The 115,999-nt window shown below is 36.1% G+C and overlaps 6 protein-coding genes across 6 annotated transcripts; 4 read left to right on the top strand and 2 right to left on the bottom strand.

Annotated features, from left to right (window-relative positions):
- Positions 1-14,113: 14,113 nt before the first annotated feature.
- LOC100369111 (beta-1,3-glucan-binding protein-like) lies at positions 14,114-20,309 on the top strand. Its single transcript, XM_078006683.2, has 10 exons — positions 14,114-14,457; positions 15,965-16,044; positions 16,149-16,223; positions 16,665-16,731; positions 17,589-17,771; positions 17,922-17,999; positions 18,131-18,248; positions 19,025-19,096; positions 19,398-19,542; positions 19,750-20,309. The coding sequence occupies exons 1-10, from the start codon at positions 14,187-14,189 to the stop codon at positions 19,972-19,974; spliced, it is 1,314 nt and encodes a 437-aa protein (XP_077862809.2). The 5' UTR covers positions 14,114-14,186; the 3' UTR covers positions 19,975-20,309.
- Positions 20,310-25,618: 5,309 nt separating this feature from the next.
- Positions 25,619-31,065, bottom strand: LOC100368966 (dnaJ homolog subfamily B member 9-like). The gene is made up of 5 exons (XM_002730492.4): positions 30,885-31,065; positions 29,957-30,197; positions 28,245-28,651; positions 27,345-27,387; positions 25,619-26,840 (listed from the first exon to the last, which is right to left on the bottom strand). Exons 2-5 carry the CDS (start codon positions 30,171-30,173, stop codon positions 26,770-26,772), a joined length of 738 nt encoding a protein of 245 aa, XP_002730538.2. The 5' UTR covers positions 30,174-30,197; positions 30,885-31,065; the 3' UTR covers positions 25,619-26,769.
- LOC100368815 (protein cereblon-like) lies at positions 31,053-48,696 on the top strand. Its single transcript, XM_078006640.2, has 10 exons — positions 31,053-31,170; positions 37,161-37,318; positions 38,022-38,224; positions 39,982-40,146; positions 41,037-41,268; positions 42,055-42,145; positions 42,498-42,613; positions 45,116-45,177; positions 45,851-45,982; positions 46,726-48,696. The coding sequence occupies exons 1-10, from the start codon at positions 31,104-31,106 to the stop codon at positions 46,895-46,897; spliced, it is 1,398 nt and encodes a 465-aa protein (XP_077862766.2). The 5' UTR covers positions 31,053-31,103; the 3' UTR covers positions 46,898-48,696.
- Positions 48,697-50,168: 1,472 nt separating this feature from the next.
- Positions 50,169-53,887, bottom strand: LOC144344925 (small conductance calcium-activated potassium channel protein 2-like). The gene is made up of 5 exons (XM_078006682.1): positions 53,381-53,887; positions 52,997-53,198; positions 51,927-52,184; positions 50,920-51,053; positions 50,169-50,483 (listed from the first exon to the last, which is right to left on the bottom strand). Exons 1-5 carry the CDS (start codon positions 53,885-53,887, stop codon positions 50,169-50,171), a joined length of 1,416 nt encoding a protein of 471 aa, XP_077862808.1.
- Positions 53,888-58,741: 4,854 nt separating this feature from the next.
- Positions 58,742-65,268, top strand: LOC100367753 (uncharacterized). The gene is made up of 9 exons (XM_006811229.1): positions 58,742-58,996; positions 60,145-60,368; positions 60,744-60,810; positions 61,551-61,600; positions 62,395-62,523; positions 62,679-62,878; positions 63,393-63,473; positions 64,330-64,534; positions 64,977-65,268. The coding sequence occupies exons 2-9, from the start codon at positions 60,164-60,166 to the stop codon at positions 65,009-65,011; spliced, it is 972 nt and encodes a 323-aa protein (XP_006811292.1). The 5' UTR covers positions 58,742-58,996; positions 60,145-60,163; the 3' UTR covers positions 65,012-65,268.
- A 3,328-nt stretch (positions 65,269-68,596) lies between these two features.
- LOC100367603 (guanine nucleotide-binding protein G(i) subunit alpha) lies at positions 68,597-102,585 on the top strand. Its single transcript, XM_002730483.4, has 8 exons — positions 68,597-68,948; positions 97,046-97,088; positions 98,787-98,928; positions 99,071-99,357; positions 99,707-99,836; positions 100,298-100,451; positions 101,505-101,702; positions 102,010-102,585. The coding sequence occupies exons 1-7, from the start codon at positions 68,831-68,833 to the stop codon at positions 101,693-101,695; spliced, it is 1,065 nt and encodes a 354-aa protein (XP_002730529.1). The 5' UTR covers positions 68,597-68,830; the 3' UTR covers positions 101,696-101,702; positions 102,010-102,585.
- Positions 102,586-115,999: the final 13,414 nt, after the last annotated feature.

Genomic DNA, 115,999 nt, shown 5'->3' on the forward strand with positions numbered 1-115,999 from the left:
AATTCACCCACACTTAAAAGCTATGTTAAACTTTGGACAGTGGCAGTTTGTGAGTATAAGTAATTCATGTGTTAGCCATCTATAAAGTTCATTTAGTTCGTGACCCATTGATAGTAAGGTCAATGGTAGGGGTTGTTTTCCTAAGAATTCCTAGTTGCCTTGGTGACTGTGCAGCATAAATAACTTGGTAGAATGCTTGTAATTCAGTGGCCACGAATAAATTGGTAGATTCAATATTAAACAATATTAATATTCTTCAAATTATTAACGAAATTGTGAATACAAACTGAGGAGTAATGTCATACTATAGTTTGTATAAATCATGGGAGATATTAACATTGTGATTATTGCAATAATATTCGAAAATCCAGTAGAACCACGTGCGATTCAAAGAAGTTTATCCACCGACCGATTGGAGAGTTTCCTGAGAGTGAATGAATAATATAATGTATAGTGACATGTTTTGAATGTAAATTACATATTGCAACAAAATGAATTATTAAATTGTAGACGTACTTTTCACGTGTGGAACTGATAAAGATCTAGTGTGCCTTCATTGTTTGTTTATTACAAATACTGTCAGTATTAGTTTTCACAGAGAGAGCAAATTTAGTGAAAAGACTTTTAGGTGTATACCCTGGGCACTGGCATGCCTGCGACTCGGCATGGTGTACAATCATCACTAAGATTAGTTGGATCTTATGTGTGCATTTATATAATTTCGGCACAATCTGAAAGTAATCCTCAAAACGATAGTATTATCACGGGGGCATTTCTTCTCCTCTGAGGGTTCTCCACACGTGCCAGGGGGAATATCGTCTCGTCTCTCTATCGGTTCCCTTGAGGTACGGGATCAAGAAAGTCACTTAAACTTTACAGTCAAATGAGACACACACAACGAAATACGTTTCAACTCTCGTCTTTAGTCGGTCAGAGCATTCTATAAGACACAGCGCCGTGTGGAAAAGTCCCCAAGACTATCGCAAGGCTGACCCAAGACTCTCTCTAGACTGCGTCTATCGTGGTGTACTCGCCAAGACCAACTAAAACCAACTACAAAGCAGTTAAAAGACTCTAAGGCGTAGCCTTCACACATACAGCCAATCACACTAAGTACTGGACACGTCATATCTTTTGATTAATCGTTCACTATATTAGTAACTGTGAATACTGTAATGTATTCACACAAGTCCAACCAGTGAGGCAGAAACAGCTTTTATTCATTCACACGATGTTTCATACAGGCCACCATTACAAGAATGTCGTCATACCAGAGAATAACTTACATCACGTGTTAGGGGTCATCTCCAATGACCTACAAGTAAGGGGCGTCTCACAAATATATATAACATGAGTACAGGAATACATTACACTTCTCCCTTTTTAAGCTGAGAACTTGTACAATAGAATCTCAAAGTTTAAATTCAAATGTTCTTTGCCTACTTTAACAAAATAACAATAAACGTTAAATCCTATCATCAGAGGGGAGAGGTTACTCGCACAAATCACCCTCAAATGGATCCTCAGCATCCATTTTCCCTACTCTACAGTTTTGGTTTCACAATAGTCATCCACATCATGGATATGGGTATATTCTTTGAACTTTGAAAACATCAAAAATACATAACAGTAAAAACTCACAAATCTAAACGAACTGGTGGTTTTCTTATGCGTGTAGAAACCCTCAACATTGGTTTGGGTGTAGCAGGTACAGGCAACAACGGTTTACTAGGAGAAGCAAGTGGTTCGATCGGAATCTGTTTACTTACTAAATTTCCCCCTGAACTAAATGGTAAAACTGCTGGAACATGCATCTCTCTGTCATCATCATGTGTAGAAAGGGAACTATACATGTCGCAACCTGTACTAAACCCTACTTTAGATAATCTAACATGATCAGTGTGGCGTCTCACCTCACGACCATCTTCTAACCTAACTATATAAGAAGAAGCATTCTTCTCTACTACTCTACCATTTAACCAACGTGGACCTGGCCTAAAGTTGTAGACAAACACAGTCATTCCAACTTCAAACTCTCTGGACTCTGTATGCGTGTCATGCCCAGATTTTTGCTTTGCTTGAGCACGAAGTACAGTTGATCGCTCATTTGGTTGTAGTAAGTCCAAATGTGTCCTTAATTTTCATCCCATAAGTAGCTCTGCAGGCGTTTTACCTGTCGTAGAGTGTGGCGTCACTCTATATTTGAACAGAAATCTTGACAACTTTGTTTCCACACTCCCACTACAAGGCTTTTTCATTCCTACTTTGAACGTCTGAACCGATCGTTCTGCCAGGCCATTTGATCCCGGATGATATGGTGGAGACGTTAAATGGATAATACCATTTGCATTCATAAATGCTTGAAATTCACTGCTTGTGAATTGGGAACCGTTGTCCGATACCAGTGTAGTTGGTAATCCCAGCGATGAGAACAGTCCTCTCAGTTTATTTATTGTAGCTTCTGATGTTGTACTAACCATTGGAATTACCTCCATCCACTTGGAATAAGCGTCAGTCACAATGAGAAACATTCGGTTCAGGAAAGGTCCTGCGAAGTCAATGTGAACACGATCCCAAGGTCCTTTAGGATATTCCCATGGATGCATGGGCGTTGTGGGTGGTAGTTTAGCATTGATCTGGCATGCATTACAACTCTGCACAGTAGCTTCAATATCCTTGTCCAGATATGGCCACCAAACATAATTTCGTGAAAAGGCCTTCATTCGGACAATTCCAGGATGAGACTCGTGTAGTAATCTCAGAATGCGTAATTGGCCCTGTGCTGGCACAATCACTCTACTTCCCCAAAGAATGACGTCGTCTTGCACACTCAATTCTGTTTTGCGGACAAAATATGGCTTTAATTCTGATTCATCCGCCCTTATACTCGCTGGCCAACCATGATGAATAAATCTTCGAACACGTGATAGGACTGGATCGCGGTCTGTCCATTTCTTAATATCACTTGCAGTCACTGGTGAAACATCTAAGAACTCCATTAATAATACAGTATCTGTTGGCATAGGAATTTCTGGTGGACTTTCAGGTAACGGTAACCTACTTAGTGCATCTGCATTACCCCTCAGTTTTCCGGGTCTATACACGAATGTGTAGTCATATGCAGACAATGTTAAACTCCATCGTTGTATTCGTGGTGAGGTCATAATTGGTACACCTTTGGCTTCATTAAATAATGACTGTAAGGGTTTATGGTCACTCAATATTTTAAAGTGCCTACCAAAGAGATAATTATGAAATTTCTTAACCCCAAATACAACTGCAAGTCCCTCCTTTTCGAGCTGTGAATAGTTTTTTTCTGCTGGTGCCAATGTACGCGAAACGAATGCGATCGGTTTCTCTGAGCCTTCACTTGTGATGTGAGAGAGTACGGCTCCAATACCATAAGGAGATGCATCACATGCAAGTAACAAATCCTTACTTGGATCATAATGAACCAACAACCTTGAAGTATTTAACAACTCTTTGGATTTCCTGAAAGCATCATCCTGTTTTTTACCCCAGAACCATTTTGTGTTCTTGTTTAGTAACAGGTGTAGTGGGGCTAACACGGTAGACAGATTACCCACAAAACGACCATAGAAATTGAGAAAACCCAAATATGACTGTAATTCTGTGACATTACGTGGAATGGGTGCTTCCATTATAGCACGGACCTTACTTTCAACAGGATGTAACCCTTCAGCATCAATTTTGTATCCCAGGTATTCTACTTCTTTTGCATTGAAAATACATTTTTCTTTTCTTGCTCGAATCCCCGCTTCGGATAACTTGCACAGAACTGTCTCTAAATTCTGCGAATGTTCAGATTCTGACTCCCCAGTAATCAGAATATCATCAATGTATACACAGACATGTGGTATACCTTGCAATAGACTGTCCATACATTTCTGCCATATCGACGGTGATGAAGAAACACCAAATGGGAGCCGGTTATACTGGAAGAGACCACGGAGTGTATTTATTGTGGTATATTTCTTGGAATCTTCATCCAGAGGAAGTTGTAGATATGCATTGCTTAAGTCAAGCTTGGTAAAGGTTTTTCCTCCACTCAATGTAGCATATAAATCTTCAATTCTTGGAATTGGATATGTGTTGACCTTTGACACCTGGTTTATCGTTACCTTGTAATCCCCACAAATACGGACATTTCCATTACCCTTCAGAACAGGGACAATAGGTGTGGCCCAGTCAGAGAACTCAACTGGTTCTATGATTCCATCACGGAGAAGTCGATCCAATTCTAGGTTAACTTTTGCTTTCATCGCATATGGTACTTGGCGAGGCTTGAAGAATTTTGGTTGGGCATTTGGGTCTACATGAATTTTCCCGGACATTTTCCTAACAGTGCCTAACCCTTCTTGAAAGATTTCAGCATACTTGTCCACCAGTGTTTCATGAAACTGTGAACTCTTAATATGACAAATATCAGCCCATTTTAGCTTGAATACCTTCAACCAATTTCGGCCTAATAAATTTGCACCACATCCTTCAACTACTAGGATTGGAACAGTAGCACTTTGACTATTATACCTAGCATGAACATTCATTTCACCCAATACTCTGATTTTCTCACCAGTATATGTACTAAGCACAGAGGTAGATTTACTAAGGGCTGGTATTTTACCTAAAACATTAACATATGTTTCTACGCTCATCAGAGACACAGATGCCCCAGTATCAATTTGCATGGTTACAGGCTTATCATTTATCTGAAAATCGACCTCTAGAGGGCGCACTTTCTCTTGATCTGACCCCACAACATTGAAAAGTGTATAACTAGTGTCAAGAGTCTCTGAACTAATGTCACTTTGTACTAAGTTTGTTGCATGTTGATCATCCTTTCGTTTCCATGCTTGTTTACCATGTTGTTTACTTCTGCATGCTTTGGCAATGTGTCCTTTCTTGTGACAATGATGACATTCAGAATCTTTGAAACGACACATTTCCTGTGAATGATATTTCCCCAGACAACGGTAACATGGTTTGGTATTACCTTGGTTGTTGCCACTGTGGTTTCCATGACTAACAGAACCTCTCTGTTTATTCTGGTTAGTTCTCTTGGGTTTGACCTCTTGAACTGTGTGAACTTTCTCTTCCCTCCCTTGTGGAGTGGCTGCTTTCAATACTTGAATATCTGTTGCATTTTTCGTTGCAATTTCAATACCTTGCGCAAGTTCCATGGCTTTCTTGAAATCCAGTGCTGATTCGGACAGTAGCCTTCTCTGTATGCGATCATCCTGGATGCCACATACTAGCCTATCCCGTAGCATCTCTTGCAAAGTAGCCCCATAATCACAGTGCTCAGCGATATGTCTGAGATCTGCTACAAACTCGGCAACAGACTGACCCGGTTTTCTAACTAGCGAATTGAACTTAAACCGTTGAACAATGGGCGAAGGCTTCGGGTGGTAATATGCTTGCATTAATTCACAAAGTTCTGTGTACGTCTTGTCGGAAGGTTTGTCGGGCGACACCAAGCTACGCATTAAACTATACGTTTTTGCCCCACAGACACTCAGTAAAACAGCTCGACGCTTTGTCGTATCAGTAATTTCGTTTGCGATGAAGTATTGCGTCACGCGTTCCGTATACTGTGACCATTCTTCGTCTGCCACATTGAACTCTTCAATTTTCCCAAAAGATGCCATTTTCATTCAATATTGATAAACGAACTGAATCTTGGAGTACTTGCCAGTTTTCCTCGTCGCCAATATGTAATGTATTCACACAAGTCCAACCAGTGAGGCAGAAACAGCTTTTATTCATTCACACGATGTTTCATACAGGCCACCATTACAAGAATGTCGTCATACCAGAGAATAACTTACATCACGTGTTAGGGGTCATCTCCAATGACCTACAAGTAAGGGGCGTCTCACAAATATATATAACATGAGTACAGGAATACATTACAAATACCAACTGTCAGAAATAGTAGTCTGGATAGCGACGGTTATATCGTAATTTCAAATCACTGAGTCGAGTTCCATCCAGGACCTCGCATTGGCCTAAACGATGACAGACATAACACAACCATTCGCTAGTAGTCAGCTAAATAAGTTGATCAACAGATACACGCGAATAAATTCATCACAGTATACTTCTGCTTAAACGAACCTTTGCTTATTATAATTAGGTCTAATTAACAATGACATCGAATCCCTAAACTATACAATCAAGAATCAAAACAGTCTTGGAATCGCAGTTGCAAAATCCATGTCCACTCATCAAACTGATTAATGACAAAGGATTATAGATTACAAATATCAGCCCAAGTTGGAATGAAAGTTGGATGCCTGCCCTACATGGCATGAGTGAGATTAAATCGAGGCATGACTAAATAATACTAAACAGAGACTCACCGAAACAGCCAAAGGCGAATGAGAATACTGTTCCATGAACACAATAAACACAATCGAAGGCGTAATGAGACATGATGAGTATTTTCTAGGATTGTAGATTATTTTGACTTCAAAGGGCCCAATGCACGAATAACTGATCGTCTATTGTTGAGACGATATAACCAGCTAGGCCAGCTATCTCAAGGTGCTGTCATGAATTTGTTTTTGCGTATCTGTTGACCGACTTAATAGACCATTTTCCGTACACTGCGAGAATCACGCGTTATGCGTGAAATCGAACGTAAAAACAGGACAAACAAAGGTCATAGCGTCGTAGTCGCGTCAAACATCGCGTGGGATTCGACAAACGCGAAAGTATTTCGGGGACATTTCCATGCTTAATAATGTGCTGTCCACATTTGATGATAGGCAATTTCGATTAAGTGAGGGTATTCGGAAGCAATATTCCTCTGTCGAAGATCGGCCGGTCAATGTAAGCTGCGAAATAAAGAAATTCTAGTTCAAAATCAAATCGTTCGATTTTTGCAGCAGACGTTCGACGCGCGTCTTTCATGCATCTCGCGAGATCTCGCAATTGTTCGGAAAATCACCTATTAGCTGATTATTAGCTGAATTGCTGTGTTATGTCTGTCATCGTTTAGGCCTATTTGAAGTTTTGGACGGAACTTGGCTCAGTGATTTGGAACTAATTACCAGATAACCGTCGCCATTCTGACAGTTTATATTCATAGTTATTAATGTAGTGAACGATTAATCAAAAGATATGACGTATTCAGTACTTAGTGTGATTGGCTTTATGATTGAAGGTTACGCCTTAGAGTCTTTTTACTGCTTTGTAATTGGTTAGAATTTTGAAAATGAATAAAGAGAGTTTGAGTTGGTCTTGGGGAGCACAGCACGATAGACGCAGTCTTGGAGAGTCGAGAGTCCAGTCCAGGGGCGAGCCTTGAGGCAGTCCAGTCTTGGGCGAGTCTTGGTTCAGCCTTGTGGGAGTCTTGGGGACTTTTCCCCAGGGCGCTGTGTCTTATAGAGTGCTCCAAAAGATCGACTAAGACGAGAGTTGAAACGTATTTCGTTGTGTGTGCCTTATTTGACTGTAAAGTTAAAGTGACTTTCCCGATCCCGTACCTCAAGGGGACGCGATAGAGAGACGAGACGAGATTTCCCCCTGACAAGTGTGGAGAACCCCGAGAGAAAGAATTTCCCCCTGATAGTGCTTCCTCTTCCTCTGTGTGTTTTATTGAATACAATGTGGTTATGCAGAAGAAATTAGTTCCTATTCGAGGATCAACTACAACAAGAGAACCAAATATGATTTCCTGTGTGATATAATGGCTAATGCCACATGGAATACCAATATAAATAGTTACATGTGAAAATGGTTACTATTTCATGAATATTGTTTTTGGTTTGGTGCAAAAGGACTTATGGCTTATAATTTTTCCTTCCACCAAGATCGTAAAGTAAAGTAATGATTTGCGACCAGCCTGTGGAACCAGGGCACGTGAAGGTTGAGATGGCTCCATTTAGTCGATGATAAGTTGATACCAGTGCCCCTTGACAATAACACAATTGGTAGTAGTACTGTGATACCTTATGGTGAGTGTGACATATACATATAAATTGGCCAATATCGGACTAAAACTATTACAGTAGTAACAGTAGAGAACATGCCTCTGTGGTGTAACTGGTACGATGTGGTGTAAATGGTGTATGTGAGCAGTGTCCTTGATTTCAATGATAAAGTTACTTTGGGGTTTTGGCAGAAAATTGGTGCATGTTGCCCATGGCAAGCTAATACTTGAGGATGACACTATATTGGTACGGATTGTGACAATATGTAATGATTGGTAGAGTGGAGGCGCTATCCGAGACCGACACAAATGATCGAGACAGAGAATGAGCATTTAATATATAATATGCTATGAGAGCTTCAATGAAAGATCGTGGCCCTTGAAGAAACTAAGACAAAGATGTAAAGTTTGAATGGGACAAAGAATGCAAAAACGCTTGAAGATACATTTAATAGTGGTGATAATCCCGGTGTGACCAGGAACAGAAAGTGCGTAGGTTTATACTACAAACCGTTGCATTCGGTGAAGCTATATGTGCAGGTCCAGGAGAGCGAGGAGCGTTATAACAGACCGAAGAAAGACCCTGGGCAAACTGGAACAAATTTGCAGTGTGACCCATAACGAACTATGTGTTTCATTCTATTTGATATTTAGGCGATTTCTTTGTTCAGGAAATAGAACTAGTTCGATCCTCTGTGTGATAGTTTATTTATACAATTCTGGCACAGTCTAACACTAATCCTTGAAACACTAGTATACTTATATACTTGGGTTTAACTAACATCGCCATCGAACCTTTCAACTATACAATCGGTGAATACCAAGAAACAAAACAGTGTGATCACATTCTTTGGACATTCCTTCCATCCACCGACAAGATCAAATGCAATAACCAGAATAATTTAAATACGTGAATGTGATAATGTTATATATTTAATGTGTTTAAAATATCGTTCTTGGGGTAGGCTCATTGCATTCTCAGCTTTTCCAGAATGTGTTGGCCCTTCTATTATCATATCAAACGGTAATGCAACATAGATACCCAACATAATTGGAATCATTAATTTCAACTATGACTCGGCCATGTGCTTCTAGAGTCCGACGAATTATCAATGATTTTTTTATCGTACAAAGTTGTTTGCATTACCACTCTTAGTCTTTTTCTAAGATAGTGTGACTAAGCAAAAGTAGGAAATTCAATATAAATAGCAGGATTTTTCCGTTAACAATTTCGTCTTTCTCTCCCATAATATCTACAGACCTGTTTCCAAAGATGTCTGAAAGTCCTGCAATAATTTAATAATTTAATATTCTATATAAATATTATTTAAAGTATAATTCCAGTCAGTTATATTCTATACTTTGTTGAAGAATACTGTGGACGAAAAACTAGCCCGACCAGCATTATTGCAATATAGCTCACTGTTATCAGATTACCATTTGAAACCGTAACAATTGAATTATCACCGTTTCTAACTTGTTTGCAAAACAGTAACCCATATTGCAATACTCCTCGTTTGGCAACTGTCGTTCACAATAAATGGCACAAGAGTAACTTGTCATTCTACATGACTGCCATGTTCGTCGTGCAAACCATACAAACTGAGTTTCTATACAAATAATTATAGTCAAACGATTTTGAAAATTTCTTGAGTGTCCTGGAATGGGGTCCAATAATTCCAACAGGTAACCGCATCGATGTGCTTGGGGCATGGGCGCTCCTTAGTTTTTTGTTTTGTTTTTTTAACTGATTTTTTTGTTGTTTTTTTTCTTTTAAAGCGAGGCGCTGATTCCACATCACAAACATTGTGTATTGCCATTGTAAAATAAATGAGTCACGCGAGATGCGTCCCGCGGAAAACAGGCCAGCGAACAACTCGACAACTGGAGATTTCCCATTAGTAACGCGCAACTCTCTGGCACTATGTCCACAAAACACGGAGTTTGCATTCTGGCAGGTCGAAAAAACAATACGTCATTGTATTTATTTTTATGAAAGCAATCATTCAAAAAGGTGCTAGGTTTTTGCAGATATATACCTCTTTTTCCCCATGAAATTTGAAATTTATATAGCAATGACCAACTATATGTTGGCAACCAAACTGTATTGCTGAATATATATGCTATAATATAACAGGTAGACTGCAGGTGCCTTCCCTACGAGTGGACCAAATAGTAAATTTACTAAGTAGAACGCTGCGTAGAGAGCTGTAGTAAACTTATTTTCATCGCGTGTTGTGGATTAAAACAGTGATGCTAGAACCTTCACCTTAATTTATCTTCGTTTTATGATAGGGATAGTTTTAAACTGGACACAGCACAAAATGACATAGGCCCAGAAATTGGATGCAGTATCTAATCACGAAATCACGAAAAGAATGTCAGACTGTGACAACATACATATATATATATATATATATATATATATATATATATATATATATATATATATATCAAAACCGGTCATGCAGTTCAATTGTTCGAATCAAGCTGATGTATACGAGTATGCGCCAATGTTTTGACAAATAATTTTGCAATCGAGCTGATGATTTTTGGCCATTTAAGCAAAATGCTAATTTCTGACCCAAAATTGCCCCCACGGTCGAGCTTTTGGAGTTCAGTTGTCAGCTTGCTGTGGAACACAATCACCCACTCAAAATCCAGACGAATACCCCCTACGGAATGTATACATGTTGTGTGCCTATAGGTGGTTTGTGGCTTTGTACAACCTACATGCCTCACTGATCAAGGCCCCTAGCTAAACCCTGTTAATAACAGGGTAATGTCGAGTGGTTGTGATACCAGGTTCGCAATACAATGCATATCTTTGTCTCGATAATGGAATTTATCTGAATAGTTGGACTTTTATCCTTCGAGTTACAGATTGCAAAATGTCAGCTTAATTTATGATTAGTAAGAAAATCTTCTGCTATGCAATTGTGTTCGTAATGCAGCTATAGCGAGCAATTTGACTGGACAATGCGTTGAAGAAAATATCTCTAGTATTGCCAGAGAGGGCGCACTAAAATATAGTTGGGCTATTTAGCATCTACCAAAGTGAAGTGGTGAGACGATGGCCAAATAAACGGACCTTGGCTGGCGAAGCTAATGACGGGTGTGCTCACTAGGCTCTGTGAAAATCATTATATATAATTATTTTCGTCATGGAAGAGAGGGAGAATGCAGTCAAAGTACTTCATGGAAATATGCGTTCTAAGAAACTAGTTATCATTCTCACGTTCACTCTTATAGTAGTTCTAACCGCCGCCACTATAGTAATCGCTTTATTTGTTACTGGTAATTTGCCACTTAGCCGCTCAGGTAAGCAAAGCTCACACCAGCACTTGGACAGCGGGAAAATAAGTGATTCATAATTATTTGTTTTCATTACAGTTCAATTAGTTCACATTCATACACATTGTACGTACACAACATTGTTGTCATTATATCAACCACAGTGAGTACCTCGTAGTTATTCAAGTTCACATAGTTTTCCCTAAATTCCACTCACATTATTCTAATCTTTTCCCCTCAAATGTTTCGCAGTATAAATTAATTTTTTGATTGGTTTTTCCATGATCAAAGTTAGTTTTGAATGCAACATCTTTTCCAGTTTGTTATCGGGTACAAGTAGGAAGACATTGAATTTGAATACTGCCTACCAGGTCCACCTATTAATGGTATTTATGACTGCATTACCAAATGAATAAACACGTGAAGGTTAAATACGAGATAATACCTGCTTGTGTCTGGTGTAGCGTGTACATCAGAGTTCATTTTTTTCTGATTATCGCCTTAAACTATGTCTCCGTACAAAGATTTTCAACTGAACTACTGAAAAAAGAAATGAGACTGACTATGCTAAGTTACTATAGACCTTTTCTGAAATGTACAACACTTATACTTCATGTTTTATTGTGGTGCATACGTTGGTTGCCAGAGAAAGTAAAATATATCCAGGTCAGTAGTGCCGTTTATCGGCCATGCTCGTCTATGTGGGGGGGGGGGTTATTATTCTAATACTCACACGCATATATAACAATCACGTGACATAAGTTTTGCCATGTCATAAAAGAAATCTGTCTTCATTGTCATGTGTTGACATATTTATTGAAGGGTTTGAAATATATAAGGAGATCGGCTTCAGTGTTGAGAATACCTACTTCGCAATGTGTTCTTTTGTCTCTAAAAACTATGCCTGACCTGAATGCGTGTATGAACATGTTATAGTACAGAGTCCACGTATTTAACAATGTGAGGGGTATGATTTATGTCAAATTATTATTTCCATATTTGTAACAGTTAACTGTAATGATTACTGGTCTACTTCGTGAAAGCACGTGGGAGTTACGGGTGCTCCTATGAGACGCATCTTTTATTTTTTTTCACTGTAAATTTTCTTTTTTGCGTTTTTGCTTTTTTTCCAAATGAAACATTAATTCCGCACCACAAACAATGTATATCGCCATTGTTTAAATCTCATCTCAATGAAACGCATTAAATACATCCATGAGACATTTACCGAAAAGAACTTTTGTTATATAATCCGATTAAATATCTGCCTTTATTTTGTTAAACTTACGATTATTGATCTACTAGTATTTTAATCATGGTATGATATGCACACAACAATTTTGATATCTAGAATCACTACATTACTGGTGATCGGTTGGTTCAAGTACTAAAATGTACTATTCTACTTCGTAATTCGATTTCCTTTACGTTTGGTTGCCTGTACAAATATTCCTGAGCTTATCCTTGACCTACAATAACATCGTTTATAGTATTTAGAGAATAAGTACTATATAATGGTATAAATCAATCCATTGTACTTATTAACCGTGTCGCATAAAGTATTTATATACTTCTTCTTATTGTGTGGCGATAAATGACTAGTATTTTTTTTATTGTTTGATTGACTTTTATCTGGGCCATCCTGAAGCAACACAAGATGGTCACTGCTTGGTGTGAAGCTGGAAACCCCAATTGACTATAAGATTTGCATATTGAAACAACTTGTTGAAGGTAAAAATTATTGATACCCATTGCGCAAACCTACTGTTACGGACTGTATTTACTGACGCGTACTCAAAGGACTTCAGAAAGGGCGCCACCACACGTTCAAGTACTGTCTATCCCAGCGCCATGTACCCCTTATATATATTTTTGAGTGCAAAGGTTTGAAATATATAAGGACCCGGCGTCAGTGTTGAAAATAGCTGCCTCGTAATGTGTTCTTTTGTCTATAAAAACTATGCCTGACCTGAATGCGTGTATGAACATGTTATATATTTGTAACAGTTAACTGTGTTGATTACTACTCTACTTCGTAAATATATGTGGGGAGCTCTAGGTGATCCTAGTAGACGCCTTTTTTTAACTTTTTCACTGAAATTTCCATTTTTGCTTTTTTGCTTTTTCTTTTTAAATGAAGCATTAATTGCACAGCATAAACAATGTGTATCGCCATTAAATGTGAATGGGCGCATGAAATACATCTGCGTGACAAACGCGAGAACTGGAAATTTACCAGTGATAACGCGCTGGTGGTACACACAGCACGAAGCATGTATTATGACAGATCGGAAAACAAACACGTTCTTGTAGTTTTATTAAAAATAATCATTTCAAAAAAAGTACCACGCTAGTCTATACCCCCTTTTCTATCCACGTAATTCGAAATGTGTAATTCGAACTAGACGTTGGCAACCAAAATGTAATGTTGAAATTATAGGCTTTATATAAAAACAGTATAAATTGCATAATCATAACAATGAATTACTGGTGTCTTACCTGGGAGAGAATCAAATAGTAATTTGCCTACGTAAGTATGTCGTTATATATAAAATCATGGCTAATCATAGAGTTTAACTAGACAGTGCATATTGTATTTAAATTATTATAATCTAATCAGGCTATATTCAATCAACTAAAAAAAATATAAACCAACTGTGATAATATGCAATGGAGCCAACAAACCAGGTATGTAAAAATTGCAGCACGCCTGGACTGAGTCGTGAGATTGTCACGTGTTAAGATTTCAGTTAGTCTATCATGAGTGTTGACGCCTTTTAAGCAAGCAGGCCACCGTTCCTTGTCCAATCACATACAGTCCTTCAAATGTGAATCACAGTTTGTTTTTATGGTTCTTGTGGTAACTATAAAACATATGAATGCAATCAAGATAGAGTACTGCACTTGTGTGGTCACATCGACTGGGTAAGTAAGCATGGCGGAACACCAAGGAAGCAACTTGAGTGCCAGTAATTCTGGTAGCCAGAAAGACGCGTCAACTGCGTCATACGACAACTTAGCCATAGAAGAAGGAGACAAGGTACTCTATGCGAATATTAGCTCGTCGAAGAACACAAGTGCTGAGAAAAGTACAAATTCGAAACCGCTGATTATTTTCCTCGTGTTAACCCTGTTTGTTGTTCTCGCCGTCGCCATCACGGTGATTGCGCTATACGCTACCGGCAACTTACCGCTTAGTAGCTCAGGTTAGTAAGACAATATTAGTGTTTGTTTCGGGCCGAATAAACATACATGTTTCACGTTGACATTTACTGAAAAGAACTTTTGTTATATAATTCGATAGCATATCTTCATCTATTAGAAAGATATGACATACATGGGTGTATTTATAATGCGTCACCCACTTCTATTTCTAACAAAACGCACCCCGACATGGTTCAACAGTTATCTATTAATATTTTAATTATGGTATGATATGTACAAAACATTTTTGATATCTTATCAAATGCAAAACGTGCTTGTCAATGTACCTGTAACATTATATTTGGTAAATTTGAAAATTAGTGTCTATGCTTACATTTTGTTTTTCTGGCTCTGGCATATAATGTTTTGGCCATAGAAACCACATTCGATGTTTGAAACTTACGTGACCGGACTGTGTAACAATCATCCTACTATAATGGCATTATGCCAATTTAATACGTTCACCCCAGAGTCAACCAAACCAAGGGTTTGCCTCTCACCGTGAAGCCCCGTTGTACACTCGCCTGGGGTAAAAATATACTCTTGGTGCAAGCGGTATTTGACCTTGGGTAAACCAATAATGAAATACATGCTACAATCACTACATTACTGGTGATCAATAAGTTCAAGTACTGGAATGTATTTTTCTACTTCAAGTTCATAATTCGATTTTCTTTACGTGTAATTTGGTTGCCTGTACAACTATTTCAGAGCTTGCCCTTAACCTACAATAAAATCGTTTATAGTATTTACAGAATAAGTACTATATAATGGTATAAATCAATCCATTGTACTGCATTGTGTCGCATATTGTATTTATATATTTCTTCTTATTGTGTGACGATAAATCATTTTTTTATTGTTTGATTGACTGTTATCTGAGTCATCTTGAAACAATACCTGATAATCGTCATCAATGCTTGGTGTGAAGCTGGAAAGCTAAATTAATTAAGAATTTTTATGGTAAAACACCTCGTTGAACTTACTGTTTCTGACTTATTTAGTGATGCAGAAAGTGCGCCACCACATGTTCAAGTACTGTCGATCTTAGTGCCAAGCACCCCTTATATAACTTTGAGTGCACTGATAAATCGTATTCCATGTCACGTGCTCTATTCCGTTCTGTAACAACGTAGTTTTCTTGTTGCTACGCAGATACATCTACCATAAAATGAGAAAACCTGTTTCGCCATTTGCCGTGATCACCAAATATGGGATTTCTACGAAGTCAACACTGATTACGTAAAAATATCGAATTTATACTAAGTTTCCAGTGGAGCAAATGTCCCGAGGCTGTTGTCCGGGGCAGTTGCCATATGGGGTAGTAGAAGAATTAACCGTGGTACACTAGACATTCAGCACTAAATGTTCTACACGCTGCTGCGTGCTGCTTCGTGGTGACTGAGCTGGATTTGAAACAACCTCCCAGCCTATCACGACTTTGGGTGATGACAATCGGATTTCACAACTGACTGACTTATTATATCATTTCTTAATTTATTCTAATAGATGATTTGATATTTGAAGACACATTTGACACGTTCCGATTTGACTGGTGGCAACACGAGATTACGGCAGGGGGCGGTGGGGTAAGTAATAATTCCTTGATGGTTCTAAATAGTATATAAGTTGTTTTCATCTTCTGAGCGACTCACGAATGCTTGTTTATGGTTATATATTATCTACTTTACAGAACTGGGAGTTTGAATACTACACGAACAACCGCTCGAACAGTTACGTCAGAGATAATATCCTGTATATCAAACCGGTAATGATGAATCACTGCATTATTAATCATCAGACGACTTGTGGATTTTATCACGTGGTATTGCTGTACGAGTACGTCATACAATCTACTGTCTCGTTCGTAGCCAGTCGTAAAATAATCACTAAAATCGTCCTCCAAATATCTATTTATCTATCACAACATGGCATGACAGGTGATTTTTTTTATTAGAAATGTGTAATACTGAAAAAGTTGCATTCGTTTGGCTAATTTTTGGTATGTACGAAACGGTCACCGCGTGCGCCATATACTAAATGCGAACGAGCCTAAAATCTTCTGACAGAATACCACGTGCGCCAGACTACCACGGCTGGTCTATTGCTCTTTTGCATAAATCTGTTTAATATTTGTATGAGAGTATGCAGAGATGTTATCCTAGTGCATAATGTTAAATGAAGCTGTGTATGATTTAATTTCTTCTAGACTCTGACTCTTGATAAATTCAATAACGACGAGAACGCCATTTTGCACGGCACGCTGGACCTATGGGGTATGCATAATTAACCATTTCCGTGACGATTATAGCCACATGATATACTATAGAACACGTTGAAATAGCTGCATGCACTGGCATGAATTAACAGAATCCTAATTTATCTAAAGTGTCTACTATCTCCCTGTGAGAATATACTTTCTGTTAAATTAACTACATCTCGAATTAGCGAAATTACAGATTAGCTAAATTAGCTAAAAAAAACAAAACAAGCGAGCTAAAACGACATGTTTTACAGTATTCTTTCGAAACAACTGTATCTTAAAGCGCGGTAGTCGTTGCGCTGCGCATGTGCCATATTTGTGTTGATAAACATTGATTTCCTCACAATCCAATGCGCTCTTCAAATGGAAATCACAAGTATAATGTTTGACCTGGGAGCGACTTGCACTGATTACCGCCAGTGACTCCTTCGATGCCTTCCAATAACATGAAAATTACCTTATTAAAGCTTGGAAAACGTCTCAGTTCGTACTCGTTGATCTGCGCAACAGTCAAAGTCGCCATCTTTGTTTATATGAGACCCATATATCTTGCACATGCGCAGCGCAACGACTACCGCGCTTTAAATGTGCTGTATACATCGCATTGCATTCGTATCGGCGACCGTCACTACCTTTCACGCACTGGTAATAGCACACCTACCCCCTCGAGTACGTCAACAGGTATTACTATTGTCGTTGCCGAGGTTCAGTAAAATACAAAATTATGTCTTCGGACCATTGACAGTTCACGAGATTCCAAATACAACAGTTTGGCTTGTTAGTCGTAAAGAAACAACACCTACAAAGTATACAATCACCCGCATTTAGTGAACACTTACCGCTATCAATGTACTCAATATATTTTCGCAGGTCATACGCCGGCTAATCTCTGTACTGGCAATGCATGGTGGGGGTGTTCACGTACGGGAGATGGCAACAGCATAGTGAATCCCATACAGTCAGCGAGGATACGAACAGTTCACAGTTTTAGTGTAAAATATGGTAAAGTGGAAGTGGTAGCAAAAATGCCACAGGGTGATTGGATATGGCCAGGTAAATAGTTTCCCTTCAGCCTAGGAACACACGTTCTACTAATGATACGAGAAACTTTACAATCAACGTATTACAAGGCGGCAAAGTAGGGCCCTAACAAGATAAACCGATTTTCGGGGAAAATTACGTTTTATAATATTTTTCTCACAGCAATATGGATGTTACCGAAGTATAATGAATATGGTGATTGGCCAGCGTCCGGGGAAATTGATATTGTTGAAACCAAAGGTAGATAATAAGCTACTAATAATACTAATAATTTAGTAATCGAATATAACCTCATCGCGTATAGCAGGCACATGATTGTACGAACTTTAACCAAACCATCTTATAATGAATGAAATAAACTATAATTGCAGGTAACGTGGACTATAAATCTCCTGACGGTGTTTCACAGGGTGTGGATAGCATGGGTAGTACAATGCACTGGGGACCATGTTGGCCGTGGAATGGATGGGACAAAACGCATGCGACAAAGTACGTTTCAAAACACTACTTGAATATTGTTATGTCATGTTACGTCATAGATGGAATCGGGATACTGATAATGCTAATAATGCTCGCTCATCCGATGCAAATGCTTGACCGTATATAATGCGCCGTTCTTATAAGGCACGCCCTCTAGCGACAAAACCTTTCAGTGGCGTCACAGCTTTAAAGACAACTTTCATGCAAAAATACGCCTGCTTTGTCAAGGCGGAAAATACAAATTTGTAAGTTTCCTGATAGTCGATAGAAGAAAATCTTATTTTTGTCGCGTCGATTGATACACCCGCTTGCACAGTGGTCTATTCTATTTTGCACATTTGTTCTTGTTCGGCCGACGAAGCACATTTGAGCGCGTTGAAACTATTTGTTAGATTTCTACTAATTAAATTTTAAACGAGCGATTACACAACAACATAGTTTTATATTTGAAGACACTGCTTACTCAAAGATACGTCAGTCATTAATAGATAAAAAGATAAAAAAAATGCTTTATTCCAACCGTTCAGAAAATTGACTTTGCTTAATTTGGTTACATTCGAAATAAAGTTAATGAACAATACAATAAGGTTTCAATAATAATAATAAGATATAAAATGAGAAAAGTGATAAAGTAATAGAAAATTATTTTATTTAAATCCTGTTACGACGTCACAGAAGCGCGTTGTCGTAGAGGACGCTTCTCATTGGAGGCACTGTGGGTGTATTTAGCTATTCATATATATACTGCAGTAATATAAAACTGTGTCATCATATCGTTATTTTAGGGTGCTGGAAACTGGAACGTTTGCTTCGGATTTTCACAAATTTGGTTTTGAATGGACCGAGGATTTTATAAAGTACGTATGATAATGAACGAATCAGTATATCATTGATAATTGTAAAAGTAAGCCACTAAGTAGCTAGGCTTACAAATAAAACCAGTAAATTCTAACTAACATAATTGATCGCCAGATTTATTTTAGACTACATTATTTTATTTTCGTAACAATCAGTTACCTAAAAAAGGCCAAAGTTTTAAGAAGATAACGAACATCCGCTGTCTGAATGAATTCCCATCCTAACAAGAGAACTAAACATCCGACGAACATCGCCCTCATTAGTATATAACAAACTGGGTTTCTTTGGTTTTGTCCACAGATTTGTTGTTGATGACGAATTAATTTTAAAAGTCGACCCAGGTAAAGACGGGTTCTACAAATACGGTGGATGGCATGAGAGTATACCAGATGTGATGAACCCATGGGCTAATAGTCCAAATAAAATGGCGCCATTTGATAAAGAGGTGAACATAAGGTCGTGCAGCGACGCTCGAATCTAGTGTAAACAGTGTATTTTACACACCAATATAATAATTTTAATCACTATTACTAGTTTATTATTATTATTATTATTATTATTATTATTATTATTATTATTATTATTATTATTATTATTATTATTATTATTATTATTATTATTATTATTATTATTATTATTATTATTATTTCAGTTCTACATAGTTATGAACGTTGCTGTTGGTGGTACCAATGGTTTTTTCTGGGAAGGTAACATAAATGGTGGTTATCCCAAACCGTGGAGCAATGATTCTCCGACGGCGGCAAAAGACTTCTGGGAGGCCAGGAATCTCTGGTATCCAACATGGAACCCGGAAGTGAATAACGGAGAGAGTGCGGCCATGCAGATCAAAAGTGTCCGAGTGTGGAGAGGGAAGTAAACTGTTTGAAAAAAATCGTACTGCGGGCGCTGTTTTAAACATATATTCAAGTTTTGTTTTGATAAAAATTATTTACTTTTTTCGCATTCATTTTCAGTTATAATTCTTCCAATTTAATACTAGTATTATATATAATATCAAAATTGAAAATATCGTATATTTTGCTCACTATGTGTTCAATACACGGACAAAAACGTCATTATACTCGCTATAGTTGTATCTTAAGAATCATATTGAAATTGGTCAATCCACCTTGCTTGTCTTTTGATGTTAATTATGTATATAGTTGATAAAATAAGCTAAAATGAAACATAAAGTATTTGTGAATTAAAGAAGAGTTTGCGTCGCATATACTCAATACCTGTGACATTAGAACGTTCTGTTATGGTGGTATTGTTACAAAAATCACTGTGGATTGATACCCCATAGTATGCATGTATTCACTGAAAATAGCAGAAATATATGTAAAACTGTTTTTCTTATTTTTGTCCTCTGGTAATTGTATCTTTTTTTCAATATTGTACATACCAGAAATTAATGCGCACGCGTACCGGCCATCATCCGGGCATTGTGTTGTCTATTTTACTTGACTATTATTCAGTGTTTATACCAGCATACAATGTCATATTTAACAATATACCATGCTATATACGTATTGCCTTACTGAATGACTTCAACAACACACAAAATAATATACCATGCTATATACGCATTGCCTTACTGAATGACTTCAACAACACACAAAGTAATATACCATGCTATATACGTATTGCCTTACTGAATGACTTCAACAACACACAAAGTAATATACCATGCTATATACGTATTGCCTTACTGAATGACTTCAACAACACACAAAGTAATATACCATGCTATATACGCATTGCCTAACTGAATGACTTCAACAACACACAAAGTAATATACCATGCTATATACGTATTGCCTTACTGAATGACTTCAACAACACACAAAGTAATATACCATGCTATATACGCATTGCCTAAGTGAATGACTTCAACAACACACAAAGTAATATACCATGCTATATACGTATTGCCTTACTGAATGACTTCAACAACACACAAAGTAATATACCATGCTATATACGCATTGCCTTACTGAATGACTTCAACAACACACAAAGTAATATACCATGCTATATACGCATTGCCTTACTGAATGACTTCAACAACACACAAAGTAATATACCATGCTATATACGCATTGCCTTACTGAATGACTTCAACAACACACAAAGTAATATACCATGCTATATACGCATTGCCTTACTGAATGACTTCAACAACACACAAAGTAATATACCATGCTATATACGCATTGCCTTACTGAATGACTTCAACAACACACAAAGTAATATACCATGCTATATACGCATTGCCTAAGTGAATGACTTCAACAACACACAAAGTAATATACCATGCTATATACGCATTGCCTTACTGAATGACTTCAACAACACACAAAGTAATATACCATGCTATATACGCATTGCCTTACTGAATGACTTCAACAACACACAAAGTAATATACCATGCTATATACGCATTGCCTTACTGAATGACTTCAACAACACACAAAGTAATATACCATGCTATATACGCATTGCCTTACTGAATGACTTCAACAACACACAAAGTAATATACCATGCTATATACGCATTGCCTTACTGAATGACTTCAACAACACACAAAGTAATATACCATGCTATATACGCATTGCCTTACTGAATGACTTCAACAACACACAAAGTAATATACCATGCTATATACGCATTGCCTTACTGAATGACTTCAACAACACACAAAGTAATATACCATGCTATATACGCATTGCCTTACTGAATGACTTCAACAACACACAAAGTAATATACCATGCTATATACGTATTGCCTTACTGAATGACTTCAACAACACACAAAGTAATATACCATGCTATATACGTATTGCCTTACTGAATGACTTCAACAACACACAAAGTAATATACCATGCTATATACGTATTGCCTTACTGAATGACTTCAACAACACACAAAGTAATATACCATGCTATATACGCATTGCCTAACTGAATGACTTCAACAACACACAAAGTAATATACCATGCTATATACGCATTGCCTTACTGAATGACTTCAACAACACACAAAGTAATATACCATGCTATATACGCATTGCCTTACTGAATGACTTCAACAACACACAAAGTAATATACCATGCTATATACGTATTGCCTTACTGAATGACTTCAACAACACACAAAGTAATATACCATGCTATATACGTATTGCCTTACTGAATGACTTCAACAACACACAAAGTAATATACAATAATCAAATTCAATCTGGAGTCATTCAACAAGAAAATGGAGTAACCATACTTCTGGTGTAATACGAATGTGACCTACAGTCATCGAGGTCAAAGCGAAATCATACACAGTAATTATTACAGCCTGTATCACTATGCATTTTGTTGCGTCATGCATCATACCCCGACATTTATGGTTGTGACATGTCATGGGAATACCCATAAACTAGAAAGGCACTTCCGTGTACTGATGTTCATTCAGTCGCTACCGGACCAATATGACTCCACGTCGGGCACCAAGCGATTCGTTCGCGAGGTCGGTACACATAACCTGTGAGCCAATATACAGTATATTCAAATGCAGAAATAAAATTATGCGTACCGCTCCTGCAAAAAACAAATGTCATAAACGAGTTTTATGATTGTAAATTCAAAATCACTCGTCATGGTAAGGAGAATACAGTGTTGTGTATAAACCTGTGTAATGATGTAGTCGGGGGGTAATGCTGGAATGTTATGGCTTCGGTGTCTTAATAATTGGCTTAAGGTAGTTCGCTACATTTAGTTGTTGAGATTCCCGTTTTTACATGCTCCCAAATATGCAGAATAAAAAGCGGCCATTTTGGAACATTTTCCATAGGATTCCATGTAAACACATTATTCAATGGATAATATTCAAAATTACATTCAAAATTCTCCCATTTTTCGTGACAGTCATATATAGCCTTCGTGACACTACATGTCATTATTTAGCATAGGTCACCGAACAGAGAAAACAAATGTAAACTACTCAAAAAACGCATTTTTGATACATTTTTTGAGGTCGTATTGTGGAAAACTTTGGTGACCATATATTTTTATTTCCGAATTTTGAACAATAGAATAACCGAAACCCGTTTTCTGGATTTCGAGGATTTTTGAATATTTTTTAATGGTAACAAACTGCCTTAAGTCAAATCTAGCCTGATATTATAATGCTACGAGATGCTTTTGGGGGCACAAACTATGTCCGTCAGTCGGTCGTTAAAATTAACGACAAATGGGCGTGTACATGTATGAAAATATGTTTTGTCTTTATACAAAATCGGCCCATGCACGTCTGCGGGCGGACACCAAAACTTAGTTCACTGTTTCTCCGTTCTACGTCTGGCGGATCCAGAAATTCGGTAAGGGGAGCGCTCCTATTGAAGTGGGCTGAAGGGGGCACGCGCGTGGTTCTACCGTCACGGTAACAATTAACTATCTAATCCTCCTATCAGTCACATTCCGCCCATCGATTAATGCGTACATCAACATTCTATGAATGACATTCAGTAGTAGGTAGCATGGGTGCTTAGCAACGATGAGGAGTTAGAATCAAACGCGATTGAAACAATATAACCATATTTACGCGGGATTTCGTTACTTGCATATAGATCCATATTTACTAGCATTTAAGAACGCCATGGAAGTATAAACCCCGGGGTTTATAGTTCCATGAGAACACCTACCCCTGACAGCTACAATCTGCCAGATATTTATTTATACCCTGAATTTATACGTTTTGGGGCAGAACTTAAATCTTGAAAAACAGTACCTATTTTAGTGGCACGTCCCCCAATAGGTAATTTATATAAAGAAATTATACAGTAGGTCATTTTGAATGGTTCAGGTCTCAACTTGAACCGCTCCAAAGACTCTCTCCTTTGATCACTATGTTAATCACCCAAGATGGATTATATATGTAGATGGCTTTCCTCTGGGACCATTCTGATTCAGACGTCAATGGTGAGGATCTACAGAACCACACCACCATGTAGATACTAGTATTTCAGATTCAACGGGAAAGGGGGTCCAATAACTACCCGTTCCGTAAACGGCATTATCAGCACATTTTAGAAGTATGTAAATAAAATAACACCATTATTTTGACAACTACACATCTAAACTGAAACCACTAAGTAATGTACTGAACATTGCCACTCTATCCCCAAAAGGCAAGCGCTTTTGGCAAAAACAGTTTTTGAACCAAACACATGTCAGTGCCTGTGAAAACAACACACGTCTATACGTAAATCTATAGCCCCATACATACCTGTTATACCTGAGTAGCAATAGGTGTATATGGCACTCTTCGTAGTTATCATTTGTAGGTCTCATGCCACATTAACCAATGATCGTTCAATTTAAATGCCTTGCAAGAACCAATGACATTTTTTAAATATTTTTTTCAAAGGTGAAACTAATATGTGGTCTTTTATTTATTACTTGGCGGCTGTGTACCTTTGGGTTTATTCTGTGTGTATTTGGATGTTCTAATATTGATGTTTTTCCAGTGATTTCTCTAGGTGCAATCCAAAACAGTAGGTGTCGTTTACCTGAGATTTGCAAGAGTTTGAGCTGGCCAACATGTTAGTTTTCTACATGTGGTTGATTACTGGCATGTTGACTTCCCATTTTTGAGTCATGTTTTCAACTTTGTTTATAATTTTCATATAGCAATCTCCTCATATGTTAACATTGTCGTCTAGGGAGCTTCAATTAATGGTGTGAGCCCTGAACACCGAATTTGAAAAGGCGCCCTCTACGAAAAAAATTGAATAGTAAATTAATACGAGTACTGCAGATATGTTGTTAGGCGCCACCAATCTAAGCTCATTGCCGTCACTCTTACACCATTGATAAGGTTACTCCATGAGAAAGTGACTACTAGCAGAATACAACACATCAGGGAGACAGTGACTTAAGGGTCGACCATTTAAAATCATGAGAAGTGCCCAGAAGATTGCAAGCTGGACACAGGAAGAAAACAACCTGCATGCAAAGCGTTGAAAGAAAATAGATGTTTGCACATTCAAGAAAAAATGAAAATGAAAGGATAAGACGTGAAAATTTGCACCAGTCACTTTTCCACCCCAACCCCATGATTTCAAATTGACATGACTATTTACAGCAGTATTTCATAATTTGTATTCATCCATTAATAGCTGCATCAGAAGGGTCATATTATCTAGAATACAGATGCTTTCCTATGACCATCTACAAATGCTTTGGTTTGATGGTTTATTTAACTTTTGTTCAAACATCCTGAAAATCATCACATTTTTTTTGACTGAATCTTGAAAATACAATTATTCCATTCATTCATTTAAGAATGATACATTGGTTGAATAAATTGTAATGAAACGCATGGTCTATAAACGATTGGGGTAATTACGGGGTAGTTGTACGATTTAGGAAAACAAAGATTCTTTGCTTCACTTTGCTAGCTTACATGGAGGAGGCCTACAGCTAGTTATGAATCTAGGAAAGGATAAATGCACATTCAGACAATACAACATTTTAAATTAAAATTTATTTCATTGATAAACAAATAAAAAGATCAAACTTAGACTATTAACAAACCCCACCTCACAGCATGGCATTAAATAATGAATTTTTTGTGAGGTGTAAACAAAGAGGTTCAATGTAAATGTTGAAAAGTTCTCCATCTAGACTAGAATAACTGACATGTAAACTAAGGTATATTCACAAAAGCTGTACATTAAGTGCAAGGACACAATGAGGCTATGGTCAGAATGGCGCAGCAGCACAATATACTGTTGGGGGTCAGAGTAGACACTAGGTAGTTTTGAACATTACAGTTTTTATAACTATTTAATAACATTAACTTGGTGAAATGAGGATTAGTTGTTAGTTCACTCAAAACCAAGAATTTATAATTACAGCATAATACAACTGTTCAAGGCATAAATGGGTCTACAAAGTCAGTAACCAATTAGCATCAAAAATATAAATATCCTCCTGTACTTCAACTTGAACAAGGCAAATTTCAGAATTCTGTCAACATTATTTGTAATTATACTGTAAAGTGCCTAATTTGATGATTTAATGGCGACATGAAGACAATTTCTGCATTGACTTAAATATTGTCAATTTTCGGAGTCGTCACCTGGGCATGCGTCAGATGGCCATAGTGTGTCATTCTTTACAAAAAACATCTACCCATGAGCCATTGCATTTTTAGCGTGTGTTATCGTTGCTAGTGACTCGATTCCTGCGCGTGCACAGGTGACGACCCTCCCGCTTTAATGCCATGTTATATTCATTTGGCACATACTGTATTAGTAGAGCATGCACATAATGAAGTTTCAAAGACTTTCGAATCTTATTAAACACCTTTGGAAATTGACCCCGCTAGTGCCATTAATTTTGTTCACATATGCTGTAGACAATGTTCTTATATTAAATTGATTTAAAATTGCTGTTTGTTTGTTTATTTATTTGGTGTGCTCCCGAGCTCCTAGTATACTTCAATAATTGTGGTTGGACCGACTTATTTTCTTGCTACTAAATGTTCTTAGTTAAATGTAGCACCAAAGGCCTTAGTATCTCTAGATAGATTATATATATATATGGATATAGATTGTCCTTTTCGTCTTTTATAAATATATACAAGGTCTGTAAATGGTATGGTTGATACAACGTTATGAACAATCTGTGTACGTTGTTACCATGTTGCCAACTCGTTGCGTTACAGTACGACAGGTCCTGCCACCTGAAAAATACATAAAAGTTATAGAAAACTGTCAATTTAAAACACATTATCAAAGACAGAGTGTAAGACAGTGTGTTGTGTGCTGCATGTCTTTATAAAACATCAGTAGAGCCAATATCAATAATGATTGACATGAATACACCTATACAAGTTAGACCTGAAATGTTGCCAAATGTTTACCAGCATATCTGAGATGTGTCAATCAACAAAAAGACAATGCAGTTTATCCTTTTCAATACTAGACTTTCTAACCCAAATTTTTCTGCACTTTTTTCGTATATTCTTCAATATTTCTGGGGATGAACTCTAATGCAACAGACAAAATTTGAGTCAATTTTCAGTTTTTACTCAAATAATTTGGTTATTTTTGTCCCAATCTTCTGAAAGAAAGAGCAGATTATAAACAGGACTATTTTGTGAATTTGTGATGAAAAGAGGGAACAGGTGGTGTAAAGTTTATACCTCATCTGGAGGTACCGTAGTAATGTTACTGTAACTACTTACCTGAATGGTGGGTGTTCATTTTTCTATGTACATTATGATGAGCCTGTAAAGATAAAAAAGATAGGAGAGTTAAAATAATACAACAAGGATTAACAGAAAAAGTAAAGTAGTACATCTTGAAATCAGGTAACTGTACGAAAGAAACAAAGATAGTTGGCTTGTCAATAATCAGGACATACCAGTACCATAAACAGTTTAATTTTTGCTGCAAGGAATTTCTTAGCAATCATATAATTAAACTGGTGTTTGTGGAGACAAAAGAAAAGTAACTATAACACCTTGTCTATAAGGACATACACCAATGACAGTTTCAATGCTATAAAATTCTATGATTTTCATGAACTCACGAAATTCAACTCGCACATATTGACATCATTAATTAAATATGTCACATGTCCCAAAATAGATAAAAACAAGTATCCTCTTAGAGAGCAACTTTGTCCATCAGATATAATCAAAGGGAGGGATCAAAAAGCAGTTGCTATATTAGTAACGCATGAACTTACACAGGGTGTATTGACCGGGGTGTGTTATGGTTAAAATATACAATACATAATGTTTTTAGATTTTGGCGATAAAGCAAATATGGTAAAGCCTATGCACAACATTAATATACCTGGGGATACAAGGCAGTACAATGCAGACAGGTAAATCTGGTTAAGACTGGTCCTAGAAATTAGTTTCTAGTCAGTTTGGTGAAATTCATGTATTTTTTTATTTATTTATTTTAAAATTTGTGCTTTTATTTTGATCTTTCTTGAAAAATAAATTTCCCTCTATTATTTCTAAAATTCTGTCAAAAAAATATTTGTGTCGTGCACAGGACCAGAAACATGAATATTTATTTTCAAGGCCGTAGTGGTATAGAATCCTTTATCAAAAAAAGACGTTTCAACTCACTTTTGTATGCGTCTCACGATGTTGGTGATTGTGCTGCTGCTGATGACCATGCTGGAAATTGAAGTGAAATCCATCCCCGCCTCCAAACTTTTGACTTCCAAACATATCTCCAAACATGTCAAAGCCGAAATCATCATCAGAATCAGAATCATCCCAAATATCACCAAAATCAAACATTCCACCCCCAAAATTAAAGATGTTATCTTCACCAGAATGTTTTCTCTTATTTCGGTGGTTGTGTCCGTGAAATGTCTTGAAACTGCTGTCAAAATGTTTAAAGAAATCATTGAAGTTGAAATCAAATCCACCACCTTGGCCGCCACCATTCCGCACATTATCCTCAAATGCTGAAGCTCCTAATTGATCGTACTGTCTTCGTTTGTCAGGGTCTGCTAACACTTCATAGGCTATGAAAATGAACACAAAAGTTATTAATTAAAAATCAGATATTAAAAGTATTTAAGGTTGATAAATACCAGTTTCATGTTCACTTTTTTTGCAGTTATGTGCTCAAGAAATTCCTATTTTTTGTTTAACCTTGGCAGTTTTTTTAAGGTCAGTGTTAGAGAAGCTTAAAACTGGTGTGTTATGACAACAGAAGCCAGTCATTGTGATGCAACATGATTGGGTCTCATGCAGTTATACAACGTGCGTAAAATAATTATTTATATAACTTCACAATAATATCAGCAGATACAAGATGGAGTGATTTTGTATAAATCCAAGCCAAAGGCAAGGATTTACATTGTATGCTATTTAGGCGGTAATCCTAAGTCTGCTGACATTAACCAAAGAGATAATATTTTGGGATTATATATTTATCACAAGCATATTTTTTTTTTTTTGAATGGTAAAATTGAAATGTAGAATTATTGCTGAAATAACACCAAATATGAATATCATTGCACGCACATAGTATGCCAATGTTGTTGATGTGACAGTGTTACGGACGCTATGGAGAAATTCTGTTCATCCAGGATATTTACTCTCTTTGGATAGGATTATTTTTTTTTATTCCAACTAATTTTTTGGAGCGACTAAATAATAATTTTGAAAATAACTACATGCCAACAATGTTTCACCACTCCAAACAATGTGATATGCATTTACAGTGTTTGTTGACATGTGATTAGAACAAGCAACAACTGATATTGATATAAAATCTAAAGTCTAAATGATTGTAAAATACAATTTACAAGAATTTAAATATAAAGCCTATTATATCACAATGAAAAAAATAAAATTAGTCAGCTGTTTATCATTTCCATTACAAAAAAAAAATTTAAACACAAGAATATTTGGGTGATAGTAAATTGCTATTTTATTTCTAATAATGCAAGAATCATTAAGGTAGATTGTTTTAATCTAGATGTAGCAAATATAATCACTGTTAGTTTATGGTAATCTAGAGAAACTGAATTTATTGTCATGAATACAAGACAAAAAAAAATATTTGAATATTTATATGCTCCATATGGGAAGCAGTTCAACTCTGCTATAAAAAGCTATTTTCTAGTGCGGCCCTATTTTGGGAACAGCAAACAACAAAAGTATATGTATGTATTAGTATCATAAAAAAATGTTTGGTAAATTAAACTGGTGCTTACACACTTGTAGCCAAGTTATCAACAGCAGTAACTGCCTGCATGTACCAGTATCAGTAAGCATTTTGAATATTGTATATTAAAAAACAAAAAAACTTTCTCACTTACCTTTGGCAATTTCCATGAACTGAGCTTCAGCATCAGGATCTTTATTTTTGTCGGGGTGATATTTCACCGCTAATTTACGGAAAGCTCTCTTGATTTCCCTTTCCGAAGCACTTTTTGGTACTCCTAAGATATCATAATAGTCTTTAGTTTTTGAAACTACCATCTCACAGAAAAGTGCTCCGCATGTAAAAACCACTATAACCCATTGATATTGCATATTTGTGAGCTGTAATTAGTTTTACTGTGAAAGAAAAATGAAATATTTAGTGGATAAAAACAAAATAAAACATAACAGCTTTCTACAAACTCACTATAGCAACTAGCATAATCTCTTAAAAAAGTCAATTAAAACACCTAAGCAAGTACACCAAAACATAGTTGTTGCGTTGACAAATATAAAATAATCCTGGCGCGAGATAATCTGGATTACTACGCAAATCACAATATTTAAATTCGTGAATAATAGAATATGGCACATAGGAATCATTCATAATCCCTGCGTCTGCGACGAAGAATGGCACATTTTTACTTTAACAACCGAGTTGTTAGCCATCTGTTCGATCTGTCACGGTTTCGAGGTCGTCTGCTGCAGTATTTTTTGTCGGGGTGTCAGTGCCCGAGGGTCAATGAATCCGCAAATGTCAGAGTAAATTTGATAATAGTTGACGAAAGTATGAAAGGCATGTATAAAAAAAATCACTTGCTAAAATAGTAGCTCGTTGCGACAGTAAGCATATACACGTCTAATCTGTTACCGTGTTAAAACGATAGGTTGCAAGGCAAGCAAAAGGATGTGACGGTGTTGCTGAGTTGCAACGTATCCGACTTCAAGTTGATTTTGTCTGTCTAAATAATAATTCACACATTTTCAATGGATCACTGTCCCATGCGGGACGTGCACGGTCTCTTTTGAAGATCAGATACTCACCGAAATATATAAAAGAACAAAATCCGTCTTTCAGCTAGCGCAAATCCACCCTACCAAATGATTTTGAAGTAAATAACTGTACATCCCACCGAACACGGAAGTAACTGCTGTGAGACACGACTCAATATTTGATTGGCTGAAAAGTATACACGTGATAGAAACCCTACTGATTTCTCGCATAGTCTCGCACAATCTCGCGGTATTTCGAAATAAATAAATATGGCTGACGATTTGTTACCTTTGCTTGGACTTGATCTGTACGGAGAAGGACAATCTTCTGAAGACGGTATGCATTTTAATTTATGTCCGCATATTTTGCACACTCGGTCACTAGTATTCAACATGTATCATGCATATTCGTGCTTGGAACATTAGACAGATGTAAACACTGGACGAGAAATAATCTCTGGATACGCACATAGAAAGTGCGTAACTTAGAATTGTATTATTTATGAATCTATGTATATTTGTAAACATGGTCACGTGAACACATTCCTCGGCAATTATTTTTACATGTCATTGTGTAAAGAGTATAAGGTGATAAACTTTATGAAAATTACCTTGTCATTATATTATTTAACTTTTTTTGCTATTAGTCTGAACTATAAATTCAAATTTATAATGATAAAGAAAAACACTAGTACTGATTTACTAGCTAAATTTTTTAAAAAAAATGCTAGTATGTGTTATTGGGACAGCAACACCTTGTTAATTTTTGAAACATTCTTTTTCTGGCTTTAAATTATTAGTAAGCCGTAGAATATTTGTTTATGTTATTGCATCAGTAGATATGATTGCCAAGTATGATTGTATTTTAAACATTGTTATTCTTGCCATATAGTATTGGAATAGGCGTTTTAGATTAGCAATTGTCTTTTGAATGTAGTTCATTTTGTTAGTTTTCTTGTGATGCATTTAATTTCTTCTGAGGAATTTTACGTTTTTCAGTGAACTAACTCATTATTAAGAAGATTTTAATTATGTCAAATACCCTTTTGCATGTGACATCATGCACAAAGACTCCAACAATTATTTCAATGCGGAAATGTATATTATGTGTCAATAGTCTGAACTGTGTCGTTATTTTTGCTAACCAGCATGCGCTTTTCTTCATTAGTAGAAAACAGAATTTGTTCTCATTGCAATGTAATAGAAGATAAATTACACCATCAGACTAAATTATTTAACAAAGAAAGAAACACACTATTCAACTCAAATTTGCAAAGTTTGATAACAAAGAACAATTTATACTCAAATGAAAACACCACAATATTATGCATTATCATACTATCTGAAATTAGGGATAAAATAAAATAATTTTTATTATCTTTTCAATTACCTTATTTTATCTTTTATTCTTATCAAAACTTTTATTGTATTTTCATTAACTTTATTTCTGATACAACCAAATTAGAAATGTCAATTTTTTCTGAGTGGTTGAAATAAAGTATTTTTTATTTGTCATCCTTTATTTGACAGTAAATGTAAGCTTATGATCAATGTGACAACTTTCAACCCATAATTTTCGTATAATAACTAGATCCAAGAAATATATTAGATGAGGATTTGTTAAGATTAGAGGTATGTAATGGCAATCTTGAGCTTCAACCTGAGCTTGCTCAGAGTCAACCTGAGCTCCACCCTGAGCTTCAACTTGAGCTTCAACTTGAGCTCCACCCTGAGCTTCAACTTGAGCTTCAACCTGAGCTCCACCCAACTTGAGCTTGGGAAATTATTTAATATACTGATTAGTTTTTCATGCAAATTTATCTTAATTTATCATTTGAATAAAATATCTTTTTTGTCCAATACGTTTAGGATAGTATATCTAGTTTGGGTGAAAATCTATACAAATTAATACTGCATAATAATTTGGTAGATTTAATTTGGTTTAAATCACATGTGGATATTGCACAATTCTAAAGAACTTTTGGAAAAACTCTGATCTAGATCTTTATCTGAAATAAAGTCTATTAAAACATTCAATTTTAGATATTGATCATCAATCATTTTTTCATAAGAATGGTTCTCGGCGATATAAATATATTGTTCTAAACTACAATTCCACTTATTTCGTCAAGAATGAAACTAATGCCACCACTTTTTACAGTGAAGAAGACATTGTCCTCATGCTTGAATTTTTGATAAATAATATATTTGTTAAGTTTGGAGGACATATATTTAACTGTGCTCCCTTGCTGACCGACTTGGTTTTATTCTTGTATGAGACCGAGTTTCTTCAGAAACAAACAATTAAAAGAAGCTAAATCTTTTAATTTTACATTTAGATATATTGATGATGTCCTTTCCATCAACAATCCTAACTTTTGTGATTCGCTCCCATTGATATATCCCACTAAAACTAGACATTAAAGAAACTACAGAATCAGCTTCTTCGGCCTCATACCTTGACATTTACCTCGAATTAGACAACAATGGTCATCTTTCTACCAGACTTTATGACAAAAGAGATGATTTGTAATATTGCTTTTTGACATTGATTGTTTGGATTATAGTTGGGTATTGTTGCTTGGATTTACAGCAGAAACTCAAAACGAATTTGGCGCACCGACACTGTGCTCCAACTTGAGCATCTGAGATCGAATCAGCTCGGTTTAAGTCACTCGTTAAAGCAAGCGAAAGAAACGCACTCACTAGCGAAAACGCACATATCTCTAAATATAGTTTAAACTTGTCATCGAAAATGATTGCACGGTTTGTAAAATGAAGTCTCCCATTGATGGTAGTTTTTTTTATTGAAATCAGCAAATATGGCAACAAAACTGAGCGTTATACGACCTGGGCGTAGAAGCCAAAACGGGAAATAATTTTACCCCAGTATTAATAGTGGAAGATCATTACAATAACCATGGAAGAACCCCTTACTACCTTCCATGAAACCTGAGCGCTGCGCCACGCTGCGTTTTAACTTGAGCTTGGCATATTGTTTACAACGGAAGCTCAAACAAAGTTGGGGCGCCTACACAGAGCTCCAACCTGAGAGTCCAAGGTCACATCAGCTGTGTTGAAGCATGGAGGTAGAAAAGAGAAGTTAAATATTATGTTTCCAATTCTGTCATCGCCCAAGACTTTCTGATGGCACAATAAGAGCGAAATAAATTCTTGAAACATTATGTTGAAAATAAATCTCACCTTTCTGTCAAAATATTACTATGATACAGTGTATTTGTAGTTTTGTTGTGCTTTTAAGATGTTTTTGTCTCTAATATATTTTATCTTTTGTCTATTCATGGAGCTTTTTTTTAGCTCCATGGTCTTTTCGACCAGGGTTGTTTATGTTTGAACAATCTAAGGTAACAAATCACTAATAATCGGCTTTATCTGTCATTTACTCATCGAATCTTAGGGTACCAGTATAACAAATTAAAGTGCAACAACACAGAATAATTAGCAGCTTGTGTCTATTCACAGTATTGAGCTCCATCCTATATAGAAAGGCTGTGGTATATAGAATGAATAAAACAAATAATAATAATAACTTACTTTGTTGTTATCGAATCTCTGTTGAAATATAGATAAAATTACAATAAAGAAAAAAATCATAATAATAAAAAAGTAAAAACAGAAAATTCCGTTGAGACAAGCGTAAAATAAGTACACATCAAAAGTACACGTCAAATACAATACATTTATAAAGAACACATCAAAAGTCTGTTTTGGGGTGGAGAGGTGTTAGACCTAGCTTTGTTTATAATAATAATAATAACAATATTCATTAGACGCATAAAATCCTTAGGAAAGGATAAAAGGGTCTTACAGAAAGAAATTTAAAAACTATAATCTAAAAAGAAAAACCTATTCTAAAAATATAAAAAAAATCAAAAACAAATATGAATAAACAATCAAGACAATTTGCAACCAATGGTGAATACAGAATATAGAATGAACACAAAATGTAACCTAATACACTGATAGTTGTTGCTGTTTTGTTCCATAGCTGTTTTTTAGGAAGACAGCTAAGGCTGGTGCTAGAGTATGGTGGGCTGTACATTTCATTACAAAATGCTACTCATCCTCAATTATATTTTGGCTGCACAAATCACATGTTCTTTTATCCAGTACGTGGCACATTATTATGTCTGCCTTTCTCAATTTTAAGGTCATGGTTGCTTATCCTGAATTTTGCAATTAACCTCCTAAGACCATGGTTCTGCATATTCATTAAGTAATTTTCAATTTTTAAATCTTGTTTAAAAAGTCTGTATGTTCTTAGTTTGTTTTAGCCAAGGTTTGTTTTCTATTATCATTATGCATGTAAAAAATCCAAATGATTTTTTGATTTTTTTATGAATAAATTTTTCTTATTTATCTTGAGTTTACAATGGTAATAACATCAATATCTTGCATGAGGGTTTCTACACTTGTAAACCATTTACTTTTTACATTCTTATTTACTAAGTAGGCTTCTCTTAATAATATGTTATCAGAGTTTGTTACTCGGTTGAATATATATATACTTAAGTCGTTGTTTCTTGATAAAACAGTCAATTGGGTACCTTCCTAGCTCACCATAAACAGCCATTTTTGGTGTGAATTTGGAGAGACCAAGAATGAACCGACAAAATGAAAGATGGACATCCTTGGTTTGGTCTTAATGTAGCTAAGCTTGTAATCAAACCATAGTACATCCATGATCAAACAAACCAGGGCATAGTCAAGCCTGGTTTTTACTCATCAAACTTTGCAAAATTTTGTTTTTTAATTCGGGTTAGATAATCAAATTTACTCAAATCCCCCTTCAAATACCAATATATGTACATATATCCCTGTGCTTATAAGTATGCTAATTTTTGTTACGAGGGTTAAAATGGCTGGACAACAGGAAGTGCTCTACCTGCTGCCAAGCTTCAAATTATGATATCACATATTTAAACAATGTTTTTATCAATACTTTTAATTTGTTTCCAGTTGACGTTTTTGATGAGCAGAAAAAAAAAACAAGCGGGTGACGGAACAATCTTTTCTGTTCTGCAGTTTTACTCAAGGAATTGTACCTAGTGTTTATTCTCTAAGACAGACCGGAAACGGAAACAAGACAGAAACAAAAGATTTTTCAAGTTAGCGTGGGGGAAATAACGTTGCTAAGTATTATCGTCAGGGAAAGCTATTGTTTAAGCTAGTCTGTGATTGGTTGCTGGCAATGTTTGGGGGATTTTGATCAGTTTGTGAAGTAGGCTTGTCTTAGAGAATGTGTATTGTTTATGTGTTAACGATGAAAGTGTTTTGTTCTGCCTATGTTATACCTCAGACTACTATATAACAGACTAGCAACACCTATTGTATGTGTGAATTGGGGGGCATGTAAGAGAGGAGGTGTGAGCCATGGCTAATATGCTGGTAGTTAATTGACACGTCTTTACCCGAAGATCGCATGTTTTCGTAATGTCATTCTAGTGCATTGCACATATTTTCAGATCTAACTGAAATTCGAATCTGAGTTTTGAAATTAACAAATCTGAGAGAGGTCTACCCAAGGTACATATACAATGTACACCAAGTATCAAAGCATTAATTGTAAAACATTGACACGGACGACGACAGACAATTACTCATATGATAAGCTCCGCTCGACAAAGTGGACAGCGGAGCTAATAAAACTGAAGATGAATTACATAATAAAACTGAAAATAAAAACAATTACTTTCAGGTACTTTTGTTTACTATTACCTTTATCTTATTATTAACCAACTCAACTTCCATTTATTACTTTATTGTTGTAGACTGATAGTAATATTAAATAAACATTATTATTATTTAAATAATTAGTCAATTTTTCCTTTTCAGAATAAAATAAAACTGTAACTGCAGAAATAAAGATTAGAATAAAAAAAGGAAAAATGTTTCATGTGTGTGAAACAACTGCTTTAATGTGTGACTCCAACACAACTGATTTGAATTTAGAGCTTCTGTTGTAAACAATTTCCAGGGTTCAAGTTGGGTGGAGCTCAGGTTGACTCTGAGGAAGCTCAGGTTGAAGCTCAGTGTGGAGCTCAGGTTGACTCTGAGCAAGCTCAGGTTGAAGCTCAGTGTGGAGCTCAGGTTGACTCTGAGCAAGCTCAGGTTGAAGCTCAAGATTGCCATTACATACCTGAAGATTAATAATCTCTATTATATGATCTTCATCTTATATCACCCGTACATATATCTTAAGCACATGGATCAACAAACTGCGAGATGTGATCACCAAATACTGTCTGAACTCTGGACAAAGTACAGGTAATTAACTGAAAAAAACTTTTTGTTATTTCATTCAAGAAAATGAAGTGGATGCAGAACAGATAGAAGTTGAAATGATGGAAGACACTGATCGAAAAAAAGATAAGAAAAAAAGTTCTAATGACAAGAAAAAAGATAAAAAGAAAGATTCCAATCAGAATATCAACTATGATCCATCGTTACCCACAGCTCATTCAGTATGTATATAGTCTTTACTATTGTAGCATGTAGCATTTGAAAAGCATTGCAGTGCGTTGTCGAGCAAATTTACTAATCAGTTAGCAATGTTGCTTTCAGACAAGCGTTCAATACTTTGACTGTGACGTCAATGTGTTGTGTGTAAACTCAAGAAACCTGTGCATCCATAACACGTAATCATATACCACTGACCAGTCTGTGGACTTCACAATATGAACTATATCCGATATCTCCTCTACAAAATTGCCTGCTCCCCAGGCAGGCAAAAATTAGAATAATATGTAATAGCGAAAATAAAATGTGGAACATTTTTCATATATTTGGAACAACTGTTTTTTTATGGCGTAGAAAAAAGCACAAATATGGCATACAGTTAGTTATATATGATTTTCAAAAGGCTGTAGTGGTTTACACATCTCCCATGATGCGTTCAACTCTGCTAATGGGAAGTAATCAAGAGTGGTTTCCCAATTTTACCAGCAGTCTGAAAGTAACCTTGTTTAAACACTATGTGTGGTGACAGTAAAGGCCCATGTTGCATGTACGAACCACTAGTTTATCCATCCATCGAATGCACACTTGATTTGTCTTGTTTCCCATTAAAATGTGAATCCTAAAAGTATATTTGTAAATGATTAGGAGATTCAAATAACAAAGAGTATTGTGATGCTTTCTACATATATTTCAATGTTTTTTTAACAGTACCTTGGGACAGACTTGCAAGAATACAGTGGTCGTACAGTATTGGAGGATGATTGTTATATGTCGCTACCATTATTAACGTTACCAAATGTTGTATTGATACCTGGACAGACCTTACCTTTACACTTATTCCAACCCAGACTAGTGTCCATGATGAAACGTGTACTGCAGACAGATAGGACATTTGGATTGGTCACTTGGAGGTAACCAAATAGATCTTTTTCTATATTTGTTAAAAACAAGTGCATCACTGCCCACACTCTAACATTGAGGGTTCGAAAGCTCCACCCTATTATTGAGGGTAATACTTTGTGGTTACCACAATTCATGCAGTTGCAAAACGGGTAAATTCTGTCCTCCTGCAGCATTTCTATTATGACAAAGTGGCCTATATTAATAAATTCAAATTAAAGATGGGTGTGCCCCGTCTTGCATTTGCTAATAAGGTAGGTAGCTGATTCTTCCAGTGCAATACTGCAAACGCTGTAACTTATGGATTCACAGAAAAAATAAAAACACAATAAAATTTTGAATGTCAAAGAACAGATTACAATGATCACCTAATGGCCACTCATTGGAATCAAGAACAATTACCGTTAAAGTCCTAATATAAACCGCATACGTAATAGTAACCGCACCCCCAATTCTGGCTTCGGGGTTAAAGAGTTCTTAACAAAAATTGAAAACTTGAAAAGTACCTATTACTAACCGCACCCCCAATTCAACAAGACCGTGACTGACTTCATTGTTTCAAGCAGCTGTTCCAAAACGGCATTGTTCCTAATCCTATTCATTTGTTTTGACAACATGGCTAAAAATATTCACACCTATTTATTGTTCAGTGGTGATAAGATGTCAGACAGGCAATGAAACTGCTTTTGTTCTGGCGGCGACCTCTGTCAATACTCTTTCTGAATACGTCTGTGTTTCGTAAGTTTTAGACAATGAGCTTTTATCACCGTAAAAGTGTTAAACTGAGCATTGAAGAATAATTTATCTTTCGAAAACAAATAATTTTTTGATTTAAAAAAAAAATCGTGCCGTTTTCCCATGGAAATCAAAGGCAAAAGATCGCACTACATTATCGGTAAATCTCTTCCGTGTTCACCATGAGGTCGCTGAACTGTCATTAACATATTTAAATGACTATGTAATTTAGACACGTGGGCACCATCCAGTATTTTGATTGGTTAATTAGCGACTTGACCTATCCGATCAATAATACGTCCCGTGAGCATTCAAAAACATGGCGGATATCGTATCGGCTGTTTACATGTGACTGAAATCATTCGCTTACGGGGAAACTAAGTTGAATTTTACTTGCATTTTATAACAATTCAACGAATTTATTTTTCGTGCGTTATTGTAATCACTACTAAATAATAATCACGAATATCAACACTTCGAAAACAAGTAAGTTATTCACTTGTGACCCGCAGCATGGCCGGATTGAGCTACCGTTATGTGATCATTTGCTACTAAGCAGTGCATTCGTGTTTTTATTTGAAACTTCTGTTAGAATATACTTTTCGTTACCAAGAAAATTAACAAAATAAATGCATATTACATTAAAAATACCGAGTATTTTTTGTATCATGTTGAATTTTTTTTTGATTGACTGTAATTTTTCAACATTTCGTAACGCCTATTTTAGAACCAAAGTAAAGCCTCTCACTCTTCCCTGACGCCTATTCAAGAGATTGTACGGTGTATTGTTTGTTTTGTGCATGTGTTGTGGACAAAAAATGACCACGCCCATTTAGTGATTGCAATATGTACGTAATAGAAACCGCACCCCAAACTTGAGCTTTTGATCCCAATTTTTAAATTGATACATTGTAATATAAACCGCGGTTTATAATAGGACTTTAACGGTACGGTAAATGCGTTTACCTTAAAACCTTTTATCCATATACATGTCTGTTTTCAATGTACACCATCCAGCCTTATCTTTTAATAGATACGACAATGCGCCCATGACAGGACCTACTCTTGCAAAAATTGGAACAACAGCTGAAATATACTCAGTGAAAGAGGAATCAGAAGCAGGTATCGATACGATAAGGATAAAAGCAACAGGGAGACAACGATTTGAATTGATTGAGACCAGAAGACAAGTTGATGGGTAAGAGACAGTTTATTGAATAGTACCGGTATATGTCAGAACATGTGAGACTCCAACCCTTCATGCTATCATCTTGAATAAATAAAACTATGCAGAGGTTGAAAAAACAAAAACAACAAATATTTGAATATTTTATCATTGATTTCTATGGTCAGGATGTATCATAATATCAGCAATTGTCAACAGTATGACAGTGTTCTATCTGTAGTCTGACTGTGCATAATATGCAACTGAAATATTAAACAAGCTAGGACAATTACTGGGTAGACAGCCAGTTTTAAGACTTATGAAATATATCTGTACAAAACAGAAAGTTAAAACTAAAACCTGATACTGTACATATATCTTTGTGAGTTCAGATACAGATACTGAAAAAAAATGGAAATTTTAAAAGTTCTACAAATTCTTAATATTTTGAGTGTGAAAGATTCCTTCAAATAAATGACAACGTGCAAATAAAATTTAGGGTACTTGTTTTCATAGAAACAATGACTTTGCGATTTTATCATAGTGGTCCGATTAAATGCAGTTTGGGTCCTTATTTCAAAGAATAGTTTGGGTACCCCAAGTTTTTTTCATTGTGATTAAAAACAGGCAGTCATGAAAAATAATTTGGCAAAATTTTCAGAAATTGCTGTGTTTGCCATGATGATGGCTAACGGCCTGCATGAATAACCATGAACAAGAAGAAGACCCTAATGTCTGTGTTGCGTGCACTTTTGATATGTTTTTCATATCAATGTGTTCAATGTTTATTCCATGAAATGAAATGGATAAGATAATGTAACCATTGGGGCTATATTACTAAAAAAAAACTTGCGATACTTTTCATCAGGTGTAAACATTCCATCAGGGAAAGCTCACAGTTGTATCATTCTGTTTGTCACTAGAGTAACTATGGCAAAGATTAAAATTCTTGCGGAAGCTGATCTCCCAGATTGTTTACAAGGTGCACGACTTGATTCACACAATAGATTTAGAATGAACAGTGTCCGCAGTAAGAAGCCACCTGAATGCAGTGGAGATGCTGCATCAAATCTACAGACACAAGTTAAAAAAAGAAAACGTTCAGCAGCTGATTTCACATGGTGGCCTTTTTGGATATATGAACAGTATGATGCAGTAAGTAAAATTAACTTTGGGATTTTTTACATGTTGAATCCATAAACATGTATAAGTGCTACTGCATGAATTGTTAATAAAAATAGTTGTCCACTATATACAATAATTTGTTTCGGTGAATATACATCATTTAAAACTTTGTCTTTAATTGATCATGTTACCGTACCGTATTAATCAATTGTAAATTAGTTCATGTAAAACAAAACATTTTGTTCATGAATCTGTCATTTATTTAACTGCAAGTGCTTGCTAATTGAGCAAATACATATAAAATATATATATATCATATGTATAGTCTCCAAGAATGATTCTATTCTGTACCACAATCTTCATCTGTGCCATGCTTATTATGGATTTGAATGTAAATACATTGTCTTTACAGTATGTTAGCATAAAATTTGAAACTGTGATGGTTTAATGCATACCGGTATACATACATGTATGTATGATCAGGGAGTACACACAGGCGATCGACCTGGAAATGCCATATCAGAAGGTTTCTGCGCCATTTTAATGGTGTATCTATCGCCATTGAAATATTTTTGAAGTAATTTTAGTGTATTTGGTGTCCAGAGACATTGTCAGCTGGTGTTGCTGGGAAGTTTTTCAAAGAAAAATATATTTGAGAAAGATTTTATGTTGTACGACAACACGGAATTGCGCAGCTCAAGAAATATATTTATGACTTGAAAGCAAGTCGGTGAGAGGGCGAGTATCAGGGCGCTGCTCCCCTATTTCCCGGTTTAGAAAAAACCCTGTATGATGCAGTTTAATTTTTTCATTCAGGAGTTACTCATAAATAGAATTAAAAAAGAGTTATCAGGATGGTACGAAGGAACGCAGACTAAGTTATCGAATGTGCCGTCCAACCCTACAGGTATGTGCAAAATAGCCAAATTTTGTCTTGTTGGCTCCGAAATTGAAGCTCATTTCCAGAAATATTGAAAAATACAATGTATAAAAAAAAAGTGCAAAAAAATTAGTTGAGAAAGTGTGGTGGTGAAAAGGTTAAGACAAACTATTCAACTGAAGTTTGCATGTAAATTAATTGCAGACTAATACAAGTTTGTGTTCATATAACCCTTACAAATAAGTCGTAAATGTTGGTTACTTGGTGAATTTGTATATTAGTATATCTGTTCTATAATTTCTTTTGGGCCAAATATTATTTCTGTTGGCTTCAATTTGTGATGGAAGATTTTAATAAAATATTTTTGTTTATTTTCCAGACTTCTCTTTCTGGGTTGCCAGCAATTTACCATTGGATGATGGTTGGAGGTTACATTTACTAGAAATAAACTGTGCAGTACAGAGGTTGAGATGTGAACTTGATCTTATGAGAAAGGTAACAATACAAATATTTGGACAAGCACAACATATGGTACAGTTTTTACAAACATACAGCATAGACAAATTATACTAAGGTATATTGCTTCCCCTGTGCCTATATTTGTAAACAGCACCATGTTTTGTCATGTTTTTTTTCAACTGACTGAACTACAATTTTGCAAATTGAGAAAAAATCAACCAATAAAGAGAAAAGTAATGCTATGCTATTATGCTTGTATGGTGAATGTTGCACTGGAGTTGGGTACATTTGTGTGGCTGATTTTCTTAAAATACTCTCTAATTTGCATATATATTTAGTCCCCGTTCGGACGCAGTCCGAAAACGGGGACTTATGTTTTGCACTGTGTGCGTCCGTCCGTCCGTGATCACCTGTATCTCGAACATGCATGGACCGATTAAGTTCAAACTTCACTCATACATCACACATTATATGGGACATATGCACGTGCACTTTTTTCATGATCCGATTAACGATAGCCGAATAGCGGCCATTTTAAGGCCGAAAATGCATCAAAATCGCACATTTTCACCATTCCGGACCCGGATCTCAGTTATGCATGGACGGATTTTGTTCAAATTTGGTACATAAATTAAACATAATAGGACCTTGATGCATGTCATTTTTTTTTTTGGATCGGGTTCGAAATGGCCGACTGGCGGCCATTTTGTTTTAAAGAATTCAGTTCTGGATCCGTATCTGAGACATGCTTGGATTGATCGAGTTCAAACTTCACACACACAAGGTACATCATGTCACAAATATGTATGTGCATTTGTTTCATGATCTCATTAACGATAGCCAAATGGCGGCCGCTTTAAGGCCGAAAATGCATTGAAATCGCACATTTTCACCATTCCGGACCCGGATCTCAGTTATGCATGGACGGATTTCATTCAAATTTGGTACATACATTAAACATAATAGGACCTTGATGCACGTCATTTTTTTTTTCGGATCAAGTTCGAAATAGCCGACTGGCGGCCATTTTGTTTTAAAGAATTCAGTTCTGGATCCGTATCCGAGACATGTCTGGATTGATCAAGTTCAAACTTCACACACACAAGGTACATCATGTCACAAATATGTATGTGCATTTGTTTCATGATCTCATTAACGATAGCCAAATGGGAGCCGCTTTAAGGCCGAAAATGCATTGAAATCGCACATTTTCACCATTCCGGACCCGTATCTCAGTTATGCATGGATGGATTTTGTTCAAATTTGGTACATACATTAAACATAATAGGACCTTGATGCACGTCTTTTTTTTTTCGGATCAAGTTCGAAATAACCGACTGGCGGCCATTTTGTTAAAGAATTCAGTTCTGGATCCGTATCCAAGACATGTCTGGATTGATCAAGTTCAAACTTCACACACACATGGTACATCATGTCACAAATAGATATGTGCATTTGTTTCATGATCTGCTTAACAATAGCGGAATGATGGCCATTTTAAGGCCGAAAATGCATCAAAATCACGTATTTTCACAATTCCAGAACCGGATCTCAGTCATGCATGGATGGATTTTGTTCAGATTTAGCACAATGTGTTGTACATATGCAGGTGCATTTCGGTCATGATCTGCTTTGAATGTATATGTCACTCAAATATGAACGGAACGGGGACGTGTCATTGACAATGACTTGTTTGTTATAATAATTAATTAATTTTGGATGATTCATTTTTATGGCCAAGCATGATATTACTGGTAATCTTTAAAAGTCCTGGGGAACGAAAAGTTCTTGGGAAAACATGAAATTCCCACTCAGCCTCAGTTTTGCAGTGAAATTCCATCATTTAGGCAACTTTTCACTTTAATATCGTATGTTAACATTAACAAAATTTTTACCTATTTTGATTTTCTTGGAGAAATTAGAAAAGATACTCTGTCTGATTGGTTTGTAGGAAGACTGATGATGCATTTATAATAAATTAGATAAGCTATAAGAAATGTTTCTATGGTCAACAAATTTTAAAGATTCAGTAAAAATGCACTTTTTGGTTTATGTGCGAATGTTTTTTTATTTATGTGCAAGAGTTGTGTTGTACTTCAATAGGCCATTACACAAAAAGTAATAACTAACTAAACTGTTGATGACATGACATGCACAATATACTGTAAAACATAGACCATATCACAATCCCAAATCATAGTAAATTGTGGGATAGTTTTGACTGAATCAAACCATGATTGAACACAATTTCATCAATCACAAAGCACCTACTCATGCAACCTGATAAAATATCCCATGATATACAAAAATTTGGAATTGCTATATTGTCTAGATTATTTTAGCCTCCTTGTAATTTCGCTAATTCAAGATGTCGCTAATTTAAAAGAAAGTATAGATGTTCACAATGAGATTTTTAACACTTTAGCTTAATTTAAATTTGTTTAAATTAATTAAGTCAGTTACCAAAACTACATGTTACTACATGTATTTCAAAGTGTTACCAGCATTTTATAGTGACTGCCAGTATGTTTATTCCAGTGTACTATACTTTGTTGTAAAGAATGTGGTCAACAGATTGCCAACAAGCGTGATGTGTTCAGGTGAGTGTATTTAAGTATATTATACTCGTGCCTTGTGATTCTCAATGAGTCCTAAAGGTTTATTCCCAGATATATCTTGTTTGTAGCATCTAACCTATGAAGTAGTATGTACTATGCAAAAGACTAACTATGACATTATCCAATTGAATTGAATTTTGCTGTATGTTGAAGAACTGTATTCCAGTGTCGATATATCTGGCCTCTTTCGTGCATAATAATGGCATCAAGTATTATTAGGATATATTGGTTCTATTCTCTTATCCGCAGGAAATCTGGGTTTCATACAACAAACAACTAATCAAATGTTAGTGATAGTATTCTCACTAATATCGCATTAAATTCAGGACATTCCTAGACAATATAAACAAAGTCTGTGTTCATGCATAGACCTTAGAAAGAGATGGTTCATGTTTGCAATTTTAATGTACCAATGTTAACACAGAGTAATGTAAATTAACACATTGTGATCTCATGAGTTTCACCACTGTGAGAAAACCTCTTTAACAGTGAAGTTGAAATGTTTTTTTCTATAAAATAAATATTTATTAGTCAAAATTTGTATTTTAATGTTTTTTTCAAGAAACAAACTCTATGCAGCTTTACCTACACTGTAGCGCAGTTGATAATCTACTGTAATGTCTCTGAAACATTTTTGTTTTTGTTTATTTGCTAGTATTTCATTGGATGGTCCTATGGCAGCCTATGTTAACCCAGGTGGTTATGTGCATGAAACCTTCACACTGTACAGAGCATCAGGACTTAACCTCATGGGGAGACCGTCTGAAGAAAACAGCTGGTTTCCGGGGTAAGACCATCATTCTACACCACATACTAAAACTACTTGTATAACTCGAGTTATGTCAAACATCAGAATATGCTTATGGTCTTTAACATTAGGTACACAACAGGGACTGTGTAATTCCAAATACTTGTTTTAAATCATTGTTATAGCTGGGTTAACAGTTGAAGGATAGAGGTGGTTGTGTCACTCATGCACCACAAACGAGATGATCGATTTACCACAATGTGATGTGCACACAATTTTGTGTGTTTCATAAAAACAATACAATAAGTTTGTCTGGGTAAATTTGAGATCAGCTGCTTGTTTCTCAAGGGCTAGGTAGAATGCTATTTGTGAGTTTACTTAACATGTGCACCTATTTTAGCACATATACCAGTGACAGTATTTTGTGTCTAAATCTATTTACAATTTAGCTAAATTTGGCAGCAGTTTCCATAGACTACAATAAAAACACATTTCCTTGTCAAAAACCCACTAAAAGTGTTGTAAATTTGTTATTACTTCCAGAGATCAAATAGTGCCTTGTAAAACACTACATAACCAAACAAAACAAAATTTCGAGATACTACCTCGCCATAGGAAGCAATGGTAAAATACTAACTCCATAAAATAGCAAGGAGTCAAATATTTGTCTTTGTATCTAAAGTATTGCCTAATTTAGTTAAACATTTTACCAAATATATTTTAACTACTGGTATATTACAGCATTGTTTGTTTTTTCATTTTGTTTTCTTCTGGATTTGTAGATATGCCTGGACGATTACACAATGTAGAGGTTGTGCCAGTCACATGGGTTGGAAATTTACATCAGTGAAGAAAAAGTTGAAACCAGACAAATTCTGGGGCCTGTGCCGTTCATCGCTCATTCCAGGGCTATTGGATCAAGACAGAGACTCCAATTGGCAACCCATTATGTGAAAAACTGTTTTCAGCTAGGGAGTATGGTAACTCTCTTGACTAATCATATACTTCCTATGATTTATGGATTATTCTTACAATCTTGAAACGATTGTAACTTAAATAAAACACTACGTGATAAATGTGCTGATATCAAACTGGCAGTCTATATTATAAAGCTTGCCTATGTCAGCATATAATATATGTGAGAAAAACTATATTTACAAATATGTGTATATTTTGATATGCATCTGTATATTTTAATAGATAGGCAGCTAAAACTTTTGTCTAAGGCTAAAAAAAAAAAAACACTTAGGTGATTCTGATTATAAGACGTTCAAAAATAGTTTTCTTGAAATTGTCCTCAGATGTGGCAAATGTAATCTCTTGGTTTAAGTGTGGTTGCAGGTTATTTCAAGTACTGTGCACAAAACTGAGTTATTCTGATATAACCTGAAGCAATCCAGTGGTAGTTGATAACAGTCAGTGCCAAAAACAGTTTGGCAAAATGATGCAAGATCAGATGAGATTTGAGATGATCATTACGACAATGAACAAGGCTTGCGTTTTCCACATCCTGTGTAATGTACAATCATGTTGATTAGTAGTAATCTCTTCATTGAACAATCATCCCTTTCTTTCATAAACAAAACTTTACAATTAATGGCAAATTAAATGTAACATAAACTGCACAGTGCAATTTTTGTTTGTTTAACATTATAAGTTGATAATTTAACCAAAAGCACTTGTTTAGGTTTTGTACTCGTCCAAAGAAAAAATATTGTAGCTCTTTGCTGCTGTTGTTAAATATTATTATACATCTGTCACTGTATAACACCATAAGATACAGTGTGCTGTATTTTCATTCTACCATATTGGAAATGCGAATTCCAAATATGGATTGATTACGCGCGTAAACATCCTCTAATAATAAAAACAAACATGGCTTCCATAAGGGTTGACTGGAATCCACACAAAGAAGTTCGCTGATTCTGTTCTAAAGTTTTTTGAATTCCGGCATTCCCATGGTGTAACCTTGAAAGGAAAAGATGTATAATAACAGAGGTACATTACTTGGGGTTTGCAACAACGGTGACATGATACCAAGATCCCATCACAATCTCGCTCTCGCATAAGCGTTCCAACTCAGAAAAATGCGAATGCGCATGCTCGAGTTAACTAGGATACTGGGATGTCCAGGCGGATCAAAGTAGCTGCCCACAATATGACAGATTACGAGAACTATATTTTCTGTACATTTTCGATGTATTACATTTTTCACTACGATAGTGGCAAGAAAAGTTTTATTTTTTCATTACAAACCTTGAACATTGATGTATGTCATGTCAGAAGGTCGTAGCCTCAGTCTCGCTATCTACGAGAAGAGACTTCAATGGGAACTTGACATGATGTCACCATACAGTACTATGCGAGTTGCAAACCTCAAGTAATGTACCTCTGATAATAATAAGGTTATTACAAGGATGCCCCAAAGTATGCACTCAGACAGTACACCGCGCATCCACCTCCGCTGCACGTTGGCCGATACTCCAGTTGTACTGTCTTTGTGCATACTTTGAGGTATTCTCATAATAACCTAATAGTAATGTGTATTTCGACAGAGAGAGTGAGTGATGGTATTTTCGATAAATGGCCTATGTTTTTGAAGCAATGGTTATTTATACTGTTATTTTATTGTTGGTTGCTTAACTTAATCCAGTTTAGATTTTATTTGCTGTGATATGAACATTCAAAGCAGACTTGTGAAAATGTCATTGATGTAGTATGTTAAAAATACACAACATCGAGGTACAGTTTAATGACTAGTCTTCTGCGTTTGCTCATACATATCTCAATTCTATTATATTCGAGCGTGTTAATAATTTCCATAATCTGCGAAGTGTTCATTTGGCTTTTGTTTTGATATTCTCAATTTGGCTGCAGAATCCATTGAGCATTCATGCACAGGGGAAAGTGCTGTGAAACCCCAGGGTGTGTGTGTGTGTGTGTGTGTGTGTGTGAAGTGTATCAGACACACTGAAATATACAGGTAATGAGGTGATGTTCATGACTAACAGTGGCATAGATGCAGTCCATGGTCGTATCACTTTAAGACTTGGCAAACACCCATCATTTCAAATTGGCACTAGGCTTAAACGGATTTAAAAGAGAGGCACGCTAGGCGACCCCACCCTAACACACAAATAACCATCCCCCACCCCCAGCGCCAAAAAACCCAACCCACCCAAATTGGACCATCCCCGAATTTCTGGATCCGCCAGTGTCAGGTCTGACTTAGGACAAAGTTCAGATCATGACCATTGGGAGTTTACCTAAGTTATAAGTTAAGTTATAACCTTTAACATGTTGATACATAATACACTCGGCAGGTGTTACGAAAATGTCTACTGAACTTTTCCCATGAAAATATGCGCATTTGGAAACATGGTGAAAACATGCGCATTTGTATTCGAAGTACTGAGAATTTTGCAGGGTTCTTAGTTAGGGGCATCGCAACAGTGACATCAGCACTACATTATATTATGTGATGTGCCCCCCCCCCTCTACAATCATTATTTGTTCTAATAGTCAGTATAGTTGACTGATATAGATCAAAATATATACTTACAAGTCTTATTGTTATTGTAAAAAATGAATATATAGAAAAGGCGAAATGTTTTAGCGAATGCAAAAAATATCCATATCTATCGGAAGACAAAAATGATCATTTTCTGTAGACTGTTATGTTGAACTGTGGAAAATATAAAGGTCGCGCATGTATGTAAATGTGTCGAAATGGGCGTAGTGCGAGTGGTTAGTGCTAGTAGCACTAATCCGAAAAAGTACTAGATCTAGTGCTAAAATGGCACTAGATCTAGTGCTAAAATGGCACTAGATCTAGTGCTAAAATGTGCACAGTGCGAGTGGCATTGTTATCGCATTGTCAACGACGTCGAATAATAGGAGGGGCATCAACAACCACTTTCATATTCAAACTACAAACAGTATAAAACATCGGCAATATACGCGAGATATCCATAATAATACTTTCTTTATATGCCGTCGTAAATTAGCCATCCGAAAATCTCCCTGGGGATTTCGAATAATAGGAGGGGCATCAACAACCACTTTCGGTCGCGACAATAATTTTCCCGATGGCAAACACTTGAAACAATGAGAATTTTTTACTTATTTTAGATGTTATTTCTTGAAACGACTACACTGCAAAGAACACCTCTCCGTACCAGCTGTAAATCTATACATATACTGTGCAGTTCTATTATTACAGTACTCAATCACTGTGACGTGCATTACATACAGGCGACTGTGTCGATTTCTCATTGGACATTGTCATGACTACGCTTCGCAGAGCGTGTAATTCTGATTTGCATGTATTGTACATATCGTCCAATTTCTCGTCTAATGCTACGATCTGCCGCATTATGACATTTGATGGTCTTGAATCAAACTCTGGGCTGGTCAACGGCGCGGGTTTCACCAGAACTACCGGTACGTTCGAAGATGTGTTTTTCATTGTTGAAGTAATAACGTCGGTTAAATGACCTATTTTGGATACGACCTTTCGTGAGGACACGTCACCATGTACCTATTCAAAACAAATTTGTAACAAATAACTGCGTTACTGCGTAGATTCCCTTTTATTCTTGGCGCAACAAAGACATTCCTTCATTTTTATAAATATTTATAAATTTCAATGGCAGTTGAATCAAACTAGCCTACCAAAGAGCAAAGTGCGCAACAACGTCATTTGAAAATGTCCCAATGATGTTCAATCGGCCAATAGAATTCTCTCGTTTCACTTTGAACTGTGAAATTTATAAATATAAAGGAAGTACTTTTGTTGCGCCGAGAGTACGTACGAGAATATGTAAAATATGTAAATATTACCGGTAACTGGATTTTAACTTTACCTTATTCCAGTGATGTCAAATGAAAATCATATCACTACACTCAATACATCAAGATACTAAAGTTCAAATTCATCTGAATGTTACTACTTTATACCGAAGGTGAAAACATACCCTATTATGGAGGCTTGCAGACTTGTCTTCGTTAATTTTTGATAAATTTTCTTCTATTGTTTCTATCTTTCTGGCGACGTCTGTCAACAATATTGCAGTGTTATCAGTAACAAATTCCCGAACCCAGTGGTCCTCTGAAAAGGGTACAAACAAACAGAATACAATTAAAAAAACATATATGGTCCCATTGTAATAACAGGTTACTGATTGTTGTGGGCATCGAATATAACCTCGGACAACCAATACACTCGTTTTACCTTGAGAGTCTGTTTTACATTGAAGGACATTTAGACAGAGATTGGAATCAGTTTTCAAACATTGTAGTCACACTCTTGGACATTCTCTTTACAGTCATTACAGTAGAACTTCGACAGAAAATATTGTCTCGTATAGTTTACTAAGTTACTAGGGAATTTATGAACATTGGTGTGAAAAGGTTATATTCGCTGAATTTTATTTTCACTGAATCATCCCTTCAGCGAAAGTAGCGAAAATTAATTCCAAGCGAAAATAAAGTATTTTACAGTAATGTGTGTTGGTAGTACTGTCTATTTCGCCGACACCAAGTATACTGATCTGACTACAAAACCGATAACAATCACGCCTAACTTGTATCTGAACATCTCTCAGCAGAAAACAAACTCACGAAGTAAAACGGATTAGTTGTCTGCGAGCTAACGCACAGGAAAATAAATTTGTCAAGTTGCCAGCTGGAAATAAACTGCCAAGCGTGTCACATGACATTTTTTGTCTGAGTTAGTTATCAAAATCGCCATTTTGATCATCCTAGTTTGTCAGCTCGTCGTGTTATAATCACTATTACAGTATATTCATCCATATAATTATTTATGACACCACGACTAGGCATGTAAATCTAATTCGAAGTATCGACAAATTGAACGAGCCTACAATATGCTGGCGCAATTGCGCAGAATGTCATGCACACCAGAACCACGCACAGTACATTACTTATGTTACCGGACAACTCAGGTTAAATAAAGACTCGCCTCTTGCCTTGCGTACAGCTCTCCAGTTATATAACGCATTATAGAGTTGACATTCTAATCTTTTAGCGGTGTCATTGTGGGCAAGCTGTGCAACTAAGGACGGGTGCATGCTACGGGTCACTCGTCTCAGTCGTTTGTGATATTTGTCAGAATGGGTGACGTCATTTCTGGGAGGTTTGTAACTCGTATTGTGATGATGTAGTCGCCACTTCGCTTGGATACACCGTGCAGCGAGGTCCTTTCGATATCGAAAAAATTCTGGAAAAAAAAAGATAAAGATAATTTCCGACGACTAAAACAATTTACCTTCTTCTTCTCATGTACAAACTAGCATTATTTGCGTTCGTTGTGGGTTACACGAAGTTCAAATATAGTTATATAGATCACAAAATAAACATTTTTTTTTTCATATTCTTGCAAAAATAAATGTTGTTAATCTGGTTCAACTTAAATTAAGAAAGAAATTATAGAAAACTAGATAAAATTGTCACGTCAACATATTGGCGTGAAAACGTGACGGCATTTCAGGTATTAAAGGTCGTCGCGCAGCGCGTGTTCGAATTTCATGTAAATAAACAATGCATTTTACACGCGTTGTATAGCTATGAGCTCCATATTGAACATGGTGCGTCGCGATGACTGCCGCCCTTTAGATACAGATTTTTTCTTCTTTAGTATTACACATTATTTGTCTTACAATTGGCGAGAAGATGGGGTTTATGCGGGTAAAATCAGTGGTGAGTGGTGACCATCGCGAGTGTTACACTGTGATGGATATAAAAAGAATCTCATTATTTGAAAACAAGGGTCTCTAAGTGAAATGATGATACCGATAATAGTGCATGCAACTTTTCTTTATATTTTGATAGTTTACAGATTGTACCAATTACGTTTCAATATGGTGTTCCCCTTATAGCGTTATGCACTTCACCACAACCCTCGAAAAAACTATGTTCATTTTATGGACACTAAGTAACACACTGAACGTTATTGTTATGACATTTGGAACAATTTAAAGCGCTATAGAGTCGTCGCGCAGTGCGTGTTGAACGTGTGGGTAGCGCTTTTACCTTGTCTTTCTACGTATGCCAGGATTCGCTTCTCTTGCTGGGTGAGCAACAGGGCTTCGTGGATGACACTAATCAACAGCGCCATCAAAAAAATTCCGAATATTGATGAGATACCCACCAATGTGCGACCGAAGAGAGACTCGGTTCTGACGTCACCGAAACCCAGTGTCGTCATAGTAACAACTAGCATCCAAACTGAGTCCTGCGAAATAAATTAAACACGAAACAACTGAGAAGGGTGTTGAATGTGTGCGTACCGCTGATCACACTTATTTATGTATTGCCACTCGATAAAAGGGGACTATAAAATAGGTGTATTTGAACACGTTCCGTTAATGTAGAAAAAAAAAAGAGATTTAGAGAAGATGTCATGTAAGGGCGTACCATAAAGTTGTTGTATTCTCTATTTGTAGCTGCTGCTCTGTCAAAACAAAACACGGCGTACGCCACTCCGAAAATATTGAGACAATAAAATATGAGTATCATTAGAAACGGATGCTTTAGGAAATAAGTCTTAATCAGGAAACTTGAATGTAGTTCGGTTTGTAAGACGGATGCCAGAAAACGTGTCGATTTACTCTTGGCCATGTCGTTGTGCTCACGCATGTAACGCGCGGTTAGATAAAAACGCAAAAATATACATAGCTGTAGTTCCTCCGGGATGTAAAATTCGAGTAGTGGAGGCACGTGAGAGGCGCATATACAAAGTTCGACTAGGTAGAATGTACGCAACGGTGACGCAAGGACAGTGCTGTTGTCTGGAAGATGGTGCTTGATGATGAGCATTTTCGTCTGTTGGTTGTAGTAATAATATAGCGCTCCTACTGTCAAGATTGTGATAAATGATACGGCCGATTTTAGGCCGATGACGATCAGTAACGACTCGGGCATATCGGAAAGTAGTCGTGTTATCCCGGGAATTGTGTAGTTGTAGCGGTCTTCTAAGTCATATCTACAAATTGCGCTATACTCCACGTCTAAAACCATGAGTATTACGGATATGATGGAAAGAACACAGAGCGCCGAATATGCCCGACTCAGCAGACGTTTGAGGTCGGATTTGGCTATTTCTTTTACGCGGAATTCCCGAAGCGAACGGTCGAAACGTGATAAAAACGCCGGTTCGGGATTGTTGACACCCATGTGTTTGCTGCCTTCAGGGGGGACGAAGCTGCTACTGGATCGCGAGCTTAATCCATCCATACGCTCCAACGATTCAACGTCGTGTATCAACATATCTTCCTTAAAAGTGACGTTGCCACCAACGCCGAGATCCAGAGAAAGTCTTGGTTTTGCACTGGGTGGAATGCCTCCCCCAATACTGAACTGTTGATTGTCTCTCTCAAAAGCATTCGGCCGTGTTTGCTGTGAAAAAACAGATTGCTTCCGTGCATCGCTGTTATGATCAAATGTACCGAATAGAGAGTTTCGTCGGATCATTGTCCTAGTGATTTTCCTGGGACTTAATCCATCTCACTTAGACACTGAAACACCTGAAAAATAAACAAAACTTCAATTTAGTACTGTCTTTCTAGATTGGTTGGAACACGATGTGTGCACCGTCTCGGCATAAATTGTAAACCCAAATCCAATGTGCATGTTGGGTGTACACGATATTAACACGTACCCATTGACAAATGCATCATACTGCGCATCGCATTATTCATTTTAGCTAGAATCGGAGTGCAATCGCAGTATAAGTCATAGTATTTTGCCTCCATATGATTTCCAGTTCCTGGCTTATAAATAAGTAACTATTCTGTCTGACTGAAATAATATAATTACATTGAATCTGTCCGTCACCGCCAACAACGCGTGGCGCAGTAGCATGTAGCACGAGCATCGATATAGTTTGAAAAAAAAGATGGATCTACTACCTTGGTGAATCAGTCGATCCTGGAACAACATTTTCGGTGATAATGGCCCAAAATAAACGGACACATAACACATTAACGTTAATCAATTTGCGAAAATTTCGTATTTCTCGATGATTTGAGTTTTACGTTTGAATACGCTCTTCCCAGGTGCTGTTACGAACGATGGAACAAGGCATATGTACGCGTACGCGCGCCCAGGTTAAGCGGCGAACGCGTTCGAACACAAGTTACAGGTGTTTCGGGCGGGGACGCGCTTTTTGCTTCAAAATCTGGCGTTTTCGTCAAAAAATGACCCATGTTGGTAAAAATATATAGGCTCGGTCGTAAAATTGGGTCAAAACAGCGACACATACACGTATACTTCAACTACGGATGTACCCCTATAGAAGTTTTCAATGAGTATATATAGTTTCAGCGTGGAACTGAAAACACGTAGTCCGATATTTACTGAGTAAACATAATGGAGCGAATCCAGTATGATCATGGAGGTAATAAGATTACCTCCATGGTAAGATCGAATCTTATCACGAAGTATAAATGCTGGCGTTGGTGTATTACTCATAAAAACAGGTATGCGTGCTTGTTTACAGTATTTTATTTTTTCAAATATTTTTCCCATTCATTTTTTTCTGTTCAGATTATACCATTGTTGGGATAATCTCATCAGCCAATGGAATCTCCAACAATCAATAAACGACCAAAAAGGAACCACTTACCTCAGTAGGAGATCAGAGAATGATTTTTATTTCAAATTGAATAAAAGCAACCTGTGTATCTAACACCAAATCGGAGAGTTGCTTCTACACTAAATGTCACACTAATTAGTAGTTGATATAATTTGTTTTAAAGACAAGCGCATTGAAGTCGGCCACAGTCCCTATACAGAGCGATAAAGGGACTTTGTTTTTAATGTGCGTTGGACCAGGTATATAAAGTGCCAATCTGATTAAAATTTGATGTAGTGTACGGGCTTTAATTATTTTGGCTATAAACTTATTTTTATTTTATTTTTTATTACTTTTGTTATTAATGCCTTTTTATTTTTTTATTTTACTTTGATTTTGATTTTGTTTTTTGTTTTTTAATTCCGCCTCAAGTTGTTGGATTGGATTGCGGAATGATCAAAACTTCAAAAAGTATATACTAGATCAAAATGAAATAAATAAACAAAAAAAGTAAAAACTAGAATAACGTTGGATCCATGTCACCCTACGTTATTGGAGACAAGGCAGACGGGGTAATTATGCTGGCAAGAATAAATAAATCTTGAATTGTCTATTATGTTTGTATTGTCTATATCCCCACGGGCAGTTCCGTTTGCAATTGTTCGTATTGGGTTAGCGAGTTAACCGTGACGGGCACAGCAACTTAACCCCGGCAGCTCTTTAAATTAGTGGTGCTTTTTTATACAGTATTTGATTAGCGCGTCAATCTCCATAGAACTGTATAAATACGCCGTATTTTATAAAAGAGAGTAAGCATAGAAATATTGGTAAACAAACTAAAAAGTACGTTCGGTTATATATTTAAGCCGATTTTGATTTTGACGGGCTCCACTTTCGTATCGGGTTGATCTATATAAACTCTGGCCCACAGCTGAATTTAGTTTTACTCGTTATTTACAACAGCGAAAAATTAAAACAACAAACAAACAAACAAACAAAAAACGAAACATAATTCATGTTTACGCACATCTTCGAGCACGGTGTCATGACTGTATTAGGGGGAAATTCTCTAAATAAGTCGGTCAACAGATACGCGAAAACTAATTCATGTCAATATATTCACAAAAATATCTTTATTTTTCACGAAAAAAAATCTCAGTTTTACGAGCATTCCAAGTAATCACGCAAATATTTTTTACAGATTTACATTACATTGTCGTTGTTTTTCCAACCCACGTGCATTTGTAAACATAACGACATAACATAAAGACCGTGTCAAAGTAGCAGGATAGTCTATTTACTTGAAAAATTCTGACAACTGTAACCAGAACAATAGTTGCCGAAATCTATCAAACATATACTAGTACATTTGTAAAAAGCATTTAACCTGAAATTTTCGGAAAACACTTTTTTGTAGAGACTGATTTAGTTTTGGGGTCACACGACTAAAAAAATACTAGTATACAAATGCGATCAATGAGAAACAGAAATCATGAATCAGTGTAGGATGCACCGCGGGACAGAGGGTTGCTGTGAGGGCGTAGTAGCGATGTTTCGTGGTGTTAGCTACTTATTATACATTTGAAGTACTCGGCGCGGTCAATATAGTTTTTCCCATCCACAAATCATTGTCTAATTTCCAGCATCTGCTGACACTGGTCACTCGGGAACTAGGGCCACACCTGCTTTGCTACTACACTGCTTAAAATAACGTCACTACTAGTATCACATTGAAACTTAATTTCAAGCCAGCTCCGTTGACATTTGCAGCGGGCGGTGTCAGTAACACCATGGCTTGTCTATATCATCAATGCGAAAAATCATCAGTTGCATCGCGGGCGCTGATTGGCTACTTGCTCTATCAGTCAATTGGCCGATGTATAAAAAAACGCAAATAACTACCCACTATTATTCTTATACCATTGTAAAGAATACATCATGAATATAAATGAGTATATATTTGTTCTTATTATTGTTTCCATCATTTATAAAACAGTCATGTTTCTTCGCAATTTTCATTGTCACTATGAGCTGACGTCAGTTATTGGATGTTATTTTAGAAAATACAGGTGCAAATCTTGGAAGCTTAGTCATGTAAGTTAATACAACCAGAACAAAAAAGCAACATCACGTGACAGTGTTAATCATTAGGATTATTAGGATTTTAGCAAGCCGAAGTTGTTTAGAATCATCGAAAATAGAGAAAACGGCACTTTTGTGAATCTGTAATTTCAACAAGATTATCACTTGTTTTAACATTCGCAGTCACTTAGAATAAAGCGGAAGAGTCGTCACCTGTATATGCGACAGTCTGACATAGCGTGTCGTTGTTTACAAATAAGCGTCTACCAATGAGCATTTGCCCTTTTATCGTGCGTTGTTTTCGTCACTTGGAACTCAATTCTCGCGCGTGCGCAGGTGACGACTCCTCTTCCCTTAGAAATAACCATTGTTTAGATTTTATATATTGGGGTTTGTACTTGACAAATCCTCATTCACATTCACTTGAGCTTGTTGTAGTTTTGTTTGGCAATCAATGAAACGCTGCTTACATTGTGTACCATGACTAAACTTGTCCACTTGTTATGAGAGAAAAAAATAAATATTTTAAAACATGTATCATGAGGACAGTGTTTTTGATTTGATATTTGAAAAAACAGACTCCAAAATACTATCCTGCTACCAATTATTTACTATTATTTACTATTATTTACTATTATTCACTACGGAACCAGGGGCTATGGGAAATCAGGTTGGATAACGACCGTCTTCACCGGGCGTCTGCACAGTAAAGTGCAGAGAATTGTCACCTGCATACCACCCGGTCGTACCACGCTGTATGGTTTTTCCACTTGACTCGACCTTCAGTCAAGGTCAAAGTCAAGGTCCATGGTATGCCTGGACTGTACAAGTGATCTGCAAAATATCGTCACAAAGTGACAGAAGTACGATTCAGGGGGCTGGTGGGTTACATACGTTTACACTGGTGAGTGTGTCAACAGCATTGTGTCACGGTATATTCATATCAAAGTCCCTCCACTGTGGTCCTACCTATAATAAAACCGACGGTTCTTATTACAACTGAAACAGCTAATCTCCATATTATCTGTGTAGGCTAAAGCGAAGCCAACTTTGTTTAACAATAGCCGCCCTACTTTCCGCTAGTTTGTTTGTTACGCGCACCTAGTGCAGTACAGTGACAACAACTTTGTGTTTCACTCAGTGCCCTTTTGTGTGGAGCATGGTTGGCCGTTTGAAATTTGAATACGAATAATGCCTTGATGATATATGCCTTTCGTTAGATTTATAGAGAGTTTTGACCCTTTCCCCGCCCTGGGAGCGAGTTCCATTCAATAACGAAAGAGGCTGACGACGGCACAGCTGTAAACAGATACCCTCTGTTACGTGCTACTGGTTGCACCGCATGATCACAGCTCACCTGGAGGACTACACGTAAGGTAAGACTGCCGAACTGTTGACTTTCGGGACTTTGGCGTTAACATTGACCTTAATGCTGCAAAGAAATAGGTTGATGCTTTTTAAGAGCGCGACTGGGCGTGGCGCTGTTAAAGTTAGTGTGGCGTACTTGAAGAAGGAAAGATGCATAACTGAACATACGCCACATTTCGAATTTTAACTTGGATATCATGATCGTGTGAAGCTAATTGTTGCTATATAAGATAATCGGTCATTTTCTACCAAATGCGTTTTCCACCTAAGGCATTATACCATCAAGTAGTTCCGAAGTAACTTTCTATGAACATATTTTACATTTGTCATGTGACGGGGTAGTCGTTGACTTAGATCCTGTATAAACACGTTCAGGGGTACACACCTCCCGGGGGAGGGATCACAACCGCTGTAATTACACCAACGGCGGACCCCGAAAACTAGTCTGTATTTAAACATTTGACGGTATAGTCTACACTCGTGACTAGCGCCGAGGGTGTTTGCTTAAACTATTCTAATACATGTACTAGTATGTGACGTCGATACAGTCGACTAACTCTTTCAGCACGATAGGCACTATCATAACATTTATATAAAATAATTACAAATAAATTCAGTCGAGCTTAATGAAATTGTTATTGTAAATATGCAAATGACTACTGTTCAGACAAAATTTGTTATGTACATTTGTCAGATTTGTTTTATGTTCAACTGTCGCAGTCGTGTATACATACTTTGCCATAAATGAACTCCTAATCCACAGGTGGCCATATGACACGAAACTAGCTGTACATGCAAGTGTGTGTGCCAGGGAAAGGAGTTGGAGACGAGACAATAGACCAGTCGATATGCAAATTAACCTTATTTTACACACGCAACATTTTTGTTGTTGTTTTCACTCTTGTGACCTCGATTTTTAGTATGAGCTCTTTGTCAACAGCAATATAAAAAACATACATGTTGTCTAACGTTGCTCCACTAGCATCATCGCAGCCACAGCGACTGTCAGCTCACGGCGAAGCTCTTAGCGCAAGCAACGAAAACTTTGTATTCATTATCATAGAGTTTCGTCGTGACGGAGCCGACACGCACCCGTGATAGAAACGATCATTACGACATACTAAGTACGTTGTCATTATAATATCATACTTTTTAGTCGGTGTCCGCAATTGTGAATGGACGTCACTGGGAGTAATATTGAACTTCATATGAAACATAGCGACACAGATACCATGATTGGAGACGGCAATGGAGGCAGCAGAATACTGCTGGTACTATTGGTGGTCGTCGGTGTTGTCGCAGTTGTAGCACTCGTCGTTGCATGTATCAGTATCACTAACAAGCCGAATATGACGTTTAACGTCGACGATGGCGATGAAAGTAAGTCAATCTTTTTCTTTTCTTTTCCCGTTAGTCGTAAGCAAACCGACGGATGTCTTAACATACGATTACATTTTAAAATAAATAATCGTGCTCGTTTCTTTCCAAGTTCAGCTGAATTCACGTGGGGTGCGTTCGAAATTGGACCATGTATATGGTAATATACTCGTCGATATCTTGTCCCTGAAAAAAAGAGATTAAAACGATTTGCGTTTGAGTACCCTAACCGAGTACTAGTACCTTAAATAAAATACTAAGACTCGGAAACAATATTATCCTTTCGCAAAAAAAAAAAAAAAAAAAAAAAAAATGGTTCGTCATGCAGCCTTGCTTTTACTAATCTATGTATATAATTTGTTTTTTATTTTGTTCCAGAATCGTCAGATAAGGAATATATTTGGACCTTTGCTATTGGCCATGATGGAACATCTCTGGAATACATGTGAGCATGCGCACACTTTGTACAATAGTGTTTCCACAACAAACAAGTTTTAGCATAGTGACACAACTATCACAATAGATTCGTTTCAAGCAGGGGGGGGGGGGAGTCCAATCTCCAAGGCAGACTATTTAGATTATTTATATACTTTCGGTGATCTAACCGCAGGGAACTCTGGGAAGGAGAATGGGGAGAGTCGTCACCTCATAAGCAACGATAACAACGCAAAGGCTCATGGGTAGACTCATGTTTATAAACATCGACACCATTGACACTGCAGGTCTGTGCTGAGACGGTGCTTCCTGTGACGACACAACGCATCGACACGCTATGGCCGTCTGTCGCATGCGAAGGTGTCGACTTCTTGTTTTGATTCAACATAAACGAGCACATCGTGCACGCTGATTGACAAGTACTGATCGAAGAAAGTTTGAACATGTCAGTCCAGCCATGTTAACAATATGGCTCCAAAAACAGCATTCGTTAAAAACAAAATGGCCGTCAGTCAGCCATTTTAAATCAAATCTGGGGAATAGCATCATTATATTTAATATACATACTAAGTTTGAAAGAAATACGTCCATGCACGAACGAGATCCAGTTCCGGAATGGCAGAAAATCCTGATTTTGACGATTTTTAGCACTAAAATGACCGGCATTATATAAATTATAATAACTTTTTCACTTGAGTCATTTTGTACATTTCTTGTTTTAATCTTATCCTTTGTTTGTATTGCTGACAGCGACGAAACAGGCGGGCTCAAAGGGTTCCACGTCGATATTGTTAACGCAGGTATGGTATATGTTCTTTATTTATTTACCATGGCCTCATTGTACTAGTATCTCAGACTGACACGTGATTACCCCTTTTATAATATGCACATATAAAACCGACGAGTGAAGTATGGTGCATAACACATTCACCAAGTGTTTCTGTCAAGATATTTACGTAGTACATTAAATCTTTTTATCGATCGTTTTTATTGCCATTCACCCAGTCACGTGCTCTTTTTTTTTTTTTTTTACGAACATTAAATACGTCTATTGTACTCAGTATTATGATGCCCATGATGTAGCATCCGAATCGCACGGATCTACAAACTCGATGTAAACTCCCTCATGAGACCGAGCGTGGTTCTACCGAGAGGTCGCATATTTGACCTCGGTCAAATAGATACATATATTCGATCGAGAGTGCCTCTGAAACAGGCGCCCAATCAGAGGTGTAACATTGCATGAAAATTGAATAACAAACAAACGTAAAACAAAATGATTGGATGTCGAATTGCCAAAGAGGGCGCATTTAAAGACACATTCGCTGGGAGAGTATAGTCGTGTTTAAGCGATGGTTGAATGAGCGAACCTTGGCTGGCGAATATGGAGTATACCAGGGAGATCTGGGAAGTAGCAACCAAGCTATCAACATTCTATCATAGATGAATATTATGAACGCCCACCGTACTTTTCTTCGCAGTACCCCGAGGTACATCCATTAAGATGGTGAAATATTGTATAATAATAATAATCGTGTAAGTTATCTCATCACCAACTATTACTAATATTAAACAACCTAATTTTTTGTTTCAGTTTGTCAAATAGCAAACAAGAACTGTCGACTTATTTTTGATCTTTATCAAAATTGCTGGGACTCCGAGGTCGGCCATTTTCCATTCGCCGGAAAAGGGTTACTTGGCCGTTGGTATGACGCCTGCACCGGTCAGTTCACATAGTTTGTTTATTTTTGCCTTGTTTGTTTTTATGCATTAACAATCAATGATCGCCTTCAATAATTTTTTTAACAAATGGACGTTGAGAATTGTCTAGTGAAATGTGATTAAATTATATCATCACATGTACATTTGCTTTGATAGGATGGTTTGCTACGTACGAGCGTCTTCGTAGTGTTGATTTCACCGATGAATTCAGGTCAGCATTCCCGGCTGCGTTTTATGTGAAAAACGGTAATAACAGGAATTTTGACTGGACAAATATTGCCGGGAAAAAGATTGCTATATTCGATGGATGGGCTTCGGATGAATATTGTATTGGCAGGAATTCAGAAAAAATAGCGGTAATGGCTGACTTTAACTTCTATAGCATTCTTAACTAATATGTTCGCTGGTATAGAAAATTGCGATTACTGCTGTTCATGCTAAACGAGCACGTGTGCACCGTCCAATTACCTATTTAAACGCGTTTGGTAGATAGGTTGGAGTTGTGTGGCGTGTACGAACGGAATGACGTGTGAAAGGACGGACGCCTCGGGACAGTAGATCGATGGGCAATCGCATAAGAAGAGCTGGCGCTTGATGCTTGCCCCTTTAACCATATTGCATATTCTAAGATAGCTTTCTATATTTTTTTCTGTTGTGTTTTATATAATGATATACATAATGGAAATGGTATTCGTATTCCCGCTTCAAACACCACATTCTCTGGTACACGTACCAGTATTTTGAATACCATGCACCGGAACTCAGCTGCCGCCTTTAGTTGCGCCCTCATCGGCGGGAAACCTAGCCCTCAAAGCGAACAACGCTAGGCCTATTGAGATTGACACATTTCTTTTTTGGTTTTATTTTCAGGGCACTGATGTAACTGACCCAAACCAGTTCATTCATTATTCAAACAAACTGGCAATATTGAATGCAATTAACAACGAGTTGGTGAGTATTCATATTTTGACGAGGGAGAACAAAAAGCTCCCTATTTACCACGCCACGTGTAGCTTACCTAGACAATGTATATGTACGTGTGTATGTTAGTACACCACACGAACAGCTCCCAGTCACTGACAACAAGGCTATCCTGACTACAGTACAGCTGGACGATAAATATCATGTAGGAGAAACAGTAATAACTGGGACCTGGAAAACATTGGTTTTCTGTAAATTATTATTATTTACACCCCTCGTTGTTTCAATTATATTGTCACCTTGTGTTTCTTTTCTGCTCTCCTCCCGCGACAATTCTTTTTCTCAAAATCCTCCAGTCCCGAAGTACTTACTGTAAAAGGATTAATTATTCACTGGGTTTTAATTTCGCTTATTTCGCTGGACTGGAAAATGCGCTTAATTAAAACCCAGTGAATATGTAAAATTTAGCATAGAACACATTATCTAAATGATAAAACCGTGAATTTAAAACCCACTTAATATGCCTGAATTGGTAAATCAGTGAAATTTAAACCCAGTGAAAATTAGTCATTTTACAGTATACTTATACATCTAATATAAGAACACATATTCATAACGTTTTAAGGGCTATGACCGTCGCGTGTTCGAATTTCATGTAAACAATGTATTTTACACGCGTTGTGTACGTCGCTATGAGTCCCCTATCGAACAGGACGTGGGGCGACGACCAGTGTGGCCCCATTCTCACCCTCGGAAGCGACTGAAAAGTCTAAACGCCAATTTCACATTTCAATCAATGCCAATATTCGACTACGAGCTCATAGATCATCTGTCGTCAAACCAAATCATATCCTTAAATTGCATTGCATATTTCCTCGTTCCCCAGGTCGATGCTGCGTTCGTCAATACGAACATGTTCACACAGACTGAAGCTGAGAAAGTAGGCGACGATCTGACATGCGTTAGAGGCGGGGGAGCGATGATGATGCGTAAGGACAGCACACTGGCATCTTGGTGGAATCCGGCATTTACACGCCTCAAGGAAACAAGCGAGTACCGCCAAATATGTCAGGCAGTCACCGACGATCACGGTAATGTTCAATGATAACAAAATAAGTGTCGAATTTGTCTAGTTTTAAAAATAAAAACATTAATCAATGTCATCACATGTGCTGAAAGTTGGAAAAAATATGTCAATTCAAGCATTCTGGCACTAATAATTCAGTTAATTTTTGATGTTTTGTGTGGTATTTATTTATTTATGGGTTAAATATACGTCTCCAGCGAAAATACATTCCAAGTGAAAATAAAGTACTTAACATTATATTGCAAAATGACCCAACATAGAGGTACCCAACTAGCTGAATGCTCCAATGCCCCTTCTGGATCTGGATCTGGATCCGCCACTGGACCATACTACCAAATTCCCTGTAGTATTGATCTATGCTGATACCAATCAAGAATGTAATAAGTGCTTTATTATTACAACAATCATTGAAATATTTTGATGTTTTCATTTTTACTTTGTTACAGGGGATATGCCGGGAACTGTGGTCTGTGTTGACTAAATATTTCGCCACACACAAGAAGAAAGAAATATACACATGGCGCCCTCTAGTGACCAAGCGCATCTTGTCAGAGTTATCTAATATTAACGTCAAGTAATTCCGTGTGATGCCAATTAATATGATGATTCTCGAGTGTCCGGAGTGTCCGGACAATGAGACAATGACGTCATTAAATATTCAAATATGTTGACTTCCTTGTATGAGTTAGAAACTAAGTACACTTTTAGTTTATAATAAAACAGTTAAACTACCTGAAACATGTCTGGAGATTATTGCCCGGAGACTCAATTTCATTGAGATACGTACGTGAAGATCGGGAAAATATCAACACTCAAACGAATTGCCCTGATTGTTTTTGTAATATTTTCGTCAATAATAAGTATCGACAAAAATATATAATTTGTTGTTTAAAATATCAAAAAATTATTTTTATATTACGTATTTTTTCTAAAGAACATCTAACTACATGGACACCCCACGTAACGAAATTTCAAAATGTCAGTTCATTGTATATTTCCGATGAATGGATGCGGTGGAGAAGATGGTTTATCTACTGACAACTCATTGAGTTCTTTAGTTTGAAAGATAATTTCCGCGGGGCAGACACATTTGTGTCATTTGGATCATTCAACTCGTGTGTTACTAAGAAAGAACCATGGCTTGGCTAAAATCACGCTGTTAGTTTACGACCAACCAGAATCCAATGTGACAGTTTATACAAGATGCAGAATCAACCCAAAATACTTATCCTTATTTTATTTTCACCAGGAAACACAATATACGTATGTCGTTCTATAGTCATCTGGTGTTTATGATAGCTGTTATAACCGTGTTGAGTGGCTGATATACTGTAAAACACGTCTTTTTGCTAGCATGTTATTTTAGCTAATTCAGTTCATCTGTCACGGTAATTTCGCTAATTTAAGATGTAGCTAATTTAACAGAAAGTATATTTTCACAGGGAGATAGTCGACGCTTTAGCTAAATTAAGATTCTTATGCCAAGAGGCAAATCCGCTAAAATAGCATGCAGCTATTTCAACATGTTCTGCCTGTCCCTAACAATAGAGACGCTCTTGCGCGGATTTAGAGAAAGGCTGGCAAAAAAAAAAAAAAAATCATATTTTTCGATCACGTAATGAGGAGATTCAGATTCAATAGCAGTAGTGCTCCCCTGTTGCCAGTGGCGTGAACAGATCGCAGTGTGACCATAGACACTATGCATGGAAGGGGTACAAGTTGCGATCGCTTAGAATATGGGCATTGAAGGTAGAAGTACTAGAAAACGTCCAAACTTGTCAATAATATACACATATACAGCCATTTCAAATACGATTATTCAGTACAATAACTAGGAAGCTATACATGTTATTACTATGGATATAAAATAATACCAAATAAAATTCAAGAAAGTGAATAGTGCAGAACAACAGGAATCATTACAGTTTCTCGTTCTTAGTTCATTTTTTTCTTGAAGTCCCTGGATGTACTCGCGCTTGTCTCGGAAAAGGCATATCGAAATGAACAATGAATGAGTGTATTAGTAAATCTTCCCAATAGACATTGAATACAATGACGATGTGGGCTCTTAACAGATGAAAAGGAGGCGTGCGGCCGTGCGCGAATGTAACTAATGATTTTAAGATGCACCCAGTCACGGTAATAAAATTAACAGCAGTGAACGAACAATAATTGAAAACAAAATACAATTATAAAATACAGAATTCAAGATATAACACTATAATAGGAAAAAGGACAATGAAAAATAGCTAATTTTTGAATTTGGAAGGAGGTGTTGCAGTAAGAAAGCGTTTTTTAATAAAACCAATGTCAGTGTTATATGGACCATAGTGTCTTTGCTTTTTGTTAACATTAGGAAATTCTTTCCATTGTTTAAGTTCATTCATTCATTCTTCGAAAATACCTTACATATTTTTTTTTCATTTGTTTTGTCTGGTATGTCTTCCCTTTTCAATTTGTAATTGGTGGTTACTGAGACAAAATCTAATGAGACATTCGCGAAGTTGTACCTTTAATAACGTAAGGTATTTTTCCATACAAGGTTGATTTTTGAATTCCATGTCCTTGGTTTATTTTTACCTTCTGGTTATTAATTCTATTATTGTGAATGAACAATTCTTTTTTTTTCATTGTAAATGGAATCATTTTTTTATGATTCATTAGTTAAATTAGAGTAAAAATCACAATGACAAACAAAAGACACATTAACAATGGTATCCCATGATTCCCTAGTGCAATTCCTGGGATTTACAAATGTCTCTTTAAAATGCACGTGCACGTTTTATTGAAATTGCCACAGAAGATGATCAATGTAAAAATGTCGTGCATTTTAATTGTTTGCGCTTGTGCATAACTAGTTGGTGTTCAATAAAACATACCATGGGTCAAAGCTTCACGCAATTATAGTTCAGAGGTTGTAACTTTCGAGTGATCATGGGTAATTTCAATCCCAAAACTCCGACTCAATCCAATAATCCTTATCCCCTGTTTCATTAATCCACTGAAACAACAATTGATATAAACGTCATTTGCATGGATTATAATTACTCTAGGATAGTTACGTTAGTTATACACTCGATAAAAAAAGGAATTACAAACTGGGTACTTTGCTTTAAGCGACACGAACCCGTTTTCAATCTTAGTTCTAACTAATAAACTCCACCGAGACTTCATATCTGTCATCTTATTATCCTCGGGGGCGGACATCCGGGCATTTTCTACCGCCTGGCAACCCTCGCGGTGAAAACAAAGACCAAAAACTCGCAGAAAACGGTACTTTGCGATGGTTTTTGAGAGTCCTCTGAACAGTGTAACAAGATTAGCCATACGTGTGTAACATATATAAATTTGGTTGTTCAGGATTACTTCAAAGTTGAGTTTGTGTTGTTTTCTCGAGTTTTCACCGGCTCCACCGGCGTTCCACAGCAGCGCGCACTAAGCCCATAGAAATTCGTGGTACAGTGATGCGCGTCTTAGCAACGTAGAACGTCTGTGACGTAGCTCCGCCCCCGAGGATACCAACAAAATATGCTAACTTTTGTATATTTATATTTTACACGCAAACAACCGGACGGAATATATGCACCATTGAGCTCTGGACAAAAACTTCCGAGTTTGGAAATAAATGCAATTATGAAATTACTTGTAATAATTGCATCCGTTTGATTAATAAACGTTAGCAGACAAATATTACTCTCCTGTCTTCAATCACTTCAATCTGTCTGTGTTACAGTACATTTCAAGTTTAACAACGCCCCCATGCGCTCCTTGAACAAAATCTGAATCACGCAAAGTCTCGCTATTTTTTGAATATTCTTCCGAGAAATTGCGAGACTTTGTATGGATAGACAATCTGATTCGCATTTAATAGAGATGAATATACATACTGTCATTTGGAGAAAGAAGCAAGTGTAGTATAAGCGTTCAACATAGTTATCAAATTATCGTATTTATTTTAGTAAAAACAAAAGTTTTGATAATTTCTTGATTCCACGCCTTCTCAAGGTAACGGTTTGATACATCCGGGTATTTTTCCCACAATGCCAAGCAATTACATTCGGTTTATGCTAATGATAAGGTAGTCATCCATTGATCAACGGATTGTTACATTTTGGCTGTCGAATGTTCGGAAATTTCTCTTGATTTTCGCTTTTTTTTCACGGTTGCAACGCATTCATCGCGACCAGGAACACTCTTAATATAAGACACATACATCAGGACAATTTTATTTATTTTGTAACGTTTTTAAAAGATTCGTCTGTCGCCGGTGGAAGACGGAGCGAGCTGTCGATAAAACAACATGGGGTGCACACTAAGCGCCGAGGATAAAGCCGCAGCTGAGCGGTCGAAAATGATCGACAAAAATCTGCGAGCGGACGGGGAAAAGGCAGCGAGAGAGGTGAAACTGTTGCTGTTGGGTGAGTTCAAATTTTCGTCTATTATTCAACGAGACGAGTCGGTTTTCATTTTGTGGAAGGCAGAAAAATGTATGATTAACAATGCAATTTTGTTGAATGTGTTATTTTTTGAAATTTCATTGTTGATTTGAGTCGATTTATCTGGGAGACAGACACAATGATTTCACGTATTTTTTTTGTCGGTTGCCTAACATATCATTTCTTATATCGCTTGGCAATTTTACAAATATAAAAATGCTATCTCGCCAAAAAACGAACAGAATTTTGTTAGAATGTTGTACACTCCTCGTCAGGTTTCAGTTTGGGGTCATGAGGCCACGGCGGGGGCGTCGAATTTGAAAAAAAAAAAAGTTTCTCAGTGCTACTGTGAATGTATATTACAATTATTGCTCAGCTATATGTACTCAATCGGAAATAGGTAACCTGAAAAGAGGCTTAACGTCGGGTGATTCAGATCATGTATGAAATGTGATCTATATAGGAAAGTACATAGCTTACGTGTTGTTGCAATACGTATGATAATTATTATGTTGGGTATTTACATTTCTTGTCACCTCTACTCAATCGAAGTACCAGACAATATTTTTGAATTTATAAGAGTCTGGTTGTTTGAAGACTCAGACTACACATCGTTCGTGACACAATGATTTTGCTGCGTATTAATTAAATACCAGTATGGTTTCGTTACTAACAAAAACCACAACCCACATGGACCATAAACTGGGCACTATCAACATTTTTTTTATTGTATAATGGATATTCAGTAAACTTGATCGCTGAGGAACAAAAAAAGACAGACAACTATATAAACATTTACAATTTAATTTTGGCAATTGTAATAAATTTTTCAATCTGCTAGGATGGAGTACACATTTAGATGAATTAGTTTATAATGGTAAATTATTCAGTGACTAAATATCCTACTGAATAAACATGAGTTATACAGAGAAAGAATGTGTTAACTTGCAAGCAGTTGTGTCAGATTGCTCATTCACATATTAATAATGTACTATTTATAGATATACTATGTTAATAACTCCTGTTCTTGTTTATTTTTTGGGGGGGGGGGGCAGTGGTACATTTTTTATTGAAAACTAGGATTACCATTTAATAGATAAATGTTCTGTAAACACATACACATTGATGCTAAGTCCAGATTCTTTGTAAGTCTTGTTGTTATATGGTACATACATGGCTCAACATTTCATAGAGGTCATCAAGATCTACATGTAGACACCCCTCTCCCACTCTGATTACCTTGATGTTCTTCAAATAGTCGCATATTTTTTCTATAATTTCAATCAGTCCAAGGGATTTGGCATTGGAATTAATGCTTTTAGGATGCTAAAGCTAATTTGTCTCCAGTATGAAATGGTGAAAATGTCCTGGCATGATATCTCCTTACATTATTTAATTTTTACACTTTTCATGTTTATAGCTTGTTCTGAGAATGTGTTTCACTTACATTGCAACATTAATCATAAATTCAAAACCATTGATTCATATCTTTTCAGTGTTTTATTGGTTCACCTTTGTAACATAGTCTGAGCAGTGATGTTTTTCTTTTTATGGGTTTGTTGCTAAAACGCAAACAAATGGTAATAAAAGGTCTGTAAAAAATGTCTGAAAATTGTGCAATTAACTGAGTCTAGGTTGGAATAAAAACGCTGGTAGAAAAAAAACACATTATTTCTGAAATTGTTTAATGACTATTGTTATATGGGCTGATTGATTTAATCTTTGATGTTTGCATATGTGACCTATCACGGAATTAACTGCTTTTTGGCATTAATAATAAAAATGTTTGCGAGAATAAACATTTGCAAACCTAAAGTGTTTACTATATTTCCTTGACTGTTTGAGAGATGCATATTTCACAATAATTTAAAACTTCTGAATTAAAAACTATTGAGGACATTAATTTGTTTCTTTCTTGAGCGTTTTATCTCATTTTATTACGAACGCTATAAATTATTCAAATATGTTTATGTGTCTTAGTCTCCAAATGCTACAACACAGATCAATCATTAAAATTAGTTTACCATATGCTATCCAGATCAAATTGTGACTGCATAAGTAATTTACATAAATCGATGCTACCAGACAGGATTTAATTGGTGTCATAGTACAAGTAGCTGGCATATTTCTTTAGTAGTGATAATGACACTCTATATAATTAGTCCCTATTGGCATCACTAATATTGTCTACATTTTCTAATTATATTTGTTGATGTGCTTCAGACTGTCGTGGATATGCATCATAACAAAGTCACTGTGCTTCATAGTGCTGTCGCTGTGCAGCATACCACAATTGCTGTGCACAATACCACACTCATTTTTTGACGCAAATTCAATATTACCTCCAATTGAAAATTTGCGAGCCTCTCAATGTCTGTAATTTACATGACATACCCTTTTATTTATTTATTCACTTATCATACCACACCACTCAAAATTGTACAACACACGTTTATTGTGAAAGTGTCAGTTTTCTTTGCCTTGTTTTGAAAAATTATTGTAGAACAAGGGGAAAAGGAGTCAGGTTTCCAAAAGTGGTATAGACAGACTCTATTGCTATGTAGCTGGGAGAGTAGATGACATATGATTACGTGTCGTGATTTTTCGAAAATTCATTAATTTGCTCAACCTGTTGTATAGATTGTATCTTTCTGTTTATCTGACATTTTCTGTAAGGATGAAACTGTAATTAACGTCAAGCAGTGGGAAAATCCCGTAAATCCAACGTCCTTTCCCAGATTAAAAATGCTGATTTAATTGCAGAAGCATTAGGCGCAAATTCAGAGTGCACACAGCATAGGCTACAAATGTATATTGGGATTATCTTGCTAATCAGGACTCATGTAACTAATAAGGTTAAACATTTATTAAATTTTTGTTTAAGTTGTACATGTGCTATATAATTATTAGTCTTTTATGAACTGAATACAGATTTTATTGGCTGGGTTTTAACAAAGCTGGACAGGATATTGTAAATCTATACACTGTTTGTTTAATCGTTTTATCATATCGTTATGATGTGGGCAATATACAAGGTATGGTATTAAGCAATTTTAGTGAATGATGCGCTATAACAACTTACTGTAATATGGCATTTTATCATGATTTTTATTTTTTCACATATTAATAATTAATAATATTAATATATGTGGTAGATCGAAGCAGCACGACAATAAGATGATCCCTCCCTATAGGGTGCTTTATATATCAAATATTGTTATTAAAGTAATGAGTTCTGTATTTCTGAAAAGCTTTGTTAATTAACAGTTTTGTTTTCAGATTCATTGTTAACTTTAACTGTGATTTTGGCGCCATTTCATTTTTCCTGTAGCATAATGTATGCATTTCAGTTGTCATGGAAACGTATTTTCCTAATCAACACTAATTAATCTGAGAAAAAACTAAAAAAAAAAAAAAAACTGATGGCAATTGAAAAGCATGTTTTTCATAAAAAAAGAATATTTTATTTATAATGTCTGAAGATAAAAGAATACGTGACTGAAATAAAAAAAAAATGTTTTGACTCTTGTGTGGTTGGGAGTGTAGCAGGGATGCAATCAACTGTATACCCTTGTTAAATTATGTACATTTTTTTAGTAAGTATCTGATTGCTATATAATTTTTGGATATGGACTCCTATATTCTCAATGGATGTAAGCCCAGAATCAGTTTTGATAGATTTTACGTGTATTTTGTATTGAAATTGGAAATAAGCAACCACCTCATGCAGTGGTTCTAGATTCATATCTCCAGTCAACATAGGTGGAAATTATGCAGTCATCCTCTTACAAAAAAATGAGAGCTAGGAATGCCAAAAAAAAATGTTTTAGCCCTTCATTTTCACTCATACACATACATGGTGATAAACAGGTTGTCACAATTAAAGCGAGGGAGTCGTCACCTGCGCATACGGGAAACGTCTACCCACATGCCTTTGCGTTTTAGCATGTGTTATTGTCACTTTGGACTCAGTGTGTGCGCAGGTAACAACCCCTCCTCTTTAAGATCTGTCCACCTTAGATCTGTCCATATTAGTTTTGATCAGGCAATACTCTAGTACAGTCTTACGAGTAAAATTACTTTTTAAAACTTAAGTGAAAACTGACTGTTCAGGCTGTGTTAATAACAAAATTTACTTCAGAAATGTTTTCTTTGCGATCAACAAATAGATGTTGGGAATTATTGTTAATACCATGCAGCATTTTGATTTGTTAACCTATCAGGTCAAAGGACAGCAAGGTCGGTCAATGTCGAGAAAATTACATATGTTCGAGCATTTGTATGGGATTTTTTGAGAGTTCTTAAACATTCTTTCAAAATAACACATGTTAACTGTATTTCATAGCAAACCTAAGAAATACAATTTTGTGTATCAAATAATTTGCATAACAATCAAATATGTTAATCACATTTATTATTATGCTAAATTGATTATTCATTCAAAATTAAATCATTTGAAACCCCTTCTCTGTAATGCTGAACCCTGGCATACTAAGCAGTGCTATTTAAAACCATTGGTTGAAATGTTGGAATCCAATAAATTAGGCGACTCTTGTGTTATGTTTGTGTATTGTAACCAGAGAACTGAACATATCAGCTTCTAAGATTATAATACAGTCACAATGTGTAAGTGCTATAATAACAGGAATGTACTTGTTGCATATAACATTTGTCTGTTTTTGGTTTGACTAGACTGTGGTTGTGCTCATGTTGCTTGTCATGTTGAATAGACTTGTCAAAATGAACAGTCGTGATTAAAGTAGTGAATATTCAAATGAGAGCAAATGCAATAGTATTTTTTTGCCAAATTTCCAAATTTATTTAGCTTGAACTAGCTGTTTCTTAGCCCCTTTTATACTGTACATCAAGATATTTTGATCATAGAATACTAATAATTTACTAATAGAGCTAATACAGTATTAATTCCGGCTACTGGACGCCCATATGACTTGCTGTTTTTTTTATCTTTGTAGTGTTTATAATAACTTACCATGATGAAGTAGTTGTTACTATTTACAGCATGGATTGTTTGTATGTCAACTGGCAAACATTGCTTCGTGCCAGGTCTTCGTTTATTGAGGCCAAATTTGACATTTCCAGACTCACAAATTGGATTTGTGTACATTGAAACTTTATTTCAATTCTGGAATGTGGAATATAAATACCGGAATGCTTTGACCGTTGAGTACTCGCTGAGTGATAACTGTCACCGCAGATACACATGTGTATATGGTTATCAAATCAGAGATTCAACACCAATATATCTCCCATGGTTCAAATGTATATAATTGTTCGAAATGAAAAATAATATTACGCCAGAAACTGGAAATGTTTTTATAATATAAAGATTCATATTGATATGTGACGCTTTCATTCCATGTCAACGTGCACAAATTATGAGATAAAACATAATTTCACCATAGAAACGACGTTCCATAACCTTTTAGATTCTTTGTTTTCTAAGAAATTGTTCAGTGACACCATGTTTTTTTTCTTTTTCATTTTCCTATTTTAATATGAATCAACAATAATTACAGTATGAAAAAGATGACATTATCTTTTACATTTGATCATTCTTTGCTGTATTTAAAAATTCCTGTACCGTAAAAGCTCAATCAATTCGGCCACTCAAATAGTTCGGCCACCTATTTTTTGCGTCAGGGTTAATTTTAAAATGTATCCGTTTAGTACGGCCATCTGTCCAGTCAGTCTATTGTTTGTATTCAATTAGTTCGCCCCGGTGATGACACCGCCCGATTTTTACGTCACTCTCTCAACAAAGGTATATTTTCACACATCTATCACGTAAATACAATGTTACATGTATAAGCATTTACATCCATGGTATAAGCAATCGGGATATCCGCCAGATGTGCAGTCATGGTGTCAACCATGGTTGTACAAAAGACGTCCATGGTGAAATATACTCTGTTGATTGTCATTACAAATTACCCAGTACATCAGTTGTAAATAATCGCTAAGAAAATTCTCATCACGACGCCAAAAATATCGACAACGAACAAATACTTTAAGTCATTGCTAGCAATCACTGACGAAACGAAGCTCCATGGTTTAGGGACAACAAAATTCAGGCCGACACTTGACTCTCGTCTTTGGAATTTCAAGCAAGTCATACAAAGTCGCAAATGTGTTACGTGAAAGCGTCATTATTATTGGACGTAGTTTTGTTTACACAGTCACGCAGCACGTCAAAATATCTTCTTTTATTCGGTTGACCCAAATACAATTATCTGCTGGATTGTTTCAGCACAGTCGTTTCAGTAATGTTCGAAACATTGTCCTGCAGAGTTGTTTGTTTAAAAGTCAAGTAGATTATTAATGTTAACGGGGTAAAAAATTAATTAATGCCGACTTGCAAATTGTATCGTCTTCGGCATTTCCAGTAAGTCGATACAAAGTCGCCAACGTGTGGCGTGAAAGCGTCATTTTTATTGGACATGGTTTTGTTTACACAGTCACGCAGCACGTCAAAATATCTTCTTTTATTTTGGTTGACCCAAATAAAATCACCGGCTGGATTGTTTCGACACAGTCGTCCCAGTTATGTTCTAAACTTCCTCTTGCAACGTTGTTCGTTTAAAAGTCGGGTGGATTTTTTGTTTTGTTTTAACTGTGGGTAAAAAAACATGACCGTGAAGTGAAAACTGCACTCTCATAGAAGCGGTTTCAGTAGCTGTGCGTGGTTACGGTAAAGTGGCAGACGAGACGACGTGAGGTGTGAATCCTTCTATGTACCGGACAACACCACCCACCCCGCCCCGCCCCGCCCCGCCACCACATCCTCCAAAAAGAGATACCGTAACAAAATATCAGTGTGTCGTCTCGTATTATGTTTTTCAGTGTTATTTATTGTAGTTTATTTAAAATATATTATTGTATTGTATGTATAGTTTAATTGTAGATAATTTCAAAAAAATAGTACAGCAATTAGCAATAAAGCATAATTCTATTCTACTCTATTCCAGTGAGTTTTTCACGTTACCATGTTTGTTTACATTTACGGGGAGCGTGACATAAAACTGTCGTCTTCACGGCAACAAAACAGCAGGTGGCCTGGTTGCGTCAGATTTCTTGAACGCGCTCGTAGTTTGTTTTAAAATTGGGTCAAGTCTCAGACTAGTACTACACCTTTACTCTAATCTCGGGAAAACGATATATTTATTCAGTTACCGGTGATACACACTTCGAACCCAGTTTTAAAACGTTGAATAATTATTCAAACAAATCGACCACTTCGGAAACATATTTTCTATATTTATTCATTCAATTGGCCCATCGCCAAAAATATTTATTTTTACATGGCCGAATTGATTGAGTTTTTACGGTATTTACCATTAAAAAATGCAGCTTTAATATTGTAATTTTTGGATTTAATATAATAGATTTCCCTTACAATAAAAGTATTGAATTAATATGCAGTAAATAATTAATGTGTTTACATTATTACAGGGTGCAGGTTGAACTGCTTGGGGAACATCAAAGGGAATTACTTCAATGCCCAATACGTTTGCCATTCGTGTCTTTCGGCAAATACTGTTAGCAATTTCATCAACTTAGCAACTTAGCCCTAAAAATGGGTGTCCTCTGAAACTCCCAAGTTAAAGCGCTGAAATTTGGCTAATAAATCCACAATACTTAGTAAGTCAATCTATGCTGCATAGCCTAGAATAGGTATATATATGCAAGTCAAAGATTAAGGATCAGATTACATCCAATCTGGTTCGAACTTGAACAATGTACATTATCCCTGGATACGCTGCAGTGCTCGTTAAAGTCCCTGCGCATTTAATCGGCTATGTGAATCACTAAGGATTGTAATTGTTTGTCACCATATGGGACTTCTTAACACGAGCAAGAGATGACCAAGAGATTTTAAAGTAATCTGGATCATGTAATAATTCGCTGCAAATCATCTATATACACATGTGTTCTGTGTGTTATTTGATTGCTATCAGATAATAAAAGCTGATAAGAATAACCTCGCAAACAATGATAAACACCTGCCATTTAAATATCATCAATCATGCAAGAGAAGCAGGGTAATAGGTGATTAATACCAGATATGTAATTTAATTCCTAAATCACGCCAAGAAATTTAGACATTATACTTTAACTGTTATGTTATTGTAGAAGGTTTTTAATTAATTTGTGCACAATCAAATTAATGTTGCAGGGATATTCACTAGTTTTTATATAACTGTAAAATATAACTATTAATTCCAGCAAAAATAAATTTATTTGCGTTATTTTCGCTGAAGGAATGATTAAGTGAAAATGAAATCCAGCAAATATACCTTTTTTCCTATATTTTACATTCAACTCATCAGAAATCAGCGAAAATAAATTACATAAAAAACACCCAAAAAGCTAAAATGAAGTATTTTACAGTATATGACCTCTCTTGGGGAAAGCCAAATTAAAATCAAATTGTATGTTACTGTGTAGTGACTTGAAGCACACACAAAAATGTTGTGGCTGCTGATTGCTTTTGTACTTACTTTGATTAAAAATGTGAATTTTATTTTACTGAATTACAAATTCTGGTACTATGGTGAGGTGCTTTTCACTACATGTTATATCAATGACACGCCAATGAATCGGCATAACTAGTTGCATCACATCAAAATCTTCGTGCGTCAGCAGCACGTCATATAGACTTGCATCGCCAGGTAACAACTTTGGAGAACTCTATAGTAATTATTGCAAGCTATTTGCTGATTTGAGACCCCCATGAAAAATATCAAGTTAGAGATGTGAACATGATCCCTGTGTCCGGTAAGTGCATGTATCACACATCAAACTAAACAGTATGATACCAACAGTCTGATTTTCTGTCTTGTGTCCTGCTGTGGTTAATGCCGCATTTTACATACTAAACATACTGTTGGTCCATTTCTTGTTTTTCCCCCATTTCATCACTTTGTGATAACTCATATCGCCAACCCCTATTTCACTGGGGAGGTATTGTACTTTATATTTCAGACATAGAACAGCTGCATTACTCTTCATTGCACACCTGTCGCTCATACGAACCTTTCGTTGACCTCTGTTGTATTGTATTCCAGAAAGCATGCCAAGGCTTCCATGTCTAGCTATTGTGATTACATTCTGTGGGAGGTCAATGGTCATGGAAAACATGTGCTCTCTTCAAGAATAATTGTGCAATACAGATGAAGTCATGCTAGCGGGCCTACTTCAAAAAAAAACGAAAAAAAAAACTGTAGATATAGTGTGATTCCTGTTTGACCGGTTGTATTGTGATAACACAGATGGCACATGACCTGATAGTTAATAGGTGTGTTGAATCAATTGACGAACAATCTACCAAATACTGACTGAAGCCCTGTCGGTGATCATCACTAGTGGTGTGCACTGAACTGTTCAACAATAGAACTACTATATATTGCATTGTTACCCAGGTGTGTCACTGTACCTTAGCTTCTGAAATTATTGAATGGAAAGCAGATCTGTGAGATCGTCATTATGTTTTTCATTGTTTACTGTGATTGATTGGAAATTTAAAGTTCACAGAAAAAGTTTAGTAAAGGAGACTTCCTACTGCATGTAACTAAAACAACTCTTAGGGTAGGGGTTTCGTTAGGAGCCGGCCACCGGCTATATGGCCGGCTACAAGCCCAAATTGGCCATCTGCTTTCTGGTTCCCGACCGCCTATGTCTGTCTCGCTTCGCACTGCCAAGAGCCTTTTTTTTTGCCTGTTGTTACAGGATGATGGCCTGCTATTAAATGTATTTGTGAAACCCCTGTAAGAGAATGAGCATATATCACTGTTGTAATCATTGGTTTTGGATTATAGTAACAATTATTAAAATTCCTGAAATGAAATATTCAAGTATCATTCAATATTGATTGAAATGAATTTAGAGCTAGCAACAACTTAATTTGAAAAAAAATTACTTTTGTGTTACTGTGAAATACTTTTTTTTCGCTTGGAATTAATTTTCGCTGTAGGAATGATTCAGCGAATATATCCTTTTTCCTCTATTTTACATTCAACTTGTTAAAAATCAGTGAAAATAAATTCCATACAAAACACACAAAAAGTGTTTTCAGTGAAAATTAATTCCAGCTAAAATAAAGCATTGTACAGTATTTGTCCTTGTAGAAATAATACACATGTGTAATATTGAAGCTAGCTCTGATGTCATTTAACCCCCCCCCCCCCATCTTCATTAGATCTAATAGATGATTATATTGTTTTAAAAAAAGCATCTCAACTCATTAATTGTGTAGGGTAAGTGTTAAGTAAATGTTTATTTAGCAATATTAGTTTCTTGTCAGTTTGTTTCCCAAAATTGATGCTTTTATTTTAATTCCAAAATTGTCATAAAAATTGTGCTTTTATGTTTTTACCAGCACCAATATGTTACTGTAAAACATGTTTAAATAGTTATATGCAATTTTAGAGAATTTGACTCCATGCATGAATTAACTGAATCTTAATTTAGCTAAAGTGCCAGCTTATATCATTGTGAGAATATACTACATTTCTCATGTCATAAATTGAAAGCATTGCATTTTTTAGTTTTTTTTTTTACCATGATTGTCTATTTGGCATTAAATAAAATAGGCATGTACCGGTATATGCTCTGAATTGATTCTGGAAATGCTATATCATGTGTAGATTTTCAGAATCGACCCTGGAATTGCTATATCATGTGTAGATTTTCGGAATCGACCCTGGAATTGCTATATTATGTGTAGATTTTCGGAATCGATCCTGGAATTGCTATATCGTGTGTAGATTTTCAGAATCGACCCTGGAATTGCTATATCATGTGTAGATTTTCAGAATCGATGCTGGAATTGCTATATCATGTGTAGATTTTCAGAATCGACCCTGGAATTGCTATATCATGTGTAGATTTTCAGAATCGACCCTGGAATTGCTATATCATGTGTAGATTTTCTGAATCGATCCTGGAATTGCTATATCATGTGTAGATTTTCAGAATCGACCCTGGAATTGCTATATCATGTGTAGATTTTCAGAATCGATCCTGGAATTGCTATATCATGTGTAGATTTTCAGAATCGACCCTGGAATTGCTATATCATGTGTAGATTTTCAGAGTCGACCCTGGAATTGCTATATCATGTGTAGATTTTCTGAATCGATCCTGGAATTGCTATATCATGTGTAGATTTTCAGAATCGATCCTGGAATTGCTATATCATGTGTAGATTTTCAGAATCGATCCTGGAATTGCTATATCATGTGTAGATTTTCAGAATCGATACTGGAATTGCTATATCATGTGTATATTTTCAGAATCGATCCTGGAATTGCTATATCATGTGTAGATTTTCAGAATCGATCCTGGAATTGCTATATCATGTGTAGATTTTCAGAATCGATCCTGGCATTGCTATATCATGTGTAGATTTTCAGAATCGATCCTGGAATTGCTATATCATGTGTAGATTTTCAGAATCGATCCTGGAATTGCTATATCATGTGTAGATTTTCAGAATCGACCCTGGAATTGCTATATCATGTGTAGATTTTCAGAATCGATCCTGGAATTGCTATATCATGTGTAGATTTTCAGAATCGATCCTGGAATTGCTATATCATGTGTAGATTTTCAGAATCGATCCTGGAATTGCTATATCATGTGTAGATTTTCGGAATCGATCCTGGAATTGCTATATCATGTGTAGATTTTCAGAATCGATCCTGGAATTGCTATATCATGTGTAGATTTTCGGAATCGACCCTGGAATTGCTATATCATGTGTAGATTTTTGGAATCGACCCTGGAATTGCTATATCATGTGTAGATTTTCGGAATCGACCCTGGAATTGCTATATCATGTGTAGATTTTTGGAATCGACCCTGGAATTGCTATATCATGTGTAGATTTTCGGTATCGAACCTGGAATTGCTATATCATGTGTAGATTTTCGGTATCGATCCTGGAATTGCTATATCATGTGTAGATTTTCGGAATCGATCCTGGAATTGCTATATCATGTGTAGATTTTCGGAATCGATCCTGGAATTGCTATATCATGTGTAGATTTTCAGAATCGATCCTGGAATTGCTATATCATGTGTAGATTTTCGGAATCGACCCTGGAATTGCTATATCATGTGTAGATTTTTGGAATCGATCCTGGAATTGCTATATCATGTGTAGATTTTCGGAATCGACCCTGGAATTGCTATATCATGTGTAGATTTTTGGAATCGACCCTGGAATTGCTATATCATGTGTAGATTTTCGGTATCGAACCTGGAATTGCTATATCATGTGTAGATTTTCGGTATCGATCCTGGAATTGCTATATCATGTGTAGATTTTCGGAATCGATCCTGGAATTGCTATATCATGTGTAGATTTTCGGAATCGATCCTGGAATTGCTATATCATGTGTAGATTTTCGGTATCGATCCTGGAATTGCTATATCATGTGTAGATTTTCTGAATCGATCCTGGAATTGCTATATCATGTGTAGATTTTCGGTATCGATCCTGGAATTGCTATATCATGTGTAGATTTTCGGTATCGATCCTGGAATTGCTATATCATGTGTAGATTTTCGGAATCGATCCTGGAATTGCTATATCATGTGTAGATTTTCTGAATCGATCCTGGAATTGCTATATCATGTGTAGATTTTCGGAATCACTCCTGGAATTGCTATATCATGTGTACAAGTGTATATGCTCTGAACCAATCCTGAAATTTTAAGACTAGATAGATATAAACTGATAGTATAAATGGCATGTGAATGACACTCAACAGATTACTAATATAAAGTTCTAAGCACCATCAGTTAAGTGTTTGATGATCTGCAATGAAATTGATATCATGATGACACTCAGTGAATTATAACATTTTGATTGCTATCAAGTAACTGTCAGAACTTATTCACTGACTGATATTATCAGGAGATGGAGATACATTTGCCTATAACCTTTTCAACACCATACATCCTCACCCAAATTTGTTCTTACCCCGGTATATGTTCTATGTAAGATATCTGGAAATGAGCCTTAATTTTGGAGCCAACAAATAAAATTTAAGTCAATTTTCTGTTTTTACTCAATTTTCTAAAGGAAAGTTCAACCTATAAACTGGATTATTTTGTGAATTTGTGATGAAAAGAGGGAACTGGTGGTGAAAAGAATTAAACAGGCAAGATCAGACAAAATCTATAAAACATTCATTAATATGTACCGGTAGAATTTTGGTTCAGTTGCGCAAGTTTTGAGTTCAGCTGCCTAGGTGTTATTATTCTATTGCCTCCAAAAAAAGTGTTGAAATGATATGAAGATTGTTCTGCAAATTTATTTTGTTAAAAGTGTTACAATTTAACTCCAGCGGTCTAAAGGTTAAATGGCCCATCAGTAATATTCAACCATACATTTTCACTTTAATGTTTTATCATTTGTCTTGGCGCCATGTTGGGGTTATTAAAATATTTTATCCATCATCATTTTGTGTCAATCCCTGTCAGTCCTCTCCTTAGGGCAGTGTTGTGTGTGTTATCATATCCAGGTGTGTCCATATTGTATGACTGCCAGGCTTGAAAGATTAGCCTCAGTTTTGTAGCTCATATGAACGGTGGTAGTTTTTGAAATGATAAATGTACCAAATTGACAAATTATTCATCAAAATACAATGATTTTTATTTGTTCTTTGATGTTAGGCAATAAAATATGCTATTATATTCCCTTTATGTTAATGCTGTTGTGTGTATGGGTGGGAGTCAATAAAAAAGTACACATGGGGGGGGGGGGGGAGTAGCCTTGGATAAATTCACAGGGGTAGGAACAATGATTTCATTCTCTTATAGTTATGAGTGTGTTTCTATTTACTCCCCATGGCTTAGATAAATTGGCAATATAATTTTATTGGATGAAGACAGGTTGATTTTCTACAATTTCGAGAAATGTTGAGTCAATAATTTATTTAGTTGTTGCAATGGACACAGTCTTCAGGAAAGATTCCAAACACAAACCGAATCTAAGCTTGTGTTTGGAATATTTCCTGAAGACTGTGTTCTTTTATTGTAGTATGTTGTTGTGAAACAAATTCAAGGTCAACTGTCATCTGTCATATGGTTCATGACAGTTAAAATTAATCAAGCATAATGCCCAACTCTTGTTGTTGTGAATACCTTTTGCTTGAAATGAAATGAGTAAAACAGATTTACATTTAAATGCATGTTGAAATTACAAAATTATAAAAAAATACATATAATACATACGTGGATAAAAGCGATTACTCAAGATTTGTTGGCTAAATACAAAAACTATGAACTGGTGGTAGTCATGGTTACAAGGTATGGTTTAATTGTTGTCAGAGATGTTTGCATTGGTTGAATAATGTAATAATGAGATTTTTACATCAATATTTTATGTATTTATATGTATTTTTTTTAAATATCTTTGCTAACTTTTCTATTGCATTATGAATCTAAAATCTGTTTCATTTGAAACAAATTATTTTCTAAAAATGACAAAAATTGACTGATGTTCAAAGGTTAAGGGTATTTATCAATTAAACAAAAATCATTTTTTTTTCTGGATATGTAAAATTTTCGAATGTTTTTTACACTAAAATATTAAGTTTCATCAGAAATATGGGTAGCGAACACAAATTATTTTTCACGAATTTTTTGTACAGTGGCTGATGTTTCTACCAGTGACTTGTAGCACAACCAAATGAAATATAATACATGTAGTAATGTCGCTTTACTTACAAGACAGGATTGGTTTACAACATACTTTTCAAGTCCTCTGACCCTAAGAACATAAGCTCATTCATTGGTCTAAACCAGATACACACGTCTTTGCAGGCGGTACAAAGTTTAGCTTTTTACCTACCAAACTACAGTGTAAAATAGGTTTTGTTGCAATGATTTTAATAAGCCTGATAAAATATTTATATTAGGTAATGTGTCAGACATGGAATATATTCAGTTGAATGTTTGCATTTTCGTCGGTCCTCCCTCGTTAATTACTGTTGTTAAAAGCTGGTCATTCCTGATCAGCATGCTGAAGCTGGAAGTCGTTCTTGAGATGCTCCATTCTTGGTTTTTATGTTGATACGTCTGATGTAAAACTGAAACTTAATACCCGCAAAATTGTGCCGCATGCAAATTAATACACTTGTAAAATTGAATATTTTTATCCTGTACATGTGTATTATGACTTCTGTCACATATGTACATGTTTTTATGTTTTGCATATTAATCTTTTATTTTAAAATTGTTTGCCTTGGTACATTATAAATTCCTAATCCTATTTAAGTCACGTAAGTCGTATAATATATCGCTGGTAAATGGAATAAAGATGTTGTTTTTTTACATATGGTTATAGGTTATGTGCATGTGTGACCCACGCCTCCCTGACACCAAGCTCTCTGTGTATAAATCAAATTTTGTTTTTCAGGTAAAAACGACAACATGCGTAAATAAAAATAATGTTAATTATAGTTGAAATTTATTTGTATGTCCTTCAAACTGGTGCAATAGATAGATATATTAAATGGTTTTTAACTTAATGGCCTTGAATGGCAACTGTTGCATACAAAAATAGTGCAGTAAAAAAAAAAAAATACTCCTGTCAGACCTCTAAAATTTCACCTATAGCGCACCTGCTGGCAATATAATTAAAGGTCATATGTTTTAAAGATGCGAATACAATTTGTTTTGACACTACAAATGTGCAGTATCATTTTCTCCGATATTGTGAATAGCACTTTTGAATATTTTCATTGTCCTGTTGTGACATGCATGTTCTTTACTTCCCTTACTAGTGTAATAAAATAATTCAATATGATAAGATTTGACAATCGTCATCGGATCTGTTGTCGTTTTTTTTGTTACTAAATTCTGTGATTTTTTGCTTTAAGTTCATGTACATTCATTTAAAATATCATGTTCTATAACTTCATGCAGCGAATCAAAGACAGTTCTAATTTTAGAAATAATCCTGGTGAAGTAGAGTTTTAAAAATATTTTAAGTTAATTCGTTACCATGTATTTTTACTGGTATTTGTATTTGTCTTCTAGTTAAAAAAAAAAAAACAATCGCAGGAAATTTATGTATTTCTGAATTTCCACATACATTTGTGCTTGTCTGTAACCAAAAGGAAAGTGAGAAAAATTGTCTGCAATATTTTGTTGTCTGCATTTCAGATTCTATTATGCAACTTTTGTACAAATAGAACTCTCCCTGAAACACACCCCTACATTGCTGAGTGAAGTTTGAATTCAAATTTAAGGACCCTATATTAGTGTTGAAAAAAAAAACCTTGGTAGGGCCTCCCACATGATGCTTGTGTTTCAAACCATTCAGTTCTTTCATAAAATGCCAATTTATTCTTGTCTGAATTAAATTGAAAGGTATTGTTGCTGTCTAATTAAAATTTCATCTGAAATTAGCTCCCTTATATAGGTGAGCATATTTTTTAACACCGTCTCCCTGGCAACCGCAAGAGCCACCTATGCAAATGACAGTGTCATACTGAGCATGCTCAGTCATGAGATGGTTGTATGTGTTTTTTTTCTCCCATGGTGCCTGTATTAATGAATATATTGTAGGTAAAGCATCATATTTTTAGCATACTGCTTGTATACATATATGTATTAATAAAGAAATAAAAATATCTATTTCTGTGGTTGATAATTATACTAAATTTAGAATCTATCATTGCATATATTTTTTTTGAATTCAAGAATAAATATACTATTTACTGGTAGCCATTCTTACATTAGAAAAGATCCAATGTTGGATTCCATCTTTGTAGTTTTCGTTGGACGATTATTCAAAGGGAAGCCAGTTTGACACTGTCGGCCATTGATGAAGATGTTCTTTGTATGACGTTTTTGGTCAAATTTTGTCATTTTCGCGAAAAATAGTATTGGAAAGTATAGTGTGTAAGTGTAGTCAGAAAACTGGATAACTTTACTTAATTTGAGCTCTACTGGTAGAAAAACTGACCAAGCATGCCGTTTCATAATTACTAATTTTACATTTACCTCTATTTCCCGTCTTTCTTCTTCCCGTTTTTTTCATGTATATGCATCTTGAGTGGATTTCCCTTGTATTTGTTTCTTTGCATGGCTGTGCTACTTGTCTTCATTCAATGAATTTGGTCAAAACTGTCAATGTTGTTACTTTTTCTTGGAGAATACAATCAATTTATTATTTACGTTGTAAGAGTTTTCACTTATCCACTTTCTTAGTACTGTGGATCAGATTGCTTTTGTGATATTCATCTAAAAAAGCAGCCGTACAACAAAATTGTACCAGCTGACAGGCCACTTATACATCAATGCAGCGTACATGCATATGATTACTCATTGACTCTGCTTAGTAGTAGCACTTGCGCTTACATAAGTGACAGATTGTATATGTATATAGAAAAAGCTGTGCCAGTAGTGTAAGTTGTACCAGGCAAATAGAAAGATAAAGATTTTGCAATTTTGCTTTCAAACTAGTTATTGTTACAAGAAATGGTCGGCAATGTTTTGGTTGACCACTGTAGAATACTTTATTTTCGCTTGGAATTTATTTTCGCTATTTTCGCTGAAAGGATGATTCTGTGGAAATTAAATCCAGCAAATATACTTTTTTTCCCTATATTTCACATTAAACTCATCAAAAATCAGTGAAAATAAATTCCATACAAAACGCCTAAAAAGCCTTTTCAGCAAAAATTAATTCCAGCGAAAATAAAATATTCCAAAGTATATTACATGTAATGATAGATAACGTAATTATAAACTTGTTGGAACTCAGCAACATATTCTGAGTTTATCAACATATACAGATCAATGCAACAGCCTAAGCTGCCTGACAACATGTTGCAGATTTCTCCTACAAGCAACACTAGTTTTTTGCATTCAGATTAGATATACATAAATACAGGTGCACGTTGTATTCAAATCCAGTTTACACTTAGAACAGCATTGCTGCGTCAAACCATCAGGGTTTAAACTCCACCATTTTTATAGCAAGTTTAGAAGTATTCAATTAGGGCAGTAAGTTGGAAAACTACCATATGAATCCTTATATTTGAATTTGGCTTATTCCAGACTTGACATCGGCAGTTGATATAGAGTGGTTAGAACTGATTAGAACAAATCATTTATATCAAGTGGGGTGGCCTAAGTTACTTTCAATCTCACTGTCATTGTTAAATTGAAGAACATATGTTGAAAATGTATTACAATGATTTAAATTAATTCTGCTATGCAAATACATTGTTTATCACTCTGCTACAATATACTACTTAGCCAAAACACAAGCTGGCGGTAATTTCAGAAGTGAGTTAGTCGACTTGCTGCTCCAATACTTGCTGTAAGTCATTTCACATACCGGTAATGTGTTTACATGCGTTTCAAAGCTGATGTAAGTATTGCATATTAATTACACTGGTATTGATATCTCCCTTCCATGGGGGCTTGAACTCTGCCATATTTACGCTTACATAACATGTTCTCATTTGTTTTCTTCTTGCTTATGCTGTTGAAATATGACTTCCTTTTTTGATCATAGACACACCTCAGTCATTTCCATAGATATACAAATATTCTACTAATACAGTACATTCACTTATAATCTGCTCTTAAACAAGAGTCAGGAGAGAGCCTGGCTCAAAAATATTTAGCAAATAAACAAACAAAAAATCAATGCCAAAATATGAATCACTATTGTGACATGCAGCCTGTGATTTGTTGCTATGTAAACATCCCATTTGGTTGCTATGTAAATATCCAATTTGGTTACTATGTAAACATTCAGTTACTCATGAATTGCACTGTCATGATAACACTGTGTTTTTAAACATGGAGTTTTCTTTAGCTCCATGCTTTAACATAGCATTGACAGCATGATTTGAGAACTTCTCTATTGTGACTTGTTTTAAGACTCGTGTGGTGCCTGTGAAATGGTAATTCTACCTGCCGAGTTTTAATCCATGTATTTTGGGGATTAAAAATACATTAAGAAAAAGCTAGTATCATCGCATGAATCATTCATTTTGTGAACTCGTGGGACTTTACCAATATCGCGTATTTGAAAAATCTATTGATCTGATTGGACGCGTACCAGCAAATAGCAATTGTCGGAATGTTGATTTGACAGGATACACCTAAATACACATTCAGTGAATAGAATTTGTATAGTGGAGAATAATTAAATGGATCTTGGTCGGCGAGGATTTATACATTGTTTAGAGTAGCCACAACGACTTCCAGTTGACCTCATTTGATGACAACAATGTACATGTAATTAACTGCATGTTGATTAGATCCTACTTGAATGGTTACCCACTAATTTAAATTTTAGTCAATTTATTTTTAACCAATATGAAATCACTGTTCTCTCCTTGAACAATTTTAGAGACATCGCCTGTGGTCTGGGAAAATGTTATTTTTTTTGTTTATTGTAAAAGCATGACACATAACAAGTCAACAACACAATTATTCATATCCTAATTGCAAGGTTTCACAGGCACGGAAGGCTCTTGTAGGTTTGCCTGTGCACTTGTTAGGTACAGCAGTAAAGTGTCTTGATATTAAACATAAACTAAGGGAGAGCACTCGTATGTTATATACACCTAAGGTGCCTTCTTGATATCAAACATTAATCTAGAGGAGCACTCACATGTTTTATATACAACTAAGGTGTCTTATTGATCTTAAACATAAACCTAGGGGAGATCTCCCATATTGTAAGGTGTCTTCTTGATATTAAAAATAACCTAGGAGAGCACTCACATGTTTTATATACAACAAAGGTGTCTTATTGATATTAAACGTAACCCAGGGGAGATCTCCCATATTGTAAGGTGTCTTCTTGATATTAAACATAAACCTAGGGGAGCTTTCACATGTTTTATATACAGCTAAGGTGTCTTATTGATATTAAACATAACCCAGGGGAGATCTCCCATAGTGTAAGGTGTCTTCTTGATCTTAAAAATAAACTTTGAGGAGATCTCGCATATTGTAAGGTGTCTTCACAATATTAAACATAAACCTAGGGGAGCTTTCACATGTTTTATATACAGCTAAGGTGTCTTATTGATATTAAACATAAACCTAGTACTTGCCTGTTAAATATATGTAAAATTAATGTCCTCTTGAAATTATTAAAATGTAAACCTTGGTAAAACACTAAAATTAGGTCCGTGAATGAGTTTTGTTCATGTAGCATTTATCTTATTTCAGTCATAAATCCTGCATGATGCTGATAATCACTTTCCTGATTACATTTTTAAAGAGATGATTAATAAGTGAGTTAAATATTAATCATTTGTCTTGCTAAGGCCACTGCAATCTTTTTACTAAAGTATAAATTAATATTATCTCTAATTCAACTGTATAACTAGATTTACTGAGTTTATACGTGTCTCTAATAGTCTAGAGCATATATGAAACTTGGTGCCAGATCTTAGGCTATTTGTTTCTGTGTATCTGGGTACACTTGGTGCCAGATCTTGGGCTATTTGTTTCTATGTATCTGGAAACACTTGGTGCCAGATCTTAGGCTATTTGTTTCTATGTATCTGGAAACACTTGGTGCCAGATCTTAGGCTATTTGTTTCTATGTATCTGGGTACACTTGGTGCCAGATCTTAGGCTATTTGTTTCTGTGTATCTGGGTACACTTGGTGCCAGATCTTAGGCTATTTGTTTCTGTGTATCTGGGTACACTTGGTGCCAGATCTTAGGCTATTTGTTTCTATGTATCTGGAAACACTTGGTGCCAGATCTTAGGCTATTTGTTTCTATGTATCTGGGTACACTTGGTGCCAGATCTTAGGCTATTTGTTTCTGTGTATCTGGGTACATTGGTGCCAGATCTTAGGCTATTTGTTTCTGTGTATCTGGGTACACTTGGTGCCAGATCTTAGGCTATTTGTTTCTATGTATCTGGGTACACTTGGTGCCAGATCTTAGGCTATTTGTTTCTGTGTATCTGGGTACACTTGGTGCCAGATCTTAGGCTATTTGTTTCTATGTATCTGGAAACACTTGGTGCCAGATCTTAGGCTATTTGTTTCTGTGTATCTGGGTACACTTGGTGCCAGATCTTAGGCTATTTGTTTCTATGTATCTGGAAACACTTGGTGCCAGATCTTAGGCTATTTTTTTCTGTGTATCTGGGTACATTTGGTGCCAGATCTTAGGCTATTTGTTTTTGTGTATCTGGGTACATTTGGTGCCAGATCTTAGGCTACTTGTTTCTTTGTATATAGGTACATTTAGTGCCAGATCTTAGGCTATTTGTTTCTGTGTATCTGGGTACATTTGGTGCCAGATCTTAGGCTATTTGTTTCTACAGTGTATGTATCTGGGTACACTTGGTGCCAGATCTTGGGCTATTTGTTTCTGTATATTAGGTACACTTGGTGCCAGATCTTAGGCTATTTGTTTCTGTGTATCTGGGTACAGTTGGTGCCAGATCTTAGGCTATTTGTTTCTACAGTGTATGTATCTGGAAACACTTGGTGGACTTGACTTTTCCTGGACGGGTTTCTCATAGACTCGATGTGGGATTAGTTAAGTTTGGCTATTTTTATCAAGTCTTGTAGCCAATAGGTTTATTTGGTTCAAAAAAATAAAAAAAAATTATAGAAAGATACATAAAAGGACACAACAGTTTGCAACAAAATTTTGCTTAGTAAAATTATAAATTTATCACTCAAAGGGTTAAGCAAATTGCAGCCACAGTACACATACAAATCATTTTTCTTTCCAGTTGTACTGTTACCTTCTTGTATAGTATAGTAGTGTCATAAATTATGATTATTATCATTACCATCATCTCATCTCTACATGCAAGCATATTTATTGACCAGTTTGTTCTATTATCTCGTATTTAATCCCAGTTTTGTGAATTTTTTTTTCTACGGGTCTCAGTTGTTTCTCAGTCGTTCTCATTTTAATGGTGTCTTTTTGTCATTTTTCAGTGGGTATTGATGATCATTAGCATCTGTTACCTTGGTAACTGTTTGTGAGGAGTAAATTGATTGATAGTACGTTTTAATGCATGCTGTGTTTGCATGTTCTGTAGACTATAGTGTGTATACTTTAATTTCTGATATTTTGGAAGCTTAGGGTGTTATTATTTTTTTATTAAGTGGCATGATATAATTCTATTTCTATATTCTTCATTAATTTTATTTTGTCTAAAATTCTGACAGGAAAATAAAAAAAAAATGCTGCACATATTGGAAGTGAATCAACAACCTTCCTGACATGAGACAAACACTCTAACGACCATTCAATGCATTGCTCGGGTTGTTTTTCGTATTAAGAATGTTATCATGTAATAAGAATACATAATGAAGTTTTCCTTGTACGAAAATTCTTCAAATTTATATACAAAATTGAAAATACCAAGGTTAATGACAAACAGTCAGAATGTACATGTATATCACTTTGCTTTTAAAAAGTAAAAATGGCTGCCAGGGATCGAAATACTCTGGTGCACACTGCACTATGCACATAGATTATTAGCTAGTGCAAGTAAACTCAAAATATAATGTGCACACTGCACTATGCACATAGATTATTAGCTAGTGCAAGTAAACTCAAAATATAATGTGCACACTGCACTATGCACATAGATTATTAGCTAGTGCAAGTAAACTCAAAATATAATGTGCACACTGCACTATGCACATAGATTATTAGCTAGTGCAAGTAAACTCAAAATATAATGTGCACACTGCACTATGCACATAGATTATTAGCTAGTGCAAGTAAACTCAAAATATAATGTGCACACTGCACTATGCACATAGATTATTAGCTAGTGCAAGTAAACTCAAAATATAATGTGCACACTGCACTATGCACATAGATTATTAGCTAGTGCAAGTAAACTCAAAATATAATGTACATGCTGTGCATGTAGAAACAACATTTTCTCATTATATTCACTAAGCCTAAATTAAGTTCAACCAACATTGTGAACAATTTTTTCGTGATTGCATCAATCGAGAACCCGTAAATTTTATTTAAACTTTAAAAGTAGTGCATTTCATATGTTAGTGCAGGTAAATTTCAAATTCAACATGCACACTATGCATGCATGGAAAAAATTCTATTTCAATCCCTGGCTGCTAATGATTTGATTCAGCGTTTCTGTCTAATCAGCATTTGAGTTAAAAGCCGGCTAACATGAATTAAAATGCACCATAAAACGAGAACTGAGCTGATAGAACCATATTTTTAAAATGCCAAATGGTTGTTCAACAGCATTTTCTACAGGTACAATGTAGCAGGCTGCTCGTTGCTTGGTAACAACATGCCCTGGAAAGTGCCACCACATCTCCCTGTTGAATACATGTGCATGCAAATCTAACAGCGATAGCGGAGTATCTAAAAATAGTTTTTAATAATACACATTGTAACTATCTTTTTGTTCAATGCTTTCAGCCTAAATAATACAAAATCAAAATTGAATAAATATCCCGGTAGATAAAAAAGAATAATTCCCTCTGTGATGATTAATGAAATACTCTGATACTGGTTATTTTTTTATTTACACACAAAAATAAATGTTGTTGCCTAGATACATGGATGTAAACACTGGTTTGTACAACAGGCAGGGTGTCGTATGATATCATGAGCTGTCAGAATGATTGTGGAATGTTAGATGAAGTGCTATTACTGGTGGAGACTGGATTGAATAATTTGATTTTTGTGAATTGAATAAATACATGTACACTATATAAAGAAATTTATTAACATGCATTTCTGTACAATTCACGTACAATTCTTTCAATTTAATATATTAAAGATAAGGACAGGGAGATACTATCGTAAAATCTGTATTAGAAGCCGCATCCCTAATAGAAGTCGCACCAATTCTTTTTAAATAATTGAGAACCAAAAAATTCATCATTTCTCATAAGTGTAGATGCTCCAATTTACAATTCAGAGACCATTGACAACGCTGAATGCTTTTTCGGTAACCAGGTAGTGGTTCGGTTGTGAAAACAAAATGTTATCAAATATAGGTTTCTATTGAAGAAGGCAAAAACATGTGGTATACATTCTGAAAGTATGGTTTGACACATGAAGTAAAAAACAATGTGAGGTAGCAAACACTAACCACTCAGGTTTGTATTTCTAGAAATTTCTATCCCATGATCAGGATTGTCATCGGCATGTCTTACTTTCAGCTCTATCTCTTCATCTATCTTTCTCTGATTACTCTGATCCACTGAAACAATATGATATTAAATTAATAATTCTACTTCCATTAAAAGAAGCATGTAATTCATCAGTATAGACGGTCGGATGTAATTCATCAGTGTCTCATTTTAACAAGTCATACTTCAGCTCATTTCTAATAATGTAATTAATGTAATATATAGTTTAAAATAGAAGTTTTTTTTTTAAATAATGGTACTGTAGATAATTTTAGGGAACTAGGGGTATTTATGCAGGCTTTACAATAAGGGGATTGATGTTAATGGTTGGGGTATGCTGACGTGGTCATTTTAAATTTGAGTATGCATGGATTGTTTCATGAAAATATTTAGCCAGCGTGTATTTTGCTTCAAATTGTTTACATTATGTACAACATGACCTTGTTTCCATGAATGAACAATAACCATGGCAATACATCTGGATTGTAATCTTCATGGTCGTCATATTTTGAAATCGGATTTAAAATATAATGTGATTATTACAATGTTAATTATTATGTAAATTTAGTATGGGTTGCATCATCAAAACAACACACCTGTTTTGGCATTGCTGTTGGTGAGGCAGAGATTAAAAAATCATAGATTGTGGAGATTACAGTATTGAAGATTGTCAGCAATCTTGTTTTTTTTTCATTGATTTGATGATTTATCTGATGGATCGTTTTAATAGTCTTAGACTGATTGGTTGTCATAAATTTGTCCATACCATTTTCTGTTTTTCTCCAAATTTCCCAATTCTGAAATAATTTTTCCACTTCCACGCTATGTTCCTAGGTCGACACTAATTTTTCCAGTTCCACATAAATTGCTACATGCTTAATTTAATTGTTAATTAATATTAATAAATTGTTACTCAAATCAATGTGTTCTGACATCTTCCATTCATCTCTTTAAGTTAACACCTCCTCCCAATTATAATTTATACTGCAAATTCATGCTTCTACAGACGCTGATTTAAAAATATACAAGACTTCTTTAAGGTCAGAAATATCATCTCCATCTTTTCAATGGCCTGAACTCAAGCCTATATTGTAAACATTTAGTATTTGATATATTGTGTTTTGACAAGAAGCATAATCAAGTTGGCTTTCCCGGGCATGTTTAATGGAATGTTATTCATCAAATTTTGTACATGTTCTTAATGACCTAGCTCAAACAACCTTTCTGCTGGCATTGTCAAATTGTTCAGGTCAATTTTACTCACTGCAAATATTTAATTTATGTTTGGAGAAGAATATTATTTTTATATAATTTTTATGCATATTAACCCCGAATGGCAGATTTTTTCGTGAAACAGTTGCACTTGTATGTAAATTCAAAAAGAAAGGAGATAGTTGCTGGTTCATGAGGGCGCTCTATCAACTTGACATTTGGAAGTTCAACTTGCCCATATAGAGTAGGTTATTCACCTTGGTTTTTTGATAGAGCGGGCGGATTATCAACCATCAGTTAAGAATAAGTGAATTTTGAAATAAAAATGGTGGTAACAAATTTAGTGCAATGACATTGTTTGGAAGATGTGTTTTTAGTGCTTGTTTAGTTTAGCCTAATAACTGTTTTAGCTCCGCTGTCGACTTTGTCGAGCGGAGCTTATCATATGAGTGATTGACCGTCGTTCGTCGTTGTCTATGTCAATGTTTTACTTTTTCGACTTCTTCTTGAAAACTACAAGCCTGAATGCTTTGATACTTGGTGTATATGTACCTTGGGTAGACCTCTTAGATTTGTTCATTTCATGATGATATCTTCAAATCTCTAATTTTGGTGAATATTTTTGTCATTTTTGGTAAAAAGTGATATTTTCAACTTCTTGTTGAAAATTTCAAGTCCAATTGCTTTGATACTATACATATTGTTCATTTTCTAATGATATCTTCTGTTCTTTAATTGAAATGTGCATTGCTAACAGCGGAGCTATCTCAGCCGAGAGACTGCTTGTTTAGGATTAAACTGTCCGGAGTAAACGCCCCCTTTATTTCATCGATTGAAGCTATTATGAGACATCTGTATTTGTACATGTGTAGTGCTCTATTTGGTCAGGCTTGATAAGTTTTCAGTTTGTTTTAAATAAAAATTCTAATTGACTGGCCAGTTACTGGTGGACGGGACGTTAGAACTACAAAAAACTGATTGCTTTCGTGCTAGCTCTGTCTGTCTGTCTGTCTATTTATTCTTTAACGCTGGATTACAGACTATATTATGCTATAGATAAATATCTATTATATATAGTATTATTTGGTAGACATATTAAGTGAATTTGTACCACAGTCATTTCAAATACAATGGACTAGTAAAAAGCAGAAAAATCACTATGAATTTTTGACTGAAAGAGCAAATGAAAGGGAGGAAACTTGTTTCCATGGAAACAATGACTTTGTGATTAAGCCAGACTCATTTATTTATATTCTTTAAACAGTGTCGTATGTCTTATTCTGAGATGTTTTATTCTGAGATGTTTTATTCTGAAATGGGACCCTTTTCACTGTGCAAATTTACATTTTGGTAGGAAATTTGTCGCGCTGAGACATTAAAATATTGCAGTATATGTGGGGTAAAATTTGTGCGGGTACTTTGTTGATCACATGATTTTCACATGTAATGCTTTAATAATAGCAGATTTGTGCTAAAACATTGAATGATATTGGTATTTTTTCTGCCCACCTTATTTACTTTATATGGAAGTTATATTTCCAAATAAGGTGTACACATCTCAATTCAAATATTTTGTGATTATTATGTAAAAATGGAACAATTTTGCAAAAATTTACACGAGCTGGGACATTTACAATTTTATATTTATCAAAAGAAACACTATAAATCTGTGCACGCGTACAGCATATTTCTGTTGCCGTGAAAACCATTGCTGGGAAATTTAATAGAGTCACATCAATTTCCTCTGTGATAGAGATACTTTTATTCCAGCCTTTTATTGACGTCACCGAGACACCTGATTCCGTTTAATACCATTGCTGCTCTGCAGGCTATAATTGTGTTCGTTTTGCTTTTAAAAACAGAATTTCCTGTGAAATTGAAAACCGATCCCAATAGTTAGATCATTATTATGATGACACAAATGTCTTATCAAATTGCGATTGCGTAGATCTTGATTATGGGGATGTGTGTTTCAGCGTAATTGTTTCCAAATATTTATAAATGTATGTTGCAGACTAGAATTCTCATCATTACTCGAGTATCAGTCACTATATAAATACTATAAATCGCTTTTATTCGTCAATGGTGAGAACATCTGTTTTATTGTGTTACTATATATGTAATAAGATTGTTTCATGTTGCCGCCTGACAGTCGGACCCCAGTTGAATGTACGATTAGCAATAGTTATGTAAATACATAATTGTGCACACGCTGTTACTGTTGCTGGTGTGGTTTATTTACCATGTACACACATTACATTGATTTTACCCCGTTCAGCAACTTTTGTCATTTTCAACAAAAAAAAACTTGCATAATTTTTTATCTTTTCAATAATTGTGATTGTGAACCAGTAGGAAATAGAAAATTATGTCCGTTTGTCCCAAATTTAACAAGAAATTATAGAAAATTACTAAAAATACACAGTATGTTATAATAAATTGCAATTTTTACCATATTTTAGTGAAAATATTTCTGGCTGAGACCATTTTAATTGGTTTATTGTATTTAACAGAACAAACTCTTCAAATTACTGCTCTTTTGTACTTGTTTCATACCCACCAAGTCTGAGGCTAAGGTGGGTGAATGGTTCTCTAGATTAACTATAGAGGGCCCACTACATATATCAGAAGCCTTTGATTATTGTGTATACTCCATCACTTTATCATTAAATTTTAATTCTTTTCTTCTAGGTGCTGGAGAGTCTGGAAAGAGTACAATTGTGAAACAAATGAAGTAAGTTATTTTTATCTATTGATGAAACATGATTGTGCTTTTATGTTATTTAAATTGCGAAACCTTGCAAGATTTTTTAATGAAAATGTGGATTTTGTTTTCAATTTACTGGATGTTAATTGCTACCTTTTTAATTGCTTTTTGAATGAAGCCTAATAAAAGCCTCCTCCTGAATACTAATAGAAATAAAAAGAAAGCTAGTTGATAGGTAGCAGAACACCATATAAATTTTGCTTGAAGGCTTGTTGAAAGCCAAATTAAATCTAGCTGAAGGCTAGTAAATAGCTAGCAGAATGAAAAATAAAACTTGCTGAATGTTTGTTGAAAGCCAAATTAAATCTAGCTGAAGGCTTGTAAATAGCTAGCAGAATGCCAAATAAAACTCGCTGATGGCTTGTTGAAAGCCAAATTAAAGCTAGCTAAAGGCTAGTAATTAGCTAGCAGAATGCCAAATAGAACTTGCTGAAGGCTTGTTAAAAGCCAAATTAAAGCTAGCTGAAGGCTAGTAAATAGCTAGCAGAGTGTCAAATAAAACTTGCTGAAGGCTTGTTGAAAGCCAAATTAAATCTAGCTGAAGGCTAGTAAATGGCTAGCAGAATGCCAAATAAAACTCGCTGAAGGCTTGTTGAAAGCCAAATTAAAGCTAGCTCAAGGTTAGTAATTAGCTAGCAGAATGCCAAATAGAACTTGCTGAAGGCTTGTTGAAAGCCAAATTAAAGCTAGCTGAAGGCTAGTAAATAGCTAGCAGAATGCCAAATAAAACTCGCTGAAGGCTTGTTGAAAGCCAAATTAAAGTTAGCTGAAGGCTAGTATTTAGCTAGCAGAATGCCAAATAAAACTCGCTGAAGGCTTGTTGTAAGCCAAATTAAAGTTAGCTGAAGGCTAGTAAATAGCTAGCAGAATGCCAAATAAAACTCGCTGAAGGCTTGTTGAAAGCCAAATTAAAGTTAGCTGAAGGCTAGTAAATAGCTAGCAGAATGCCAAATAAAATTTGCTGAAGGCTTGTTGAAAGCCAAATTAACACTCGCTGGAATCTAGCAGAAAAATAACTAAAACTGAACTGAAGGCTAGTTGAATGTCAACTGAACGAAATGCTGAATGCTACATTAAAGGCAACTGGAGGTTTGCTGAAAGCCAACTAAAGGCTAGCTGCAGGACCAATTAAAAGCAATGTGAAGGCTAGCCAATTAATAGTTAACCTCTTCACCACCAGACTCTCTCACCCAAATTTTTCTGCATTTTTTTCTTATATTCCTCAATATTTCTGGAAATGACCCCTAATTTTGAAGCCAACAGACAAAATTAATTTGGCTATTTTTTGTCCCGATCTTCTGATGGAAAGTGCAAATTATAAACAGGACTATTTTGTGATGAAAAGGGGGAACTGGTGGTGATTTTGTGATGAAAAGAGGGAACTGGTGGTGAAATGGTAATTGAAAGTCTGCTGTAGAATAGCTGAACTCCAGTAGAAATCCAACTAAAAGACAACAGGCAGGCAATAAACTTCAAATAAGTTTTGAACTTCATGTTGAAATGCAACGTATTTAACATGGGGTGAGACTCGCGTTGAACATAATGCAGAACAGTAACTGTGGCACTATAAAATCCTACCTGCAACCAAATTGTTAGTCACATGCACCTCTATTGAAAGAGGATCTGATAAGGATTTAATCAATTCATTTTTTTCCTACTGATCAGGATCATCCATGAGGAAGGTTACACAGAAGAGGACTGTTTACAATACAAACCTGTCGTCTACAGTAACACCATACAATCTATGATAGCCATTATTAGGGCTATGGGATCACTAAAAATTGACTTTGGACATCCTGACAGAGCGGTGAGTCACCAGTTTTTGACCTTTAACCTTTTTGCATGATCAAAGTGTTGTTCTTGTGGTAGCAATAACTCAGATAATTCATATCAGCAATTTTTCAATCTTGGATATATTCTTGAAATTGTCTTTCTAATCATATTTTCAGGAAGACGCGAGGCAACTGTTTGCCCTAGCAGGTCAGGCTGAAGAAGGTGAGCTGAGTCCGGAGCTCGCAGCATGCATGAAAAGACTATGGAAGGACTCTGGCGTACAAGCGTGTTTCAACAGATCAAGAGAATATCAACTCAATGACTCTGCATCATATTACTTGAATGCGCTTGACCGATTGGCTGCACCAGGCTACATCCCAACGCAGCAGGACGTACTTAGAACTCGAGTGAAAACCACTGGTATTGTGGAAACACACTTTACATATAAAGATCTTCATTTCAAGTGAGTTAGGGATACCTTTCATTGTGGGATGTTCTGTGTTCATTTCAACTGAGTTATGGGGTCAGTGTCTTGATTATTTCAAGTGAGCTAGGGGTCATTGACTGGGTTGTTTTGTGTTGTTTACATGATGATATAGAGTGGCCATGTGATGTCTGGAAATCAGAAAACTGTCGGTCAAAATATCATGCAATAACATGAACAAAAATATTTTAACTTAAATCAACTGTGACTTGATGTGGAATTTATGCTCGGTTGCTTCATGTCAAAACAAAATTCCCTTTCGTCACTGAGTATGTTTGAGAGTTTTACATCTTTTGATTCTCTAAAATATATTAATTTGTCACTTCAGATTATTTGATGTTGGAGGTCAGCGCTCAGAGCGAAAGAAATGGATACATTGCTTTGAAGGGGTCACTGCTATTATTTTCTGTGTTGCGCTCAGTGCTTATGACTTAGTATTGGCAGAAGATGAAGAGATGGTAAGTTGAAACCACTTAATTTTCGTTGCCATGAATTTAGTGATGATTTCTTTTATCATACGTAAAGACAAAATTTTGCGAATGTCGTTGAGGCTCTTCTTTTCTAGGAAATCATACAGTTTGTGGTTAACCTTGCATTGCGATATCCGTGAAATAAGCGTAACTAAAATGACAAGTGACAAATTATGCTGTATATAGTATGGTAAATTTGTTAATTAGCTACTTTGATAAATAATTTATCATAATATTATTTATTATTATTAATATCATTATTTAAGTTGAATAATTTATCATAAAATTACTTTTAAATAATAAACAGACAACATCGTAATTGAACACGCAGTGATGGGTTAAATTAAAAAGAAACAAGAAATATTAAATGTTTCTCATTTAAAGCGGTTGTGAAAAGTTTCTATTGCTTATATTTTATATTTCGTTTTTTTTTTTCTAACTTGATACAGAATCGTATGCAGGAGTCCATGAAGTTGTTTGATTCCATATGTAACAATAAATGGTTTACAGACACTTCAATTATTCTTTTCTTGAACAAGAAGGATTTGTTTGAGGAGAAAATCACTAAGTCGCCATTGACTATTTGCTTCCCTGAATACACAGGTGAGTTGCTACTACTTATGTATACTAGGCTGCTAGGATGTTGGTATCAGTCTGGTTTATATAGTTACCATTAGCCAAATTAAATAGAAGTTTCTGTTCTGGTAATCTGTCATTCAAATGAAAAAGGACCATAGATTTTTCTGATTTTATTTGTATACTAGACCAACAATTTAACTGTTCTAGATTTTACTTCCTGTTAAAGGGGACTCATGGATTGACCTCAGTGCATTTGTGTGTAGATGCTTCCATGCATCTCCATTTATATCACATGGACATGCCTGTACTGATCACATTCACATTTTTTGCATACATCATGCATCTTGAAAAACGTATGCACATTCATTTGTTTTGAGAAATGCTTCAAAATTAAGTATACCTGTAATTTCAAAACTAGATCATAGTAGTGTGTGGAAGATTTTTGTTTTAACTTGATACATACTGGTACATTGAATGTTATGGACCTGGATTTTTTTAGCTGTTCATATAGTTGATTGTCCATTGTCCATCAACAATCACATTTTCGACTAGCTCAATTGCTTTGATACTAGGTATGTCAGTATCTTGGTTTATTTTATGATGATTTTTTCAATTCCTTATTTTTGGTGAATATTTTTGTCATTTTTAGTTAAAAAAATGCTATTTTTGACTCTTTTTTTTTTGAAAACTACCAGTTCAATTGCTTTGATACTTGGTATGGGTGTATTTTAGAATTTTTCTTGAACACTACTATAATATTTGAGGTGTACATTATTTTTGTAAACAATTTGTTCTCGACTTGGCTACCACAATGTTCTTGTAGGACAGCGAAGCTATTTCGACCGTCAGGTTGGGTTGTTCCAGATCAGAATAAAAATGGCCAACTGCTTGCCATTTTATTTTAATGAATACTGTTCTGATCTCTGCCATGCCCGGACTGTTTAAACTTTATATATTGCTTATACTGGACTATGTAATGCACTTACTTGTTGATTACCGATTTATTGTTCTGTATCGTTTTACTTCATTTCAAATGAGGTTATGTTAACTCAAAATTATGAAATTTGTTTTTCTCAGGATCCAACACTTATGAAGAAGCGGCTGCCTATATTCAGATGAGGTTTGAGGACTTGAATAAGAGGAAGGACCAGAAAGAGATCTACACTCACTTTACGTGTGCAACAGACACCAACAACATCCAGTTTGTATTTGATGCTGTTACTGATGTCATCATCAAGAACAACCTTAAGGACTGCGGTCTTTTCTAAACCAGAGGTACGTATTAGTAACTAATAAACTCGAAAAGCTACATTACTGATACCTAGTAACATCAGGGGATTAACTTCCGAAAGAATATATTTTTATCAGATGATACAAAAAACTACCGATGTGTTTAGAACTCCTACAATAAAAAAAAAATAATACATTTACAGTACAAAAAAAAGGATTTTTGCTTCTAATAAACTAAATATTTAAACCTGCATTTGTGTTGTGTTAATACCATGTGTGATCTCACAAAGGTGTCAGCATTTTACAAATTTGAAATTTATATTAATTTCTGTCAAAATATGCTTCTTTCCAGATTTGTACATGTATAATGGAATTTATTAACTCGTCATACACCATGACGTCACTGACATGATTGGTTGGATAGCTCAGCATAATTTAGTAAACTACTTATGAAGAAGTACCACTGTAGTTGACACAAACGTCGTCTGAAAAATCAACTGACCAGGTGGTGAAATGCATCCCAGTGGTGACCTCTGACCCCTCCAACCCAATTTGTGGGTGGATGTCTACATCTGTAGTAACACACTACACCATGCTGAGCAATTTTTATCTTTGATCCACAATTATTTACTACGTGTCAGTAAAAATATTATTGTAATAGCTTTTTCTTTAATATGCTTATAATATGTAACAACATCAAGGATTTTTTTCCTTTTGAAAAAGTTATCAATTTTTTAGTGTATTTTGATGTAAAAAAAAAACCAAAAACAAGCGAGATATGAAATTTCACGCTTTTTAGACTATAGTTCAGTAGTGCTTTCTATTTACAGAGCTATATTGTCATTCTGTTTATTGACGATTCTGTCCTCTTTTAGATAAGCTCAGAGTGTGCAAATACTGATTCTGTATTGGCTTGTCTGTTGTCAGAAATATAAACCCTGACATCCATAGTAAAAAATACTTTCCAGAAAAACATGGCAAGAATATTTTTTTTTTTATGTTAAACATTTTTTTTGTTTTTAATAAAAATGACAGCTTCCTATTTCCGGAGGGCATCACTGCTTTTGTAAATTATAGTTTGGTTACCGTGGATACAGGATTACTAACTGCAAATCCTTGTATTTGTACACTTTAAAAAACGCTTCCTTGCCACACCATTTACTTTTTCACATGTTTTCACATCACTCCAAACTCTTCCCTTGGCTTTATTTGCCTTAGTAGCTTTTCCAGTGGACATAGTTATAAAACATGTGGAACATGTACTCTTGTTGTTCAATATGAATACGTACTAATTATAAGTAAAAATTATATTAAAGAAAACCCAAAACAATTCACGTGGTGCGATGAATGTATAAGTGAAAGGAAATCCATTTTCTGCAGGAAAGAAAAATGCTTTCCATTGAAATTACGGTAATAATAGTGATTATAATGAGACTACCACATTTAAAATTCTTGTTGAAATTTACCTCAATGAAATATCTGGAGTTTTTTGGTGTTGTCCTGTCCAACATATTTTTGAATTACTGATTTTAATGTTTTTTTTTCTGTGATCGAATTGAGTTTTTCCCCCCTAACAAATCGGTCACAAAAAAAAAAACAATGTGACAGGCAGTGAATTGTAATCATTGTTTTATTGATCATAAACAACTTGAAACGGGATTGCTCACCATTTTACAAAAATTGGTGATGATTTGTGGTGTTTTATACCATAATTATTGACGTTCTTACTAAGAACAAATTGGGAAGATCTCAACAAGTTTGTAAGTTTCAGGGTGAAGCAACAAGTGCCAACAAAAAAATGAAAGGAGTAAAAAAAAAAAACTCATATCACTGCCTTTTTAAAGATGTAATTATACTCTGGTGCCCTCAACATGGATGATAATAAAATATAATGGAACATAGACCGTGCAATAAAAACAGTTAGTGGGAAATATAAACCTCACCCCCACATTGCATCTTCTCACCCCTTTAAAAGTATTAGTAAAGTCCACCACAGGTGTACTTTAGTCCTCTGCATTATATTTATAGGGGTGACTTGAGTAAAAAATGGGGTAACCTCAAGATTATGCTGATGCTTACAGGTACAATTAGTGTCTACTCGTAACATTCCGTTCATTGTGTTAGCTTTGTTCCACCGTTGGCATTTCCACTCTTTGAAGCTTGCTAATTTATTGACTGTCTTTACACCAAATGCTTGTTGTTGTAATTAAACTTGATTATGAGAAGTTGGTCAATTTGTATTGCTTTGTACAGTTCTTTTATTTCTTGTCAAAACCAGGGCCAATGTTTTCGTCTTGGAGAAAGTCATTTAAATGAAATTGAATAGATGTAACAAATTATGTACCGGGTAGTAAGTTTCAGTGCTTCATAGCCGACCTCTACCAAATAACAATTGAAGGTCACATTTATATACATAGTTTTTTAGGAGTTGAACTTCAACTTTTGTGTTTTAGAATTTCATATGCTTTCTCGAATGAATTCATCCCTTGTTTCCCCACAAGTTTAGGTTTTGTTTCAGGTGGCTGGAACCATTCCATTGACTAAAATGGGGGTGTTAAGTGCTACATCATGTACATAATTTGTATGATTATTTAATTCAAACTCGTTTTACCAGTGCTTAGATGAATTCCCAAAATTGTAGTAAATTGGCTAATGACGGCAACTTTTATGAAGTCTATGATCTTGCATTCATTGGGATCTAGCATTAAATTAGTATAAAACACTATTACAATGTTTTGAGATATGAACACGCCATCTGTTTTAAGTGTTCTTTCAAAGATTCTTAAAAAAAAGCTGTGCTTGCAGAACTTTTTCACAACTTGTAAAAATAACTCTTATCTGATGCTCCCTCAAAGAGAATGGTACAGTCCATCATAGCCAACTGCTAGGCGAGACCATTTTGCTGTGAGGGGTGATCATATAGGGCTAGGATTCAACATGTCTAAACTCTCTTTACGATTTTATCTCACACTTGCGATGCAAGGACCAGCTGCTTTTTTTTTGCTCGTCCTTGTCATCAAGATTTTTGTCAGAAATTGTTTGAGATATGCGTGCACAGCCTGTCCGTGTTATCACCTGGTATTACACACATACCTAAGATTGACTGTTTTACTTGTATGTATGTCTTAGTTATTTTTATTTTGGATTGTTAAATCTCATCATTGTTGTTGTAATGTATGTAGTATATATATAGTTGATTAAAGTCCCATATTGCTGTAATAAACTACTCGAGTTGGTGTCTTTGTAGTAGTGCATGTTGCAGCATTCGATAGATGTGACGCCAGCGTTCCATTACAAGGGACTTGATGCGTGATATGATTTTACCCAATATCACATGTTTGTAATAGAGCCAGTTGATACAAATGCAAGACATGTGCTGTGTATTATCAAAGATGGGTAGAAACTTGGCGTAGTTGTTGTAATGACAATTAACAGGGGGTTGCGTAGTCCAATTACCCATTCACTCTGAAATTAGTGTCCAAACCTGCATTCAATTATCCTGTATCGTGCATATCAGATAAAAGTAACTGTGAATAATAAGTGATGAAACCAGAATATTGTTTTTGGTGTTAAATGGTATTTACCAAACTTTTTAAGGCCTTGAAATAATCAAAAATACAACACTTGGGAAGAACTGAAAAAGAATATCCTCACAATCATCAGTTTGAAACAACTTGCAAACTTTTGCTTGAACTTGATTCATTGTATATTACCTGTTTTAATGCAATTATACTTGTACATGTGATCAAATTGTCCAGGTCGTATGTGTTATCTAACTCGACACTTGACGCATGCAGCCGGGAATGGCCACTGGTGGCGCTGTATAGTTTCAAAATCTTTAGTTTGCAAAGGCTTGGCCTGCATAGTTGGCCTTATAGTATAAGGAGAAGAAGCACTTGTTAAACATAATGAGCAGTTTAGTATGGTAGATAGTACCTACAGTTTATAATAAATGTTTTCTATTAATAATTGCACTTTAAAATAATATTCATAAGATATGTCCACGTCGTGACCCCATTAAAAGTTATAGGCATATTGTGTATGCATGCTTCAGATCGTTCTTGTGTATTCTACAATACATACGTGATAGTGCCGTGGTATAGTTAGTGCAAAGTGTTCATTGATCTGGGAAGGGTAATGCCACATAACTGCCACTTTCCCATATTTTTCATATGCAAATTATTAATTCACACACTTTTAGTGTTAGCCTTCCAAGACTCCAGTCTTAGTGAATTTGTGTTCTTCCTAGAGTAATTAAAAAGTTGATGAAGCTGGGTTCGAACCACGACTTTCACATTTGAATTAGAATCAATTTTCCTGACTATGAGGTTGGAACTTGAGAGTAGGTCTTTTCTACCTCCGTGGTTGGAATAGCTATACAACGAAAACGTTTGAAGAATACATCAATGTCATCATGTGATATCCACACGTGTTTTCGCAAATGATTGTTTTGTGGTATAAGCCAGGCTGTTTCAAAGCGGAACAGCCATTGTCATGGTCAGTATCTTGTGGATGGCCTTGCCATCATAACATTTACAAGATTAATTACAAATTTGTTGAAGAGGATATAATTCTGCAATGTTAATACTATTTTCCACAATAAATAAAAGACAATCTCATAAAAACGAAAGCAGCACATATAATGCCACTTGCTGTGTCAGGAAAAAAGAAAGTTAACCTAATTACTGTCACTTGGTGTTGCGTGTTGAGAAGCAGTCATTCCATAAAAACGAAAGTATCATAATTAATGCCACTTGACGCATGGAGCCGGGAACAGTCACTGGTGGCGCTGTATACAACCGAAACCTATTTAGGCTTGTCTACGCTCATGCAGACTTGCAGTGTAAAGGCCAAAAACACTTGTTAAAGTTGGTGATCAGTTTATCATGATGGAAAGTGTGTACAGTCTTCAAATTACCACAATAGACAGAGTGGGGATCAATACCGAATATACGTGATTCCGACGTTCCATAGACAGAGTGGGGATCAAGACCGAATATACGTGATTCCGACGTTCCATAGACAGAGTGGGGATCAAGACCGAATGTCACGTGATTCCGACGTTCCATAATAAATGCTAATTATGTACCTCCAATCTTCAACACAAGATTTTCCATTTTCGACATTGTGAAATTCTTTCGTTTTTGAGGGAAAACAATGATCACACCAATGATAATTTTTATAATTACAGATTATACAACATTTTACAGAAAAACAATAATTTGCAATATTTTTTGCATTTTATTTGACTAGAATTATGATTAAAAGAGGCGAAATGAACAGCACGAGCTGATACCACGGTTACAAATTATTCACTACATGCACCTGTCGCATTGTGTAATCGGCTTAAACAACTGTTTACATATCGGAACATGTTGAATTTTTTATCTATGCTGAGCTTATTTTCGAAAACAGGAACATACCGAATAATGTAATAAGGTACATCTCAGTGTCAATAGTAACAAATACAACACGTTAACTGTATTCTAACTTACGTCGCATAGTGATATACCATTTGCTTTTATGATGAACGCACTGATCAAAAACAATACAACTATATCAATAAAAAAATAACCAGTGGAACCATGGAGGTAAAAGACTGTATACGTCAGTGAGCTACACGTCAGTCCGATACATGCATCGGAGATGACTGCATTTTAAGACTGGCTTCGTCTAAACCATACATACAAATCACTATTAGTAATGATACAAGGAATATTCCATGTGAATTATGTGATTGTATGCGGTGAAGGATCAGTGGCGGATCCAGCAAAATGTATTGGGGGGGGGGGGGTTCCAAGCTACGCTTAAGATATACGGACCGTAAATCGCAGAGAAGCTATGCGTAATCCAGATGATACGAATAGTCATGCGTTTGGGGGGAGGCATGGCCCTCCCTGTCCCCCTTCTGGATCCGCCACTGTGAAGGATTGACTCGTATCATATCGTGTAGTACATAGTCGCATTAATCACATATCATATATAAAACATTGTGCGCACGCGTTGACAGGTTGAACTCCATTGGACGTAGCTGTGACGTTCAGTGAGCGTCGATGTCAACACACATCAGAAGATGTACTTCGATGGATGCCTCGCCATATTTACTCCACATTCCTGGTGAGTATGTATCTAAGTTTGCTTAATTAATATTCGAATAATAGATTTTACATGTATAAACCATCTGAGTGAGTTGGCCACAAAACATTTGTTTACAAAAAGTCGTTAATCGTTCTACATAATTTGTGTATTGGGATTTGCGCTCTGATATACAGTAGGGGTAAATGACATGGCCTGAAATTGACACACTTGGAAGCGTGTATTGTTTTGTATCTATTATTTTATATCCGTCCCACTTTTCTTAACATTTTAATCGTTATCAAACAAGTGTTTGAATACAATATTTCTGAAATATGCGGCTCACAACTAAAACATTGCCACCTCGCGATGACATTGTTGTGCCACTATGAATACAAATTTCAACACGAAATCACCGGTCTACGCCAGTGAGTTAAATTGCACATATAGCTTAAAGTAACCGGGGATAACTAATAATTTAGATTAGTGAAGCACCATTTGTAACGTCATTGTTACCCGGATCCAATTATTGTCTAGTAAATCAGACATACTATGGAATCCTTTTGCTACACAATACGATGCTCAGTAAATTTTCATTTTCAGTGGAAATGTTTTTATTTGCAGCTCTCCCAGTCAATGTGGTCGTTTATGTAACTTTCTTTCGCGTTCCTCTTGATATATGTATTTACTACGATGTATAATTTACATAATAAATGCACATTTGGGTTGAAGTCCACATTCCTGTTCATCCTTGGTATTGTTACCGGAGTATTGATAACATGTATTGTAAGTATATACCAATCTTCAATCTTATACAATGTACAACACGACACGTACATTTGACGTTCGTTCTCTGTATACCGCTGTTACGTCATGGTCACATGGTCACATACGATGCAACTGTCAAAGCTGAGCCAACACAATTATTGAATGCAGTTCATTTCACCTGTGCACGTGATAATGCGTATTTATAAAACCTAATTAACAAATATTCCGTCGTTACGTTTAAAAACAATGTGATATAAAATATTGTTTTGCAGTTCATATTAGAAGGTTCCTTTAAAACATTCATTACCGTGACAGATCTAGAAGTGGTTGAAAAGGGTTCTCCATTGGAGAAAAACAATATGAACTTCCCATTTAAAAAATATTCCCATTTCGCCACGGATTGGGTTGGAATAATCGAGGAAATTGAGAGCACGGATACTTCTAGTGTAAAAAATGACAATTATAGTTTTGGATTCAAAGTCACCAACGGGTCATTTGGTATGACGTCAATCGTGAAGTCAAGGTAAGGCGATATAGTTTATTATATCTTACCATTTCATGAGATCAAGTAATAATAATAAAAAAACAAACTATTTTTAGAATAATAAATACGTGATATTAATGAATGACCGTATCAAGTCTATAGACTATTGTTGGTGCAAGCACAAATTGTCACTACGTCAAGATGAAGTTGATATTTCTTATACACGTTTCGCTGGACAGTCATGTGACCAATAATTCAGTGCAACGTGAAATGTTTCTGTAGGATCTACCCCAGGAACAACTATTACACTCAAGGAGACTATGTCGTTGTTACATTCGAAGCTTTCGATCACAACGGAAGGGAAAGATTGATGGGTGGTGACTTCTTGATGGCAGTTATGTTCAACAGGACATTGGGAAAAAGTACAGCCGGGAGGGTCGTCGACCACTATAACGGCACTTACAGTATATATTTCTATGCTGCTTGGGTGGGATATTCCGAGTTCAATGTCACTCTACATACAACCCGCGAAGCCCTGCAATGGTTGACCACAGTGTATAGACCACCTGAAGAACGAACCAAATGGAATGCAACGTTTAAAGATGGCTTACGTAAATATCGTGTTGAGTGTAGCCTTCGAACTGGAGCACCGTGGAACAACAGCTGCGAATTTACGAAACCGAACACCTTTGGGCAGTATAGAATAATTTGCAACAAGCCTATGTATGGATCATGCCAGCAATTGTATTCTATAGAAATGACAACTCCGTCGTTGAACAGCGGTGCCGCCAAAGCGATGTCAGGAAAGGAAAGTCTTTTCTCCCAGTGAGTAATCGTTTCAGGCATTCATTCTGATTGCCTTGCTTACTGCAAATCCACTTTTAATCTTTATCTAAGTTTAGTTTTATTTTCTATGTTTTGTACTTATTATTCAGTTGTTCATTGACGTAACATGTAATGTTAGTATTTTGACAAGGATTACTTCCAATGAAATTTACATATGTACCACCTAGTCTTGTCGTAGCTCCCTACATTTGCATTCTATTTTAAGATTCATCGTAAAGTTCTAAAGTGGCAGTGGCTCCCAACTCAACAGAACAGCCATCTGTTACAAGTGAAATGTACACTGCATTTCTCTCATGTGATTAGAAAATCTCTAGGAAGCTTCGTCGAGAGAAAGTTCTATAAACGTTTTCAAAACTTGAACAAGAAATAATCTTTGAATATACATCATCGTATTTGGAATGAGAATTCGTTATATATTCGTTTTTTTCTTTAGCTATATTGCGAAATTATATTGTCCAAGGAACAGATTTTATAAGTTCGAAATAACACCTTGAAATCTGATAAAAATGAAATTTCGATTAAATCGACGATTAACTGTTTCCAAGAAATAAAACCTGTCAGTAATAAATCATACAAACGAAGAAGCACTTATCAGTCTGCCAGCATAACAAAACAAAATACTGTAAAATTACTAATTTTCACTGGGTTTAAATTTCACTGATTTAGCATTTTAGACATATTCGATGTGTTTTAAATTCACAGTCGTATCATTTAGATAATGTGTTCTATGCTCAATTTTACATATTCACTGGGTTGTAATTTAACGCATTTTCCAGTCAGCGATTTAAGCAAAATTAAAACCCGGTGAATAATTAATCCTTTTACAGTATACCACGTTCATGCTACCTCATCGATGTACTTGTTTGTTTATGTCTTCAGACCAGTTACGTCACTACATATGAAGACGACAGTTGAAATAGGACATAGCAATGCAGGTAATGAGTATTGAGTTATTAATAATGATAATCGTAACACCACTCTCAATTTTTAGCTATATATTATTAAAATTATTCATACATTCGATAGCCAATGTTAATAATAAATCAATTATTATATTTAACTCAATAAATTGTATGTACGCAGCCACGTTTAAACTGGTTGGACATTGAAGACATTCAATAAGTATTTTTTTCAATGACATGTACAAGGCATTCGGCATCGATAACCATGCCGTATTAACATTATAGGGTTTACCCGTTCAACCTTAAATCAATTTTCAGATTAAACGTATGAATAATTCACAGGGTCACCGAGAAGTCATACTGTAATCTATAATAGCTGTATTGCATCGTTGTCTCTGTGAATGATAATAATGTGGGCTCTGACTTTAATTGCATACATATGCGTGAAAGCTATTTTTCATTTCGCAAGGAAAACAAATCCCTAACTCACAATGTACAGCAATTATAAACTACTAGTACTAATTCAAATGCCAAATTTGATTTATTTCGCCGTTTATTTAATTTAATTTAATTTAATTTAATTTAATTTAATTTAATTTAATTTAATTTAATTTAATTTTATTTTATTTAATTTTATTTTATTTTATTTAATTTTATTTTATTTTATTTTACAGGATACCAACGATATCCGATGGGCTCAGTTCCGTGCGGTCCAGACATGCCCGTCCCACTATCTGACGGTTTCTGGGCGTCAGAATCGGTTTATACGTCACTCACATGCCGAACACAACAGTGGTCGACCGAACAAGCCAAACGTTGCTTGGCAGGGAAACAATTGAAAATGATCGGCGACTCCACGTTGTTACAATGGTATAAATCACTTAGCAGTGTCATTCGTCCAAATTGGCGAAAGATCTCCGGATGGACGGGAAATCTGCAGTTTAAAGAAGACGACATTCGGGTACAATTTCACTTTATCGGACTGCGAGAGGGTCGTTTACAATACTTAGAAGATGTTCTATTCGAAGGCGATTTAATAGATAGTATAAAAGGCAGTCAATGCACCGACACTGTGTTAGTATTTACCCTGGGTTTACATTTCGTTACCTGGACTCCTAGATCATACATTGAACGCCTATATAGCATTCGAAAAGCTGTATTACGATTAAGGGCTCGATGTGGAACAAAGACGATCGTTATTTTTAAATGCCCGCACCCGAGAGACAATGCAAATATATTTCAAAGAGTGCACAGCAACAATGCGTTGATTTACGATTTGAGGAGAATTATCAGACGTGTGCTCAGTGGTATTGGGATAGCATTTGTCGAGATATGGGACATGTCTCTCTCCCATGCAAGCAAAACAGTGGCCCACATGCCTATGGAGCCCGTTATAAGACAACAGGTTTTTATTATGTTGTCATATATTTGCCCGGAAACATCGGAAAATATCGACAGGATAGGATCGAGATAAATTTACATAAACGCAAGCGTTTATTATAAATGTTTTTTTGTCAATTTATTATTATTCGACCATTGGCAGAGTAACCATGACATCATGTTGAATGAAATAATAGTCCAGCCATTCTAGCGAAAAAGGGGGGCCAACCCGTCACAAATTGCAACAGAAATAATTTGACATAGATTGACAAACTAAAAGTTTAGGTAAATGTAGGCTTCCGAAATATACCTAATTTGCATATATTCAAAAGAACCGTATTGCACATTTTTACATATGGAAATATAACTATTTGAAAATATCTTAAATTCTAGATGAGGTATTTTAAAAATTCATGATACTATGGTACTGTTTTGAGTCGGAGAAGATATGAGAGTGCCAAATGTGCCATGATAATATAATTATTTAATGTAACTTCTCCTCCGGCATCTCTTCTATGTGGCATAAGTAATAAGTTTAAGATGCTAGAATAAAATTTTAAACAGAATCGTACAGTACAGAAAAGATGTAAATAAATAAATGGTTTCCTGAGTAGACGGATGCTTCAGTCTGCATAAATCCAACATGTTACATCTAAAAGAAAAACTAGAGGAATGAAATACCTTGGTTACCTTGATGAAAGAAGATCTCCTACAGATGTTTTTTGAAGAAATTTCAAACGATGAACGAAAAGTCAGCTGTCTGGTAAACAAAGGGATGGCATGGATCTCCTTTCTACTACACCAATCAGTGTATGCACATCATTTTGAGGCGTAGGCTTTGTTGGTGGGATCCCTGTTAGCCATGGCCAGGATGTTGGCAGCCCACTCAGAAAAAATCTGAGTGAGTCAATTGAGAGCCTCGATGCGTGTAAGTGGTACAGCACTGGACTCAAAGGCAATGCGTCGTCCTGTTGGGACAGCAGATCCGGAAGTCCAGAAGCACCCCTGGTGTTTCTAGTAACATTTCAAACAGTAGTGGAAACCAGAACTTCCTTGTTCTGCAAAGTGCAGATGCGCTCCTGTTGAAGTTTCTCCAGTACAGGAGTAAAGTCGGCAGGAGTGTTGGGAGCTTGGCATTCCGGGGTGTGATGAATAGGTTTAACCTTGGACCATCCCACTGCCGAAACAGTTACCCATTGAGGTTATCCGCCACTTCGCATTCTGAAGACGAAGCCGCCACGAAAGGGCGTCCGCTTGACTGTTTCTCACCCCTGGAAGGTGTTGTGCGGCTAGCTGCACATTGTACCAGGTGCCAAAGGAGAATCTGCTCCACTAGGACTGACAACAATTGGGATCTGTCCCCTCCCCCTCCTTGTAGATATAGGAGACCATCGCTGTGTTGTCCGTGCGAAGCAAGACTCTGTGGTCTTGAACTATGGGTAGAAAGTGAAGCTCCCCAACATGTGAGAGTCATAGCCATGGCGAGTGGGTCCAAGGGGACCCCCTGCCAGCAATTGCTGACCACCAGGGCAAGGCATCCCTTGCTTTGTCTGAGAGTGTTACTCGCCTCTCCAGTTCCCGTAAGAGAGCCCAGTGTTGCAACAAAAGTGCACTGTAACAGGCGGTTGTGTAACGTGGCCTGGGGGAACTACCCTGTGAACTGCTGACATCATTCCAATGATCCGCATTAGTTTTCGGGGGGACACAGAGGGAATTCAGACTAGGCATTTGGCTAGGTCATTTAGGAAATGGGCCTACAGCGTCTGTACCAAGCCCACCTCTATGTCGAACTCCCTGGCCAGGAACACAAACTGTTGTATTGGCTGAACGTGTGACTTGCTCGATTTACTAGGACACACATCTGATCTAGAAAATTTGGTGTTAGCCTTACTGTTTGACTAAACCCCGTTTGTTAGGTTGTGTAGCAACCAGCCATCTAGGTACACGTTGATGTGTACCGGTGCAGCAGTAGCAACACCTGTTTCCACACTCTGGTGAATACATATGCAGCCATGCAAAGCCTGGAAGGGAGCACCCCCACGCTCGAGTACTTTGCCCAAGTGGGTGAATCGAGGAAGTCTCTGACTCACTGGGTGTATCGATATGTGCGGGTAAGTATCGCTCAAATCTAGCGAGGCTAACCAGTAGACCAATACTTGTGAGTAACAGCCTGGACTTAACGCCGGGTCCCCTATCTTGTGTATAGCACCCTTTGTAAGCAAACTATCTACCTCATGTCGGATTGCTCCTGCTTTGCGGGGGTCCCCTGGTAGTGCTTAGAACAGGGGCTGGTGCCAGGGGGTGGAGATTGCAGCGGGATCTTGTAATCATGTATTGCCACCATCGCGCTGCCTCCAAACTGGAATACACCGGCGCAATCAGTGTGACAGAGATGTGTGTGTTCGGCGGTTCCACATCGGGGTGATCTCTTCTCTGCCGAGGTGAGACCCAGCGAGGCCTGTAGAAGTCGATAGGTGCCGAACATATGCCCATCTCCCTTGTCGCAAGTGGAAGCATTAAACCTGCTTCCCCTGCAAGCTGGGTAGGTGACCCCGAGTAAGAGGGGGGTCCACCACCTGTTCCCTTCTTCCTGTGGGGCACGTCACCACTCTTCCCTCCTCCGGAAGAGCCTGGACGCTTGCCCCCTGGCTACTTCTGGCCAGTGGGTGCCGACTTTGGTCACTACGTTTTCTCAGCTTGGGCTCCTTACCGCTTGCCCTTGGCAGAAGCCAAACTGCGGGTCTCAGCTGTACCAACTGGTCAGTGGGATCCTGAAGCCCCGAGACTGCTCCTTCCATTCTCAAAAAAGAAGAGGGTGGGGAGGTCCAGCCTGTGTAACTGAGGTGGTGGTGCGCCAAGTGAAAACAGCCAAAACCGCATTCCACTGTACAGAGGCAGCCCCTGCCATTAGATCCAGATGACACTGCAGGATATTCCGCTTAGCCGTGTGGTGTCCCACCAGTGGCTGTGTCTGCTGCTCTAGGAGGCTGGTGCGTTCCGCCATTGAGACTTCAGAGTGCTGTCAGTGCAAACCAATTCATTCCAGTGGGCTGGCCACAACTCGAAGGTTGAGGGTCGCCACTCTGCTCTCAGTGCGTGGATTGTTTCCAGTCGAAATATTCCATGAACGGGACCAGCCCCTTTGTCCATCCCACTAAACCAAAAAAATGTGTGGTACCAGGGTCAGGGGATGAACCGAAGGATCCAAGATTTGACTCCAGACTCTGCTGGCTCCGGTCTCAAACACCGCTTGATCGGGTAGCGCTTCATCCAGCGGAAAAGTGTGAGCATAAAATTGAGCTACCCTAAGAACTTAGGCCTCTATCTCGCGGGCGACCAAGGTCCGCCCATCAACACTGTCTGTGCGTTCCCCCTACATCCAACACTCGGCAGGATCTAAAGCAATACCGAATGCAGGACTCTGGATTCTGGAAGTGACAGTCCTACCGAGAGTGACTGTTTCAGGATCGAGGGTGGGGGGGGGGTTGGATTGAACATCAGGTCACTAGGATCGATGTTCCCCCCTCACCCACGGCGTGGCTCACGGAGTCATTACGAGGAACAGACTCCGAGGGGCTGCCCGAGGTTGTACATTAAAATGATACTATTTTGACGGCCATATTGGATTTATTCAATCAAATGTTTCATAATCACATACATTCACACACACCAAACCATATTGCAACAACTTGAATATCTAAAAAATGTCATCTAGAATTAAAGATATGTCCTAATAGTTATATTTTCCATGTTGTCAAAATGCACCAAACGGCCATTTTGAATATATGCAAATTAGGTATATTTCGGATGCCTAGATTTTCCTAGACTTTTAGTATGTCAATCTAGGCACCTCCCCGGAATGTATTGTGAAGAAATTATTTCTGTTG

This window comes from Saccoglossus kowalevskii, chromosome 3, assembly GCF_978046115.1.
Source record: "Saccoglossus kowalevskii chromosome 3, keSacKowa6.1, whole genome shotgun sequence".
Lineage (NCBI taxonomy): Eukaryota > Metazoa > Hemichordata > Enteropneusta > Harrimaniidae > Saccoglossus > Saccoglossus kowalevskii.

Excerpts from the sequence above, each read along its gene's own strand:
- LOC100368815 (XM_078006640.2), top strand. The coding sequence starts at position 31,104 with ATGGCTGACGATTTGTTACCTTTGCTTGGACTTGATCTGTACGGAGAA. Across the intron at positions 45,178-45,850 it reads AACAAGCGTGATGTGTTCAG|TATTTCATTGGATGGTCCTA; the intron begins GTGAGTGTATTT and ends TTTATTTGCTAG. Across the intron at positions 45,983-46,725 it reads GAAAACAGCTGGTTTCCGGG|ATATGCCTGGACGATTACAC; the intron begins GTAAGACCATCA and ends CTGGATTTGTAG.
- LOC100369111 (XM_078006683.2), top strand. The coding sequence starts at position 14,187 with ATGGCGGAACACCAAGGAAGCAACTTGAGTGCCAGTAATTCTGGTAGC. Across the intron at positions 14,458-15,964 it reads CTTACCGCTTAGTAGCTCAG|ATGATTTGATATTTGAAGAC; the intron begins GTTAGTAAGACA and ends TTATTCTAATAG. Across the intron at positions 19,543-19,749 it reads TGGCGCCATTTGATAAAGAG|TTCTACATAGTTATGAACGT; the intron begins GTGAACATAAGG and ends TTATTATTTCAG.
- LOC100367753 (XM_006811229.1), top strand. The coding sequence starts at position 60,164 with ATGGACGTCACTGGGAGTAATATTGAACTTCATATGAAACATAGCGAC. Across the intron at positions 60,811-61,550 it reads GGAACATCTCTGGAATACAT|CGACGAAACAGGCGGGCTCA; the intron begins GTGAGCATGCGC and ends TATTGCTGACAG. Across the intron at positions 63,474-64,329 it reads ATGCAATTAACAACGAGTTG|GTCGATGCTGCGTTCGTCAA; the intron begins GTGAGTATTCAT and ends CTCGTTCCCCAG.
- LOC144344925 (XM_078006682.1), bottom strand. The coding sequence starts at position 53,887 with ATGCCCGAGTCGTTACTGATCGTCATCGGCCTAAAATCGGCCGTATCA. Across the intron at positions 52,185-52,996 it reads GGCATACGTAGAAAGACAAG|AATTTTTTCGATATCGAAAG; the intron begins GTAAAAGCGCTA and ends TTTTTTTTCCAG. Across the intron at positions 50,484-50,919 it reads CTGCAAGCCTCCATAATAGG|GTACATGGTGACGTGTCCTC; the intron begins GTATGTTTTCAC and ends TGTTTTGAATAG.
- LOC100368966 (XM_002730492.4), bottom strand. The coding sequence starts at position 30,173 with ATGCAATATCAATGGGTTATAGTGGTTTTTACATGCGGAGCACTTTTC. Across the intron at positions 28,652-29,956 it reads GTTCATGGAAATTGCCAAAG|CCTATGAAGTGTTAGCAGAC; the intron begins GTAAGTGAGAAA and ends TCATTTTCATAG. Across the intron at positions 26,841-27,344 it reads AATGAACACCCACCATTCAG|GTGGCAGGACCTGTCGTACT; the intron begins GTAAGTAGTTAC and ends TGTATTTTTCAG.
- LOC100367603 (XM_002730483.4), top strand. The coding sequence starts at position 68,831 with ATGGGGTGCACACTAAGCGCCGAGGATAAAGCCGCAGCTGAGCGGTCG. Across the intron at positions 99,358-99,706 it reads TATAAAGATCTTCATTTCAA|ATTATTTGATGTTGGAGGTC; the intron begins GTGAGTTAGGGA and ends TTGTCACTTCAG. Across the intron at positions 100,452-101,504 it reads TTGCTTCCCTGAATACACAG|GATCCAACACTTATGAAGAA; the intron begins GTGAGTTGCTAC and ends TGTTTTTCTCAG.